General features: G+C 42.6%; 6 protein-coding genes across 6 annotated transcripts; 1 reads left to right on the forward strand and 5 right to left on the reverse strand.

Annotated features, from left to right (window-relative positions):
- Window positions 1-1,327: 1,327 nt before the first annotated feature.
- Window positions 1,328-11,412, forward strand: LOC123024341 (acidic mammalian chitinase-like; the record flags this gene model as incomplete). Its single annotated transcript, XM_044431955.1, has 9 exons — window positions 1,328-1,364; window positions 2,670-2,871; window positions 4,840-4,896; window positions 5,888-6,053; window positions 6,969-7,093; window positions 8,387-8,510; window positions 9,183-9,365; window positions 9,896-10,012; window positions 11,257-11,412. Coding segments are annotated over 9 exons (1,167 nt in total), but the record flags the coding sequence as incomplete, so codon positions are not given.
- Window positions 11,413-14,690: 3,278 nt separating this feature from the next.
- On the reverse strand, window positions 14,691-22,407 carry PIFO (primary cilia formation). The gene is made up of 7 exons (XM_044431971.1): window positions 22,320-22,407; window positions 22,028-22,207; window positions 21,025-21,167; window positions 19,262-19,360; window positions 16,815-16,948; window positions 15,656-15,773; window positions 14,691-14,762 (listed from the first exon to the last, which is right to left on the reverse strand). The coding sequence occupies exons 1-7, from the start codon at window positions 22,405-22,407 to the stop codon at window positions 14,691-14,693; spliced, it is 834 nt and encodes a 277-aa protein (XP_044287906.1).
- A 5,116-nt stretch (window positions 22,408-27,523) lies between these two features.
- On the reverse strand, window positions 27,524-38,161 carry LOC123034152 (acidic mammalian chitinase-like). Its single transcript, XM_044451314.1, has 11 exons — window positions 38,137-38,161; window positions 36,611-36,640; window positions 35,285-35,486; window positions 34,387-34,443; window positions 33,768-33,936; window positions 32,538-32,662; window positions 30,749-30,872; window positions 30,212-30,397; window positions 29,055-29,174; window positions 28,803-28,944; window positions 27,524-27,795 (listed from the first exon to the last, which is right to left on the reverse strand). The coding sequence occupies exons 1-11, from the start codon at window positions 38,159-38,161 to the stop codon at window positions 27,524-27,526; spliced, it is 1,452 nt and encodes a 483-aa protein (XP_044307249.1).
- A 7,521-nt stretch (window positions 38,162-45,682) lies between these two features.
- LOC123034162 (acidic mammalian chitinase-like) lies at window positions 45,683-53,203 on the reverse strand. The gene is made up of 10 exons (XM_044451325.1): window positions 53,090-53,203; window positions 52,769-52,970; window positions 52,112-52,168; window positions 50,993-51,158; window positions 49,803-49,927; window positions 49,272-49,395; window positions 48,991-49,176; window positions 48,328-48,447; window positions 47,250-47,391; window positions 45,683-45,973 (listed from the first exon to the last, which is right to left on the reverse strand). The coding sequence occupies exons 2-10, from the start codon at window positions 52,900-52,902 to the stop codon at window positions 45,723-45,725; spliced, it is 1,305 nt and encodes a 434-aa protein (XP_044307260.1). The 5' UTR covers window positions 52,903-52,970; window positions 53,090-53,203; the 3' UTR covers window positions 45,683-45,722.
- An 8,367-nt stretch (window positions 53,204-61,570) lies between these two features.
- LOC123030909 (chitinase-3-like protein 1) lies at window positions 61,571-73,709 on the reverse strand. The gene is made up of 10 exons (XM_044445242.1): window positions 73,557-73,709; window positions 73,131-73,163; window positions 72,222-72,423; window positions 70,509-70,565; window positions 68,586-68,736; window positions 67,499-67,626; window positions 65,863-65,992; window positions 64,243-64,425; window positions 63,381-63,497; window positions 61,571-62,112 (listed from the first exon to the last, which is right to left on the reverse strand). Exons 1-10 carry the CDS (start codon window positions 73,579-73,581, stop codon window positions 61,978-61,980), a joined length of 1,161 nt encoding a protein of 386 aa, XP_044301177.1. The 5' UTR covers window positions 73,582-73,709; the 3' UTR covers window positions 61,571-61,977.
- A 10,321-nt stretch (window positions 73,710-84,030) lies between these two features.
- LOC123030917 (chitotriosidase-1-like) lies at window positions 84,031-98,569 on the reverse strand. Its single transcript, XM_044445255.1, has 10 exons — window positions 98,493-98,569; window positions 95,383-95,412; window positions 93,334-93,535; window positions 91,825-91,881; window positions 90,216-90,381; window positions 88,499-88,623; window positions 88,093-88,183; window positions 86,859-87,041; window positions 85,231-85,347; window positions 84,031-84,237 (listed from the first exon to the last, which is right to left on the reverse strand). Exons 1-10 carry the CDS (start codon window positions 98,515-98,517, stop codon window positions 84,097-84,099), a joined length of 1,137 nt encoding a protein of 378 aa, XP_044301190.1. The 5' UTR covers window positions 98,518-98,569; the 3' UTR covers window positions 84,031-84,096.
- Window positions 98,570-143,743: the final 45,174 nt, after the last annotated feature.

Consider the following 143,743-nt stretch of genomic DNA (forward strand, 5'->3'; position numbering starts at 1 on the left):
AGAGCCATTATGGGGAAGCTACTACTGTGGATATGTGAGTATGTTTGCATTTCATAAATAAAATGATAAACAATAAAATAGCATATAAATGAATGGAGGAAAATACTTGTTCATAGAGTTCCATGATTCTTGCCTCAGGGGCTTACATGTACCAAATAAAGAAATCAGTGGCTTTTCTCTCCAAGGAATAAAAGATACAGCCCCTGTATCTTTTTTCCTCTGGAGACAAAATGTTAGCCAGTAAGACTGAAAAATGCGCTGTACTGACAATGCCATATTTTCCATTTATGAAGGCTGCTACGGAGTGGAGCTTGGATACATAGGGGCTGGGGACGCAGTAGTGAAATCTTTATATGTAGAACTGTACTGTACGTCCTGTATTTAATTTTGGTTGCGTTGTAGCCTTGAGAGCCAAGTGCGACACAACGAATGTTTCCATTCCTGCTTTTCCACTTCAAAACCTCCGGGTGGCACTGTGGCTTAGCAGAATGGTACAATACGCAAGAGGAAAGCACACTTTCTTTCACTTTTAGTCAAATGTTGCATTTTCTCTGCTGTAAAAAACAAATGGTAGTGCTGGTTAGACACGGAAGTGAACCGGAGGGTTACAGAACCCATAAAGAACCATGAGCGGGAAATGAGGAGCACAGAATCAATGCCTTATGTGGAAAAGCCCATAGAGAAGACTGGCTGTGTATGCTTACATCTTAGGGAAACAGTTTTTGTTACTGCACAGAGAACCCACAACTTGCTCCCATTTTCTGCAGCATTGGGCTTGCTTTTTTTTTTTTTTTAAGCCAGTGCCAAACTAGACAGAATTGGGGCAGAAGAGGAAATAGAGATTACTTGCCTTCCATGCCTCTGATTTCATCAGCCCTTCCCCTAGCTGAAAGAATTAGCATTTAAAAAAGGGATCAAATACAAATATGCTTTTACTATCAAATCTTGTTTTGCTCTCTGAATATTTTGTCAGGCTTCATGAAATGGACTCATCATTTATGTATTTATATCCCGCCATTTTTCCTTCCAAGGAACTCAAAGTGGCTTACATGATTTTCCTCCTCTCATTCCTATGCTCACAACAACAACCTTGTGAAGTAGGTTGGCCTGAGAGTCTGTGACTGGCCCAAAGTCATCCAGTTGGCTCCATGGCTGAGCGGGGACTAGAAACCAGATCGTCTTGAGTCCCAGTCCCATGCTCTTAACCACTACGCCACACTGGCTTCTATTTTATCAAAATCCATCAACATTTTGGGAAGAGTAGATCATTATTATGATGACATCTTAATATGCATTCCTTATTTTGAATATTTTTTGTTTCTCTTGCTTTGCAGGTTCCACTATTTTGCTGAATCTGCAAGTCGGTATGAATCTCTTCACTTCAGTTTGCTAGTGGGGGACCAGATTTAAAAATGTGGAGTGTTTCCGGAAGGCAGGATGCTGGGGCTTCTGATCAGAAAGCACTGTGCAGTGATTCCTTCTTCCTTATTGCCTTTCCTGCAACAAGTAAAAGGGCACAGGAAATGGTGAAAAAACATGGGGAAGTTATGACTGGAAGCTGTCCCTGTCCATACAAGGGATCCAAAGCAAAGGCTCAGGGGCCAAATTATGGGGCTTGCATAGAGCTATGGCTGCCCCATCCCCTAATCATTGACATTTTGGTGGTTTCCTGGTGTTTGTGCAATCCCCCTGCTCCCATGTCACAATTTGGAACGCCTGAGTTAGATTGTCAGGTACTTTTCATGCTGACATTTACTCACTGTTGGAATTGGATTTTGTGCAAATGCGTTCATACTCATTTGCCCAGTTCTGAATCATGTAACTTCATACCAATGAATTTGTACAACTTCATGATTGCATGCTTACTTTCAATTACAAGAATCCCCCCAACCATATTTTTCATGCTTTAGCCTGTGAGGGTAATGCAAAGTTTGGTTAGTGTTAGTTAGTTTATATAACAAAAATTGCATACAATTACATAAAATAAAAATCCTTTACCCACAAGTCCATAGATTCTGTATGACTTGGAAAACTTGGTTCACTGCAGAATCGGTGGGATAGTTCTTAGAAATTCAAATCCACTGAAACTGTTGTGGATTTCTCTGACATTTCTCCCTTGCAGGAGAGCTTGCTGGCTGGGGATGATGGAAGTTGCAATCCAGCGCTCGAATGGGGGAGACTATGTTGCAGCATTGCTGACTTCCTTAAATCTGGCAATTTAGTTGCAATTCATTCATTTATTAATTATATTTATATTCTGCCTTTTTCCTTACAAGAAACCCAAGGTGGTTTTCATAATTATTCTCCTTCTACCAACCTTATCCTTACAACAGCAACCTTGTGAGGTAGGTTGGGCTGAGAGTCTGTGACTGGTCCAGAGTCACCCAGTGAATTCCATGGCTGAGTGGGAACGAGAACCCTGGATCTCCTGAGTCCCAGTCCTGCACTCTTGAGCAACACCAACCCATTAGCCTTAGGAAAGTTCAGACCCCATTTTTAATCTTATTCAGAGCATTTCCTCAAAGGTGACAACCTGCTGCCTCTGTTCTTTTCATTTTGTATAGCAGTGATATTTCATCAGGATTTCAAATAAAACCATGGTAATCAGTATATTACATATGACATGTAGTGGAGCTATTACCTGCATCACCTTCTGCTTTTTCCCCCAGATTCCGCCTACAAGCTTGCATGTTATTTCACTAACTGGGAGCAATACAGGCCACAGCCAGCCACATTCACACCAGCAAATGTCGACCCCTCCCTATGTACCCACCTGATATATGCTTTTGCTGACTTGAAAGACAACCAACTTACCACTAAAGAACCGAATGATGAAATACTCTATAGGCAACTCAATGATTTAAAGGACAGGCAAGTAATTTCCAAAGTAAGAGAATTCTTATAATGATGACAATTGCCTTCCTGAACGATGATAACATCAAACCTGGAAGCAAAAGAGGAAGTGTCTTTTTGTGTTCTTCCTACACAGTGTGTGCTAGGTATGCAGATAAGCCTTTTCAAATGTTCATCTAAAATATCGATGCAGTATGAATGTGCAAGGTTCTCGAGAGATACTTGTCAGAGAGTTGGGTTTGGCTGCGACTCCTGTAGATTTAACATTTTGGATGTTTCCAGAGGAAGGGCTCCTGTTGCTACCAGTCAAAATACATGGTGCAACTATTCCATTTTTATGCTCAGATCCCAGTTCTGTGGCCAAACCATTAGTGGATACAGCAGATAACCAAGTTAACAGCCTTGTGTTATAAACCTCTACAAAGGAGGGTTACAAATAGAAGACATTGAATTCTGGATCCTCAAAAATGCCGTGAATGAGGTTGGGTAATTGCATAATAAAAGCCTTGTCCTAAAGTATTTTTTGGTAGCAAATCTGTGTTTTTTGCTGCATCGTGAAAGCAATATTTGTTTGGAGGAAACTGCTATTTGATGGAGAAGGATTGATTGGGGCTTCTCTGGCTGATTAAGAGCAATGGCTGTTATTACCCTCTGCTGATCCTTACCAGTCGATCAAGCTGTGGTGGACTACAATTTTTCAGAAAGTTGAAAGTGGCATGATTAAGTCAATATGCACATTCATTGTTCTGTCTCACTATAGTCTCTGGCCAAACAGTTTTTGTAAACCTTTGAAGTGCTATGCAGAGCATACTGAAAGAATTTTGCCCTAGCATCATCTATGACAATGCAAAGGAATTCTGCAGTAGATTTCTTAGGTTATGTTAGACTGAACATTTGGGTGCTTCTGGGTAAGAAGACTTCTGCTAAAGAATCCATTGTGTGTTGTTAGAGAATGTTATGAAGCGCAAATCAGTGAGTGAAGGGCCTGAGTAGATTGTCTGGATACATACGCTATCCAGGGGTCAATGAACTACATAGACATTTCCAATTCCCACATAAGCCTTGTGCAGGCACAGTTTTACAGAGCCTGTTATTTCACACAAGGAGTTCTCAGGCTGGAAGCCAAGGGCTTCTCCTCATATTCCTTTTCCAGCCTTAAGAGGAATGCCAACGTCCATTATGAAGGACTACATGGCTGTCTTATTCTGCTGAATATATGAAATGGTGAGCCAGAGTACGTGCATCTTTGCAGTGAGTGATGGCTTTAACCTTTGAAAATGCTACTTAAACATGCCTTGAGACATGAAGCTTTTATAGTTGAGGTTTTTATTCTGTGCTTGCCATTTCTTGCTCACAGCTGTATACAGATGCATTAAACATTGTTGTCACAATCCACTCTATCTTCTGTTTTTTAAAAGCAATGTCTTGGGCTGGCCAGGTTTGGAGCAGTGAGAACGCAATATCCTTTGCAAAAGTGAAACAAAGCACTAGTCTCTGACAGTGGAGTTGCATTATTCCATTTTGCCATTTCGTCGCCTAGAGGCTATGTAGTGGACAGTACAAAAAGTCAGAAAAGGAAAATAACTTTTCCTGTACAGCTGTAACCTTCATTCTGTAATGAAGCTGAAAGAAGAAAAAGTGAGTTAACCTCATTTAGAAAAGTTCGTGAACATTCAGATGTCCTCCGGAAATAAAGCTCTTTCAGAAATATATATGAGGAAGGATTGCTGGAAAACTCAAGCACAGAGTTTCTGGGCCACTTTAGATAATGTTGCTCATGGAAACTCTTTTTTCCCATTTGGCAGCAACCTATCCTTGGTACTGGAGCCAAGCATCTGGGAAAGTATTACTCACAGTTGTTCTAGAACAAAAGTACAGTGACAAACTACAACATACAAAACAGCTTTCAGATTTTACTTTATTTTATTTTGCAGAGAGGATTTAATTTGTTCTTAATGTTCACAGAATGCTTTTCTTGCTTTCTAGAAACAATGCCTTGCTCACATTGCTAGCTGTTGGAGGAGGAATCTTTGAAAACACAAAGTGAGACCTTTCTCCTTATTCTGTTAATAGAAATAGAGCGTGTATGGATTATAACTTCTAAGTAATTACAGGTCAATGCAAAGCCCTCAAAGAACTGTCTGAAAGAGGTCATGATAGGGCAGACATCCCCCTCTGCTGGGGAAGAGGTGCTCATTCAGTGAGGCTAGGGCACAGCACCCCATGGAAAGCTCCACTGGTCCTGCTAGTTCTTCTGCCCGTAGGTGGTGGCAGTTCCTGACACTTGGCATTCTGGAAATGGGACAAAGCCAGCTTCTCATCTGCTGGCTCCCCCGAGAAGCCCTCATTCCAAGAGAAGTTCTTGGATTGAGACCCTCAGCTGTGCCAACCTGGGCCTGGTATAGCTATCTTCCCTCTTATTCAGGGCCTGCTCTGCCATTAGGCAGAGTGAGCACATTGCCTCGGGTGGCAGAGGCATAGCGGTGTGGAGGGGACAGAAGGGGCCACCCTCTGGTCATTGCCTCTGCTGGAGGACGGAGCTGTGTGTTCAGACAGACAGCCCTGCACCCTGTAGACTAGCCTGCTGTTCTCAGGTGTGGTGGATGCCATCCCACCTGCAGCACTGAAATAAGACACAACTGCCAGGCAAGACACTTCTTAGGCGGAATGTGTGTGTGTGTGTGGGGGGGGGGCACCACAGTCTTTTGCCTCATGCAGCAAACATCTTGGATTAGCCCTGCTCCCATTCCTTTCAATGGACAGGGGAAGGGAAGAAGCAACATTCTTCATCCTCTCTTTGAGCCCCACTTAGAAACGCTCTGTTACGGATTTGGGATGCCCAGCTTAAGAAATTTTGGGGAAGGTGATGCTTGAGAAAGAAGGTGTTTTTGATTCTAGGAATTGCTATCCTTCAAAATGCTATGATTTTTAGGACATGTTTTTGATCTTTGTTTCTGATTTGGGCTATTATTCAGTGCTACTTTCCTTCCCAATGTCAGAGGTGATTTGTCAATGAAGAATGTATTTCTTCCAGGTTTACTATCATGGTATCGTCTCCAGAGAATCGCCGGAAGTTCATAAGAACTACGAAACATTTTCTTCGTCTTCATAAGTTTGATGGTCTAGAACTTGACTGGGAATATCCAGGTTTCAGAGGGAGAGCTCCAGAGGAGAAACATCAGTTTACCATCTTGATCCAGGTGAGAAATGGAAAGTATATTGATTTTCATCAAAGCATCATCAGAGAGTCTTGGAATCCTTAAGAGATTTTATGGATTTTTATTTCAGCAGAAAATCAGGAAAACTATTTTTAAACCAACAAAAATAAATGATTATAATAGAATAATATTGATAATTGACAACTGAATATTTTGCTGATAATTGTGCACAATTCATATTGTCCTGGACTTAGCTTTATTTCTAAATTCAGAATTCAGCCCTGGAATATATGAGTAGAAAAGACCATCCTCTTAAGCACGTACAGAGCAGTTTGGCAATCATTTTTTCCTCTATATTGTTAGGATGCTGAGGTAGGCTTCCACAGCAAGGGTAGGTCTGAGTCCCAGCACCTCATTGTTTACAAGAATTGGGGTCTTAAGTGAGCAATGGTGCGATCTCATTAGTGTCTTCTTAGAAGCAAGTCCCACTGAATTAAGTGGGGGTTTCTCCCAGATTTAATTGTATTTGGCGTGCGTGCAAGCATGGCTTTGCAGTTGGATGGTGCTCATGCCACAAAGGAGACTCTGGTACACCTGCAGAAAGCTTCAATGTATTGGTGTGGTTGGGGCAGTAATGAAGAAAAGGAAAATTAATGAAGGGAATGTGCAAAAGTTAAAGCCTGGCTGTGCTGAGCCAACAGCACAGAGGAAATGGTGGTAAACTGGCCATGGTTCTCATGCCACTCCTTCTATAGCATTGCTCTGAAATGTTGCCATCCTTACTTAGGAGTCAGCTCTATAGAACTTGACTTTCTTGGAGAGAGGGAGAGAGAAAGGTTTATACTTATGGTCAATTTGGAGGGAAATTTCCAACCTGAAGTCCACCTTTCCTCTGAAATGTATTCTGTTTGATTGCACATGAACAACACCAACTGCTACTGCTGTTTCTTTCTGAAGGAACTGTTAGCTGCTTTTGTGGAAGAAGGGGAAGAAACAGGACGGCCACGGCTGTTGCTTTCAGCAGCAGTCTCTTCCAACAAATATATAGTGGATGCTGGATATGAGATTGCTGAACTGGGGAAGTAAGCCATGTGGTTTCTGAAATGTATTTTCTGATTTCGCTGGATGTGCAAATTCTCTATGGAACAGTACCTCTGAATGCTTTGATTACAAATTGCTAATGAGCCCAAGAGAAAGCAATTATACTGGAATGATTGTTCCCTGCTCCACCCAATGCCTTCTTTCCACAAAGAACTCAGACCCCCACATATGGGACAGTTCAATTTCAGTTTTTATTTTACTGAAGCAACCATAGCTGCTCAGTTCAGACATGCCAACAAACCATAGTTGATACTGATACACCTAGCTGATGCTGAAGTTTGAACTTCCAGACATACAGCAGGTTATAGATTAGAACCAATCAGGAACCATAGGCTAAACAAGCCATGGTTCCTTGAGTTTAGATATAATAAAAAGTTGTGGTTGGTTTAGAATGAAAGTGGGTGCTTCCAATCTCATGGTTGCACCAGGGAAGGCAAGTGGAAAACATGGATGCCCGAGGCTGGAAGCCATCTGTGCACAGAGCACTAAATGATGGCTTGGCTTTATGTCTGAGCCAGCTTCAGCTCTGAGAATGTATTAGCAGGATGTTCTCGTTAGTCCCTTTCCGTGGCAGTGGCACCCATGCTTAAGCTCTGGGCCCTGGGGACCTGATGTGACGGTAGTGGTGCGCTGGTGCTTACAGAAGTGTTGGGCAGCAACACTGAGACCAGCTTCAGCCATCTGGGTCAGACCCCATTTAATTTTCCTACCTGCCACACAGTGGAACCATGATGGGGCACTGGGGGAAATTATAGCAGCAGTGAGCTGAGGCTGGATATCAGCACAGTGTTGGGCTTTGCTGAGGCTCTGGCAGTGCCCAAGTGTGCATGTCCTCTTGCTGAGCCTGGGTGCAAGTGGTAGCCTATAGCAACTTTCCTGGAGGTCCTGCATTTATTTCAAAGCCAATCCCTGTGAGGTTTGCTATTTTGGTTTGAGAACCCCTCACGAACTATGATTTATAAGATTCCATTCATTTACCACCGTCTCTATTCAGCTGTATTGCATTGTGGGTCTTGGGTGAATAATTCCACTTAGGCCAAACTCCCAGGTTTTGGAAAATATTTCTTTCCTCTGAAATTATTTAAGGAACACTAATACCACCAAAATGGAATCTTGCTTATATATCCGAAAATAACTAACAAGCTAAAACAATGAATGTATTTCTTAACCAAAATAATTGTTCTTATTCCAGTAACACTGAGGCTGTTAATTCATAGATTCCCATTGGAAGAAATAATTCCTTACTTTTCCATGCATTTTTATTTTGCTTTCAGGAGTCTTGATTTAATCAATGTGATGACCTATGACTTCCATGGAAGTTGGGCACCCGTAACAGGACACAACAGCCCCCTGCATAAGGGTTTAGAAACCTATGATCCAGTTCCTTTCTACAACTGTGTAAGAACAATCAACATATAATCAAATTTGAACCTCATAAGTAAATCTCAGTGGAAACTTCCCAGTGGATGCAGGGAGAGCTGGACAAAACCCAGGCATATGTAGAGTAACTAATGAAGCTCAAAATATAGGTTTCATTGTGAACATAAATGAAACTTGCCTTCATAGTTTTCTTTTAAACTCAAAGGTAACAGGGTAGGTTATGACTAAGTAGAAGTGGAAAGTTTAAGATGATGATGATGTCCATTTTCAGTTCAAAAATCCACCCACCCCAAGCAGGGATGGATCATTATGTCAGTTTCACTTTCTTCCACTTATACATGTTTACATCTCAAGTTCTTTCCATGATGATATTTGAGCATTTTGGTAAGTTCTTGTCAAACAACAAGCCAGATGAAATGCCCATCTATCTGCACTGGCCAAATTAAAGAAGGCTTATAAAAACAGACAAGCAAAAGTCCCTAACCTGAAGCTACTTTATCACCCATGAGGTGAATGATATGTGAAAGTCATGGAGAGCTTGCATTACATTGCTCTTGCTAGTGAAAGGATGCTCCAGAGAATCTTTCTGCCTGCCCATATTCCTTCCCCCTTGTCCAGTAGTTTGCCCAGGTTGCTTTGTCTTTGAAAATGCACAGACTGAACGAGCAAAGACTGCATAACGTCCTGCAGGAATATGCCATGAAATATTGGAAGGACAATGGAGCTCCAGCTGAGAAACTTTTGATGGGATTTCCAACATATGGACGAACATTTAGACTTACTAGTTCTAATACTGGAGTTGGAGCTCCAGCATCTGGTGGAGGTACTCCTGGAAATTACACCAAAACTTCTGGTGTTTTGGCATATTATGAGGTAATTTTCTATCTGCTATTTTATTACAAATGTGAACTATTAGAGATGAAGAGCTAGTGCAAAGAACTGAATGCTGTTACATTAGGAGAGACATGGGTGCAAATTCCTACACCCAGAAAGCATCAGTGGCTGGCTTGCTTGGGGAGATAGTCCTTGCTCAACTTAGTTTATCTTACAAAGTTATTGTGGAAATAAACTGGGTGAACCCTGTATCAAGGTACCCTGTACCTTGGAGGAAGGATAGGCTATAAGCAAAGATACAAACACAACTGCTAGACTCGTAAGCATGCTCATTTGGGAGCAGTGCCATAAAGCCATGGAAGTAGCTTCTGAGTGAACATTAAAGAGAAACAGGGCTTTAGTTAAGACTATAATCCACAAAGCACAATACTCTTTAATAGTGATTTAAATAATCATTGAAGCCTGGAATTAAACACTTCTAGGATTACAGATATTTTGTTTTGTGCTGTTTTCTCTCTGTCTCCTTGAATTTCTGTCCTCTGTTTATGAGATTTCTATCATTTGGGCAGGTGTGTGGATTTTTACAAGGAGCTACCAAGGAATGGATTGAAGAGCAGGAGGTTCCTTATGCTTTCAAGGATGAAGACTGGGTTGGATATGATGATGAAAAGAGTTTTCAGCTCAAAGTGCGTTCTTGCCATTTTCATGTAATAAGTATACTCAGCCAGCGGGAGGATCTTTAAGTACTTGAGAAAGTTCTAGCTGCTAATCAAACCTACTAATTTACACTTAGGAGGTGTAAATTGATTCATCCAAACAACATTGACTGAAATGGCTGATTTGTGACAGCTGAGGCTTGGATTACTGTTATCAACTGCTTTCTTCACAAACATAATGTGAAAACCTTGCAGTGTGGAGTGCTTCTGTTCAGGATTGCATCTAGCTAGCCATGTCTTTTCCAGGAAGTTCCTTCTCACCTTCCATTTTCCACCATTATCATCCTCCTACAGATACTCATGTATTGTAATTAGATGGTTTGGGTTATGTTTTTCTTCTACACATTAACTTTTCCCTTCGTATGTCTGTACTTTTGCAAAGCTTGGGGTTCCTCTGAGCATGCTGGTACCTCCTTCTTGTTTTTCAGTCACTACATTTGGATTGTTGTTCTTGCCAGCTGAGCATGGTACTAGAGGAAGTGATTATCATTCAGTGTAAAAGGCTGAGAAAGAATTGCTTATTTCCTCTTGGGAGGAAAATGAAATGAAGGTCTGATTCTTCACTGGGGAGAAATTATTAATCTCTTTCATAATTTTCTACTCATGGTTGGTTATGGTTGACCCTCCAGTTTGCTTTGGTTTGTACACAATACTTTTGATTAGTTTTCTTTAGAGCAGGGAAAATGTATTTTTACTGATGGTTAAAGAAAGCCCATTTCCCTCTTGCGTATTTTTTGCAACTCTGTTAAGGTACAGCATCACCAAGATATTATGTAGCAGAGAAACAGGAAAGCAAAAGCTGTTTTAGGTTAATTCTGTGATGAATAAAAGATATAATGGATTAACAGCACCATGTAGAAAAGCCCTAAATTATTTAGCAGCAAGAAGTACACTGTGAAATAAGTCCTACATGCCCTTTGGCTGGCCAATCTGCTCTTCTCTCAGGGAAGAGGATCTTATTTATGTTGTTAGAGAGTAGTATTGCAGCTAATCAGAAAACACCTTATTCAGCTAGGCTTAATGCCTTTGAACCTTACTTTTGTCTGTTTATATCTGAATCTTAGATGCATTGGCTTGAAGCCACGGTATCTGGGAGCATTGTATAGTTAAAATATATAAGTATAATTGTAAGAACTGTTATGGGACTGGTACTCTGTGAGTGTTGTCCTGTGGACTATTTACCGAGTGGTTGTTCATTACCTTTTCCTTTGCAGGCAGAGTTCTTGAAAAGAGAAAAGTATGGAGGAGCCATGATTTGGACTCTCGGCATGGATGATTTCTCTGGCATGTTCTGTGGTGAAGGAGCCTATGTCCTTGTTAATAAATTAAAGGATATCTTAGAAAATGGAGATAATAACGAAGATGATTAAGACAGCAGAAAGGCCGTGTGTATCACTAAATCATCAATCCAATGTCCAGTGATACTGAAGTTTGCTGAATCACTAATTGTATGAGAGTTCAAGGCTATTTTCTAAACTCTCCTCTCAGGCGCAGATATCGGGCTTAGTCTGAAGAGAACTGATATGATAAACCATATACTCCAAAAGCATTTGCATGATTTACCCATCTCTATAGCCTGTCTTTCAGTTATGGTTTCCACAGTGCCTCACCATGTGAATTAAGGGCACAGTCCAATGCCCCATTGCCCCTGAACTTCCATGGATCCTATGCATGGCAGTGGAAGTGCTGCTTTTATCAAGACGCTTGGTTTGGGCCATTTAGATAAAGCCCCAGGGGGAGGGAGTGAAGGTGGCTGCAAGACCCTGGGCTCAGCCTCCTCCCCTCTCCACCCCAGGCATGTGCCCGAAGCCCAGTTGCAACCTGGGAGGAGGGGCAGCTGGTATGATTGTTTCTACTCCAGCCATGGGGGTGATGGGTCAGGGAACTGTGGTCAAAGGACCTTGATGCTGGGACTCCAATGAATCCTATGATAGCTGATGTCTGGACGTCATAGGATTGAATCCTGAAACAAGTTAGACAACAATAAGGTTGTCAGGGATCCAACAAAGGTTTATTCTAACAGGTTTCCTAACCTCCCTCCCTCAGTGAGTGAATGGGACTGTTTTTTAAACAAACAACAAAAAATGGGCTTCTATTTCAAATGTCTTCAACTAATCACCATAATCTTTGATCTGTTTGCTGCTCTACTATCCATCTCTTAAGTCTATAGAACACCCTAAAGTGAACGATGAAGACAGTACAGAAGAGAAAGAAGCAGCTTTGAAAAAGAAGGCAGTAGAGATCTTTTCGGTCTTGCTCAACCAAGAGGGATGATGTGGGTTATAGTGCAGCATATCTGGAGGGCCCAGGTCAGGGAAGATTGATCTAGCCCACCCTAACATTGGTGCTTACAGCTGTTTCACTCTGAGGCAACTAGAAGTTCCAAGGGGATCTAAACTGGCTCTCTGATAAAAGCACAGGGTTAAATCCTTTCCCCACCCACCTTGTAATGAGATCACAGCCCAATTCCCCTGGCTCCTGTTTAGTAAGCAATAGTGAAGCACACAAGGTCCAATAGTGTGCTTAAAGCCATATCTAGATTAGCTCTATAGTTTGGAAAAGTATTGCAACACATGGCTGCTTCATTGCTTTTGGGTTGTATGTTAACATTGTTTTTCTGTTGAATGTTACAGAAGGTCCAGCAAATATTTGACAAGTTTCTGATTCTGAACTTGTTCTGCTGTAAGAATCATACCAAGCAAGCAGTGAGTTGTGAAAGAAAGCGCAGCCAGGTCAAATGGCTCCCTGTGCTTCCACATGAACTTTAGATAAGATCTGTATTCAAAATATACCTGTATCTATGGCCCTGCAGGCTACCTGCGCACAGCAAGGGAACAGATAAACTCTGTGGCCAACATCTAACACCATGCAAGTGGACCTCCTTTTTTTTACTACAGGTGTTTGTTTTCCCTCCTCCCAACTGCAGCTACTCATACTCTCCTTCCTGCAATCTGCTCTGGATGGTTCCCAAAACCACCGGAGGGCATGTGGGAGGCAACAACGCTCTTTGTTCTGTCAATAGAATGACACTATTGGATTCAACTTTATGCGCACCATAATGGAATCCATACAAGAAACATTAATTTACCATACATCATTGCAAGTTATAGCACAATACTGTGGCAATAAAAATATTTCTTTCATGCATCTTCTTTTTTTAACTTGGAAATAAATGTGAATGACTTGAGCAGGGAGTGCCTGCATCTCCTTCAGCCATTTGTTTTCATTTGTCCTTTGAAACAAAGCTCATAAAAATCAAAGACACATGCAAGTCTCTGGCTAGAGCAATGCATCCTATGATGTCATTGTAAGTGGCACTGAAGGAGCATCAAGCAATCAACATCAGATTGAATTTCCCACAAAACACCTGCTGTTAAAGTGGTACCTGTTTTCCCTTGAAAATGAGACCAACACACTGGGACACAGAATCGGTTTTAGACTTTTAAAAAATGGTACAGTACTACAAAGACAGACACTTAGCTATCAACAGTAAATTACTAATTACAACAGTGAATTGGGGATGGAATGGGTTGAAGAATATGGAAGGCCAGGGTTTGCACTGGAAGCTGAGTTTGAGTTTTCCTTTGCTAAGTGATAAACCATTTCTACTCTATTATGAAGCAAGCATTTCCATGACCTGATTGTAATTCACTAACTTGTCAGATGTTCAAAGGAATATTTCATATTTAGGAACAAGATAGGATTAAACAATGGTTTCAGATCTTGGCTCACTATTATTTGGCCATTACCAGGAACTGTGGTAAATTTAACCACCTCCTGACAGGTTATGAAAAAAGGGGAAGGGAGGAAGGAGCACCGAAGCCTGGGCTTCTAGTGGGAAGCCATTTTTTGGTTAGGCCTGAATAAAGCCTGTTTCTTTTCCTCAGCAGAGATCAAAACTGTGCATATCTATGTGATTTTCAGTTGGGAAACAGTATGAAGGTAAAGGTAAAAGGAGCCTGATACTCTGCTTCAAAGTGCAGCTTCAGCATCTGAACTGTGTTCATGAGAAGAATGTTGCAAATCTCTATCTCATGGAAGACTTAAACGGTGTCATTCCACTTTCAGTCAGGGATAGAGAAGGCAGGCACTGCTGGGCAAGGCATCGCACACCTGGTCAACTCTCAGTCTGTGTTACATGAGCAGAGCAGATTTAGCATATACTTTGAGTATTCCTCAGGCTTGGGGTGTGCAAAAAGTTCAGGATTTACTGTTCTTATATCAACATATCCTGTTTAACACAGCTTTTGTGCACATGGTGACCTCAAGCCGCAAAGGGCTGGCAGGACATTTTAAGACTGATGTACAAATGAAAATGAGACAGTGGAAATTTGAGTTTCTCAAGTATTCTTCTAGTCTAACCAATTGACTCAGTGAGCAGGTGGAAGGGAATGTGAAGGGCTAAAACAGTCATTGCAACAGCAAGACATTTGTAGATGTCCTTTCTGCTTTACAATTGCAGAAGTTTTGTTGAGAATTTTGAGCAAGACAGCAAAAATAGGAAGGTATGCGGCATTTAAAGGGAAAATAAACTAGCTGTTTACAGAGCAGTCTGGTTATTGAATCAAAGTAACAACAAAGTAACAAATTCCCTAATTATAAGAAAAAGACAAAGTATTTAGGTAGGGAAATGCTCCGACCAGAAGAATTAGTCATCATAGTACAAGCTCAGGTAGGCCACAAGGTTCCGATGCTTCCTGAATTCCTTGTCTGAAAGCAACTAAAATACATGCAAGTGTTATAATGGCACAGTAAGGAAATAAATGCCCCAGCAGTTTGCAGTCCAATATATCAATTTCCACAAGGCAAAGAAATTTCCTGGAAAGAAACATAGACTATTGCCTTCTAAAAGCAGCTAGCAGAAGCAAGTTTGTGGCCAAAGTGGATACAACACTAATTATGTGATTGTAATTTATGTATCCAGTTTTTAAAGTTGAATTATAAATATGGGCACCCTGGTCAGTATGAGAACTGTGGTGCACAAGGAGAGTTTAACCTTGTCTCCCTCCCATCCCAGAAGGCTAATCCTAATCTTAATTGGGTGCAACTGGTCATGGAGTTAGAAAGTTAAAAAGAGCACTTTGAGCTCAGAAATGGGTAGAGAAGCAATATTGCTGATGCAGAATTGCTTTTGAATGCACAGACCACTTGCATCCCTAGCAACTCATTTGCTACCATTGCTGCTTCTTGTGTGGATATACTAAAAAAATAATAATCAAAGAATCCAGCCTAATGTTGGAATCAATCAAATTAAGGGCAACACCCATGGCTTGTACAGCTAGGATTTTGTGTTTCAGATAGAACTGGAAATGAGCAGGAATGCTTGTTTCTGAAATGGAGCAGGCAGCAGAGCCCATACAATGGAGTTTCATTTATCTGTTCTAACCTGGAGACAAGCATGTGTGCTCATTTTGTAGCTTTCTTTATGAAGCACAAAAAGGATATCCTGCTTGCAGGACAAAACTGGTAGGAACAGAGCAGCCCCACTGGATAGTCCTCCAGAACCGCAGCCCTTGAGGGAAAATGCTACCTCTTGCTGTAATCAAGAGATCAAACTTTTAATGCCAAAGTAGTCATAGTGACCATTTAGATAAGTGTATTGAAATTTCATACCTCAGTTCTGAAAGTTCTTTTCACTGGTGTTGGTACTAAAGACCAATCTGGGGATCCAAATTTCCCTGGCCAGGTGACATGTCTGTGTGGCATCTTGTTTGGGTCATAAGTTCCAGGTCTACAGAGAAAGATTGAAAGAGAAAAAAGCAAGTTCTTTAAATATGAGACAAATCTGCAATAAACTAACCTGGCCCCATTTACAATGACATTTGCTTGTGCCACACTGAGATGGGTGTGTATTTTTGTTTTATCTTTTATTCTGTCATGGTTGGACTGGACTGGTAAATTTAGGAGTTAGTTTTAAGGAAACATTAACTGCTTCTTTTTCATTCAAAAACAACTCAGGCAAGTTGGCTAAGCTGTCCAAAGAAGACAAAATATGGTGAGGGTAGTGAATCTTTGTAATTAAATGATGAAAAAAATTGATGAACTTAGTTATTAGTCACCACCAAAGCCATGCAAAAATTATGCCTCTTAAACAAAGGATTAGCAAAATAAACTTTGCCCTTGGTGCTATGAATTTATTTTGCCAACTTGCACTATGTTCAAATGAAAATTCCACTCAGCTTGTGATGCAGAATCCAACAAAATACTGGATTCTGTTGATTCTCTATTGCCAAGGAAAGGGCTGAACCAACATAAGGCCAGGGCTCTCTTAAATGAGTCTGCTTTTGTGGAGGCACCTGCTTTTTGGGACAGGTCTGAGTGTTTTGGGGAAGGATCCTAAGGCTGCATGGCCACTGGTATTGCTCTTCTAGAGAGGGAAGTCTTCCAGTGGGATAGCAACCACTCACATTACTAGAAAGCCCAAGTATCCCTGCAGAAAGCATTGTGGGTATGGATGTCTCCCTGGCAGTGTTCTTCCAGTGAAGTTTTGTAAGCAGTTGGTGAAGGCCAAGGGCCCACAGGTTCTGAGCCACCTTGTTCCACTGACATACCCCCATACTGGCCTTAAATAATGTGAAACTAAAACGTCCACGCCAGAGAAGTGGAAGAAAGCCCTGCACCTCTTGCCCTAGCTGTAGCAGTGGCCTTGCCATGGAATCTCCCTGCTTTGCACTGCTAGATTGCTCTGTCCATCATCCTTGGCAACACCATGTGTTTTGCAGGCTCCCATCCTAATAGGCACTTTTATAGTTCTAGAAATGAAAAATAGTACCCAGGGAAAAAGTCTTTGTCCAGAAGCTGCTCTGAAAATCGTTCTGAGTTACTGCAAAATGGCACAGTACCAGGCTTGTACTTGTGGTCTTTGATCCGTATTGTTTGGTATGTTGTCGGGCAAGGAGACACATGCTAAAAATTGAGTATACAGAATGAAATTATGAGACAAACGATATATTGAAGAATCTATAAATGTTCTAACTAATCTCTAGTTTTAACCTGAGTGTGTGAGTGGATCCTTATCCCCCCCTTAGTGGAACTGATTTTAACAGAATTGTTCTGTTGATATTACTATTTTATGGCTAAGCCAAAAAATGATGCAGAAAATGTCCTTTAACCCTTGTCATGACAGTATAATCCAATGCATAGTTAGATGCTCCACTGTGTTCAGTGAGGCTTACTCCTTAGTAAGTGTGTTTCCTGTGCCAGTTAAGAAAATGAGCAAGCTTATTAGTTCATTTACTGAAAACAGCTGAAAAGCAGTTTTATGCTGAACATATGAAGCTGCATTAATTTGAGTCAGACCACTGTTCCAAGGAATTGTCTGCTCTAATTGGCAATGATTCTGTAAGATCTGAGTCAGAAGCCTTTTGTCCCAGAACTTGCTCCGCATGCAAAACACATGCTCTGCCACTGCCCATTCTTATTTATCATTCTCGTCCTTTTAGGCAACCTGGACAGCTGTTCGCCCATGTTCCACCTTGTGCCATTCCAGCAATCAGTGAAGATACATGCAGGTGTTGTTGCACTTTATCTTAAAAGAGGTATCCCCTCCTTCCCATGTAAACCCACCCATCCTTTGTAATTACCATAGTTGTGCATTACTAGAACAATGTGGAACAGAGCAATAGGGAGAGTGGCCGGCACAATGATCCCATCGAAACCCTGAAGAATTTTATTTGTGGCACATCTTTTATGAGAAAAAAGGAAAGGTGAACCAAAAGCAATACCCCAGATATTAAAGAACAATTCCTAGAGTCATCAGAACAAGAAAGAGAAATGAAAGTATGCATTATTATACACATTTTATTCACATAATACAAATTTATGTAATGCATACAATAAATATATTTGATTAAATCAATGCAAGTTTATGGCAGTACCTGCAGAATCTGCAAGAATATGAAGATCCTACCTGTACTGATGAAGTTTGTCCAGATTTGCACCCTGTTAGGGAACAATTAAATTGAGGTTGTGTAGGATTGTGTTCTTTTTTTGTGACTGGTTGAACTGAAGGTCTGTAGGATGGTGCAGTTTGTAACTGTCAGTAACTTTAGCATCTCCCTGCCAGCACCGCAGAGCAGATGTCAATTTGGAGAGAAGTGGTACTAGCACAGATGCTTCATAAAAGCTAAAGCTCTGGCTCTGTACCTAGCACCATGGTCAATATCTTGACCTTCAGGACTTGCATCTCACTCTTAGTAATGTCTTTGATCCTTAATAGATTGAGAATCTATGATATGCATTTCTGTTTTGACAAAAATGAGTATTTCACACATAGAGGAGTTTATTCCAGGAATATTTTGACCAGATGGAGGACCTCACCAGTTAAATAAACAGGGTTTATTTGCATTATGAAAGCATAACACTTGTAATCAGTTTAAACCAATGCTTTGTCAGTTAATCAGACAGATATGTTTTAAAGATCAACTCAAAATCTGCTCATGTTAATCAATAGGAAGATTTAAATTCCAAAAACTATTTTAATAATAACAAAAAACTGTAGAAGGCAAGCACAATCTTAAAAGAGGCATTCTCCCCTGTATGAAAGAGAACAGGGAATACATCTTCTAAGAGGATCTCTGCTGTGACACTTGCGTGTATCATCTAAGAACAAAAAAAGCATGCTTTCCCTCTTTAGAGGTCTTTTTCATATACAAATCTACACAGGCTTTATGGGTCAATCAATAAAAACCCACATGATCAATCAATCAAGTTGGCTTTAATTGGGCAGTACTTATACAAACAAAAGCTATTTTTTCAAAAAGCTGGCAGACGTCTCATTCTGTATGAACTTATGCTTAGTTCATAACAGGTACTAGATCCCACTGTGATTATTGCAGGAGTAACCCAGAGCAGCTATTTATGACCACTAGCCACCGTTTTAAGGACTTGTACTAATCTCATTGACTAAATTCAAGCTAACCCTACCAATGGGACTGCATTTAATACAATTACATAACTATATTGCTCCTAAAAATGCTATCACATGGTTGTTATAATACTTCCTTAGTTGCACATGGTAAGTGTGTCATGAGCAGAGCCAGCTGGAGCCAAGGGTCAGACTAGATGGCCCGGTAGGACTCTTCGGACTAGCTCTGTTTCTATGTTTCTACCTGCATTAGTACAGATTGGTCACTTTATATAATAACTGTCTTACAGTACAGTTTTACAATTCATAAGATCAGGATTTATAGAACAGCATATGATGAAATATGCCTTTACCTTGCTGGGTATTCCAAAACGTGGGGTTGTTCTTGCTCCCATAGTGTACCCTTTAGTACTCTCTGGTCTGTGAGCCAGGAGATACAGAAGTGTAGTCCTCTACGTAGTTAAAAAAGTAAAACAGTAAAATTATTTTAACATGAAAAACCAATGTTCCACTGGTCCGTATATCCTACCCCAACCCAAGGAAAAAGTGCTTTCATTACACAGATGCGTACGAATAGCACTCTGCTATGCACAAAGAAATTCTTACAAGGCAAAAATACATTCAGGTTTTTTCTCTTAAAATGTCTCTTTTTCTAGTGCAAATTGGCTGCACTAGAAACTCAATAGAGGACCAGCAGGGGGGAGAAGGCTGCTTAACTCCGTATTTGTCAGTTACTTTTTCTTTCAAAATCTTCACTCCTGTGTCTGCTTTTATTGATAAATATAGAAAAATCACAAATTTTCCACAGTATGGGGAGGCATTTTCTTAATCTCTTGGGGAGTAAAGCATCTTGGGGGAGTGGATTTTCAGAGGAAAGATGGTGGGCATGGAATAGGTTAAGCAGTCCCTTCTACTCTTGCATCTTGCTTCTAAAAAGAAAGCAGCCTGGGAAAAGAGTTCCAGAAGCACACCAATGTCTATTTTTACCCTCACTGTGAGTCCAGATTGCAACTAGTATCAGGAACAGAACACCCTCATTCAGCATCCTTTTAGCAATGGGATATACTGTTTATCTCATCACCACTAATATAATGTGTGTACTCCTGAAGAAAATAAAGACATTAAAAAAGAAAATGTTTCTCTCATTTACACAAAAGTTAATAGTAAAACTGAAGGGGAGAATCTGGAAGATGTTGTGGCAGAATATTCTCCCCTACCAATGAAACTGATAACAAATTCAGGCATACACATATAAATAAATACTTCAAATTATCTAAAAAATATCACTGTTTATTCCTATTATTTGAATTCCAATATGAACATGTGGCTCTGAAGCTGGTAGTATAAGAACATACAAGATAGCATTTTGACTCTCTTTATCATGTGTTTATTTAGCTTTTGTCTGGTATTGACCAGTTAGGTTTCGATCCTTATATTTAGCTTCATTAAGATAATATGGAATAAATACGAGCATATTTAAATCTCTCCTAATTCACTTGTGGATGACAGTCCCAGATAACCCAAAGAACAGATATTATATATTACTTATTATATTTTATATCTATTATTTAATATTTATTATTCACATGCCAACACCGTCTAGCAGATTTGGCTCACCGGCTTTTGAGAACACCTGGGGCAGGCACCCTCAATAATCCCTTGCCCTCAAGGGATTATTTTTGCCCTCTTTCTCCTCAGTAGGCTGAACTTCTTAGAACCCTTGTGACTATCTGCTAGGACTCCACCTCTTGCTCTTCACTTAGTTGCTCTGCAGGCAGAAAGCCAGTGAGCAAGCAGCCTGTGGCAGCTCCCGCTCCCTCTTCTCCCCACCCCAAAGCAAGAGACGGGCGAAGGTACAGGTTGCATGGCGAAGAGGAAGGGCGACTCCCCAGGGCTGCCGACAGTGGCTCTTCAGTGAGTGCCTAGGCATGCCTTCTACTGATGCCAGATTTTACAGGGGAGAGATGGTTGTATTTAATTAGAATAGATGTGATGCAACTGGGGATAGGTGGACTTCTATGGGAAACAGCTTAACTGATAGTAAAAGTGCTCAAGTTCCCTTCCTTACTTAAAAGTAAAGATTGAATACAGCCAGGTCAAATGATGCATAGCTTACTTCTCCATGGTTATAAGCTCCAGGTCCACGATGAGGTTCACCTCTAACTGGTACATGCTCATTCCCTAACCGGTCTGGTGCATAAGAAAAGGGGAAAATTCTCTTGTCTTGGCATGTTCCAAATGAAGTTCGTTTCTGTGCCTCTGCAAAGCCCAATGATAGAGTGTCAGTTCCTCATCCTGTCTCACAGTACTTGCTGCAAAACTACAGATACAAAAAACAGATGGTGAAATGAATCCTCTCTGTATTGCATGAGTCTTACATTCTTCTATGCAACATAAACTGATGTTGGCCCTTGATCATTTGCTGCCACTGGCAGGGAACCACTGAAGGCCTTTTCAGGTGGCGTGCTGCTGGGATCTGAAAGTTCCTGCCCAGCATCAGACACACAGCATGGATGCTGCTCCCCTTCTTGTTCATATAGTTGGCAGAGACTGGCAAAACCAGTGTGTTGATGTGTGGCATGCATAGCTCCCTTCAGCAGGGTGAAACAGGGATATGGACAAGAAAAGAGTGCCTTTCTTTCTTTGAAACAGCTGCTGCATGAATTCAGGTCACGTGCTTCAAAAGCCAGCCCAGATGAGATGGGAGTGAACTGGGAACAAATCATTCTGAAAGAATCCACGCAATGCAGGACACCAACTTCTACATAAACAATAAAATTAAATGAACATGCAAGGCGATGGTCATGTTGGAAGTAACCGGTACTGCATAAGCAATAGAATGGGGCTAGGGGATAGCCTTTTTTTGTGCAGGGAGAATACACTAGAATAGCAAATTGCAAAACTGAAGAATTCAAACAGCAGCCCCAGAGCAAAACCGCTCTACAAGCCTGAAACAGGGTAAGAGAGAAAGAGATGCTCTTGGTCCAAGGCGAACAGCTGCCCACTGTGCTGCAAGGCAGCCCCAGCGCTCTTTGGGGGAAGGAGAGTGCGCGCGGCCTGGTCTGGCCAGGTGAGCCGCTCGCCGCACGCTCCTCCGGGCCAGTCCCCGCCCGCCTCACCTGTGAGCTCCCACGCCAGCGGCCGCTGCCCCGACAGCATGTTGAGGACGCTCTTCATGTGTGTCATGCCCATTAGTTGCCATGGAAACGGGGCCGGGCTGAACTCTTGGTGACGGCTCGGATCCAATGGGAGGTGCGCTCCTAAAAGTGGCTGCTCCGACCCGGGGCTCCTAGAAGTAGCTGCTCCGATCGGGTGGGGAAAGTTGGGAAGAGAGGGATTTGTGTCGTTATTTTGCAGCGCTGGCGAGCGAGCGAGCGAGCGAGCACTCGTTCAATCACACACTCTTCGTACGTGTCCGTACACGGGCGCACACGCAGGGAAAGGGATCCATGTCTTGTATCTTGTTCAGTGCTCTTTCTTTTTCCTCCCCCCTGTTCATGTTGCTAAGGCAGAGCACTGGTCCGTTACAGCTCAGGCTGCATACGCTGACTGGCAACAAACCGAGAGAAGGGGTACGTTTTACATAGCCCGCTATTTTAAAATGACTTGGAGAGGTGGGAGACACTCAGTCCTTGAGAAGGCGCCGTCCTGGCCCTTTTTTCATAAAGGGTTTAGGCCCAGATGTACAGGTGGTTAAGCAAATGGAAGGAGAAAGCTTTGAGCAACTGCAGAATGTTTTTCTCTCTAACATCTTATTTGTGGGTTTCCTTGAGGCTTGGGCCACTGTGTAAACAGGATGCTGACTTGTGGACACCTGCCTGATCCACTGTGGCTTTTCTTATTTTGCGGACAATTTCCTGGTGAATGTGAGCTTTTCGGTTGTTGGGTGTGATTGTGTTTCCAGTTTTATTTCATGGGCACTTCTTATTTAAACAAAACAAAACATTTCTACTGTTGGAAGTGGGCTGGTTAAACAGTATTATTTTTCTTACTGTTAAAAAATAAAGAATGTTGGTTTTATTAGCACTGAATCTGTAACTAGTTTATTCTCCATGGGACATATCATGCTGTGAGACCACTGAAGTATTGAAATATTGTGTGTGTGTGTGTGTAGCTTGGAGATCAGACTTATCATTAGGCCTTGTAAGCAGTGAGAGAGAGAGATGTTGTGGAGAAGATCCTAGTCCCTTTTCCATAGCCAAACTATGGTGTTTTTAATACAGCTGTATTAAAAGCTTCCCACACAGCTTTTAATACAGTTGTGTGGGAAGAAACAGTAATGGCAGGCAACTACACGCATTTTCTTTATGCTTACCATCCAGTTAAAATGCACAGGGTAAGAAAAATGTAGGGCTGATATGTAAATCTTTTTACTTAAGGGAAATATGCTTAAAGACAAGTTATTAAAGACAAGTTATTCCAACATCTGCAAGAAGAATTTTAGTGTATTGAGAGGCATACATACTTACATAGAAAACAGACATTAATTTATATGTACCTATTGGGAAATCTAGGGATGGCATACCAGGAATTCTCTAAGGTTGGGTTAAGCTCATTTATACTTGACAAATGCCCCACTGAACTCAATGAGACATATCTGAATAGATATATATAAGATTACATTGCAAACTTGTCATTTTAGACCATTTTTTTCATGCGAGTGCGTCTGGTCAAAGTTTGGGCATGCTCTCATGAAGCACTTGGTGCCTGTTCTCATGGGGATTCAGATTCTGAGGCAGAAGGGAAGATTGTCGGTCGAATGGTCCAACTGCAAAATGAGTCTCGAGGTCTTGGCAGCAGACGGGGGTTGCCAAAGGGAGAGACTAGCACAAGGACACTTGGGCATCCACAGCAACTCTCCCCTGGGAAAGTTGGAGAGTTACTACCCCCAGGGCAGGATGTGGAAATGGAGACAGTCTCAGAGCAACCTGAGCCTGGGCAAAGTGTCAAGGTGAAACGACAAGGCAGGATACTGAAAAGGCCAGTCTCTCCAATAGGGAGCCCAAGGACATTGACGGGGTGGTTAGGTGCCAAAGCTCAATTGGGGGCGTAGAAGGAGAAATATCAACAAACATGATTCAGCAGTGCCCATCCTTCTGGGTTGGCACACAGAAAGGTTCACAAGGGAAGCTTTGAATATTGAACAGTAGATGGGGTTCAAACATTTTGCTGGTGTATGCTCAGAGGTTTTGTTTACTAGCAAAAAAGATCACTAAATAAAGAAACGCTGATGTGCCACTTGTAGCTGTTGAAGGGAGACAAACCAGATCATGACAATTTTGCTTTAGTTGGGGACAGCAGAAAAGCAATGGCTTGTATCCGGTATCAGTCTAACTTAAGTCCCATTCATTTTATTCGGTCTAGTATAAGTAGGACTAACACTGGATATGAACCAATATGCTGCTGTTTCATTTACACGTGTTTAGGCTTGGTTACAAGCTTAGTTGCAGTAAGGCAAGGAAAGTGGGGGATTAAACCAAAGGCTTTGTGAGCAGTCCAGGACCAGTGCTAGTTTAGCATCTCTTAAGAGATTCTTCTACCTCTAACCTCATCTGCTTTTTCTCTGCTCCTGCCTCCTTAATGTCTTTTCCTTGATGGTACAACCCACACTGCAGTGGTAACCTCAGCAGTGCTGTCACCTGAGGACCAACACTTTTCTGAACCAACCAAACTGCATCTCCGTTACCACCTGTCTCTTCTCAGTATCTCTGTCACTCGAAATTTGTCAGCCTCTGTCCTTTTCTGTTCACTTCTGTCTTGAAAATCCTTTGTTCAGGATTACTTTATATAATGCACAGCACCTATGTTAGCACTATGTAAATATTACACTTGGGTAGTGGGTCTGAACTTGACTTCTGAAATATTGAGAAGTATGAAATCACTCTGAGAAAAAAGGCATACTAAATAGATTCTATTGACCAGCAATGCAGTCATATCTACTTCTACTCAGGCATAAATGCTAGTGAATTCAGTGGTATTGTATCCCAATACTGGTGATGTGACAACACCACCCATTGCACCTGAGGGCCACAGACAAGAGGGCAGGTTATGTTGCGCATAAAGCTCTAACCAATGCCATTCCACGGCTCCCTTCTCTAAGCCTCTGCTACCTGAAGCAGCCATTCCATTCAGCTTTGGGTGCCAGTCGGGATAAATAGAGAAAAATTCAGAGTGCAACCTATACATGTCCACTCTGAGGTAGGGCCGGCTCTGAGGATCAGGTTTTTAAATAAAACTGTAGACCTTCTTCATCACAGCTTCTTGGACCTGTTATAACAGGAGTCATCAGTCTTTTGGATCTGTGGGTATATTTAGGAATTTAGAAATTTGAGAAACTGATATGACCACCACCACAAAAGGGCTCTCATAGAGGATGTGGCCAGTCCCACAGTAGCCATCATGGGGGTCTGGCTAGTCAAAAGAGATTTGGTGGGGAGAGAGAAAAAATGAGGCTAGAGCTGGAGAGTTGAGCAAAAACTAGATTTAAAAAGGCGAGCGGGAGAGAAAGAAGGTAGCTGTGGATGGGGAAAAGAGAAAATAGTGAGGAAAGGGACTGGATGGAGAGAAATTACAAGACTAGAGAGAGTGAAGAAATAGAGAAAGGCCAATGGGGAAAGGTCCGTGCAGATGGAAGAATATTGGTGGGACCAGGAAACATCTCCTTCCTCTTCTTCTTTGGAATGGCTGATCTTCCTATTCATGAACATGCCATAGGAGATCCTAGCATCCTAATATGCTTCAAGTTTTAAAAATTAAAAATAAAAGTTTGAGAGGGGCAGGTAATGGAGACCTTCATGGGTGTCGTTGGAGATGTCATGGATGCACTGACTCCCCTATCCCTAGGTTACAGCTGAACAGCATTTACATTGCTTACCTCGGTGAAATTTACTTGGCATGGTACAAACGGTGTTTCAGATGTTCTGGGGTTGACCAGCATAATAGTAATAATAGGGATTAGAATAGTGATTGTTTCCCACTCATCAAATCAACATTAGCTTTCAAAAGCAATATGGTTTTCAAGTATGACATCATACATGCTATAGAACTGTTACCCTGGGATTCTAATTATGACATATTTATGAAATAGTACAGGGTTAAATTGTTAAATTCTATGAGTTACAAAGGTTTGGGTTTACTCAGTTTATATCACACCTGAGTAGGGCTGTCCCAAGACATTCTTCTGCCCAAGGCAGTCTGTCTCCCACCCTGCAGGTCAAGGTGCTTAGTACCCAGCACTCTCAGCTAAATAAGATGACTCAAGACTATTTTGCTGCTCAGCTGTGTTGCTTTTCCTTGGATGGTAAATGCAGGATGTTTATATGAGATCCCGATGCTGTCACAGGAATTTTAGTTGTATTTTCTTCCATATAGAATAGTTAATCAACAGTCAGAAATATGCTTTTAAAAATGGGTTTTCCCAAACTTTTAGGTAAAAATCTTTTCCACAATGGAAGAGAAATACAGGGCTAACTCAGTTTTAAGGGCAGTTACACATTCCAAAGAAGTGAGTCAACAAAATGACAGAAATTTTGTTAGTGAGCACTCCAAACGAGCTTAGCTTACATAAATCTGTGCATGATTGCACAGAAAAAAAATCTGATACTTTCTACAGTCCTGCAGTCAGCATGTGGGATTTCTTTCTGTATAAACATGGATATAATTGTGGCCTTTGTTGTTTCCTTGTGTATTGGGAATGGCAGATGCTCTTATGGACCCTATGTGTATTTGCATTGATAGGAAAAAGAACTAATATCCTTAGCAAGCTCCTTTACTTTGTGTGTCTTCAGAGCTTTTCACTATATTTATTTGATTGTGAAGGACCATGGAGGAGAAGTGTACAGAAGAAGTGTGCTTTGACTAGTTGTTCTGGAGTGATTTCAGCTGTTACAGATCAGTATTTGGTATGCAACACTTTAAAGACAAAGCAGCAGCTCCTTTGAGTTCCATTCTTCCAAAATCAAGCCATGAGCCTTTTGCTATGGGCATTTAACACATGCAGATCTTGAAATGAAGCCTCCAGCTGCCTTAGGATCCTGTCCCTCTTTGCATCTTCACCTTCCCCCATATGTCCTTAGTAGCTCACACTTGAGTTACGCTGCTTTAGCATCATGACTCTGGGCTTAGAGGAGGGGATAAGTATCCATCCAGCACAATGACTGTAGTTCACATATACTTGCAAATTAGTTTCACAATCCTATGCATGTTTATGTACAAGTAAGTCACCCTGTGTTTAATGACACTCATTCCCATGTTCAGACAGAAGAAAGGACTACAACCCCCAACGTGCAGCCATGAAGCCTGTATTTCTGTCTGCACATGTATAGACCTGCGCATTTAGCTTGCTAGCTGCTGTTCCAATGAAGGAATCTTGTGGGCAGATAACATTCCATTACAGATCAGAAGCCCCCAGAGCAATATATTATGGCTAATTAGATGTGTCTTCCAACAAAGACAAAAATAACCATCTATTTAAAGCGAAAACAAACAAACAATTATATAATTCCAAAACATTTTCATAAACTAGGACAACACACTAGGGTTTATCTTGCATGTTTTGATTGCTTTATTTGCTGTCATGAAAACGAATTTGCAACTAAGAGCTGAAGAATCTGATTTTATGCCCAGTTACAGCAGCTGCAGCTTGGATCAAAGACTAAGCCAGCCTGGCAATGCTGCTCATAGGTCTCTCCATTCAGACAGTGCCAGAAAGCATTTTTGTTGCCAGCTACAGGGTACAGACCACTGGCTTTGCCAGCACAGAAACCACTGCCACTTCCAGAGCTGCCACCGCTGGAGCCGCTGCTGCCAGAGCTTCCGCTGCCGCTGTCGGAACCGCTACTGGGAGCTGCCGTGATTGGAGGATTTGGCTGAGCAGGGGCTGTGCAGCCTGAAACAGAAGTGATGATCACAAACTTATACATCAGATCAGCACTTTATTCATTCTCTCCCGGGTATTCCGAATTAATAGTCAGAACCTTATGAAAGCATGGCAACTTGGGGAAACAAAAGGTCTTGACAAGTTTTTTTTGTCCCTCATTCCCAAAGAGATAAGCCAGACTTGTGTCCTTGCTGTGTCACAAAAAGCAAAACTGATTTGATTATGATTGCTCTGGACTGCTGCTCCATTTACTTGAAGCTGCATGAAACCTTTGCATCTCTTCTCAAACCCCACCATTGCTTTGAAGACCTTGGCTCAACCCTTTAGCCCCCATTCTCTGATGTAGCCTCCCGCAACCTGGTATGCTCCAGCAGTGTCAGACTACAATTCCCAACATGCCTCATTTGGAGGGCAGCTGTTTGGGGATGTCTGCTCTGATGTAATCAAGCCCATGTACTTGTAATTGAAATGACTGCACATTCTTTTCTCCCAGTTTAGCCTTGCCTAACTTCCTTCTGTTGCTTTTCCTGTATTCAATGTTAAGATTGTAAGCTCCTCAGGGCAGAAAGCTATCCTTTCGTACTCTGTAAAGCACCATACACTATAATGAATAAATAATGTATTACTGGTGTAAAGTGTATGTAAAATGGTGTATTATTGCTCATTGCACACTGAGCCTTCCACTAATTATGTTGGGGCATGAGAGAGAGAGACAGTTGCAGAAACTTTCATGGACAAGCAGGAATTTGAACCAGGACTTTCACATCCAGGTTTAACCTTCTAGCCTACTGTGCCGCTGAGGAGCTCAATGATGTATCGAGAAACTGAAAAATGTTATAAGAAGTATGCACCCTCTATTGTATGTGACACGGCTTGCATGCTTGAGCCATTTGTGTGTATTTCCTAACAGTATTTTATGTCCCACTAAGTCTGTGTTGTATCACCACTCAGAATATGCTGACCAACTACTGGAAAATAATTATTCGTTTAAGGAAGCTCTTTCTGTTTTTACTTACTGGCGCTTTGAAGTCCAAGGGCATTCTTCAGAGAGTTGATCAAGGGGTATTTGCCTTGGTTGCAGAAAGTTCCAGTGAAATCATCCAAGTCAATGGCCCAGACCATGGCACCTCCAAAGTTGTTCTGCTTCAGCCATTGAGTCTTTGAAGAAGGAAACAAAAATGTAGTCCCAAAGCTACAGAAAAAGAGATACTGGTATACGGATTCCCCAAAGGGAATGTATACACTTGTGAGATTGGATCTTACTGTACCTTAATATTAAAGCTCTTGATGTTGTCATAACCAAGCCACTCATTGCCTTTGTAAGCATAAGGGACATCTTGAGGAGCATCCCAAGCTTGAGTGGCTCCGTTCTTCAGGAAAGTGCAGATCTGCAAGGGGAGGAGCACACAATAGCTGAAATGCACCTGATGGCTGCGAGTGGCAACACATAAAAATGGTTTTTGATAATAAACATGGCAAGAAATTGCATTCATTGGAGTTGAATTGTGCAGAATTTTTCTAGCTTGTGAACTTGAGTCTGAAATTGCTTGTTAGAAGGATTCAGTGTCTTCCATGAACCTGTAATCTACTGTCCAAAACTGAGTGCAATTTAAATACAGAGTGAGATGGGTGTTGTCTTCTAAGAAGGAATTTTGAACCTTATGAATTCAGAATTCCGATTTCATATGCTGCCTCCAAACAAAAAATTGTGGTAATTCATTTTGTGCATGTCTATGTCTTATTACTTTACATTAGGCAGAATATGTTAAAGCAAAACACTGCCAGTAGCTTACAATCTACAATACTTTTCCAGAAGCATAATTTCAGAATAGTAGCCATTGTAGTCTGGTGGCACTATAGCAATTATATGGTTTATGTATACATGGAATCTCATAGCTAATTATATTTTATAATTATAATTAAAATGCATATTTGCAAAATTTGTATTGAAAACTTTACATTACAAAATGGGCTAACAACCCATTATAAATCTAGGCTTTTCTATGCACTCCTGCAAGCTTTATCCACTCCTGCTAGGGTGGCTGCTTACCTATCCCCCTAGAAAAAGAACTGCATCACCCCAAAGGAAGAAGAAACAGATTTGCATAAAATGTGCATGTGTTAATTTGTGTGTATATGCACATGTTCAAATAATTGCTATAATTAGCGGCTTCATAGGAAAAGCACTGACCAAATAGAAAACTGTCCTCTGTAAAGTGGGACATGGGCTACCTTACCTCCTCCAACCCATTTTCTGTGCAAAAGGATTCCTCGCCTCTCCCCTCTAGGGTATAAGTATGCCATCTGTGATGTTTATGATGTCTTGAGGCAAAGTTCTCAGTGATTGCCATGGAATATAACCTGGTCTTCCTGCTGCTGAAGACAAAAATCCCTCTAATTCCAAGCGTAGGAGAGTGTCACATACCTCATAGTAAGCCCAGAATCCGGACTGTCTTGTGTAAGGTCCTGCAGGCCCAGGCCCAGATGTGGGAGCACCAATGGCAGTATTGGATGGGTTGGAGAGAATGAAGGTGTGTCCATAAGTTGGGAATCCAACAATGAGCTTTTCAGCAGGGGCACCGTTGTTCTTCCAGTAGTTCATGGCATAGTTCTAGGGATGCAGAGATGAAAGTTTCTCTAGGGACTTATTGGTGATGTTCACTTGAATCAAATGTACTTTTTTCTAGAATATTGATTATTAGTTAATTACTCTCCCTCCCTACTCCAAATAAGCCATTTTTGAGTTGTGTCTCCCCAACTTAAGGGGATTAGACAGATTCATGGAGGATAAAATTCTACATGGCTTCTAATCACGATGGATGCCTCTGACTACCAGTTCCTGGGCAACAACAGTGGGAGGGACTATTTCCCATCACATCCTTCTTGTTGGTTTTCCATAGGAATCTTTATTGAGACACTTATGTGGCTATAAGTGACTGAGAGAGCATAAAAATAAACTCACAACATTGAAGTAGATGTTGCTACCAGTGTCAGTGGGACTTCTATACAGAGGGCTGTTCTCACCGGTGTATCCCTCCCAGGAACCATGGAAGTCATAGGTCATCACATGGAAATAGTCCAAATACCTGTGTGGGACCAAAGAGTGGAGCAAAATGGAGTTCAGGGTTTACTTTATATGTGATCAGTTTGCTCACTTGACAAGGTGGCAACTTGAACAGTGATATCAATAATGCTTATCTCTGCAGCACTTTAAAAATATGCAGAAAAATATTTTTCTTTATTTGATACATATTTGATTAATTAGTGATTCATTTAAAAAGGCACACAAACAAGCTAAGAAGGAAATAATACAATTAATTTGGTCTTAAGTTCAGAGCATTTGTATAACCTTTAATTATAGGAGATTCTGTTCATGTAGGTTGGAATCCTGCACAAAAGATTCTTCCAAAGAGAATCTGGATTCACTTTAAATAAGGGATGATATCCATGGCATGGATTAGGCAGTTTGTTGCTCAGGGCCTGTCTTTCCCAACTTGATGCCCTCAGTGTTTTGTGATAAAGTTTCAAAGATTCCCGATCATTGGCTATGCTAACTTGGACTGATAGGGTGGCAATCCACAACATGTGGTTGACCTAGGCACTATTACCATAGTTTTTGGAGTCTCGAAAGAGCCTTTCTCCATTGCTCCTATCCATACAGCTGTGCTGGTTAGTTTCCCTATATTGATAGGGAATATATCCCTATATATCATGTTCTCTTATCACATAACATGTAGCACTGCTTGTTTAATGCTCCTGAACATCATTGTTTGCTAGTCTTTCTGCTTCTATGGGAGTAGGGTCTTGTACTGTTTTATCTTCCCTTTGTCTTACAGCAATCCGCCCAGCCTGCTGTCCCGAAATGCTTGAAACATTGAGGGTCTAGCTGACTGGGAGGTTTTGCAAAATGATGGACAAGTGTTGGAGCCAATCCAACTCTTCCTTATCTCCATCCTACTGATAGGTCATCTTGGCTGCCAGAAGGCTGTGCCCTCATCTCACCAGGTACACACACTTTCAGAGTCTGTGGTCAGATTTTCTTGCCTGAAAAAGCTGCTACGACCATAGGTTACAGCCATGATACACTCCAAGACCAGAGGATTCACTTGGACAGTAACTCATGGGGTACCATGGAGCTCTCGCTCTCTGTTTTAAGGAGTTCTGGAGAAGATCAGTACGCTTCTGGGAAAGGACAGAGCTGAGGGATGAGATTGTGACACCCTATGTCATCCTCTTTCCATTTATTGCTGCATCAAAATTGCTGCTCCCTATGAAATAACGATCTAAGCTGCAGCCTATAGAATGCTGCTTATGTAGCACCAAGAAAGAGGAAATGCATCCCCCAAAAGGAGAAAAGTGGGTGCCAATTTGCATTATATTTTCATATGCAAATTTAAATAAACATTAACATTTTCATAGGTGCAAGTTTAGAAATTATAACTATGATTTAAGTAGGAATGTAAGACATCACAGCAAAGTGGGAAGGATTGACTAGGTGACCTGCATGCAGGTACTGACTGTGGGTGAGCAGCGAAGGCTCCCCTCTCCTGTCCCTCCCGGCGGGGTTCTTTTAAACCAGAAATCAGATGTGGACTGGATAGCCCATCAAGCAGAGAACACCTTCAAGCAGAGGTCTGACCTCTGTTAGCTTTCTAAAACCGAGATCTGGCTTCTGTAAAATAGGACAACTGGCCACCCTAGACTTGCTTAGGGCCATCATGCACAAGCCCATCTGAAATTATGGTACTCACTGGCCAAGCTGAGGAATTTGGTAGCCTGCCTGAATGTTGGAAAGTCCTGCAGCCACAGCAGCAGTGACCATGAGCCTGGGTTTATTTGTTTGCTGGGCCTCCTGCTCAAAGGCTTCCCGCATTTCCTATGGAAAATAATACATGTATAAATCATTTCTGTACCACTATATATAGTTACACACTCTTACTTTATCATGATCTCTGCTATATATTGTTATTTATGTGCAGTGAGACGTTATAAGGGTTTTAGCATGTCTGATTTAAATTACATTTAAAGAATTAAATTTCCTTAAAAGGAAGTCACATGAACTCATGGAAGTTTTGTTCGCATACACCCACACACACTGAGCATCAGATGGGAGTTTGTAGCATTAATGGAGTCCTGTTTCCTATCCTAGGGAAAACCATAGCGCCATAGATTTTTGCTACAGAGAATAAAATCATGGTGCAGCACAGACTGCTCAATAATCCATTTGCTTTCTTTGTTATTACCCCAAAAGAACAAGCCACCATCTGCAAGTGATGTAAATTAACTTTCTAGACTACCCACAGCTCTGTGCTCAAGGGCAAAGCATCCCTGAGTCCTTTGCTCAATGGGAAGGACAAGAGCCAGGATACATGCCTTCACCTGTTTGTGGCTACCCATGGTTTTTTTTAAAGCCCAGGTGCCTGTGACATGTGAGCCAGGTCCCTGAGTCATGCTGGCAACTGTAATGTAAGAAGCAATGCTTCATTGCTTGGACTTGGACATGCCCAGTGGAATTTTTTCCTTTTTTTCTTTGAGCAGCAGACCTCTGTGTAATAAACAGCTTTTGAAAAGCATCTCAGTTGAGTGAGGATGAAAAGCAGTTTGTCATGTGGAACAGGAGCTGCTGTTTGAGAAATACAAGCTTCCTTGGCTATGCAGAACCAACTTTGCGGCTCACTGGATCCCGGACAGTAATTAAATGTTTGCTCTCTGGGGTGTTTTCTATTTGGTTTTTGCTCATTTTAAACACATTGGCTAATTCTAGCTTTTTGTAAAGCTTTCTCTGAGCAAAGACTCCCTAAATGGAATCTTTTCAGGAAAACATGAGATCCTTAGATCTTAAGGGGGAGAATTTAATCTGCTCCTTCCCTTGTACTTGATAATGGTGCTTGCAGTAATTCTGCTGCAAATGTTCCACCATGTAACTAGCATCTATTTGAACTTATTTAACTGCAAATTCTGAAGGTGATAGACTATCCCACATACCTTAACCAGAACAGGAAGAGTTCCTTATCCTGAGCTGGGCTGCCTCGAGATCCAGGGTACTCCCAGTCAAAATCCAGCCCATCAAATTCATACTGACGCAGGAATTTGATGACTGAATTGATAAAAATCTGGCGGGTTGCAGAACTGGAAACCATTGCAGTGAATCTAGAGGAGGGGAGGGGAGGGGAGGGGAGAATGATGAGAAATAGCTTTGACTTGCACTCAGGAAAGCCACTCTGCAATAACAAATGCTATATTTGTTCTTGGTATTGTTTGTTCTTGGTATTAGAAACCTCAAAGGGCCATCCATTCCAAACCTCTTTCACAAGGCATGAGTCTCCCCACCCTCCCCACCAAAGATCAGCCCACGTAATCCTGAAAATTGTGTGCCACAATTGTATATTGAGAGTCCAGATGGCAGGTATCAAAGAACGAGTAATGGTAGAAAGCCCTAGGAACTGAACCAATTCATATGCACAAGGAAGCATGAAAAATGTCCTGTGCGTCTAGGAAATTCCACTTGCATCCCAAATAGTGGTGATGAATATTCACTCTCTGAGTTTTTGAGTCAAACCTTTCCACAGAGTCTTTCCAAGAAAATTATTATGGGCTTACGGTGCTGTTCCAAAATTCCATCCTCCAATAGCCAGAAGAGTCTTCAGTTGCCCATTCCTGTGCAAAGGGAATTAACAGAACCTGAGTGCAATTCTATATTCTTTGATTCAGCATTTTAATGATGAATATATTCCTGAGGCAGAAGGGAACTGATTGTACTTTAAATAATGACAATGCCAACTTCAGTAAGGTTATTCACAGAAGACATCCAGGACAGGACTCGTTTTACTTCAAAGAGAAAGTGCTGGAAATTTACAATTTGTTTTGCCTTTCTTTTCTCAAAAGGTGGAGGCTGGACATGGGCGACACAGTGTTATTTTCAGAATATTTTATGTCCTGTCTCTTTTCTTGGGGATCCAGTCCGAATGATGGGCTGTCATCATCATGCAAAGCATATGCAAGATTTGCCGAAAAAATATATTGGAGGAGGTGGGTCATTAGAACAAGTTGAGAGGCTCCTGCTCTGACAGAATGGTGCATTTTAATGGATTCAGTTGCTTTAAGTCACTGGAGAGGGACATCTAACTCCAGCTCCAAGGAAAAGCCCAGAGCTACACACCTGAAGGTGATATATTTTGAAGGATTTCACCCATAACCATGGTGACTAAGTCATGGGGGGGGGGCTTTCACACTTATTTGCTGTGTTAAAATTGTATTTGCACACAACATGGATGGCTATGAATTCCACAGTTCAATGGAATTGAAGCGGTATTGCATTTTCTATGCGATCAAATCCCTGGTGATGCCTGGTGCATTCTAGGTATGTTAGTTTTTGACTACAGTGGCTTCATTTAAAAGGATTCATGGTTCTTCGGTGTTAATTATGCAGAAACGTGTGGTTCAGAGTTGATCCACAGACTGCCTTAAACCAGGAACAGCTTGACATTGGGCTACTTACTGGTTCTTCAGTCCATTGAAGGATTTGTAAAGGGTCACATCATTCCATTCAATTGTGGTGATCTCATTGTTCTTCATGCCAGCAAATGCATAAATCAACTGGGTACACAGGCATGGGTCGATGTTATCAGGCATGAAACGTCCAGCGCCTGGTCTGTACTGGGCCCAGTTGGTAAAATAGCATGTCAGCTGGTAGGCAAAGCCTGTGATTAAGAGAAAAGCAGAGGTGGCAGTAGGATCCTACATTCCAAAATCAACCATGGTGATCCATAAAATAGAAAATGTCTTTAAACATGGATTAGTTGGCTACACCACTGAGTCCAGGCAATTGGTTCTGAGGCTCCATGAAGAGCAGCTGTGAGATAATTATAGCATGGGCTCAGCTCTCAGTACCGCTCTAAATCTCTTAAAGTCATATTGCGATAGAGTGGCCATGTGTCCTACTTTATAAAGAACAGTTGATGTCAGGTAGGGCAGTGGCCTTGAAGTTGTCCACCAGCAGTTAACAGCTGGACAGGAAAACGGGCAGCAGGCACAGAAGCAGCGGTTCACAGTCCTCCCAACTTATAGTGAGATGAACTGCGTTTTCTGTTAAAATGGTGATTGTTTCTGAATGTGTATTTCTATCTGTATAATGGGCACTGCAAATTTTATGTAAATATGTTCCTCTTTTTTTAAATAACGTGTAAGTAGCTACCGTAAGTGAAGATGGGTGCAATGAATGAGGATTGTGCTGTGCATGTTGAAGCATTCATACAATCACTTTACTACTATCTGTGGAATCTCGATTCATGTGAATTAAATCTCAGGTTGGAGATAAAGTATTTTGAGCACTTAATTTTCTAAGGCCATAGTGTAGATAATACTAGGCCATGCTTAGTTAGCGGAACAGCCAACTTCTAAAATTTATGCAGTTGTTCTTCAGGTGGAATGAAAAAGTTAAAGTCTGAAATTAGCTGACATTATCTCAATTGTATAGCGTATATAGTCACATCAGGATCTTGGCAGAACATAATTTTAAAAATATTTTTCGGCTCTCAAGGCAGGAAGGAATCAGCAAAGAAAGCTAATAGAAAGAAGAGGGTACAGACCATTAATACCACTACATTTCCATTGCTACATGTAGAACTGCTGCACAGGTTATCTTCTCACTTACTTTTATCTCATGAATTGAGAATAGGCAGATCTGTACTTTTCAGTTAGATTGATTTACCTGTTTTGGAAATTTTTGTTCTACTTCCTAGTAAGAAAACCCGTGACGTGGTGTTGAAGTGGCACTGGAGATGTTCACGCCCATTATTTTGCGTTCTACAAACTCATTACTTACCCAGCTGAGCATTCAGCAAAAGCACCAGACCTATGAGAGAAACATAACATCAAGAGGTAAGCCCCTGGAAGGGGATGTAAAATAGTATACTGTTTATAGCCTAAAGGTATTTAAATAGATGTTGAACCCTAAATTTTTTTATACTGCATAATAGCATCTTCCTGATATTTTACATGAGAAAAAATAGCTACATATCATGAATATTTACTAAAAATACTGTTGAATTTTTTAGTGAGAGTGCAGAAGGAGCAATGTACAATATCATTTGCAGGAAAAGGCAATCATCTGGATGTTTTTCAAGAGGACAAGTCCTTCAGTTCCCAGCATTCCTCAGCCAGTGTTGGAATGGCAGTTGTAGGAATTTTTCTGTCTAAACATTTCTTTTTATTCTCCCATTATTTTAATGTTTAATTGGTTTAATGGTGATTTTATTGTGAATTGCGGGATGTTGTGCAATTTTTATCTGCGCTTGTTGTGAACTGTCCTGAGACGTTAAGATTAGGACGGTCCATAAAAACTAGCAAGCTAGCTAGCTAGCAGTAAATAAATAAATAAAATTAGGATTATGTTCTAAGGGTACTGCATCACAGGTGTGCATTGACACAACAGAGGAAAACCCTTCTCTGTTCAGAATCCAAGTAGAAAAGGTGTAAGTTCTTCCAACTTTCAAATGTCTCTTATGTCTACCACTGCATGTAAAGGGCATCAGCATGGAGGAACTAAGAGTGCTGATGCTGGATATTTTAGATCAGCTGTTTGCTGGCAACTTAATGTCCCTTCTTTTGAACATCAAGTCAGAGAGCCTACACATTGAACGGTTGCCCCTGTTCCATAGGAGAGCCAGTGTGGTAAGGAGAGCCGGTGTGGTGTAGTGGTTAAGAGCATGGGACTGGGACTCAGACGATCTGAGTTCTAGTCCCCGCTCGGCCATGGAGCCAACTGGGTGACTTTGGGCCAGTCACAGACTCTCAGCCCAACCTTCCTCACAGGGTTGTTGTTGTGGGGATAAGATGGAGGAGGAGAGATGATGTAAGCTGCCTTGAGCCCTTTGTAGGAAAAAGGCAGGATATAAATCGCAATATAAAAACTCTCCATTGTTCTTGCTTTTGGAATTTTGATCTCACAATGTTCTCCCTTACTGTAATAAGCCACCAAGATACTTCACATGCTGAGAGACCCGCTATCAAATCACTTTCGAAAAGTCAACCTTCCTCAGCCTGGTGTCCTCTTGGTGTGCTGGAGCACAGCACCCATAATCCCTAGCCAGCATGGCCACCTATTTATTACATACAAACCTTGGGATTGTATGGCACTGTACTATACCTGGCTGCAGCATATTCCTGTGCATGTTTAATTCAAAAGTTAAGTCTCACTATGTCCAGCACAACATACTTCAAAGTAACTATAAGACTGGCGCCTCAGTCGTATCCCAGACGAACCCATTCAATGAGCCACTGCAGTATAAAGTCACATAGTTCCTAATCAAGTCACATTCTGCAAAGTGATAGGAAATCATATAGACTTACCAGTAAGGAGAGTCAGCTTAGCCATGGCTGAATCTGTGTACCACTCTTACACGGTTTCACACTGACTTTTATAGGTACAGCATCCTCCTACCATCACATGTTTTTTCACCGTGAATGACAACCAAAAGGCCATTCAGGGGCGGGTGGAAACTAATTGTAGTTAATGGATTAACGAATGGATATTTCCACCTTGCCTTTGTAATATGACATTTTCTTTCTAACTCATTCTATATTTGTCTTCCATCATGGAAATGGCAGCCCTAAGGTGATAACCTCCTAGAGATTATCACCTTAAGGTGATCCAATTTGGGAATGTGTGTGTTCTAGATGAAATTAATAGTAGCTATTATGTTTTTAATTATTTTAAGACTATTTGTATTGCTATACAAATAGCTTTTTCAAAGAATATGATTGTGGAACGTTAGTGGAACTGCTTTAAGGTAAAGTTACTTGAAAGTGAATTTTAAATGTGTTCTATGCTGTACTTGCCATATATGATCTAGATAATTCTGCAAGAGTTGTTTTTGTTAATTCCTGGGAATTCGCTTTTTAAAATTATTAAGTATTAAGCTTAAAAGTAATTGAAGAGCCTGAAAACCACTGTTTCCAACCCAACTTTTCCACTGGAAGCAGAATTCAGGATGTCAGTCTGAGATAATGAACTAACTCTCTCTCTCTCTCTCTCTCTCTCTCTCTCTCTCTCTCTCTCTCTCTCTGTGTGTGTGTGTGTGTGTGTGTGTGTGTGTGTGTGATTTATTTGCACACCACCTTGAAAGAATCAATTGTATAGCTGAATTGGGGGTTTTTAAGGACCCCACATATTCCATACATTAAACTTACATACATTAAACAGGACTCTTACATTTGAATTGGAAAGAAAACAAGGATGGGAAGATAGAAACATTGGAATGCACATGCTCATTTAGACCCATCTTCTCTTAATTTGAAGTACATGAAGAACTGTTATCCTTCCAATAGATCATGATATAATTCTATAAGAAAAACAAAGAAATGAGATGCATTTTTCCTAGTACTCATAGGTGAACATTTATTGGAGGTTATTTAGTTCCTTTCCTTTCCTTTCTATTTTCATTTTCTTTTCTGTTTTTGAGGGATTTTGCATAGACTTATGGTGGAGCTTTAGTTTAATGGAATGCTGGAAAGAAAGAACCCTGTTGTTTCTTCCTGTTATGCCGTGCAATGACATCGGTTCACAGTTAAGGGCTCCTAGGTGTTGACACTATTTGAAACCATTATCAGAATGTCAATACATTGAAAGGCAAGGCAACAGACCCTCATGAGTTTATTTGCTTTTCCAGTACTACCACTAATTCACACAAATGACTCTGTGTGATTTTTCTGTAGGGAGAAAAACACACACTTACATAATAAGGACATAGAAAGAGACGTGTTGGATCCGACCAAGTGTGTCCAGCATTCTGTTCACACAGTGGCCAGCTAGCTCAACCAGCTGTCTATGGGAAGCCCAGAAGTCGGGCATGTGTGCAATAGCTCCTTCCAGTCTGTGCTTCCCAGCGACTGGTATCCCAAGGCAAATTACCTCTGATATAGCAGGTGAAATTTGGCCACCACATTGGTAGCCCTGTCCTTCATGAATTTGTCTAATTCTTTTTTAAAGCCATCCAGGTCGGTGGCTATCATTACATCTTGCATGCAGAAGTGAAATTCCATAGTTTAACTAAACAGTATAAGCAAGTGCTTCCTTTTGTCTGTCTTTATCTTCCATCAATCTGCTTCATGGGATGAGCCTAACCCTAGTGTGGGACAGGGAGAAAAATATGGCCCTAACCAGCTTCTCCACACCATGCAGAATTTTGTACAGATGCTTTGTTGTTGTTAGTTGCAAAGTCGTGTCCGATCCATCGTGACCTCATGGACAACACTCCTCCAGGCCTTCCTGACCTTCACCATTCCCTGGAGTTCACTTAAGCTCACACCGACTACTTCAGTGACTCCATCTAGCCATCTCATTCTCTGCCATCCCCTTCTTTTTCAGTCAATCGTTCCCAGCATTAGGGTCTTCTCCAATGAGTCCTTCCCTCTCATTAGGTGGCCAAAATATTGAGTTTCATCTTCAGGATCTGCCCTTCTAAAGAACAGTCAGGGTTGATCTCCTCTAGGACTGACTGGTTTGATTGCCTTGCGGTCCAGGGGACTCGCAGGAGTCTCCTCCAGCACCACAATTCAAAGGCCTCAATTCTTTGGTGCTCAGCCTTCCTTATGGTCCAGCTTTCACAGCCATGCATTGCAACTGGGAAAACCATAGCCTTGACTATACACACTTTTGTCAGCAGGGTGATGTCTCTGCTTTTTAGTATGCTGTCTAGATTTCTCCTGGCAATCTACAACCTTAAAAAAAGTTGACCACACTAAATAATTTGGTGCTCTGAGCAAATGTGGCCATCTTACTGCTCACTATATGAAGAAGTGCTTATATATAGCTATTTTGGAGCTGTACTTTGTGTGCCCTCTGTGTGGCTACAGCTGAGCAGGCTTAATGCTTTGCTTCTTTATTAGAAACACCTATGTAATAGTTGCTACATTCTGTCCAGGTAGGGGAATCACTTTGAATATTGTTTGATGGGCCTGGAGCAGGCAAATTCAATTCTGATGAGTAGTACCTTCTAACTGGGTTGAAAAGAGCAACTAGGAAATAACAGTTAAGAGTTGACAGTTATAGTTAGGCGTCCATTTATTATTTATTTGATTTATTTATTAGCTTTATACGGCACCTTTTTTCTTACAAAGACCTCAAAGCAACATCCTGGTAGGTGTGCCCAGTCGTCATGTCAGGAATTGAGGCCTCCATGACCGCTGCACAAGCAGCTTCTAGATCATGTGCAACAGCCCTGATTTGTATTGGTGCACGTGAAGTAGACCAAAGTCTAGGATGTGCAACCTTCATTCTGAGAGCATTTACAGACTTCCTCTCTGCTCAGCTTGCTCTCTAAGCCAGGGCCTTCTGTGAGAGGAAGTCCATGAACGCCAGAGGGACTGATTCCGCAGAGCTTTGATGCATGCCTAGAAGTGTCCTCCTGGCCCTCTCTGGAGAAGGCTTAGGAGAACGTGACTCCTCCCAGCTGCTGCTAGTCTTGGCCAAGAGGGATTGCCAGGACACCCCTTTCTGACAGCTGTTACCAAATGCTGCTTGGGCACTTTGGGGGAGCTGTCATCCCTGGTCAGCTCTGCTCAGTCCTTCCATGGTGCACCTTGGAATACCAATAGGAGGACATGGGAGCGGGGAGGTGCCCAACCATCTGTTATGTTCATCGGGGTGCTGAGGCAAGCGAGCCAGAGTGTGTAGCTTTCTGTATGGTTTTACTGTGAAGACTCCAAGTCCTTCTAGTCTAGATACTAGAGTGCAGATAGATAGACATAGCTGCCTGATTCAAACAGATGCATACAATGATGCAACAAGGCAGATTTTGGGGTGCACCAGTGGATGATAAACTTGGTATATGTGGGACACCAGAAGTGGAAGGGCTGTCCTACTATTTACTGGAATGGAGGGTATATCTCTGCTATAAGGAACATGATTTAACTCAGTTTCTTGGTGACATGCCAACCAGGTAGCTGAAGATAAGCTGTTTTTTCCTCTTACAAGAATCTAATCAGCTTATGACTCAGAAAGTTGCCCTCTGCGCTGTTAAGACAGCCAACTTAAGTTAAAATGAGAAAGATAAAATCACCTGATTAAATGAGCCAGTCACATTTAAAAAGGGATTAGGGTCTCAGTGAGCTTATTAAAACTTACTTAGTAAAAGGAATGTCTTTTCTTCTCTTTTTAAATGATTTAAATATTTTTTATTATTATTGCTCCAGTTTTAGACTTTATCTTAAAGTCTATGTAGCTATTACTTGTTTTTAATGCATGCTTGTTGAGTCTGAAATATTAGCACAATGACATGCTTTGTAAAATGTAATGAGAATTGATCTTGAAATTCTATCTGAGGAATAAAATTATTCCAATTTAGTTTGCTGAGCAGAGCTTTGGCTAGAAGTTACTACAAACCAAAGAAAAATTGGTCCATAACTTACCAGCACATTGGAAGAAACAGAAGTGAGAGGGGCTGACTCTTGTTCATGGACACATACTAGTCATACTAGTGACATAATTGTATTCAACAGTTGCAATCTGATTGTTGGGCTTCTCAGCAAAGGAATAGATTGTGTGAGTACGCAGGCAGGGGTCAATGTTGTCATGCTTGTTGCACCAAAGGCCCAGCTGGTGAAGTAACATGACAGCACATAGGCAGAAACTACCAAGAAAAATGGAAACAACTATTATGAATCTTGAAGTAATAGAAAGCCAGGATGGATGGTCCGGAGAAGAAAGGTGGGCATGTCTTTTATTAAGCTATAATAGCAACAGTTTATGCACCAGCTTGTTCTTAACGTATACTGTATATTTTGCATGTAATTAGACAAAGGGAGTGATTGCTGGGAAATTGGGGAGGAAAAATGACATTTTTCCTACAGATACAAGTATGCAGTTTGACCCACATCAGTGCAATGAGACTTAGAGGCCACTAGAAAGAAGGTACATAGAACAGGTGATCACAGAGAAAAGGAACAGAGAGCTTGAAAGACTGAAGAACAGAAGAGTAGGTTTGTACCACACGATGCGCAACACATTGTGGGTGACAAAACATGGTTAGTTGTGCCATTTGATCTTAGATTCTATCCCACAAATTGGCTTATTCACGGGCAGCAAGTCACTCTGACAGCTCACAGTTTGTGCTAGGGGTTGTTTCCGAGCACAAATGCATAATTGTATTATGCATAATGCATAATACATGATGCATTAGTGTCTTGTCTGAACCTGGGTAACCAACCTCATTGTGGGTGAAGCCAAGTGGTAAACAAGCCTCTTGGCAAAGTCCTCTTGCCAAGCTTGCCTGGGCCACCACCTTCATCCTGTAGATGCCCCGCTAGCAAAACTGGGTTAGCAATCTCAGTGGCTTTCCCCACCATTTGCCAGTTTCCCCCTTTTTTCTCTTTTTAAAGAGATTGCTTTTTGCAAGCTCCAATCCGACAGGTAGTGACAGCCCCCTCAAAGTGCCAGCGTGGTTCATCAACACTTTTTTAAAACCAAAATGCCCGATTTGTTTCTGAATTTTTTTCCTAGTTGGACTTACAAAAGTGCACACTTGTGAGTTCCTGGGTCTGAGATGGCCAGCCAAGAGTTCTTGATAGCTATCAAAAGTCAAGCCATGAATGATCTTTGCTTGAGAAAACAGGGTGGCTGCTACATAAATTGTCATAGAGGGTGGCAAGATCCCTCTGTGGGGTTTTCTGGACTTGACTCCTCTCAGGTTCTTCTCACTTTTTCTCTTTGGGTCAATTCCCAAGAGGAATGCCTGCTGTTCTTTGACTATATATACATATATCTAAAATGCTTTTGACAAAATATGCATTTTGACATAGTTTGAGAACAAGAACCTGCGCTACAACAGACAGGAAACTTTGAAATTCAGTATGGGCATTGTAGGCCATTTTTGGTCAAAACTTGGATAGATCACACCTTAAACCAGGGGTCTCAAACTCAACTTACCTGGGGGCAGTCTGGGTGAGGCTGGGCCGCATCAAGCGGTGGTGGTGGGCTGCTCATCCCGTGTCCGGCCCGGGCGCCGCCGGCGCTTTGAAGGCCACAGGGCCCCTCCCCAGTGCCCCACCCGTCCCAGCAACTGGCCCGCGGGCCGCGAGTTTGAGACCCCTGCCTTAAACCTATAAGCTTGTGAATACTTCCTTGGGAGTAAGTCCCATTAAACTCAATGAGCCTTACTTCTAAGAAGCATGCCTTGGACTGCACTGTAAGGCAAGATAAGAACGATACCATTGATATCCGAATGGTCTTTCCCCCACTAAATTATGGCCAAGATGCAAGTTCTGGACTGATTTGATCTAGGACCCACTTGTTCATTTTTTGGTTAGTCCAGGATATTTGCAAAGCTCTCCTCCAGCACCATGTTTTGAATGCACCAATTTTTCTTCCTGCCAGCTTTCACAGCCATACAACAGTGATTGGGAATATCATGGTGTGAATGATCTTGGCCTTGGTCTCTAGAGAAACATCCTTACATTTGATTATAATCTTTTCTAGTTCCTTCATTGCTGCCTTTCTGAGTCTCAGTCTTTTCAAATTACTTGACTGCAGTCTCCATTCAAATTGATGACTGAGCCAAGGTATGCAACATCTTTCACAATTTTGATTTCTTAATCCAAGGACATTAGTTTCTTCCTTAGTACAGGAGTAGCAAAATACATTTACTGACAATCATCAATTGCTACAGGATGTCCAATTAGGCTGTCATTTGTCTGTGTTTCTTATTCCTCACTCATCCATTAAAACTATTTTAAAAACAGAATGGTAACAAGAAAAATAGTTGAGTGACTTATGGCATGGGGAATATTACTCACTGTTATTTAGCCAGGTTTTCTCTTGTGAAGAAGAACTATCAGAGATGAAATGATACTTATGTTAATTTGAAATTTGCTTGTATGCCATATCCTATACAGAAATTTTAATTTTAATTTGAAATTCAGATTTTAACTTGACATTGCTCCCAGCATTCCAATGTTGCAGACTTTGTATATCTTTGTTTTTGGCTGTTGATCTTGACATTTCAACTACCTTTGCATAAAAACTAAAAACCAATGCACTGGATTATGATGGAAGGAGAGAGAGCACAGGGCTGAGTAATGGGAAGCAACTTAAAAAATCCAGGGCCACCTGGCCAACCTCAACTTTGTTGATCTCTGAAGGCTGATTCTAAGCACATCTGAAGAGATGAAAGCACTGCAGCTCACAGCAATCCCCAGCCACTGTGGGAAGTATGCACAGGATTGCCTGTGAACAAGGTAATAAGGTACTCAAAGTGGTTTACATAATTCTCCTCTCCATCTCAATCTTAGCCTTACAATAACAGCCCTGTGAGGTAGGTTAAGCTGAGAGTTTGCGACTGGCCCAAAGTCACCCAGCTAGATCTTCTGAGTCCAAGGTCCTGCATGCTTAAGCACTGCACCACACTGGATGCTGCAGGTGGCAGAATATTTTGGCTGGCCTTAGGAACTAAATGGGCTCTTCAGCTTGGGAGGTGGGTGTGCTGCTTCCTCTCCTGTCTCAGTTGGAAAGTGTTTTGGGTCATCTCTCTTGGTTGCTACTATAATTTTTTAAAAATCCCTTATAAGATTGTCTTTCATACATCTAATCAGTTAGGTATGTGAGCTATGTACTTTCACTTAGAATTAAATCACTATTACAACTTAAAAAATACTCTATGTGTTGTTAGTTTTACAGTTTTTTTTGCACATTTTGTCATTTACTTTCTGGTTGTAAAGTGTTGAAGCAGAAACGGGATCCTGTGTATGTTTATAGCATGGTGAGAAAATGTGATCATGGGATTCAGTTTATTATAAACACATACTGAATGGAATGTGAATATATTGGGAGAAAGAAACCACAGAGTACTGTTGGAATGCAATGCATCTTTATTTATCACGTTGCACACTTCCTTCCTTTCTCTATATCAGCGAAGAGCAGGTGTATGTGGTGGCTGCAGTCCTCATGGCCAATTGCAGCAGGAACAGCTGGAGTCAAAAACAAGGCCAGTCTGGCAATTCTGGTAGTAGGTCCGCCCGTTCACACAATGAAAAAATCCATTACTGTGGGAGGGATCTGGGTAGAGGCCATTGGCTTTCCCACTGCAGAAGTTGCCTTTGCTACCGCCAGAACTTCCACTGCCACCAGAAGATGGGGCTGCAGTTGCAGGCTGGTTGGCATTGGTGCCGAGGGTTGTTGCTGGCACCTTGCAGTCTGAAAGAAAGATGAGAGCAGAGTTGCAACTTATTTTCCCAGAAGGTTTATATCTTCCAGTGGGTGGCAGACAGGGGAGTGGAATACCAAGTTCCTTGGAAAGAATACAGAGTTCACTCCTAAAATAGTTTCATAATTAAAGTAGCTTTTGGATCAGTGCCTGATTCTGTGTAATCTTGGAAGCTAAGCAGGGTTAGACCTAGTTGAAATCTGGATGGGTGACTTAAAATGTGAACTGTCCAAGAGCTCTGACTACAAGTGGCATAAAAATGTTAGGCAATAACAATAATAAGTACTCATTTGTTGGTGGACTTGAGAAGTAAAATTCCTAGTTATGGGAAGTGAGTGTGGGACAGGAGAAAACAGTGGTCCCCATTCTTGGCAAAGTACAATGTGCAGATTTAAAGTATTACAATAAAATATTGCATGGAGATGGACAAAAATCTATCAATTTTATGCAAGCAGGACTTAAAATTAGAAGTGCTGTTGGTAGCTTTTAGGGCAAAAGCAAGTGAAGTAAGATGCACCTTTGACATGTATGTTTTAAAAATGCAAGTATCCGTTACTTATGGAGACTCTAGCAGGTGGGGAGCTGAGAATTTAATCTATTCTTCCACCAAGGTGGTCCTGGGGAAAGATCTCCTCACTGAAGTTTAAGAATCAATGAGTTGTCATGCACAAATGGAAAAGAGTGAGGCCTCTGCCTGAAGCATGTCAGTCTCCTCTGCTTTGATGGTACAACATGTATCAGCTGCTTTGTAAATGGTACTGCATGAACCTTGATTGTTGGGTTGTTTAGGGGCTGAATAACCCTGCAGCTCACCAAGGGTTTTTGTTAGGTTAACTGCAAGGTTGCTTGGCCCCAAAACAAACCAGCAGTCTGAGTGTGTACACCATGCCCCGCAATCTCTGAAGGAGCTGATTGTGGGTTGTTGAGTGAAAGCGGCAACGCTCTGCGGACAGTGCATCTGTTCTGTCCATGTGTGACACCCTGTCAGTTTTTATACTGATCAGATCTTACATGTGAACCAGTCAGTATATGAACTGGAAGGAATCCCCCATTGGTGCAAAATGGTCTCAGAGGAAATAAGCCTGAAAGTGTGAAGACGGGCAGAGGGAGGGAATCAGCTACCGTATTTCATATAAATTAGTACAAAATGGTCTCTCCCAACCTAGTGCAGTCTAAATACATTGAACAATAGTCCCCATCAGCCCTAGCAGTTTCAGACATGTCATACCCTTTGCTTTATCCTAATACCCACAGCACATTACTCACTTGGTGTGGTGACTCCCAGTGCAGATTTCAGGGCATTCATTAGAGGGTATTTGCCTTCCCCACAGAATGTGCCAGTGAAGTCATCCAGATCAATAGCCCATACCATAGCTCCTCCAAAGTTGTTCTCCAACAGCCACTTAGCCTGTGGATTACACAGTTCATCAGATGGTTGCAAAAGGCTCCTTGAGAATCAGAACTGTTCTTTTCCTTGCATTATAACTAGGGAGGATAAATTGCCTCAATTTATCCTTCTGCACTGTGGGACTAGAACGCATCTAAACTTCCTGTTACAGGTTATAAGTCAAACATTGGCTTTAGAAGGAATATGAGAACCTTCAGCCCATGTTCTAAGTAATTAAGGCACAATTTGTAACATATTTAGACCAAAAAAGGCCCTATAACTCCCATGCATCCCCCAGCCAGCCATGCTGGAAGCTGTAAGGAAAGCTAAGGGTTGCTGGACATTTTTCCTGTCTAAACATGCATAATTTCACTGATTGGGAAGTAAATCCCACTAAATTCTGTGGAATTTACTTTCAAGACAGCATGCTTCGTAATTGCACTGGTAGAGGCATAAATCTCAGTAGGTCCCAACCCTCTGTATGTGTTGACAAGCAAAGAGTCCTTACAACACCTAGCATCCTTTTTTCCTGTCTACACATTACCACTACCTGCTGCTGCTTCCACCCCATTTTTCCATTTCAAATTAAGGTTTCTTGCTGGATTAGTTGTACTTGGGGTCCAAACAGAGAATGGGATGGCGTAGTAAGGTGAAGTAGATAATCGGTGTTCCTTGTACACTGACATCACTGGAGTCAAACAAAGCTAATTTGGGAAATAGGTGAACAGATTTGAAATAGTTGCTAAAAACTTCTAAAATGGGTGGCACACGTGGGAAGCTGTATGTGAGTGGTTTTGACACTGCTGAAAAGCATCACAAAACAAAAGGAAAAATCCTCAGCACAGTTAACTCAGACCTAAAAACAACTCTTCCTTGTCTTTTTCTCCTTCCATTTTCAAAGAGTGGTTGAATAAGCTACTAATAGGGGCACAAAATGGAGTCAGGAAAGAAGCTTACCTTGATGGCAAAACTCTTAGGGTTGTCATAGCCAATCCATTGATTTCCATTATAGGCATAAGGCACTTCCTGGGGTGCGTTCCATACGACAGTGGCACCATTCTTCAGGAAGGTACAGACCTGTGGGAACAATAGGTCTCATTAAGCATCAATGGAAACATCTGCTCTGTTTCCATTGCTCATAAAGTGAGCTAAACTGTGTTAGATTATTTCTAACTTTGTCCGTTCCACCTGCCTGTGGGCACCAAAGAACCATGGAAGTCACACAGAAGCTTAGGGAGATTTGACTTTTCTGCAAAGATTACATGCTACACACTCACTTTAGCTGCCACAGTGAAACCAGAGGCTTGTAAAGCCATCCTTAAAACAACATCCTGTACAATATCTGTACATCAGGTCTTTTTTGCTTCTTTTGTACAGAAAGAAAAACAGAAACAATGCCTCCAAATAATTAAAAAAGCCTGAAACTATACAAAAGAATCTAGAACTATAACAACATTGGGTAACAAGTCCAACTGAAAGATTGGAAAAAATCGCAGTACATAGACTAGCCACTTGAAAATATTCATTGTATCATAACAAATAATTTTTGATGTTGACAAAATGTTCATATCAGCGGACACATCAGTGTTTAAGACCTGTGAGAACTAATCAGTGTTTTACCTCAAAATATGCCAGTGTCCCAGCTTCTTGGGTGTAGGCTCCAGCTTTTCCTGGCCCAGAGGTTGGAGCATCCAGACCATGGTTCGAGGGGTTGGTGAGGGTGAAGGTACGAGCGTAGGCTCCAAAGCCCACCATCAGCTTCTCAGCTGGTGCACCATTCTTCTTCCAGTAGTTCATAGCATAGTCCTGGTGGAGTAATCAGGAAGTGATTCTAAACCACTGGATGTGTAAGATATGTCTGAAGATATTAGAACAAGTTTCACTTCTGTACAGTTACTTACCACATTAAAGTAAATATAAGAGCCTTGGTCTTCAGGCCCTGCAAACAGAGGGCTGTTCTCACCCGTGAAACCTTCCCAGGATCCTCTGAGGTCATAGGTCATCACATTGATCAGGTCCATGTACCTTAGGGGAAAAAAGCAAATATCCAAATATAGCTGCACATGCAGATGTAGCAGCCACAGTGAGGCAGGTTGTCTTCCTTTGATTGCTGCTGCTTTTGGTGTTCCATGTTTCATGCAAGCATTGAGGCAGGAACACTGCCATTCCTCAGCTAGTATGTGAGGATAGCCATCATGTCCCAAAGGGTGGCATTTTCACTGGACTTAGGAAAAGGGAGCAAGCAACTCACAGGCTCCCTAAACCAAAAGCTCCCAATTCCTACCATAGTGGGGACTGTGGTAGATGTCCTGTGCTGTGGCACAATTGCAAACTGAACAACCTTGTCCTGAATCTGACACTAATGCCTGTTCACTCCCCGCCCCCATGTTTATATTGTTTATAAAGGGATAAGGTATACATATGCATCTTACTTAGACATTTGTGGGATCTGGTAAGCTGTTTCGATGGTGCCCACTCCAGCAGACACAGCAGCAGAGATCAGCAGTCTGGGTTTGTTGACCTGAGAAGCCTCCTGCTCAAAAGCTTCATACATTTCCTGTTATTGGAAGAACCAATTGTAAGTAGATAGCCTTATAAGAACAAAAAACCCATGACTTTTTTCAACTGTATGTCTACACGTATGCATTTCTTTGTGTGTATGGAAGAATTCATTTAGTTGTGTCAGAATATATGGCCTCCGCACTGATAAAAAAGCTTACAATTTCCTGACATTTAGGTTACAAGAAGGTGGCATGTCAGAATGCAAGGCTTTCTGTATAGGATTGCAGCCAAATACTGTAATCGTATGCACACTTACATTAGAGGACGTATTACTAAACTCAAAGGCACCAGCTTATGAGTAGATATGCCTAGGATTGTACTGTAAGAATTTTATAGGGAACATTTCAAAAATAACTGCAGTGTAGTTACTGAAAGATATTTTATTACTCTGTGAAAATTTGAGGGAATGAATAGAATGTTTAGAATGTCAGAGCATCTCCCATGCATGTAAACACAAAGTAGTTAATTTCTGATAACATGCTTAAAGGTAGCCTTCCATAAATACGTTCCAAAAAAGGTGTTCAGAGCACACTTGAAAGTATGGTTATATGTACACAGCACCACCAGAAGCTTTAGGTGCATCACAGACTGCAATGTGGTAAATGCTCACTATGCCTGCCTGATTGAATTTTAAACAGTCATTTCCATTACTGCCATATGTCATGGCCTCTTGGTGTCCATATAGGAATGAAGACCATGGTGGGCATATCTCTCACTCACTTAAAGGTGAGAAAACCCCACATTCAACCCGTTTCTCTGTTGCTATTGACCTTCCATATTGCAATATCCTTCCCATCATTTGCCTCAATCCATTAACCTCTCAAGTTCTAATGGCATTTCTAATAAATGTGATGAAGTTTATGGGGAATGTGAGTAGGGGAGATGTGAGAAAAGCCATATCCAGTCCCAAAGATATGGGGCTGTTATTTCTCAGATGCTAATGATTCTCCTGTCTGGTTAGATTAATAGCACTGGGATGAATTCCAGAACAAATCTCATTCCATTGCTAGAGGGATATCTAGTCCATCTGAGACTGAGAGAGCACATTGCCAAAGCCAACCTTAAGCAAGACTGTGAAAAGTTGATTGGTATCAGCAGGGCTGCCTCTGTTGCCAGGATATTCCCAGTCAATGTCCAACCCATCAAAATCATACTTGCGTAAGAAGGAGATAGCAGACTGAATAAAGGTCTGGCGGTTTTGGGCAGAGGAAACCATGTCAGAAAACCTGCAAGATAAAGCAAAGCACTCAGAAAAGAAATGATCAATTTCACAAATTACTTTTGTCTTCATTGTTTGGAACAGCTTTCTTTCTTCTTATGGAAAGCATCATTTTTCCTATTTGCACACTCAGGCTGCTTCTCATGGATTCAGCTTAGTACAGAAGTGTGTGTGTGTGTGCGCGCGCATGTGCAAAATGTAACTTAGAATGTTACATTAAGTACCTGTTCTGGGCCCTTCAAGCATTAAGAAACAAAATAGGCATCAGTTTCCAGAAGCACACCACAGGCAGAGAGAGAGAGAGGGAGGGAGGGAGGGAGGGAGGGAGGGAGGGAGGGAGGGAGAGAGAAGAGCTTTAGGCACTACAGGAGGAAATTTTCTCCTGCTTTTCTGTTACAAAACCTCTAGGTGGCACTGTGCCACAATGGAATACTGCAAGCACACAAGAGGCAATCATGTTTTCTTTTGCTTTGATAATTAAATGCTCCTTTTCTCTAATATAAAAACAACTTGATCAAAGCACTAGTGTGATGCAGAAGTACAGGCAAAATTAATAAAGATCCATGAATAAGAATGATGAGTGTGCATCAGGTAGACAAGCAGGGAGAGGGAGAGGGAGAAAGAGAGGGATGGATGTTACCAGCATGCTCACATCACAGCATTTCTACCAGACTTCCTCAACCAGATACCCCCTAGAAGTGCTGGGTTACACCTTATAACATCCTGTCAGTTAGGAATGCTTAAATTTATAATCATTTACATCTAGAGGACACCGTGCTGAGGAAGGCTGTATTCTTGTGTGTGTGAAAGCTTTCTTAAGAATCTGGAAGAAGGAACAGCAACCTTCAGCTTATGTGCAGAGTTATGCATGAAGGAAACATGGCAGCTACTTCTGAGCAAGGTTTACGAGCATGAAATGAAAAATAAGCCATTCAGAATGCACATAATGGAAGACCTTACTTTTGGGTACCAAAGTTCCAACCTCCAACAGACAGCAAAGTTTTCAGGTCAGGATTGCTGTGAGGGGAAAACATTTGAGCAGTCAACAAAACCTCAAAAAACAAACAAACAAACAAAACAAAACAAAACAAAAACATTCATATAAAAGCCCAGAAAGTGGACTTGGCAGATCCTAAGAGGGCCCTGGAGCCATTAAGATTTGCACTGGAGGGCAGTTACTCATGAAGCATTCATACGCGTTGCAATTTTCTCTTTTATGCAAACCATGCATGCAGTGCCCTCTTGAGTATGAACGTGTAGCCGCTTGCCCCATCATGGTATCCTCCAGATCTGTTGGATCACGACTCTCTGTGTGGCTTATGGGAACTGTAGGCCAACACATCCAGAGGGCACGGGTTGAGAAGGACCGACCTGTAGCAACTTTAGCTAAAAGTGTTTTTGACCCTTCATGGTTCTTGCATCATGCATATCTGTTGTTCATGCAGGACAGATAGCAAAAGGCAGACATATTATTTAAATTCTATAGCCAGTGCAAAAACCAGGTGCAATCTGAGAAAAAAATTAATGCCATGGAGGTCAACATGCATTAGGCATAACACTTAATCTCTATTGTTCTTTGGATTCCCCCCATTGTTTTTAATGTATTTATTATCTTACTAGGTTTTGAGTCCATTGATCCCAGCATAGAGAGCCACGTCATTCCACTCAGTCGTCTGGATCTGGTTGTTAGTCATGCCAGCAAAAGCATAGATCACATGAGTACATAGGCATGGGTCAAGATCTTCAGGCATGTAGCGTGCAATTCCAGGTCTGTACTGGCTCCAGTTGGTGAAGTAGCATACAATATTGGTAGATGCACCTATATTTTGGATGGTAGAAGTTGGTTGACACATGCTAGTTAATAACTGGATTTGGAAAAAAAGCAATTTCGATGTATTAATTTTTGCCAGGACTTGAAAGAAACATGGTAGAACTTACCCAGCTGGAGGTGCACCAGGAGAACCAGACCTGTAAAAGAAAAGTGCAAAAATCACACATAAAAGTAAGGTGTGTGTTTTTCTTAGTTCATCTGACTACAAGTGGTGGACATACATCTATGCTACAAACATTTTCTTTTAAACCTGATGCGTGGCTTCCCCAAAAATAATTCTCAGTGTGGGAGTTTCTAAGAACACTGTCAGGATCAGGGGCTGAGAGATCCTGCGAGTACTTGCAGAACCACGAACACCTTTGCAGGCACTTGCAAGGAACAGCTGAGGAACATTAATGCCACTGCATGAAGATCAGCATAAAGGGCCTCCCTTCTGGCACAGCAACACAAGTTTGTGTGTCTCTCGTATCCCAGTCTGAGCTTTCCTTCATCCTTGTCTCTAGTCAGGCTCTGATTCCCAGGTGTGTACACCCTTTCTCCCTGAGCTTGCCTTGTTTTTGAATGTGATTGTCTTTCTGGAACTTGACCTTTGGACTTGACCTTTGGATTGAGATATCATGGACTCTGTTTGCTTGGATCTATTATCTCCCTGTCTTTGACCCTGGGCTGTTAAACAAGCATGCCTCTTCTGGCACTCTGATCCTAACTGGAGGATTCTGCCCTGCTTCTGTGCCCTAGTCTTGGTGTTCCAACCTTAGTTGCCTGCTGCCCATGCCCTGGATTTTAGAAATACTTGGTTAAAAATCCCAAATCCTTTTCACATAACTATAAATTCCAGGTTTCCCTGGGGATATAGAGAATCATTCGGAGTGCAGTTCGATTCATTGTCCCTTCACTGTTTGGAAACTTTGAAATTGTGCATACACTTCATGGTTCTTAAAGTTTTGCTAACTTTGTTCATATAGTACAGTATATTTATTTGTATATACATTAAAGGGATGCAGGTGGTGCAGTGGTTTAAACTACTGTGCTGCTGTGCTTGATTGAAAGGTTGCTGGTTTGAATCTGCACAACGGGGTGAGTTCCCGTTGCTCCGTCCCAGCTCCTGCCAACCTTGCAGTTCGAAAGCATGCAAATGCAAGTAGATGAAAAGGTACCACTTCGGTGGGCAGGTAACAGCATTCCATGCACTTCGGTGTTTAGTCATGCCGGCCACATGACCATGGAGACTGTCTGCGGACAAACGCTGGCTCCCTTGGCTAGGAAACGGAGATGAGCACCGCCCCCTCAAGTCAGACACGACTGGACTTTAATGTCAAGGGGAAACCTTGACATTAAGCAAACAATATAAAATGGTAACTGTCCTGATAGCCACACAGCTATAAAGAGTGAAACTGCACAGCTGTGAGGTTCCCAAACCTGTTTTTCTTACGATGCAGATATACAAAAATGCTGAGTGGGGCCTCCTTAACTGTTCCCATGACTGTTGATTGAGCCCCTGCAGGTTCTCCCCCCACCCCAACTAGTTTCTGATACCAGAAACAAGCCTTGCTGGCAGAAAGGTGGCCCCAGGAGCCATTTGCGAGTGGGGGCAATGGGCAAACATAGGAGAAATCTCTCTCGTTCATTCTCCAGTCCTTCCTCGCAAATCCTGCCCCTTTCACGTTATCCCAGCAAATGTAGGTTTGGAAATACCTTTGCTGAAGTCCCATGCAGTGCTACCCAGAAAGAATTATGCATCATTACAGAACAATATATTCCACTTGAACACATTGATAAGGTTATTTAGCCTTAAACCACATCTGAGACTCTCACCCGTCTTTTTCAGGTATGTAGCGAAGGCACTTCTAAAACTGATCTTCCAGTTTGGAAGTGTTTCTTGGCATCCACATGCCTGACTGGAATTTGAACTTCTTTTACATTTCTTACCCTGCTCTGAGGACTCTTTGCTCCATTTTTCATATTTCTAGAAACACTATTTTTTTTTAGAATGGCCATCAAATGCTGTAGATAACCTATAGAAATGCTGTCAGACTTGAAGAAAATTGGCCAACTCAGTATAAAATAGCTAGAGAACAACACAGATTGATAGATACATGTAACTCTAAGAATTTTTAACTAGTTCATAGCATATGTAAGTCTTTCATACTCACCAGCCAGAAGGATTAGTTTGCCCATTGTGATACCTGTGTACTATGTTGTTCAACCCTTTATCCCCTTTTATAAGATGAGCTTTGTTTCTGTCTCCCGCTGAACATGTGTTACCTCAGATGCCCCCCATTCCAGAAGTTCAATAGAAAGTTAATTTGTAGATAAAACTAAAATAGGTGCTTACTTTGGCAGCTATGGTCACCTTGGAACGTTATCTTTATCCTCAGTTTTCTAAACTTTGGTATCAGTAGGTATACACTGAATGAAACAAACTGTTTTCTATCCCAGGTTCAAAATCTATGTTATACCATTCTACTGGAATTTCCAAAAGAAAATTGGTATTAGATAAGGAAGACAAATTTACATATACCTGTGTGTATGTATATCAGTATCTGAGTCCATTTATCTATATCTGTAATATGTTTGCTTATGTAATTATTGGAATGGAAATACATCTTATGCCATAGAAATAGCATTGGAAGCAAGCCCACACATGACCCAATACGGAATATAAGGAATAACAGTTACTTGGAAAACAAATAAATACTCCTCATGTCAGGTTGGTTTTTCCTTCTTCTTGACATATTAATTACCCTGAAGTGTATTTCAGGCAATTGAAATGCACCTCAAAACTTTGAAGTTATTGTTATGATGAGTATTTTATATATATGGGAAAAAGTAATAATAACTTGGGGAACTGTATTATATAACAATTATTTTTTATTATCTCAACCTCTCTCTCCCTCTCTCCTCTTAACTGACTCCTGTTACAAACAAAGGTTGAAAATACTCCCAGTAATGGGGTAAATGGCTCTGAAGTCACCAGCTCAGTTGCCTGAATGAAAAGGCAGACCACAAAGTTAACGAGCTGGCTTTGTGTGGCACATGCATCCGACCTACAGCAAAGAAGGAGAACATCTAACTCAGTTTCTACTCCCTCTGTGGGGCAAGCTGGAAATGCTTTTCTTCACTTCACTGGGTGGGATCTGGGGGTTCCAGCTGTGCCCAACTAATGATAGGGCAGAGTGGGGGTTCTCAGGCACCATCTCCTGCTCTTCCTTCCTCGGCCCTCTAGCTGTTATCTCAGATATTGTGCACTCTTCTGCACTAAAGGTTCTTGGACCCTCGCACAGGAAACAGCAGGACTGGTTTGATGAAAACGATGAAGAGATCAAGGCCTTACTTGCTGAAAAGCACCGCCTTCACTGTGCTCATCAGAATGACCCGTTGTCAACAGCTAAGAAAAATGCCTTCAACAACGCTCTCAGGACCGTACAGAGCAAGCTTCGCAAGATGCAGGACTCCTGGTTGAGTGCCAAAGCAGATGAAATCCAGAAGTTTGCTGATAGAAACGATGCCAAATGGTTCTATGAAGCCCTCGGATCCTTGTATGGACCTCAGCCCTCAGGGAGCTCCCCTCTACTGGACTCAGATGATGCAACTCTCATTTCTGAGAAGACTCTGATTCTACAGCATTGGGCTGAGCATTTCCAATCTGTACTGAACTGCCAATCCTCCATCAATACCAAGGCGATTGACAGAATGCCCCAGGCAGATATCAGCCACAACCTGGATGTCCCACCATCAAAGACTGAAACCCTACAGGCCATCAGCCAGCTGTCCCGTGGCAAGGCCCCAGGATCTGACGTGATCCCAGCAGAAGTCTTTAAGGAAGGTGGTGCAGTGCTTGTTGACAAACTCACTCAGCTGTTCCAGTCCTTCTGGAATCAAGGATACATTCCTCAGGAACTGAAAGACGTGTCCATTGTACACCTCTACAAGAGGAAAGGAAATCGACAACTCTGCGATAATCATAGAGGAATATCACTGCTCTTCATCTCAGGCAAGATCCTTGCACATGTGTTGCTGAATCGCCTGATTTACCACCTGGAACAGGGTCTACTTCCGAGATACAGTGTGGCTTCCGCAAAGAGCGTGGCACTGTGGACATGATCTTCGCAGCCCGACAGTTCCAAGGGAAGTGTCAAGACCGGAATTGTGAACTGTACACCATCTTTGTGGATCTCACCAAGGCTTTTGACACTGTGAGTCGCGAAGGTCTGTGGCGCATCACGTCGAAGTTTGGGTACCCTGACAGATTCATCCTGATGGTACGTCAGTTCCACAACAGCATGACGGCTTGTGTTTTGGACGACGGAGAAGCTTCAGAAGCCTTTCCTGTCACAAACGGCGTCAAGCAAGGGTGCATGCTGGCACTGACTCTGTTCAGCATAATGTTTTCAGCCATGCTGACAGATGCCTTTCAGAACAATTCCTTGGGAGTCAGCCTGAAATACAGGACCGATGGGAAACTGTTCAACCTGCGAAGACTCCAGGCTGTCACCAAGATAAAGGAGATTGTGCTATGAGACCTCCTTTTTGCTGATGACTGTGCCCTGAATGCTGGATCAGAGCAGGAAATGCAAGCCAGCATGGACAAATTCGCAGCAGCATGCGACATCTTCGGCCTCCTCATCAACACAAAGAAAACCAAAGTGATGCATCAGCCAGCTCCGAAAGCCCAACACCAAGAGCCCACCACCACAGTGAAGGGACAAAAGCTGCAAGCAGTGGACCAATTTACACACCTTGGCAGCACCCTTTCCCGCACAGTGACAATTGACATCGAAGTCAACTGCAGAATCGCCAAGGCAAGCTTTGCATTCAGCAGACTGCTGACCAAAGTGTGGGACCACCGTGGAATAAGCCTTGCTACAAAGCTTAAAGTCTACTGAGCAGTAGTGCTAACTACCCTGATGTATGCCAGTGAGACTTGGACTGTATACAGGAGGCATGCTAGGCAACTGAACCACTTCCGCACAACTTGCCTCCGTAGACTTTTGAGGATCCGGTGGCAGGACAAGGTGCCAGACACAGAAGTACTCTCCAGAGCAGGCCTGCTATCAGTTCACACCCTGCTGATGAAAGCCCAGACACACTGGGCAGGCCATGTTTCAAGCATGCCAGACCACCGCATCCCCAAACAGCTCTTCTATGGTGAGCTGTCTCAAGGAAAGCGATCGCATGGGGGACAAAAGAAGCAATACAAAGACACGCTGAAAGCCTCTCTCAAGTCCCTGGTTATCGACACCACCTCCTGGGAGACCCTGGCACAAGACCAATCGACATGGGGCACGCTGATCCACCAAGGCTGCCAAAATCTGAAGCCAGAAGGACAACCATAGCACAAGAGAAGCGAGCACTCCGTGATGCCAGAGTTGCAAATGTTGCAACAGTGGTGCCCACACATGTCTGCCCGACATGTGGCAGAATACTCCATGCCTGTATCGGCCTTATCAGCCACCTGCGGACACACTGTGGACAGCTCACAACCCGTTAGATGTCAAGGTCCTCATTGAAAGCGATGGATGAACATCATCATCATCATCATTCCAGAGGATGCTGTAGGAGTACTGAAGGGAGTAGCACTGACACAGGCTGAAAGTGTGCTTGAACAGGACACTAAATCATGGTGGGTTTCCTAAACCTAAGGACTGAGCTGAAAGAGCTCTGCTGGAAGAGCTGAGCAGGGCTGTCACGGACAGGACTTTTTGTGGGCTTTCATTCATAGGCTGCCATAAGTTGGAGATGACTTGACAGCACATCACAGCAGCTGCTGTCTTTGGTTACTTCCAGACAAGGGCTTTTATTGTGCAGTTGTCCTGCTGCATCCAGTGACTTCTCTAGGGGTCCAGAAATCGTCTTCTATTTGTAATCTTCTCATGCTTTACCTTGCACAGAAAATCTGTGGAAGAAGGCAAAACCCTAGACCCTCAGCTTTCAAAAGTATTGTCAACAGTTCTTTACTGGGGAGAATGAAAGGTTGAATTGTAAACAGTGAAAAAAGTAATAGCATTTAATTAGAGATTATTGCTTGTTGTCTTAGCTTGTTCAACCTCTCAATTACTGCATACCAAAAAAAAAAAAAAAAAGATATTTGGACAAAATAACCACATATGCCCAAGTGAACCCCTTAAACCACAATTTCTCCAGCACATATATAATTGATGATTAATGTTGTATAATTTAGAGGGGCACAAATGCCATCTATGGGCTGTCATTTATTTGGATCTACCAGATATTGACTTATACAGTTTTGAGGACCACATTCTGATATAATATTTATTTTCCCCCAATGTCATTTTAGCTCCCATATTACTACTGTATTCATTCTCAATGACCATCATATAGATAAGTGAGACAAATCCTCCCCACTTTTTACTAAAATCTTTCATACAATACTCTTCAACTGTTGAAATATTGTTATACCTGTTGTATTATACAAATGATCTGTAAAGTTTATTTGTACTGAAATCAATCCATTCTGACTTGGATAATTTTATTTATTCATTTATTTAAAACATGTATATGCTGTCCTTTACAGCATCTCAGGACAGCTTACGGCATTAAAACCAATAACCAATAAGAACAATCAATAAAACAACACAATAAAATAGTATATAATCAGTAAAAAAATAAATCAAAAGAGAATGTTAAACTATAAAATTACTAATTTTTAAAATAACATTTAAATAAAAAAGTTTTGACCTGGCACCAAAAAGAATATAGGCTTGGTGCCAGGTGAACCTCTCTGGGGAGTGCATTACACAATCTGGGCACCACTGCAGAGAAGGCACTCCTCCGAGTAGATGTCCTTTTTACTTCCTTCGGGGTGGGGGGTGGGGTTTCCCAGAGCAGAGCCTCTCCTGCAGACCTTAAGGGGCATGCAAATTTAGAAATTTAGTGATAAATTAGAATTTATCTTCTAATTGTTCTATAGAAATTGGCTTTCTGTTTATAAATGTGTCTAATCCTATAAATTTCAGTTTATTTTCATAATGTAAACTGCATATTTATTTTGACAGATAAATTTGGGATGATCTAAAATAGAGCATAATGAAGATGTAGGGAGCTAAAAATTTCATATGTTTACCATATTTGGACCAATTAACTAATGAAAGGATTATGTATTTTAATTTTATTTCTTGAAAAATTTTGCTTACAAAAAGGCTACAAATTTAGTATTTTCAGATCCTTCTATTTAAGCCCAATGAGGGGCATTATTTGTTTTTATAAGTTTAACAGCCTGTGCTATTTGAAAAACCTCATAGCATTTTATTAGATTTGGAACTGTCAATCCACTTTTTGAAGCAGGTCTATATTTTACACTATTGATAAATATTAAACTCTTAGTATTCCCAGCTATAATAAACTTTTCTTTTTTTGCCAAAATTTTTATTTTTGTAAGATATGGATACAAAGGAATATTTTGAAACAAAATAAAAAATGTAATGCATAAGCTTCTACTGTCTCAAATGGTGAGTCAATAATAATGGGATTAGGCAAGTGATAATGAATGTGGCTTAAAGCATTAATGAACTGTTGAATATGGAGCTGGGCAATTATACCTCAGTTGCAGTTCATTACCTAAGAGAGCAACATACCCTGCATTTGATATTACTTGTCTAAGACTGCAATCATTCACAGAATTAATGGAAAGAATCCTTACTGAATGCAGTGAGACTTCTTAAGTAACATGCATAAGATATTTGACATAACTGCAATCCTATGCCTAATGACCTATGAGTAAGCCCTGCTGAATACTCTGAGACTTATATCTGACTAAGCATACCCAGGAGTGCTGTGCAGAAATGCAGAATGAGCAATTTCTATATTTATTAGAACATATGGCACACCCAGTGTACAACCTGACAGCCGAATTCCAGTTTCGGGAAACTCTTGGGAGGGGCACATTCCACTGGTTAGAAGGAGCCAAAGGCAAAAAGGGAGAGACCAAAATAAAACAAAATTCCATTATATTTTACCTTAAAACTTATTGTCAGTAATTAAGACATAGAGGCATTTCAGCCTTTTAGAATGGTGAAAAATTGGGCAAACTAGGAAATCACGAAGCAATTGGTGGCCAATGAAAAGTGGGGTCAGGAGGAGGGGTTGAGGTCACCTGGCAAACCCCAGAAGGACTGGATTTGCTCCCTAGGCCTTTTGAGGGCCGCTCTTCTGCCATCAGAACTGGAGTAGTTCTTTCTGCACAGGCCAAGGCCCTGAAAGTGAAAAAGCATCTTTGGAACAGACCCTGGAGGGTCATTCCATGTGGAGAGAGTAAAGAGGAGGTACTGCTAGCTTCCACCATATCCAGGTGGAGCCATGCAGCTGAGATATGGGGGGAAATAAGTAAATGTTTGTTGTACACATGGGGTTGGATCCTGACTTAAGCCATAGTTAGACTAGACTAAATTGCATCCCATTGAAAATTACTTCAAGGTATTCCTCAATATTACTTCAACCCTTTTAAAACAAGATTAATGGCATAAGCTCTACTTACCTCATCCAGAATGTCATCACAAAACATACAGGCACAAACATAATTTCTAAGAAATAGTGAATTGCTTCTCAATAAAGAAAACAAAGAACTTTCCTTCAAAAAAGCAGAAAAGTTTTATTGAAAACATTATGTAAATATCTAAAAACCAACAAAACAACACTACTGTGCATGCTATTTTTAAGACAGTAAAAATAGAATTAACTTTTGAATACTGTGATCAAAACACCAGAAAATAATGACAGAAGACTGCTGCAAAGTATGGATAGGTAGGTGGAAGGGATGTCTTTGGTCCACATCAACTGAATGAGTAAAGGTAGAACGACCCTCATCATGGAGTGAAGCAAAACTAGTTGTGGGTGGCTGCTTTTAGATACACAATTAAGAAGCAAGTAAATGTGTCCACATTTTTCACAGATTAGTTGTTCATCTGCATAACATCCCGAGATGAACAGCGTAAGCCTCTTCATGCCTTTAAGATTCTCCTGTGACAAAAATGGGCTCTTACTTATTCAGCTCTTCCTTAATAGCACGAAGTAGTGGATATTTTCCATCTCTGCAGAAAAAACCTGAAAAATCATCCATGTCAAGTGTCCAAACCATAATGCCTCCCAAATGGTTATTCTTCATATATCGAACCTAACGCAGAGAAAGGGGAAATCAAAAACATCAGAAGCACAACAACAATCCCTAGCAAATAAGAAATTAAATACAGTATCTCACACCACACATAGAAGCAGTTCAAGATACATTTGTGTGTTGACAGCTAGAAGATTCACAATACAGAAGCACAATCTCTAAATGTGTTTCATTGAGTGGAATGAATGCAGGCATTTACTTTCATAATATACAGCATCAGCAGCATATTCATTCACATGTGCTATAATAGGAATGTAATCACACCCAAATAATGTTTATCTTGCATGCTATGACAATTCATGAACTGGTAGCAGTTTAAAAAAAATTGTTTCTTATATTATCCATACTGGCAAGTGCCAAGTGGATATAATAGCCCTGCCTTCCAATAGTTCTGCCTGTGCACAATACTGGAAAGTTAGCTCCATAAAGCTGAGTAGGAATTATTTCCAGGAATGCATATATGATTATGGCAATTCAGGATAGAACCTCAGTCTCTGACAGCCACTTTTGGTGCATTCCTATGTGGTTCTGGGCTTCCAATCAAGCAGAGGAGGAGCATAGATTGACTCCATGCTCCCCTTGCTCTCAAAAGCACTTAGATGGTGGCATGGCTCCACCTGGATATGGTGGAAGCCAGCAGTACCTCCTCTTTCCTCTCTCACCCCCTGGAATGACCCTCCAGTTCCAAAGATGTTTTTCCACTTCCAGGGCCTTGGCCTGTGCAGAAAGAACTACTCCAGTTGAGATGATGGAAGGGTGGCCCTCAAAAGGCAGAGACCCCTCTGTGATCTCAGAAGGCTTTTCCAAGGTTGAAGTGGGGACTCTACCTCTTCCTTATGGCTGGCAAGACAGTGACCATGGATTATCCCCTTAATAGCTTTGTAGCTATATGAGAAATGACTCTCTGCACATGTTGAGTAATGTCGTGGCCTGGTAAACTAGGAAGTTGGACTGAAGGGAATGAATAAATCCTTTAAAAGTCCTAGACTGCCAGCCTTCACTTTGATTCTCTTATTTGCCATTATTTTCTCTTATTTGTGTAGGAAGCTGGGGTCTTCCCACTCTTACTCTGTTACCTGTTGTATCTTGAACAGAGGAAAAATAGTGCTCTAAAGAAGTTTGTTCTAATGCTCATAGGAGTGCCATGCCCTTCACTCTTTTTTCCCCTTAAGAATAAAAGGGGTAATTCTCACATAAGGATATGACTCTTGTAAGCTCCTTACCAGCATCCATTGGTGACATTATTTAGATCCTTTGTCTGTACTTACCTTGCTCTGAAGGCTTATCTTGTCTTCATATCCCACCCACTGGTTTCCTTTATGAGAATAGGGGACTGCTTGTTCTTCAATCCTTTCGGTCTTGGCACCATAATTAAAACTACAGATCTGGCAGGAGTAAATTTGAATAGTAGAAATTACTATAAATACTAGAATTCTCATATGAACATCTACATGATATTGCAAGAAAGAGAAGGAATTGCTGCAGGTTGCCTCCATTTTGCTCTGGCATCTCCAGTTTTCCTGCCTATGACTAACACATTAGACAAAGTTGCAGGATGTCAATGGAGGCACAATGGTTTGGTGGTTCTTCAGTCTGGACAGCTGGTATATTATTGCTCTTGATTGGGTCGCATGCCTTTACCCATGGAAGAGCTCGGGGTGTTCCTTGTTCTGACATTGTCCCTAGAGAGTAACTTGGGACAATTTCCCCCAGTGTCCGCTGGCTCATCAGCTGTGGCCTTTCATGGATAGGAGAGCCTCTGATAACCTCCAGAGCGCATTACTGCAATTTGTTATACTTGGGGCTATCCTTGAAGATGACCAGAGTTTTAAATAGTGATGGTAGGCTGCACGGACAAAAAAGGCACCCCGCTGCAGAAGTTTGGCCTCCTCATGAGAGGATGTAGGGGAAGCCATGTGTCCTCATGGATGGATGAAATGCATGGCCCAACCCCTTACTGCGTTCACGCTATTTCTTCATATGAGTCATGCATGAAGAGTTATATGAGTGTTTATTGCATGTGATTTCTACCCCAGGAGGAGGAGAATGATGTAAGCCACTTTGGATTCTTTAAAAGAAAAAAAGCTAAATCTATTAAATAAGGAGGAGTGCTAATGAAACCCTTCCTACTTCATAATAGGCCAGGGATCCTTCTGTTTTTGTGAAAGGGCCGGGTGTTCCTGGACCTGAGGCTGGGGCTCCAACTCCAGTCAACATTGAAGAAAGAGTAAAACTCCGCCCATATGTGGGAACTCCCATGATGATCTTCTCAGGTGGGGCACCCTTTGTCTTAAAATATTTCACAGCTTCGTCCTGCATAAAGAAAAGTAGATCAATCACTGTATACATTTCATGGGGTACTGCACATGTCTTCGTTTTATTGTGTTTCACTGTCATCTACAGCAGTCATCCAAACCAGTACCCTCCAGATGCTTTGGTCTATAACTCTTGGCATTCCTGACCATTGGCTATGCTGCCTGGGACTGACAGGGATTGAAGTCCCAAGCATCTGAAAGGCATCAGATAGTGTAAGGATAATCTATTGGTTCCATGTGTCTTAAAAATGTGGGACTTGCCATATCTATTGTTTTAACTAATTCTAGTTCCACCTTAGTTGAGGCAACACAACTATGAAACATAAAAGGCTTAAAATGCCTATTGTTTTAATGAGGTATGGAATGAAAATGTAATGACCATGTTGGTCAGAATACTCATCCATATTACAAATTCTTCTCCCTTTTCTGTGACTGAAGAGCAATAGAGCAGATGTTCATATGAGCAGGAAACAGTAATTTAATCTTCTATTGTCTTTCAATATTCTCCTCTACTCTTACTTTGTGAAATTGCCACGAAGAACAATCCATATTTCATGAATGCCAAAAACAGCTTTCCTCATATGTGTGTGAGACACACACACACACACACACACACGGGAGGTGCACTCAGCCTTGGCAATGAGTTGGTTCTGACCCATTTTTCTAATGAAAAAGAGAAATTAGGTAAATGGGTAATCTTGAGTTTATAAAATGTCCCTCACAAATGTGGAGTTTTCAAAATTCCTCATATTTCAGATGAATGTGAAATCTTTGATCCAGCAGAAGTAAACAGTGACCTGCACTTCTAGGATACAGAATGGCTGAGTACAACTAATGTTATAAGATGGCAAGGGTAACAAAATTTCATGAACCCTGGCCAAAGTTGCTGATTGCTGCCATCTGCAGATGAGTAATTTGCTTCCTATTCTGACTAATACATTTCTTATGGCGGAGTGGCCTGGCTTCTCCTGACCACCAAAGAGGTGATGTATTGCATATGAGCTGGATGTTCAATGTGTATAACCACCAGGAACTTTTAAAAGGGTTAGGGTTGAAAGGGGCCCCTGGAGGCTGAAGCTTCTATGGAGCCCTTGCATCACACGCTTTATTATTAGAATACATGTGTGAAAAGGAGAGGTGTACAGCTCCTTCCTCACCCAAAGGCCTGTGGGTAAATTAGGTACCTCTTCTAATACATAGTCAGATGAGTTGGTCACTTGTTCAATGGGAGTGGATATGGATAGGTGTGGAATCAATTTTCCCCCATTCCTTAGTTCAGTGGACCAGAGGGTATTGCAACCAAAGTTGCAGTCTGGATCAAAGGCATGATCAGGCTTGCTTGAGTAGCATCATACTTATGGAAAACTGCAGGCATTTTATATTATCTGGAAAAACTTCAGAAACATTTGACATGCTCTGTGAAATGACAACTCACAACATTATAAGAGGATGAAGCTCCAGTGTCAACTCTGCCCTTGTAAAGAGGGCTTACATGGCCTGTGTATCTGTGACTTTCCAAGTATGCATGAAAGTCGTAGGTCATGAAGTTAAAGAAATCTGCAAATCTACAGGAGGAAAATAAAGTGAAAATCATGGCACTTTGTATAACAGTGGGGATATTTATATTCAAGGTCTGTAAGGCTGGGCTTGTATGACATGGCAACCCATCAGAGGTGGTGAGTCGTGCTGGAGTTTGTATCATGTAAACCTAGACCACTTCCTCCAGTATGGCCTGTTTGGTGGCAATAAGCCACCCTGATAACCTATTGCTTTTTCTTGAGGTTGTTGAACTCTCATTGGACTGTCCTGCTGTCTGAACATGGGTTTACTGACTCCAGTGTGGGTTGCATGAAGTGGCAATCAAGTCATTTGGCCAGATTCACTAAATATGCTTGCTGTTCTTTGCCAAGGTCACCAAAACCATCACCTGTGACAGGTGACCCATTGATGTTCAAGTGGAAAGTCCATCTCTGTTACAGTGTTTCTCTCTGCAATCACAAAGTTTTCACTCACTGTGACTTCCCCTCCCTGTATTTCAGATATCACATTTTGGGACAGCTAGTAATAGCCCCTCTAGTGTTTCGAGGTATTGTTTTTCCTATTAACAACAAGATTAGTCAGACTTGTGCAAGTGCAGAGGTGTGCACTTGCAGCAGTCTGAAATGGGATGTCTCACCTGGCAATGTCCTGGGAAGTATCTGATATGAAAGTACAACAGGTATCAGCCATGGACATTGGCCCAGACAGATTGCAAATAGGTACATTTTTTAAAGTTTTTGCTCCTTTGACAGCTGTCAAAAGCTGAACTGTCAAGGGGGAAAAGTTGTGAGTGATCTTCACTCATAAAAGGGGGTGGAAAGTAGATTAACTCCTCTAGTTATTTTAATTACACCTGACTCTTTAAAGTGTCCTTGCACTTTTATACCCTTTTCTGAGGCACTAGGTGCTTGGTAGATGAAAAAGTGCATGGCACTCCAGCACTTTAGAGGAGCTGTCACTGGTTGCCAACTTGGAGATCACAAAAAGTGATCTCTGAAAAAGGAAGGGGAAAAAGCCACACCAAGTGAAAAGAGGCTCACAATCACAGCAGGGGAAGAAAGCAAGATGGTATTAGGCAGCAAGTGCCCAGGGGTACTGGCTGGAGGACCAAAGGGGAAGCAGGGGGATAACCCACAGCAAACCTGATCATCTGTTGTGTGGACTTTGGATTGTTCTGTGAACAACCAACCCACTGTTATTTATTCACAGGATGAGTTAGGATGATGTGTGAACTCTGAGTGTCCCATTAGCTGCATGAGAAATCTAGGTACGCTAGATTTGGATCGTAACTGGGAGAGGGAGCTTGCATATTTCTGCATCTGAGCTCTTACTTAAAACCACAGAACCATTCCAATTTGAGGACTTTAAAAAAGACTGTTCAATTAAGCCCTTAATCCTCATAGCATTTAAACTAGAGCCAATGTGAAGTACACTTTTCATTGCACCTTCCCAAAGAGCATGCTGTTAATTGTAGGTGCCTGACTAGTATACATTGCTTTTTGTATATAACAGAGATGGCCAAAAATACTTACTTTGAGATATGTTGGATATCGAAGCCATTATCGAGGACTTCCTTTCCTGCTGGTATTGCAACACTCAGGATAGGTTTTGCTGTCCCTGGATTTCTCCTAGCCTCCCTCTGAAATGCTATACAGAGATCCTAAATAAAAATTAAGACACATTAGTCTGATGTAAGGAACTGCTGAGCAATTACATTTTCAGATTCATTGCAGTGTACTAATAGCCACTGTGTCTTGCTGTTATGTTGGGTTATAACAGCAGTTATAACAACAGTTATGTCAGCCCTCAGTTACTTCTTTATAAACTGATTGTTCCTGAATAATCTAAACTGGGTCATATAGCGTCTAAGCAGGCCTGGCCCAAGAAGCTCTGTTCCCTGAAGAAGAATGACAAATTGCACCCCTCTGCCCCACAAGTCAAAGTGCATAGAACCCAAGAGAGGGAAATTATTTTGGCACCTGAGGCAGACAATTCTATAAGCCCCTCACCTGTTCCTTGGGAGTAAAATGTAAACATTATATATTCAATAACAAATCAGTTCTGTTCCAAGACCCTCAGAATCAGGTGCTTGGAATGGCTGCCTTAATCTGCTTCAAGGGAGGGATGGGCCTGCCTTTAAGGATGTAGAATCGTAGGAATAGTAGAGTTGGAAGGGGCTATGAAGGCCATCAGGTCCAACCCCCTGCTGTTGCAGGACACCAGTTTACACCATCACATTCCGATGGTTGTCCTGTTTCTTTTTTTCATGTCTCTAATGTGGGAGAGCCCACCATTTCTCTAGGCAACTGGTTTCACTGTTGTATTGCTCTGACAATGAGGAAACGTTTTCAGATATCTAGCCTAAGCCTGGGTTGTCACTACTTGACTTAGTTATTCCCTGTCCTACACTCTGGTATCAGTGAGAAGAGATTTTGACCTTCCTCTTTGTGACAGCATTTGAGGTACTTCTAGAAGGATATCATAGATAAACTTTCTCCTTGAGGCTTGAAGACTGCAGCTGAGACACCACAGCAGAAATGCACAGATATTTTTGTACATTGTTTTGAATCCATTGCTAGGTTAATTTTGTTGACATAAATGATTTTTATTTTAATGTACCTGAACCAGATCAGACAAACGTCTTTTAGTAGTTTCATCCGAAGAGTGCCAAGCAAGGTCAAAGCCATCAAATTTATGGGTTCTAAGAAATTGTACCACTGATCTCACAAACTCTAAGCGCCTGGTAGGATCTGTAGTTACACTTCTGTAGCTATTACAGAAAGAAAACACAACAAGTATTTGGATTAGTTATTGTAATGCACATCCATAACTGCATTCAGGACTTCCTCAGTCTCCTTGGTATCTACTGAAACAGAGAGGAAGTTGGGTATCATCCACTGTAGGGTAGGAAGGTTATCACAGTTCAATTTTTATCCACTGTCCGAAAGCCAGAATAGTTTGTTAGAGCCACACTACGGCCTTATGGTCTTCAATTTGTTAGAAAGAGCACCAGAAATAACCGTAGAGCTACCTTCTCAATCATTCAGTAGATAAGGGCTACTCTTGCTGTGAGAACAAAACGTTTTGCTTTACTGAAGCAGCTTCACCACCCATCTCCCAGGAAAGGGAAGGTGGGTGGGTTTGAACCTGTATGTACTGACAACCTCCCAAAAGTGGGAGAGAGAAAAAAACCATGGCCAAAGGCATTGTTCTTGATTTGGGGAGAGAAATTGATTCATCGCCCACCCTGGGAACTTTGGGAAGCCCATTGAGGATCCCTGGCTTCCTTTTTTATATTATGCATCTATTTTTCACTACTGTGTTCAATAAACTATGTATCTTCTTTGACATGGGTGATTTTTCTTGGCTGGACCAGGAATTGATAAATCAGTACAATTCAAAAATGCCCAAAGGGGAGGAGAGACAACTTGGTACATGTTATGCAGATACCAACAGTTCTCTTTGCACCTGTAACCTGTGATTAAGCGTTTACACACACAGGGACCTATCCAGCACTACACATAAAACCTTGTACATTGCATAAAACCTTGTATGCACTTACCTACATTTCTCCATATAACAAGTCCTTTTTGCTGCCATGTCTATTCAGCCCCTGAATGCTTCTTAAGAGTAAGTGTAGTATTAGCATGCTATCTTTCATCTTGTGGCACTCATTATTTATTTACAGTATTTAACTTTTGCCCTGTGTTATGGTTAGGGGTGTGCACCAGGCTAGTGTTAGGGTTATCAAAACGAGGTGCTCTGGCATGATTTTGATGGTTGGAATATGTTTAGAATGGGCCGAAATAATGAGCAGTGCAGAAAAAGCTACTCAAGGAAGGCTTTTTCAAAATTGCCCTCCTTTCAATGGAACTTTAGCCCTGTATTATGGTTAGGGGAGTGCTCCAGGGTAGGGCTAGGGCAGTGGTGGTGAACCTATGGCAGGCGTGCCACAGTGTGTATGCAGAGCCCTCTCTGTTGACACGCAAGCCAGCATCTCCCCAGAAGCCGAGCATTGGACAGCACCCATAGGGGCCATTCGCATGTTCGGAAAGGAGTAGTGGCACCAGGTAATGATGTCACAAGCCGTGACTCATCAGCTGTGACTGGTCCAAGCTTTTGTGTGGCTACACAGTGCACTGCCAAGGATATCTATATATTTGCTTGGACTGGCTGTGAGTTGTTTTTTCTAAACTAAAACCTCAGTTTTGACGTTTTATTGCAGTGTTGGCACTTTGTGATAAATAAGTGGGGTTTGAGTTGCAGTTTGGGCACTTGGTCTCTAAAAGGTTTGCCATCACTGTTCTAGCCAATTCTCCATGCAGATAGTTCAACACTTCCTATTTACTGGTGAACTATTACTGATGACATATAGGATTAATTAACCTTCCATATTAACCTCCCTACCCCCAAGCTGTGATTTCCATGAAAAGTACTCCTCTGAAGTGGCAACCTGTTTCAAGAGGGAAGCCAATTGTTTTGTCACAGTTTAGTTTCATTGGCCAAAGTAAACTAAAATGGAGAGGGTATTTCTAGACTTACGCTTCAGAACCTGGGCCATATCCACCAAGCGAGATAAGGGTCTTCAAACTGGGATTTCTAAAGAAGATAAATATGAAGAAAGTAAACATCAAATGAAGGACATAATTTTATTCAGGAAGTATTTCATCATGACTAATGCAAACCACCATAAATTTGGGAAGGACTGTGGAGCAGAAGTCCAAGGTGCCATTCACCAGAATGAGGAGGAGACCTCCAACACAGCAGGACCAACTTACCACATTTTGAATGAGTGAAATTGATGAACTACTATTCCCATTATCCTTCACCATTGATCAGGCTGGCTGGAGCCAGGGAGAATGGAGTTGAGCAACATCTTGAAGGCCACGTTTACTGCAGCCCTGATCTAAAGGGCTTCTTCTCTAAAAGATCATTAAGTCCAGAGGCTAAAACTTGCTAACTTCAGCACTGGAAGCAAGCTTTTATTTTTTAATATTTATTTATTTAGAGTTTTTGTATGCCACCCCATCGCTTATAGCCTCAGGACGGCTCACATAAATAAATAAACATAATACAAAATACAATTAAAATCCGGAAACACCCTGACTGCACAATTAAAACCTATAGATACTAAACATTGTTAAAATATTGTTTGAATAAAAAGGTCTTAGCCGGGCGCCAAAAAACAAATAACGACAGCGCCAGGCGGACCTCTCTGGGGAGCGCATTCCACAGATGGGGCGCCACCGCAGAGAAAGCCCTCCTCTGGGTACTTTGCCTCCTGATGTCTCTCACGGAGGGCTCCCGGAGGAGAGCCTCTGCTGCCGATCTCAAGGGGTGCGGGGGGGGGGCAAATAATAAGCAAGGCACATCATACAGAGAAGATGAATTAAATGGTTTCAGCACCACTGATTTCAGTGTACTTTATGCAAGAGAGGCCAGGCTTTCTGCGAAGTAGGATCAGTGGAATGATCTCAGAAAGTAGCATTCAGTGCACTTGAAAATAGTACATCTCTCTACCTTATTTTTATTTGCAAAATGTTTTTGAGCTGAAAAAGAACAAGGGCAGAAAGAATCAAGTGATTACTATTCTAAGATATAATCTGTACTCGACAGCTTTGGTTTAATATTCTGATCCCTGTCCCTTTATTGGTGGATAAAGAAGGTGAAGTATGCACTCCAAACACCCATCAACCTATGAAGTTAAGTGAGTCCTCCTTTCCCTCCCACTAATTGTATGCTGTTAAAAATATACAGGAGACATTAAGCTCCATATTTAACATTATTATTAATTTTATTTCCATACTACCCAACAGCTGAAGCTATCTGGGCAGTTTACAACTAGAGAAGGATGAACAAGCGATTTTTCAATCACCCAGATTCTCCAGACACAAATTAGAAGCTAATTCCACCTAATTTCCTGTGTTTATATGGAAAAAGTGTACATTATAAATAGAAAAATGCACACATTTTAAATGTGCATCCTCCTACAGAGTAAAACATTTCAAACACATTTTAAATGCACACTTCCAAGCAGAGATGCAAGTTTAGGAATTTGTGACTATTTCCAGAGAGCATACTTTCCTGCACCCATTAGTATTTAGAGCTGCAAACTTGACATATTTGTACTTTAAGCCACTGCAGCACGGGCTATGGAGGGATGCAACCCACCTCCTCCATCAGTATTACAGGCTGCAGTGGATTTGGGCTCTCTTTTTTATTTTAGAGCTTGTGTCTGCCTGATGCCATACCCACCTTCTTTTAAGAGCATGTATATTCATATAGGTTGTTACATCATTCCATTCTGTGTGGGTGATACGATTTCCTTCTATCTTGGCAAAAGCATAAATGATGTGGGTGCAGAGTCCTGGATCAATGTCATCAGGAATAAAGCGTGCAGAAGATTCCCGGTACTGTGCCCAGTTGGTAAAGTAACAAACCAGCTTAAAGGTAGAAGCTGTTATATAATTTAGAGAGAGGAAAAGGAAAAGGAGTTAGACAATGTTTAGGGACTTGCCACTGTCATGGGAGAAGCACATGGACAAAGCAGTCTATGCACATGCAATTTTTAGTGTCAGTTTATATAACCTATACAACAATCTTCTTCAACCTGATGCCCTCCAGAAATGTTGGGCTACATGCTGGATGCTGCCTGGGATGGTGGGAATTGTAGTCCATCACCTCTAGAGGGTAACTTGTTGGGAAAGGCTGAAGGCCACAGGTGAGGGGGTAGGTTGAACCAACGTGATCCTCTTTGCCCTGTATATTCGCACTCTGGACTGATTTTAGTCGCTCTTACTGGCGTTAGAGTCGATGGTCTCCATCCATTGAGTAATTTTAGTTACATTAGAAATGAATTTGGATGATGACAACATAGGATCTATACAACATGCACCTTTTATCCCGAATTTTATATTGGAAGTGGGGAAGAGTAGAAAAGAAATCTTTTCTACTTTTAGAAATCTGACTCCTTGAGTGCTTGTTAATGGTTGAAGCCTGCCTGCTTGCCTTCATTCCTCCCTCCCTCCCTCCCTCCCTCCCTCTGCAGCAGGACTGAAAACAAGAGACGTGGGCATATTAGAATCTGACAAGAGCTTGAGACAGTGAAGTTCTAAACCCAGCACGACCTTTTGGAAACTGAGAAGCAAGGAAATAGGGATGTACCGCATTGAAGAAATAGCAGTGCCGCTACACCTCCTGAAAAACAAAATACAAGAGGAGAACTTTATGTTACTATTAATCCTGCTGCACGCACCTAATCATCAACATCTCCCTCTTACACCCCCAGTATTCACAGTGTGCGCTCTTGATTAAGAAAACAGTACAGATGAATGAAGGGGACTTTATTATACTAGGCAAAAGGCACTTTGAAGCTATGTAGCCGGTCAGCCACAGGGGATATAACATTTTCTGGCAGGGCTCATGGAACATTAATAAGTTTGAACATTCAAAATTTTATTCATATTAAGTGACATCCCTGGGGAAAGTGGCCGCATGTTGACATCCCATACTGAATCCTGGGGACTCCACTCAAAAAAAATCCCACAACACTCCCCAGCATTAGTCTTAAGTTTCATCAAGCAGCCTTACCAACCAACAGAGACGGTTGACCCATCCTGGCTCTGTGCACTCCACTGTACGGTGGGAACAGAGTTTCCTTTCCAGTGCTGGATGGTAGCTTTATCCTGACCTAATTTATAGAGCATTAGCCGGGTGAAAGTGAAAGAATGTAGTTCTGCATCTGTCCTCCTTTCAGTGAGGGTAGTAGCTCTATTCTTGGAACGATTGTGCAATGTCTTGCAGGAAAGTGTTGCGACACCCTTCTTGCTGGCTTATTTATTTATCTATCTATCTATTTATCACATCCTGCTGTTTAAAGCCGGCTGATGCCAAAATGGAGAAAAACACAGCAAAACAAGGTCCATATCCCTTCGTATCTCTTCCATATTTCCCTTGATTATGAGTCCTGTTTTTACTTGGATCTCACCATCATCATCATCATCAGCAGCAGCCTTTTGCCAAAAAAAGAAAAAGAAAGGCTCATAGAAACTTACAACAAAAGTAAAGCAAACAAAAATTTTAAGTAGCTAAAAACAATTATCCATTAACATACCTCCCCACATAAGGCAACTAAGCATCAAGGACAACTCCAAATTACTCAACAGATGTATTAGAGTCTCTTATAGACCGTCAAATGTATGGGGATGGAGAAAAGCCATAAGCCAGCACTGAAAAGATTTGAATATAGGTGCCAGGCAGGCCTTGCTGGGGAGACCAATCCACAGTTGGGGAGCTGCTGTTATTATTCCTACTACTATTACTTCTACCAGTGCTTTTTTTATCATAGAATGCACCAGAACGGCATTCTGGCACCTTTTTTTGACGAATTTTTCCAAGAGATTGTGAATCTCCCTGTTGGGCGTAGCAGGTCGGCAGCAAAAATCATTAACATAATGCCTGTGGGCTGCTTGTGTGTTGGCGCTGCTTGTGGCTGTTGATTATGAGGGTGCTGCTCGGCTTGGGACGCTGCTCGGCTTGGGATCGGTCGTGTGGTCGCGCGCTGAGTGCTTACTGCCGGCGGCGACCATTGTGTAAAAGTGTGACCCCAAGAGATGAGTTCTGGCACCGTTTTTTGTTTTTTTTAAAGCACTGACTATTACTATTATTTCTATACTGCCCCATAGCTGAAGCTTTCTGGATGGTTTGCAACAATCCATAAAAGACAGTAATACAATACAATAAAATATAATAAAAGCAGAGAAACATTGGAAAGATTAAAACTGCTAAAATCAAATAGCAACAAAGTGATTCTATAAAAACATGAGGAATGGGTAATTCCCTCAAACTCCTGGCTAAGTCTTTAAAGGCCAAGGCATGAAAGACCATCTTGACCTGGCACTGGAAGGATGACAAATTTGGCATCAGGCAGGCCATAGTGGGAGAATTGTCCCATAGATGAGGGACCATCATAGAGAAAGCCCTCCCTCTCTTGGAGATGGCGCTTGGAGAAGGCCCCAGAAGCTGAACATAGTGTCTAAGTAGATTGCAGCTGGAAGAGGCACTCCAGCAACCACTGCAGTCCTAAGCCAGGTAAGGATTTATAGGTCCATCTGTAAGCCCATCTCTCTTCAGTCAGCTAGTTTTGCTCCTCTGCTATGTGCCCTAACCCTGACATCCATGTGTTGAGGTGGACATCCAAAAAGGGAAAGCCTGTCTGTGTACAGTTGCGGATGTGAAGGCTTCCCTGCAAATGGCTTCTGACTGTATGTAAAACGTCACATGCACACATGTACATGCGAAGGCGTCCCTTTGCATACTTCTGTGCTTGGCAGAGCCTTCTCAGTGGAGGCACCCTGTTGTTGATCTTTCTTCCAGCACAGAAGTTGCTGTTCCCAGTATTATTGTCATTGAGGTGACACTCAAGATGCATTTATTCGTACAAACTCTGTGGGATCGGTGAGTTTCTTCTCTGCTTCCTGGAGTTTTAGTGATGGTTTTATTGTATTTGTTATATATTTGTGATTTTAGAGTTATGGTTTGAATGGGGTTGTATGTTGCGCCACTTTGCATTGTTGTTGCCTGCCCTGGGCTCCTTGTCAGAAAGAGAGATACAAATAACCACACAATAAATAATGTGTGGGTGTCAAGAAGGACAGAATTGGAATGATGCACCATACCTTGGGGGGGGGGGCAGATGGCACTAATACACGCCTCACTCAGGCATCAATTAAACATTTGAACCCTGACAAGCTAGCAAGCCTATTCACAGACACAATGGTGCAATCCAGTTCCTTCAAGTTAGGCTTCCATTAATAACAGTAAACAAAAAGTTTGAGGAGATAAACTTTGTAGAGGAATACCAGCTAAGACCTTCTGGCTGACTACTGTCACCCCTGCTGTTTTGTTGTTTTCATTCTTGATGCACTTTAGGGATTCATTTTAGTTTTAATTCTGATTTATGTACACCGTATTGTATTGTACTTTTTAACCTCTTCAAATGGACAAATTGGAGACAATTCATTCTGAAAGGCTCTTCAGGATTCTTACTGCAGGTTGTACAGTTTGAAACCACACCTGCACAATTTGCAGTACACCACCAAGCTGAATCTGCTCTTCATCCATATGTGGTAGTTGCATCGCACATTCAGTAAATTATTATGTTTTTGGCTGCTGGTATGAAGGTGGGGTGACATTCTTCTCTAACTGTAGTTGTTGCCTTACTCAACTCCCTAAGCCTCAAGCTCTTTTGTTTAGCACAGGATTTTAATGAATTCACTAACAAATGTTCTTTGTGCAGAAGAAGCTAAAAGAATAAAACACAATAACAGAACAAAAAACAAACAGCATAGGAAAATATATAAAAGCAGCCGTCAAATCTAAAATGCTGTCAGAAGATATAATGCTGAAAAGATAACACTGTAGGGTGCCAAGCGAGTCTCTTTGGGGAGGGCATTCCAAAAAAAATGAGTGTCAGAACTAATACGAAATTCTGTCTTGTAGCCACCCACCTACCTTCTTTTAGCTGGAACACCTGGAGGAGGTCATTTTCAGATGACCTCAGGTATGAACAGGTACTTTTCAAGGAGACATTAGATAGTTTGGCCCCATCATCATCATCATCATCATCATCATCATCATCATCATCAGTCCAGTAGTAACACCACTGGTTAATGGATCAATCTAATTAAAGGGAGGCTGAGTCTGGTAGTGGTTTCTTGAAACTGTCCATATGTGTAAAGGGAAGCAAGAGCATCTGCTCCTTCCATTCAGTTACAGAATTTGCCAATCCTTAGACATCCCTGGGCATCCATATGCTGTGCTGTAGTTAGAATGTTTGCATATAGACCAACTCATAAATCCAACATGCCCAAGCCAACTTTAGAGTGTTGATTTCACTGATAAAATCCACTGGTCTGGACTTCTGTGTATCGGATTTTATGTGTACGTTTCCCATATGGATGCCTGGGAGCAAGTGCACCGGTGGCCAAGGATGGAGAGTGTGATTTTCCTTTTCTCCAAGTGTATAGGGCAGATTAGGGAAAGGTTCAATTTACATAAGATGAGCCAAAAACCTTTAAAACTAAGTTTCCTATGAGTCCTAAGAATATAATGCCAGATACTTTTCAAAGAATATGTCAGAGTTATTTAAATATATGGCAACTACAGCAAGAATTACAATTGCTTCTAAATGGAAATCACCAGAATCCCCAACAACTGAAGAATGGAAAATTAGCTAGCAGAATACACAGTGATGGCAAAATTGACTAATTATGTAAATAGAAGACCAGTTGAAGAATTTAATGGCAAATGGAAGTTTTATTATATCCAGTACAAATAATGGGATGTAAAAGGGAGTTATTTCAAAAGTAGTTGAGGTTCTATAATTGACTTAAAGTGATTGGAAAATTTGTTGGTGTAAAGAATAATAACTCCTTCTTTTGTGAACTTCCATAGAGTACTGAATGACAGAAACATAGATAAATATGTGGGTTTGAATGTATTGGTTGTACCTGTTTAAAATCCCTTGGCAACTTTATTCTATTTTAGAAACATAGAAACAAGGTGAGTCAGAAGGGGTCCCCTGGGCCATCTAGTCTGACCCCCTGCTCCAGCCAGCTCCACTCATGTAATCCCCACCATGTGGTTGTCCAATCTTTCCTTGAACACCCTCACTGATGGGGCCTCAACCACTGCTCTTATTTTATTTTATTTATTTTGCATATACTTTTTTCTTTGTGTATTCTGTTTATTTTAGAAAATAATAAAAAAGAACATAAGATGAGCCCTGCTGTATCTGAACAAAGTCAGATCCAATCCAGCATTCTGTTCCTATAGTGGCCAGTCAGCTGCCCGTGGAATGCCTGCAAGCAGAACATGAGTGCAAAGCATCAAGTAACTTGCATCTAGAGGCTTCCGATTCTGCAGAAATATATACCAGTTATGGCTAGTATTCATTGATAGCCTTATTCTCATACATGTGGAAAATTCCCCTTAAAAGCTGTCTAAATTCACAGAAATTATTATAGTTTGTGGAAGTGAATTCCATCATTTTGCAATGCCCTTGCGAAGAGGAACTTTTCAGTCTGTTTATGGATCTTCTACCATTTAGCTTCATTAGATGACCCCATGTTCCAGCATTATGAAACAAACTTCTGTTCAGTAATTTCATTCTCATCATTGAAAAGGAAGGGATCGTGCATGCACTGGATGCATTGAACACCAGTTCCTCTTTCTAGTAGGTATGATAAAAGTCAGGTTTTTGTACTGTGCTGCTTCTCACTGTTTCTTTTGACTAGGCATGCAGACGGGTGGTTGGAGGATATTTTGTGGGAGATATGTAGAAGCATTTACTTTGGAATGTTTTCAGAAACTGCTGTTGTGTTTTGATGAGTGAATGGAAGGCTATGATGGTGATGTTCTATGGATTCCCCCCACCCCCGCCCAATATACTACTTTCCATACATTATCTTAATATCACTTGATTCTATTGTGCAATGAAAGTTGCTGCTGGAACAGAAAAATGTGGGTCCAAAAAAGACTTTTGTATGGGTTGTGCAAATCTTCCCCACACCTTGCCCCATTTCACTCATGATTCAATCTCCTCTGTTCAATGTGGATTATTCTGGAATAAAAATAAATACGATTTTGAAGAAGTGCTTTAGTTTTTTGTGCATTATTCTTGTTTTGCTCCTAAAATTTGGAATATGATCCCTCCAGAACAATGATTAGCTCCAATTCTTTAAAAATGTTGTAAAGAGGCATATCTCTGACCTTTCACACTGTGTTAGTTTTAAAGCATTAATCTTTTTACTATGTTTGCTTTTATTTTAGGATTGTATTATTTAAAATTGTAGCAAACTGCTCTGATAGCTTTGTGGCAAATAAGTCAGTTTACAAATGTTAATAATAAATAATAGGGATCATTGTTGTGTATTTTAGACATTCTTGGATCTTGCTACTGCATTCATAGAAACATAGAAACAGAGCAAGTCAGAAGGGTCCTCCCGGGCCATCTAGTCTGACCCCCGGCTCCAGCCGGCTCCACTCACGACATGCCATTGGACAGTCTGCTTTTCGGTGTGGCTCCCATTAGCAGCAACAGCATGATTCTGTGTGGTTCGGTGGCTGCTCTTCCACCCTGCTTTGCTCTCATAATCATAAAGTCACTTGATTGTGCAGGGAGAGTTGTTGGTAGAACAAGAGAATGTGGGTTCAAAGGACTGCTTTTCTGTGGCTGTGTGAATTTCCGACTCCTGAAGTTCTTGTCCGTCAGTTTTCCCTTTCTGTGGTCTTAGTGACTGGCTGTTGGAAAGGCACAAGGTCATACCTAGTCTGTGCCCCTGGGTGCCCTGCACCCCACGAGCCTCAGTGGGCACCAGCATCCACTGCATTAGTAATGATGATCATGTGAATTAGCCTTATCATCCTCCTTCTGTTAGGGAGCATGAGACCTAGAACTCGTTTCTAAAGTCTCCTACTCAGCATGTTCCATATTTTGGGCATGAGGCTATCCACCTATTTCTTGCCCATACACAATCACTCTATAATTATAGACACACAAAAAACACACTGAGAGAGACACACATGTAAGCAAGCAAATAAAAAATAAATGTATTCAAGTAAACTGGTAATTAAAAGATCCAAATGAGTTTTGGCTCTTAGGCAACGCTTTCCTGGGCCTAGATTATGGTAGAGAGATGACAGATAGGGAAACAGTCACTGCCATTGCAGAAGACATTTCTACCTCTGAACTAGTTGTTGCCCAACGTCCCAACTGGCTAAGAAACTTTCACCACCTGATTTCCTGTTGTCTCACCCACACTGGAAAAGTGTCATACTCAGTCTCACCCACTTATTATTGCTTAACGTTCTAATCAGTTATTGCATAATTTCTTTTTACAAGTTACCGAGCAAGTGCACTTAACTTCATGTTCAAGATGTACATGACCCAGCTAGTGCAAATGCAGAGCGCATGGGGTGCTGAGGCCAAGATGGTCTCTGACACGCCTCCTGCCCTGCATAGGATGTATGTAAGCTTCTGCGTTGGGGGTTTATGGGCACTGGGGGCACATCGCATAGGATTGTGCCCTTAGGATAATGTCTGTTCAGTGATATTAAAATCACTGATTGCCAGTGGATTGTCTTTCTGCCATGACAGAAAACCTCACTGCATCAACATAATCTGTCATGAACACTCTATTGATTCTTTTCTGCTGCCATGCTATTCACGTTTCCTTTGGAATACAGCCCCCCCCCCCCCCGGAATTCAACAGTCCTTATGTCTGAGAAGCCATACAGAATATGGTGCATTTAATCATGAAGCAGAACAGCCTGATAAGAAAGTCTTCATTAATCTCTTCTTCATCATATTTATGTAATATATTGAGCTTTTTACCCTCATTGCTTTTCAGGTTATGAGACTCTAATAAGACTGAGATGCAAGAGGAAATGCACGTGGCGGTTCTTGCACTGACGGACTCTGCAGAACATGACAGGAACCCTTCTTTCCTAACAGCCTCCTGAGCAAGGTGACAGTAGTGGACCCCCACCCCCCAGCATGTGGGGGTATACAATCAAAAGAACATTTATGGTTTATTCAGACATACAGGAAATACATGTGGCATGTAGGCAGCCCCCAAAGGGACAACAGAATGGAGTCTATACAAGAAGCTTTTATAACCTATCAATTACATACATTTAGTAGGAGGGATGGGAGATCAGGTACACTGGGATGGGATCACATACACTGTATGCTAGAGGCACATTAGGACAAAACAAAAGGGATTAGGACAACACAAAACCAAAAGAACCTTCAGCACAGATAAACCATTAACATAGCTAAGAATGTACCTCCAAAGGACAGGCAAGCATTAGCATCTATAAGGTGTACCATGAAGATGGCCCTCTTGGCCCCGTCCAACCCAACTATTCTATGATTCTTTGAAAAGTTAGTGATCAACTGTTAATTTGTGAATGGAGAGAGAAGGAGTCAAAGGATGAAGCCAAGCAAGATGGCAGTCAAAACAGGAGGCATTGCTAATATCTTACAGAAATGTGAACTGGGCCACTAACTTAAATACTGGTTCCCTTGTCTATATTTCACTGGTTAATAACCATTTGTCTTCCAAGGTCAAATGCAGCCATTGTGGTGTAACAGTTAAGAGCATGAGACTGGGACTCAGACAACCTGGGTTCAAGTCCCTGCTCGGCCATGGAGCCAACTGGGTGACTTTGGGCCAGTCAGAAACTCTCAGCCCAACCTACCTCACTGAGTTGTCGTTGTGGGGATAAGGGGGAGGAGAATGGTGTTAGCTGCTTTGAGTTCATAAGAAAAAAGGATATAAATCTAATAAATAAGCAAACAAATTATTGGCCACAATTGACTCTAGGCTCTGGGATCAGGAATCCATGTTGCAAGTCTTGCTGCACCTTATTGTGTAGCCCTTTGCTTGCCATCACGGTTGGGCAATGTGTGGCTCTCAGCTTAATTTCAAAAGACCTTTGAATGTGCTCAGTTCAAAGAACCATCTGTCCCTTTTCTGGGAGACCACTCAGTCAGAAGGAACTGAAAGCCAGAGATAAGGAGAATGCAGAAGAAAAAGAGGAAGTCTCCCATGTGCGGCTTTGACCTCGCTCACCGCTGGATTTGGCTGCACCCACTGCTGATAGGTGCCCCTGTGTGGATTGCCTGGGAGAGATGAGGCCCTCAGCATAAAAATGTTTGGTCCACCCTTGCTTCAGAATGTGGGAACCAGGAAGGAAGGAATGCATTACCTTTCCCTGGAATTCATACCATGCCGCTGTTTGGAACCTTCTGCATTGAAGCAGCAACCATACTGTTTGACTGGGGCAGAGAGTATGAGTAGACCATGGGTAGTGTGTACCAGAGGGTCCACATCAAACCCTTTTTTTCTTTGCTGCACACATGTTTTATTTATTTAGTAAACTTCTATGCCGCCCCATTCACCGGAGCCTCGGGGTGGCTTACAACAATAAATAAATACATATAATCATATAAAAACAATATAATTGGAAACGCCCTGGCCAAAGATATAAAATCAATAAATAAGCTAACAATTAAAACCACACAACTCTGCACTTCAGTTGAAAAAACTAAAAGCAAATGGGCATTAGGAGGCTAATCCCTCCTAATGTGGGTACAAGGTGGTGCTGAACAGTTCTCCACCTGACCAAGAAAACAATAAACTGCACCAAACCAAACCAGACCCAACCAAACAAACCATCAACAAACCAAACAAAAACTGAACAAAAGCCAACGCAAGAACAAACAAAACCAGAACAAGCCAACAAGAAAGATGCAGAACAGAACAAAAGTGGGTCAGACCAAGCACTTTTCAGCTGCGGGCCCCTGCATAGTTTGGCCTTAAGGGGCAGAATATCTTAAAGTCACAGTAAGTTACATAAGCAACTCAGACTTCAAGGACATGATTGTCTTACTCAGATTAAAGGAACAACTAACTGATAAAGTACAGAATATGATTAGTAAGGAAGGTGTAGAGCACCATCTGTTGTTAGATCTGTTGTTACAATTATAGTAAGCTTTCAATATTGCAGAACCAAGCATGATATGTTACTAAATATTACACAATAGGGGAAGTGTCAGCTTTTGGGATTCTAGGCTTGATTTTTAAATGCTTATTTCATCAACAAGCAGTATTAATTGGGGCAGTCAAGCATATAAAGATGCCATTTCAAAACATATTGTACCGGTAAAATACTAATGTGGCCTTATTCCACATGTCTGAATCACAAAGCCAATCACCCTGACCACTAGCAATGCTGGCTGGAGCTGATAGGAACTATAGTAAAAGAAATCTACCAGGAGCCAAACTAGGCCAATATCTTCTTTTTTTCTATCCTGAAGTAAAGTTTCAGTGGAGAACAATGCTTTGTTAAGTAGGAGTTGGAGAAATATGTGGAAGAACATATTGGAAACATGAATAGTTTTATACTGAGGCATTGCAATTGTCTGATTAAAATAAAATGTGTCCATCTTTGGAATTCATTTATATGAGGACTTAATTGAGGATAATAGCAATGTTTGCATAGATGGTCAAAAATTAGCCTTGCAGGGAGCTTGTTGAAGCATGAATTTTGCTATCTTGTAAATCAGCAGACATTCCATCTGCTCTGTCAGGACAAAAGCTCCTTGATGATGAGGGTGAAGTTATCTGTGGTGGACCAGGGTTTGATGTTTCATCTGGAATTGGAGGCCTGAGGGGTAGAACTAGGACTGTCAGAAGAATCTCATGAATAGTTTAGTTTACGCTATTTTCTTTTACATGTAAATAATTGTTTCCAGCATGGCTGCTGCTGCTGCTGCTGTTTGCACAGTCATCTGGCCTCTGGTACCACATGCAGAAGTTGTCCGATGCATGCTTAATACCAAATGAGAAATTTTGTTCATACTGACATTTACATGCTACAACACATTGAAGACGGTACTGAAGATAGGTGCATAATTTCTCAACTAAGAGGTGGGGTATATGTGTTACAAACAAACATTCTCATTAATTTTATTCCATTTATTTTAGCAGGAGGGAAATTTGGTGTTGAGAAATGGTGTATTCTCATCTTAATGGAAAATCTGGCTGGCTGCCATAAATCAGTTCTCATGGAACTCTGTTGTTCTTTCTGAGTATAAATGTTTTAGGCTGGAAATTTAGAAACCAACTGTTCTATTTCATTGGAGAAAAGCAAAATGCTCACAAAACAACATAGATGGTGTGGAAAAAGTGAATAAATAGAAGTGTGTGTGTGTGTGTGTGTGTGTGTGTGTTTGCATTCTGTCATAATTCTAGAATAATACAGTGCAGATCATCCAATAAAGGTGATTGCTGGAAGTTGCAGGACAAACAAAAGGAAGCACTTCCCATTAGTATCTTGACTGGTATTGCTCATATATCATTTTTTAATTTTATTTTGATCTTTGAAGTTCACAACACACAAAAAAATCATTGATACAACAGCCTGTCTTGACTTTTCATTATTAACAAATAATAGCATTTGCTAAATAGCATTGTAGTAAGAGTGTTGGGTAAATATGTGTTTTCCCACAGGCCTTGCGCATGAGCAATGATTTTAAGGGAAGTAACATAATGACATGTGGCTAACTTGTGGGGCCCAATTCTCTCTTCAGAGTCTGAAGCAGTGGGTATGCGCCTGCGGCACAGAAAGCGCCTTTGAAATCATCAAGATCCATGGCCCACAGCATTCCACCTCCCAGTTTCTTTTCCTTCAAATATTTGACCTGAGTGAAACAGAAAACAGGAATTCAAAGTCTGATGAGAATACAAAAGCTAGAGCAATATATATGGTTCTGGACTATCAAGCCCATCTGTGGTTTTGAAAAATATCTGTTTGCAGTCAAAAAAAGGAGTCCTCTGGCTTTTAATTTCTGTGTTGAAATATTTACTAACAGTTAACTAGCTATGTTTTTATGCATCTTTTCCAGAGCACTTGCACAAGTTGAAAATGCAGCTCAGAATAATCAATAAATAAAATTCAGAGCATTTCATTTTCAATTTTTGGCATGTATTTAGTGATCCCAACAAGGAGCTTTGCAGCAACTGAGATTGTGCAGTTGTAGCACCCAGAGGTCTGAAAACCTCCATCATCTCACAGTATGTTTACTTCTATACTAGAGTCCAAGAATGACATGAATTATGATGTTATTGTACCTCTGGTATAGCCTGAAGTGCGTGATCCTTCCTAATTTTGGAAACTAAGCAGGTTCAGGCCAGGTTGAAATCACGATGGGTGACTTTAAGATGTTGGAAACTGCCCAGAGAGCTTTGACTGTGGGTTGGTATAGAAATGTAATAATAATTTGGGGGTATGGAGTGGGCTTCCACGGGAGGTGGTTGAGGCCCCATTGGCGAGGGTGTTCAAGGATAGGATGGACATGCACATGGTGGGCAAGCCATGAGCAGAGCTGGCTGGAGCTGGGGGTCAGACTAGATGGCCCAGGAGATCCCTTCTGACTCACTCTGTTTATATATTTCCATGATGCCTGGAAACATTAGCCATTTTGCTGTGTGTATATGTGCTATTTGTGCACAGGCAGTGAAACCCCACCTGTAAGATATTGTAACTCTTCCAGCAAATTTTCTTCCGTATAGGTATATTTGACATATGAATTGGCCCATAAGCAGCAAGCTTACCATCCAATATTTTCTAAGCACAACATGTATTGAGGTTTGCTACATGTTTCTTAAACATAAATGAATATAAAAATATTTACCTTATTTTTAATGCTGTCCACATCATCATATCCTACCCACTGGTTTCCCTTGAAGGAATATGGAACCTTCTGCTCTGGAATCACTTTTGTGGTGGCACCCTTTTTAAAGGAACAGATCTGAAAGAAAACAAACAGTTTTGTGGCCATGTTGCCAGACCTATGAGCTCAGACAGGTATCCTTTGAATTCCTCCATTGAAGGTTTAGAAATCAGGGAATGTTGCAATATCTGACCAAGCATAGGAAGAAGTGTCTGTATTTCTGAGTTTGTGGAATATTGTGGGGTTGAATGTTCCTCTGAAATATTCTGCCAGGACATCCTATGGCAATAAAGAGGTTTTGGCTTGAGGCAATAGCTCGGTTGTAGAGCAAATGATTTGCAGGTGGAAGCTCCCACCTTCAGATAACCACCTCCACCATCAATAATCAGGAATGAGATGTCCTCTGCCAGGGTTACTGGAGAGCCACTGCCATTCTAAGCAGAAAATACTGACCCTGATAGGCATATAGTCTGACCTGGTATAAAGCAGATTTCTGTGTTCCTGCTCCATACAAATAACCAGAAATGAATGTCTTTATTCACTGGTAAAGCCAGTGATATGGGTTTTCCCTAAGGCAACAGCTGGCCAGAGTCTTGGGCTTGACAAGGGAATGTTAATAGCCCAGGATAACTCCATGAGGCAGTGCTAGCACCAGGCCAAAATTTACAGTGGAGGCTTTTCTGACAAATTTGGGGACAGGATACAGAATGGAAATCAGGAAAGGGATGTCCTTTTCAGGGGTGAATGAAATCTCACGCTTCCTTTAACAGCCCAGGGGGAGTTACCATGGTAAGAGCCTCTCCTTAACATAAAGGCTTTGCCACTGCTTCATGACCTATCGTATCATTCCCAATGGGCTGTTCTGTGGCAAATGGGAATGCTGTGGGGCTGCTGACTGCAGGCTGGGACATAGTTTGGGACACACCAGAAGATAAAATGCATAATCAACTTATAATTGTAAGCATCCTCCTCCACTGCACCCTCTGAAAATGAAACGATTTCAACCATATCCAGAATAATCCTCAAAATGCTCATTCCACATTCATGCCTTATGAACAGTCATGCTTGGGTGGGAGGCTGGCACAGTACTAGATATATACCCCTAGAGGTAAATCTTAGGTATTTGTTTTCTGATTCAGGACCAGTCTGGGATGTTCAGAGAACATAGAGGGTTACCTCCTTACTCCCCATCCTCCTAAGGATGATGTAATAGGCCCATGTGTGAAACTGCCATCAGAACAAATGGGGGAATATGCAGTTTTTCCAGAAAGGCAAAAGCAGAGCTGGATTTTGAGGATTGTGTAAGCTAACAGCATCCAGGGATCTTTTTCCTGAGAACTGTTGTGGGGACAGTAAACTTTGGGTCATCTCTTGGGGTGTTTAAGCTGCATTTCCAGTTTCCACTGACACTCAGCCATATATTTCCAAACACACACTACAGTTTCAAAATCCAGTCGGGCATCAGTTGCTTCCTTCCAGTTTGAGGGAGTGCTGAGCTTCTGCCTAGAGAAGCAAGGTCCTGGTGCTCCCCTCATCTCCCTCTGTACAGCCCACTGTTGTAATGGCTCACATGTAGCCACATTTCCTACCTCGTAAAAAGCCAAGAATCCTGCCTCCTTGGTGTATGTTCCGGGTGTCCCAGGCCCTGAGGCTGGTGCTTTAACCCCAGTTTGTGAAGAAGAAAGAGTGAAGGTTCGCCCATAGGCAGGGATTCCCATGATGATCTTTTCTGCAGGTGCTCCCTTGCTTTTCCAGTACTCCACTGCATCGTCCTTGAAGATGTAAGAGAAAAAGCATGATTTCAATAGCCATTAACCAGTTTCAATATTCAGTGCATTTCCTTTTGTGGCACCAAACCCTCACATTATCTTCCCATACCTGGTGTCCACCAGATGTTGTGGACCCCAACACACAACATTCCTGACCATTGGCTAGACTGGCTGGGCTGATGGAAGTGGGAATCCACAAAATTAAGACTGTACAGTAGATTACTGCATGCCAAAGCACGAGCATTCCCCAGCATCATTTAGTGTTGTTTCGGTTTGAATTCAGCACCTGGGCAGATGCTTCCCTCTCATCTCAAAGACAGCATGGCTTTGATTAAAAATTTTTGCAACCTGTTTAATGACAGGACTGTGCTTCCAAGGTGTTGCCCAAGTGTGCTGAGGGGGAAAGGAAGAGCAGGGAGAGGCCTGCTCCTCACACCCTTTCCCCTTCTCTGAGGTTGCTCTTATTCACATTGGCTGTGACAGAGAGATGGTTTGGGGGTTTGAAACTCTATCCTGGATATAGACATTTGAGCTACCCTATGGCCCTCAGATGCTGCCCAGGGGCCACAGGATTGCTCCCTCAGTGTGTTAATGCTTAAAAGGAATGTCTTCAACTGAGCCCAGAATGCATCTGGCAGCGTAGATCTTTCAATGATCCTGATAGTGTGCACTGATTCCTGGCCTAGCTGCCACAATTTGTAGTCATCAAAGCTCCTGGACACTCTTCAGGGTAGCCCTGCAGAGAGTACATTGCAATAGTCTAAACATGATGTAAGCAAAGTGTGGAGAACAGTTGCCAAGTTAGACCAATTCTAGTAGGGTTACCCTTAAGCGGCCTGCCTGCCTGCCTGCCTGCCTGCCTGCCTGCCTGCCTGCCTGCCTGCCTTCCTTCCTTCCTTCCTTTCCATGTTTAATGAATTGTTTTCTGAATGTAAGGTAAAATGCAGGCATGACCAATCTAGATTCTCAACTCTAATCTGGCTGTGTACCTTTGAGCACTTCCCCAGCTTGCAACATAAGACACTGGAATGACTAAGAAACCTTTGCCACATACCGTATCAGGGTACAGAGGACTGACATGTCCGGTAACTTGTTCCCAAGATCCATGGAAGTCATATGTCATGAGATTTATAAAGTCCAGAAACCTAAAAAGAGATGGGGAATGGGAAATACCAGAATGTTGATTGGATGGAATCCTGAGTGGTTGCTTCATGGCTAATCCTGTGACCATCAGATATGATTTGTCAACACCTGATATTTGAGTGAATGGACTGAAGGCACTACGTTTGCTTGGGTGGAAAAAGGGCCCTACAAGTTCTGCATGTTTTACCTGTCTGAGCATGTGTAGCATTGTGCCCTAAATTGATTTAAAAATGCAAGCATGCTTGCTGGTGGGTCATGTCCCGAGCAGCTATTCCCTGTCCCCCATATCACCTTTTTTTTTTTTTTAATGAACTCACTGTGAGATCTTGTCAACTTCATAGCCATTGTCCACAGTTTGTTTTCCAGCAGCCACAGCAGCTGTCAGCAAGAGCCTTTCTTTTCCTGTCCTTTTGGCTTCTGCCTGGAATGCGTTCATCATTTCCTAAGCCAAATAATTATGTTTAGCAACAAACAAATTACTGTTCCTTCTGTTCTTATTTGAAAAATACAAGTCCTACTATAAATAAATCAGAGGATGTGCCCCAGAACTGAGCAGAAGTGATGAAATGTGACAACTGACTCAACTAAGCTTGGGTCCAAAGCAGCTGAAAATCTAGGATGTTGGTTCCATACGCACAGACACACAAGTACATACATACGTAATGAGACTTTTGGTCTCCTGTTCTACATTGCATGTTTATCTTATTATAGACACGCACAGAGTTGTTGTTGTTGTTAGTCGTGAAGTCGTGTCCAACCCATCACGACCCCATGGACAACCTTCTTCCAGGCCTTCCTGCCCTCCATCATCGCCCGGAGTCCACTTAAGCTCACACCAACTGCTTCAGTGACTCCATCCAGCCACCACGCACAGAGTCCCTATTTCAAATAGGGGGCAATTTTGTTGTGGTCCATTTTGGACAAGGTGAACTTTGTTTGGAACCCAAAACAGAGCCTCCCTTTAGTTTCCTGAGGCATCAGATGCCTCTCACTCAAATAACTATATGCTGTTGCCACTGTCAAGGCAAACAGGGACTGGTCTGAAGGAGATGGCAAGCATATGGTTGATGCAAGGCAGACACTGACAGAGTTTGATTTCCAGTGCCTTCTGAAGACATCTTTATTTAAACAAGCCTTCCCCAATTGACCAGCCATGGCTTCATACCGGATTATAATCTAATTTTAACCATTTTAATTCTGAATTTTGAGTTCCTTCACTTTTGACTGATTTCTGTCATGCTACCGCCTACTGCTCCTGTGCAACTTCAGTTCCCTCATCATCCTTTTGACTGTTCTGACCCTGCTGCATGAAGAAGCCAGCTTCATAGGGTTGAAGCACCATGACCTTTGATTTCCAGAGATGATGACATCTTCTGCCCCCCCATTCCCACCCCCTCTGTTTCCTGGTCTCAGTCCTCACTGTAGCTGGAAAGAAAAAGGATTCCCCTCCGCCTCCCAGCAATAATATATTTCTGTTGTAATACAGAGTATTCTGGGATGGCTTGGTCTTGAATGGCCAACCAAGACCTATTATCTTTATGGATAACAGGAGAATTCTCTTGACCCACTGAAGACAAAAACTGATAGAATTGGGGTTGTTGCATACCTGCCTGCCTTTATGGACTCTTCTTGGGGGTCAGGCTATGGCGAATGTCACGATGAATGCCCACATGGAAAAATTCACCACCACACCACTTCTCCTGCTCTTCACTAGTCATTCTTCTTGACCTACACCCTTAGTTTATGATTGAAGACCTTATTCCAGGATTTAACTTGGAATCAGTCTAATGCTTGATTGCACCTTGGCCCAAAGTTGGTATTCACGGCTCAAACTGTTGCAACTAGATTCTCCCCTGAGGAAAGAACATTAACCTTGCTTGCCATTGCAACACTCCTGAAGGTTCTTTTTAATCACTCCCTTCTATCGTGTGTAGCTTTTGCGACTAGGAGAAACAGTAACAACAACTGCTACATCAACAGGGTTGCAAGTAGAAACTTGAACTTATGGTGGCCATTCTGCAGACGTTGTTGTACCTGAATCAGGGAAGTGAAGCGCCCTTTATCCTCTGCGGGGCTGCCTCTGGATCCAGGATACTCCCAGTCAAGATCTAGGCCATTGAACCCATACTTGTGCAGAAATGCAATGACAGAAGAAATAAATATCTGTCGATTGGCAGGAGTGGCCACCATGGCAGAGAACCTAGCATGGAAATCACATATCCAGGTGAAAAAGGTAACATTTCCTTTTCTTCTTGTCAAGACACAGCCTTTTCAGTGATGGCACCAAAACCATAGAGCACCTCCCCATGGAAATCCACCAGATCCTTTTTCTGTCTTCAAGAGGGTGCTAAATATATGTTTTTCCCATTAGCATACTTTTACTATTTGATCTTAATCTTCTGATTTGCCATCCTTTGCTTTACCACCAAGTCACATTGCTCTGCACAATCTATTCTCTGCCTGTATTTATTAACCTCCTGGTTCCAAATTTTAATTTCAGTTCTAAACAGTAATCCATTAAAAAAACCCAAAATTTAAAACCCATATTTTACAGTCCAATGAAATATGTAATCCAATTAGGTTTGAGCTGCACTCTTATATCACTATTCTGTCTACACCTTTATTACATTCCGGTTACATAACTTTGCACATTTAGAGTATGTTTCTGTTCCTGAAAGTGTATCTCTACATCTTCTCTACTACAACATCCAGAATAAATGGTCATTTCCATATTCTATGGAAGCATGTATTACTCATATCAGTATATTTCATTCAGGAAGAACAGGTAATTCTAGATTGTGCACTTCACTGAAGTCTGTGAGCAACAAAATAGAGGCTATGATGTTGAACCAGTCTTCTGTAAGGGTGTGTGGCCTTTCTGAACCCAAGGGCCACACACCCAGTGTTGGCTGTGGCGGAAGAATCCACACGTGGGCATGTGTGCACACAATCCGTCCCCACCTGGGCATCTCAGCCTGCAGGGATGCGCTGGATTAAACTATGCACTGAGCAGTCTATGCATCGAATAGATCCATAGCAGTTGACAGATAACAGATCCATTTGTCCCCTGGTTCAATGCCCTAATAGCATTCGTGATGCAAGAACAGCTTTTTAGGCACCACAGAAGAAACGTGGGTACCTGATTTGTCTTCCTTTTGTGGCCTTTGCTTCTATAGAGCATGGCATTAGTTTGAGTTTCTCCAGAGAGTGGATTGGTGCAGTGGTGAGAGAATTAAAAAATGGGTTAAATTGGAAAGTGTGTGCCCCTGTCCCCTTTTAGCTTTAATGTACTGGCAAAATGAATATCACATTTAAACATGAGAAATAGATTATGATATGGAAGATTAGAGTTACTATGCGTTTTTAAAAAAAAATATTTCAATTTCATGGCCATGCTGTATTTAATTTTCTCTGAAAGTGTTGCCCTTAGCACAGATAGAAAAAGATAGAGTTACTGATGCCTCCTCCCTGACATTTTAACATTTTTCCACCCAGTTTTTTTTAAATATATGAAAATTAGTAACGTAACAAAGCAAAGACAGATGGGGTGTAGGGACTGTATTGGAACTGGCAAGTTGTACAGAACTATTGTGGGCAGGAAGCCACATGTCACCTATGCATGATAAAGCTCCTCATGACTTACTTTGCACTACCAAAGTTCCATCCACCAATGGCTAAAAGGGTCTTCAGTCCTGGATTCCTAGATAAGAGGAGAAAATCATCTGTGAAAAGAGTGCAATGTTCTTCACTTGCACAGCTGAGATGGCAAATATGCCTTTTCATATTGAATAGCGTTTGCCCTGTTTAAACTTGGAGGACTGCAATCCTCGCAGAAGCCTATTACCACTTCCCAGCTAGATGGGAAGCAGAAAACACAGAAGCATCCTACATGCACGGCTTCCTTTCCAAATCAAACCCTGGGGCTGCAAGTGTGGAGCTCTTTAAAAAACAAGCAACAACCAACCCCCAGAACATTTTAAATCCCCCCCACCCCCGCCTTAAGTGTTCAGGGAAGCATCGAAAGAGTTGAGAAGGAGCCTCTCCTGCCTTGCTTTTTCTCTCATAAAGCTGATCGGTGGAATCCTTTTAAGAGTGTTCCTTGCACATGGACTGAGCTGATCCGTGAGCAATGCTCTGGGCTGGCAACTGTATGGGTTGTGCCAAAAGGGAGAGGGTCCACAAGAAATCTGAGAAGCTGGATCCACCCCCGCCCCACGCCCAGAAATAGGCCCCCCAACAAAAGTCTCCTAAACCTTTGCCTCTTCTACTTTACAACTGCAGTCTGCTTGTCTTGCTCTAGTTCAGGTAACCATGGCAGGGGAAGGAGCAGTGGAGGGCAAGGCCTATTCGCTCATCAGCTCTTCACCTGGCAAGAAAGCAAGTGCTGGTACTGGTGAAGAAGAGAAAGAGGAGCTGGAAGAGGGGCCTCCCAAACCAGAAGCTGCCCTAGCCTCAGGTACATGCAACCATCCATGCTTCCTCATTCGTCAGCATCCTAGCTGGCCTGGCCTGCCCTGCCCTGGGTTTTGGCTCGCCCAGAAGAGCTGCACGTGCACAGCCCACTTTCTCATTGACTGGACAGTCGGGCTCCGCAGGCCCGTCAGGGTGAGACTTCACCTTCACTCATCCAGTGAACACAGGGGAGAAGATGCCCATTGTATTTAGGACCACGATGCAAAGGAACTCATGATCAGGGATGGCACGAGACAATTGTTCCTGGCATAGATCAACAAAAGGCACCCCTTCCCAAGTAATGCCATGTCCTACTCTGGGGTGTGTGGCAAGCTACTTAACTTTTTTGGCATCTGAGGCAGAAAACCTTACACATGCCTCCTCTCCGAGAGGAAAAAAGTATAGTACAAGAATGAATTCAATACCTAACAATTTTCTGCCCTTTCCTAACACGCACAATCAGCTGCCTTGCACTTGTCTTGCTTCCCCCGATGGCAGAAGCAATGCTGGTGGTTATATATGGATGCTACCGCATTATGGCAGGGGTTCAGCTGGACCACAATTTCTCCTTTCATTCTCCTTATCTGGATTCTGTACAATTCTTATATCTATTTCCTGCAATCGACAAAGTGGGGCATTACAAGATCCTGGTTCTAAGGATTTCCAGAAGGTTATTTTTCCACTCCAGCCTCATCCATACTTTTTCTTGAGATTATTGAAGTGCTGGTACATCTCCTCGTCATTCCATTCCAGGGTTTTGATTTTGTTGTCCTCCATTCCCGCAAATGCATAAATGAGATGAGTGCACAGGTTGGCATCAATGTCCGTAGGGAGGAACCGCCCTGCGTCCTGCCTGTACTGAGACCAGTTGGTGTAATAGCATACCAGTTTGAAAGCAGAGCCTGTGGAAAGGAAACCACACATGAAAGAGACCACGGAGTGTGCATATAAACTCTTGTCCTGAAGCACTAGTCCTTGCTTCTCATCAACTTGGGGCAAATGTACATGATCGAGGGCTAATTTGAAACAGAAGTGAGTTCAAAGCAAGGAAAAATCTATGCTCCAATTTTCAACATAGGTTTTGTAATTGCTGGATCCACAATTTGTTTGGACCTAGTTCTGATGTTATTTTGTAGGGGGAAATTGTAGGACAATTGAGAGAAAATATAGAAGTTATTCTAATTTTTGAGTCCAGATATTCAGGATTTCTGACTCCTGCCTCACTGGGGAGTTGCAGATTGTGGGGACACCTGGCATGGAAAGGGGGGTGGTCTATGCCAGGCACAGTAGTGCTGTTTGGATGCTCCCTGCAGCCAGCTTGAGGAAAGGAAAGCTGAGACAACTGGGCCTCAAGTTGGCCCACTGGGAGGCAGGAATTCTGAGGCAAACTGCAGGGAAGTCTTTCTCTTCCTGATCTGTCCCAGTCCTATTTAAGATGGACCAAGCTACAATCCTAACATTGCTGCTCTGAACTTCCCAACCCAACCATCTTGTTAGCGATGCTTGTTAGCTACTGTTAAATAGGGATGGGAAGAAATTTCACTTGCACATGCAACTGGCTCAGCTATGTAGGGCTTGCTTTCCCTGTATGAAGATTACATTTGCCTATATATTCATGCAGTTTATGATGGTTAATCTCTCACAGTTCTTGCTGCTTGGAAGGCATTGGGTTGCATCAATCTTGTTGGAGAGCATGTGTTGGGGCTCCCCACACTGAGCATTCCTATGTGGGATTGGGGGGGGGGGGGCGCTGGCTTCAATCCCCAGCCTGGATGGGGGCTGGATTTTTTGCTGCACACTTCAGAGCTTGGGAGGGGCTCTCATGAGCAGCTTGCACCATTGTGCACCCCCACAACAGAGTTCTCCAACACAAACCAGAGCATGGATCTGGCTGAGTTTGCTGGCCGGCATGCAGACTCCCTGATGGCTGAACCTGAAGCCCCTGCCAAATTTCCGTTTGAGTTGTACCTGAAAGAGCAGTGGCTTGTGCAATAACCTGCATTTCATCCTCTCTGTGGTTTTGTCCTCCTTAGCACACTCCCTCCTGTGTCTTTCTAGGCACTGCCAAGACAACGGTTGGCTAGCATCTGATAGTGGCAAACCTTAAAACTTGCTCTAATATCAACTTCTACCTGGGCGGAACTGTGCAAAGTGTTCCATTCATCACATGTGCCAGGAAATAAGAGTTCCACTTGTCCCATTCCTCTGTCAATTTTTATTTCTCTCTTGCTGTTGGAATCGCTGCTGCCTCTGCTCTGTATCTGCATCGCTTTGGCCAGGGTCAGCCCTGGGAAAAGTGTCCTCTGAGACCCTAGCAGGCTTTCCAGGCTGCAGTGACACTGTTCAGAGTACTGCTGGCTGCTAGTTTAGCTTTCCTGTATTTTTCCCACAATGCATCTGAGCAGTGGGCAGATGCATTGTGGGAAAAATAGTGGCCTTGGCCAGTGGTCTTGTGGGAAGTCAGAAGATAGCTAGACCCATCTACCTGGTGCTAGGTGCTTCTCAGAGTGCCATCCAGAATTCTTTTTTTAGAGTGGGGTACATGGGAGGCATCAACTGTGGGCCTGCCAGGGTGATGGAGGCCTGGTATCTGCACACAGATGCCAGGTGCTGTTTCTTGGGTCTGGCTGTCTTCCTTCCCTTTCTATAGTAGATTGTCCTAAACCAGGAAATGTCTTAATGGAAGCCAACTTCCCTGTTTTCTCTTGACTTTGAATTAGGAAATGGGAACTCATGGATGGTTACTTACTGAAGTGAAAAAACAGCAAGATGGTAAAACCTGGAGCAAAATGAAAATGGAAGACAAGTTAGGCAGGTAGGAGGTCTCTTTGGTACCTTTCAATTAGCTGATTTGAGGAGCAGGAGGACATCATTATCAATATTTATGTCCCTTTTCTTACATGAATGCAAAGTAGTGCATAAAACAAACAAACAAAATATAGACCCTGATAATTAAAACCATCAATGATCATGAAAGGACACATGAAATTGATCCAGTCTGAACAACATATATCCAAGCCTATAAGAAAACCAGCATAAAATCCAGTCCCTATGGCACTGCCCTTATAATCAACATGCAAAATACAAGCTAAATGTGGCTGCTCCCACCTGTCTTTCTCCGCATTTGGAGGCAACACTTTCTGGCAGAGAAGTATTCATGAAATCATCCACTTTTTGCTTTGCTACAATCCATTTCATTCCATGCATATTATTGTAGGGGCATTTAACTGAAAATCAGGGCATTCCGATTTAATTAGAAATCTCCTAAAAGCTGCTAAAATATTGCATGGGATCAAATGATATGGCTTTAATGTACGTTCCACCAATGAACAGTGAAATTGCTGTTGGCAAGTCACACAAATGTCAACACGACTATGAAAGTATGCAAGAAGGCAAGCAAAATACAAATTGTTTCAGAGGGCTTGTTCTCCTTCTATTAATTATTGGTTATAGTGGAGGATCTGAACCTTTTTTAGCCCAAGGGGCAAAGTCCTTTCCAGAGAAGCTCTTGGAGGAAGCATAACAGTGGAGGGTGGAAATGAAAACAAAGGGAGCAGTGTCCAAAATACCAGGTTATTTAGCTTAACCTTCTTCCTGCCAGTCACTAAGCCTTATGTAAAGCATTTCAACATTTATAACCCGTATATATTTTATATATATAACCCATATTGAGAAAGGAGTTTGGCAAGGCTGTATACTGTCGCCCTGCCTATTTAACTTATATGCAGAGCACATCATGAAAAAGGTGGGGCTAGATGAATCACAAGTTGGAATTAAGATTACGGGAGAAATATCAACAACCTCAGATATGCAGGTGATACCACTCTAATGGCAGAAAGTGAAGACGAACTAAAGAGCCTCTTGATGCAAGTGAAAGAGGAGAGTGCAAAAATTGGCTTGAAACTCAACATTAAGAAAACTAAGATCATGGCACCTGGTCCTATCACTTCCTAGCAAAGAGGTGGGGAAGAAATGGAGGTAGTGACAGATTTTATTTTCTTGGGCTCCAAGATCACTGCAGTGACTGCAGCCAAGAAATTAAAAGACGCTTGCTCCTGGGGAGGAAAGCTATGGCAAATCTCGACACCATACTAAAAAGCAGAGACATCACCTGCCGACAAAAGTGAGTATAGTCAAGGCTATGGTTTTCCCAGTTGCCATGTATGGCTGTGAAAGTTGGACCATAAGGAAGGCTGAGTGCCGAAGAATTGAGACCTTTGAATTGTGGTGCTGGAGAAGATTCCTGTGAGTCCTTTGGACTGCAAGATGATCAAATCAGTCAGTCCTAGAGGAGATCAACCCTGACTGCTCTTTAGAAGGCCAGATACTGAAGATGAAACTCAAATACTTTGGCCACCTAATGAGAAGAAAGGACTCCCTGGAGAAGAGCCTAATTCTGGGAATGATTGACGGCAAAAGAAAGGGACAGCAGAGGATGAGGTGGCTGGATGGAGTCACTGGAGCAGTTGGTGAGGGCTTGGGTGGACTCTGGGGGATAGAGGAGGACAGAAAGACCTGGAGAAATGTTGTCCATGAGGTTGCAATGGGTTGGACACGACTTTGCAACTAACAACAACAAACCCGTATAAATTCTCGGAGGCCACCAGATAATTGGTGTTTGGGAAGAAAGGGTATGTGCTTATCCAGGGAACCCTGCAGGACTGGATTTGGCCACCGAGGTTCTTCACCTCAGTGAGGTTCTTCACCTCAGTCTATGGCAGGGGTCTCAAACTCAACTTACCTGGGGGCCGCTGGAAGTAGAGTCTGGGTGAGGCTGGGCCGCATCAAGTATTCCACCACTGTGGTGGTGGTGGGCTGCTCATCCCGTGTCCGGCCTGGGAGCCGCCGGCGCTTTGAAGGCCTCAGGGCCCCTCCCCTGTGCCCCGCCTGTCCTGGCAACTGGCCCGCGGGCTGCAAGTTTGAGACCCCTGGTCTATGGTATTTGATGATGGCACGTACTTTTACATGCATGTACTTTGCAACACACAGAGACAGCCATTTCCCCCCATTCACTCATTTTATTGAATGCAAGCTTCCATGGTAAGGGTGCTATTTAACATGGAAAAAAAATTCTCTTTTTCATCGAAATGGGATTTATTTATTTATTACATTTGTATGCCACCCAATTGTGCCACAGCACAACCTTGAGAAAGCGAGATAGAGATTTGTCCTTGAGAAAGAGAGAGAGAGAGCATATAAACTGTAAAGGGATTGCTAAATATTTCCTCTCTGTGGGTGAGCAAAAGGGCAAGCTAGTTGCTGAGGGAGAAACTCTGATTTTTTTTATTCAGGAGCTGTTATGAGTGAAATAAAGCAAAAATAAAGAAATCTCATTTGGTCATTTGCATTTGGGATCCAGCTATAGTTACCTGACCCGTCGACTGATAGAACTCAAGCATGTTTAACTCTTATGCATGTCCCTCCAAGAACCTTGTCAGTTCCTGGACTAATTAAGTTCTCAGTTAATGAGAACGTGAAGGATCATCTGTCATCCATGCTCCTGAGTTTTAACTACATTCACCATTAGCTTCGGAAAAAACAAAATGCTGTACTACTGCCCTGCAACTGGTCACCTTCATCCCCAAGAAACTGTTGGAACATTTTCCTTCTCCTGGAGAAATTAAGAGAATTATCTCTGCCTGCAGATAAGCTGACAAAATTCAAGAAACCAGTTTGCACACCATTCTAATTGACACATCTATTGAACATATAGCAAATCCCATTTTCCTTTGCATCAGTTCACCATAAGTAGCACTGAAGATCTGAAAGGAGAAAGCTAGCCAACACAAACATGCTAAAGAGGAGCTCTCAATCAATCAATCAATCAGTCAGCCCTAATGGTATTGCATCCAAACTCACCTGCCCATATGAATGCTCGACCCATGCTGAGTACAGATACTGCACAATCCTTTCGTTCTTAAGAAAGCAGACTTCTGTATCCAGCACTGGCTCAGTTCACCTTGTGTGATACATTTATACCAAATTCATACCCATGCCAAAACAGCATTTCCTGTATGATTGTGGTTAAGATGGTGTGTTGCAATAAGATGTGATCACACTGAGGATTAGAGCTATTTTAATGCCCTTACACAACCTATCTTGTCAATTTCCAGGGATGCACATGCAAGGCTTGGGTGCCCACAAATCAGATCCAAAGCCAGTCTACAAGGTCTCGTGGAGCACCAAAAACACTGGGTTTGGTCTTCTGGTTTAACAGCCTTTTAAAGCCAAATTTGTAAATGAGTTTAATATTTGTTTCTTTTAAAAAAAGGGGGTGGAGGAGGAAATTCATTTTATTTTATTTATTTATTAAAACATTTCTATGCCGCCCCTTGCCGAAGCCTCGGGGTGGCTTACAACACAATAAAATACAATAAAATACAAAAATAACAATGTAAAATTAACAATTAACAATATAAAATAAATAAACAATATAAAACAATATAATTCATGTGTCCTAGACCTACTTAGCCCATGTGCCCACCATAAACCCAAAGGTCACAGAATCATAGAATTGTAGACTTGGAAGGGGCAAATAAGGCCATCGGGTCCAGCCTCCTCCTCAATGTAGGATTCTAAGTTTAGAGAGATGGTTGTCCAGTTGCCTGCAGGGTAGGAGAGCCTACAACCCCTCTCAGGAAAGGGAAGGCAGCAGGGCCATTGTTAGGCCCCGGCTCATGGGACCCCAACCTGAAATCTATTTCCCAGCACTCTAGATTTCCTCTCTAGAGACCCAAGTCTGTCTAAGTGTCAATCTACCCCCATTTATTTATTCAATTTTTATGCAGTTCAATAACTGGTGCAAGGGGTATTATGGCTGGAAAGAGAAGGGTTAAATCCTCACTTCCTACATGCAGCAATATCATGACCCCAAATTTTCTTTCATGACAGTTCAGGTGTTGGTGGGGAAAACTTTCACCCTTGATTTGGAATATCTGGGTCAGGGTGCAACTTCATTGATTTTACCTGAGATAATTTGAATGATAAATTAATTGGCTGACTGTGCCTTTTGTCAAACAGAAATACATGCTCTCATCAGACTGAAAAACATTCTAGCCCTTATTTCCAAATAGGCACATGCAAATATGCTATGCAAAATTTATGCAGATTTGTGTCCAGTGGGTTTGGTCCCCAAATCTCTTAATTGCCTAGTAATGTCCTGCTTGAGCATGGCAGGGACAAAAAGCTAGGAGCTGGGAAGGATGCTGAAGTTGTGATCGACGAAGGCTCTTCTGTTTTCTTATTGGGCCTGGGCAATGCGGCCTGGGTGGGTGTCAGTCCTCTTATCATGATGCCCAGGTTCTAGTGCTTGTCTTACCCTAATGTATAGCCTGGGGACCTAGCTGCCCCCAGTCACTGGTCTTAAGCCTGTCCAGTGCTGCCCCTATCGCCTTCTTCACTCCACTGCTGGTAAAATGTATCAAAGACGGGCATGCGCCATGTTTCCAGGGGCCATTGTATGGAAGCAAGCATGGTGAGGGTGCTCTCCTAAGTACTGCAATGCATGTGAGATGTTTTTAAAGATACTGGTGCCAGCTGCTTTAGAAGAGAAGCCTTAATACCCTATAAGATAACAGAAGGAAGCCAACCACATGGGAGCTGGTTCTCTTTTTAACTTAGTGCAATCACCATGAGTTGACATTGTGCAGCAGTTTTGGCCCACCTCGTGGTGGTGAGGGAGACATCTTTGCAAGTATTCACAGTTTGAAACCTAGATATGGAAATTCTTCCAGCATATGGTAGGTTGTGATGGAGCATTCTAGAGTATTTCCATGATTGCTTCATCAGGCCAGCATATCCCGAGATGTCAACTCATGGTGACTTTGTTTCACCGCTTTCAAACAGGAGTTGCACCCTCTGATTCCGTTTTTCACATGAGTTGGGCATGACAAGAAGCAATGTCGCCATTGCTTCTTGATATATGGAAGATAAATGAAGTGACATGGAATTTTTTTTGCTGCTGTGAAGCTGGTGACACTCAGGACTTCCCTCAAGTGCAAGTCATAGGATGATGCATTATTTATTTAATTTCTAATAATTCTATTATTTAATTTCTATTTATTTAATTTCTATTATTTAAATACCTCCAATTATTCAAAAATCCCCAAGTGCTTTCCATATGTATATAAACGAAAATCTAATTTAAAATACAACACAATTCTTCTTCGTCTTCTCCTCCTCCTCCTCCTCCTCCTAGAGAACAGTACAGAAACAGTAACAGAAAACCACATGACTGATGGTCATGTGAATGTCTCAGCAAATGTGTATCTTTTCAGAAGGCATTTGAAAGTTATCCCATTTTCTTCCTCCCCAATGGCAGGAGGTGTCCCCACTCCCGCCCAGGATGGGTACCACCAGCAAGGGCGCTTGTTCTTAAGGAATTACACAGTGACAACTGTGGCACTTGGAATGGCCAGCAAGGCCTCCTCCAATGATCTTAACAGTTGGCTGGATTTATGTAAGAGAAGGCAGTGTGCTAGGCTAGACACCTGCACGAACAAGGATGTATATTGTGAGAGGATTTAAAAATCTGGTTCAATTCAGTGCAGAACATGCCCTTTCCGTACAGTACATGCAGTACCATTTTACAGCTTGACATTAAATAGTCCTGGAAGGTTTTGTGAGAATGTTGCTACGTTGCTTTCAGTGGTTATGATTGTCCTGTGCCTTTTCTTTGACAGGGAATATGTGACACATGAAGTAGGAAGTGTTTGCTTTCATCGAGCAAACCTTAGGGCTTGCTCATTACAATGCATTCACTCAGGCAACATAACACCTTGGGTTTATAGCCAAAGACAACTATTCTTGGTTTGTGCTGTTTAAAATACAGTCTTCCTGTCTCCTGGAAGTTGAAAACTCATTCTGTTAAAGCAACCAGTTTAATTTAAGGGTAAATCAGGACTATTAGTACAAAGTGTGAGCTTGAAATGATCTAGGGCAGAACATTTGAAGGACTAGCACAGGCTGCCAAAAATGTGTTTCCTCAATGCCTTTGTTATAGCTCCCATGATCTGGCAAAACATGATAGGATAAGCAGTTGAAAGATGTGGCAGGAGGTGTACTATTGATTTTTTTAAAAAAGAAAACATGAATTAACTTATAAAGAATGGCTCTTCCCTCTCTCTCTCCATGCCACCAATCCCACTACCCCTTCCCTGTTCAGTTTGGAAGGTTTATTTGTGTTGTTGAAACTGGTTTGTTGCTCCTATATCTGGGGATGCTCTGGGAACAGGAGTAAGGATATGGCCCTCCAGGAGCAACCTCATTTAGCTGACCCACCGAAAAATATTACTCACTAGCAGCACCCCACTTCAGTCAGCATTATAGATCATCTAACCATTACGTGGTTCTTTTTAAAAAATAAGCATACAATTATGCTTCCATCTAGGGATGGAAGTTTCAATGAGTGTGTTAATGTTTGCAAATCATGTGAACACACTATGATCACAACCCTAAATGTGAACGCAAGCAAGAGAACGTGTTCTCTGAGAATGCTCACAAATTCTGAAACTCATGTTTGCTCTTGAAAGATTGTACATTTTTATGCTGAGGGTGTATGGTTGTGTTATTTTGAAAATGTACATTTTCCCAGTTTGATTGAAATGAGAAAAGTGTGCAAATGTACATGGAAAATGCGGAGAGGAAACTTCAAAAGGGTGTCCAGAGAATCAGATAACTGTGAACATCACTTGTTCATTGACTCTGGTTTCTGATTCACACAGGTAGTTCTCGAGGGTTTGGGATCTTTTAGAACAGCAGGGTAATGCAGGACTTGCAGTAGGTGGGAACTGACTTGGAAGGCATGAGGTATCGTTGCTCTCTTTTAAAAATCAGTGGAAGGTGTTTTTGTTTATGCAAGGAGCCTTCCTGTATGCAAGACTTTATTGTGCAAAATGTGATGCCAGGCACCAAATATATCACATCCTCCATGTGTGGCTAGATTGAGACAAAGCAACTTATTCAAACTTCTTTATCTATCAGAGGGAAACAAATTCCAAACCTTACAAAGGTCAAGAAGCAAGCCATCAGAAAAATAGAGCCATTCCACATTTTCTTTGGCTTATAGTCAGGTTATATAAGAATTTACTTATTCAGACTCATCTGATCACATGAGAAAAGATTACTGTGACCTTGCAAACAAGTGATGAATTATCTGTATTAATATGAAGATCCAACAGGGTACACAAGATTGCAGATTGAAAAAATCTGCCATGATTATGCAATGGTAAACTGCTTTAAGGAAGAGGAAACAGCAACTCATAGGCATAGGACGAGTATTGTGGAAAAATGAAATGGGACAAAGGAGAGTAGTAAGGATGTGCATCTAGAAGTTTGGGGTATAAATTTCAGTTCAGCCACAGATTTGTCAATGCTGCTTTGTCACATCATAATCGTAGCCTTCTCTAAGGTGGAAATGGTAAGCAACCTTGGAAGATTCCTTGAATGTTGGCTTCCTGTGGAGGAAAAATAAACATGCATATGCTTCCACACAAACACTTTCTCTCAAGCTGTAGAGCTTCCCTGCATGCTGTGGGGAGAGGGGAGGGTCAGCACTGCAGGCTGGGAAGTTTTTCTTTCCATGTTGCAGGGCTGGTTGTTCTGTGAAGCTGCCCTGCCAGCAAAACCCGTCCAACCTCTCTGTTACAAGGCTTTCTGGTGAAAAGCCTGGAGCAGGAACACAGGGTCGTGTGTTCCCTTGGACCACTAACTAAGGAGGGGTTGCAGTTCCTTGGGAAGAGCACATCCTTTGTACTCAGAAAGTCCCAGATTTGGTCCTGGCATCTCCTGGGAGGGCTAGGAAAAACCTGTGCCTGGACTCCTGCACAGCCCCTGCCAGTCAGTGCTGACACAACTGGGCCAAATGGACCAAGGGTCTGACTCGGGGTAAGGGGGCTTCCTAGGTTCCTGTGGCACGCACATGAATCAAGTGACATGCACAAATGCCGGGAGGAGGATTGGGTTAGAGGAGGAGGACAGGGAGTGAGGTTGGCTGCAGGTAGGATTCTGACCAGACCCAGAGACAACCCAGAAGCATGAAGATCTGGCTTCAAGCTTTCACTGCAGGTGGAAGGGGTTAGCCCTATAACAAAGAGAGGAGGAGCGAATTGGGCTGTTGCTGTGCTTGCTGAGGAGAGGGAGTTCAAATGTGGGTGGAGTGCAAATTAACAGTGGAGGAGACTTGTCTTCAGGAAAGCTAGTGAGTCCTAATGTGTTCATTGGCAGTGGTGATGCTTTCAACACAGGTACTTTCCCTTGTCAGTGTTTGGAATGTACTCTTGATGGCTTGACCAGATATGCACAGGAAAACACTTGCATATACCCAGAGCTGTCATGTCCCTTTATTTCACAAAGGTAAGTCTGCCCTAGAGCACATTGCCAAAGCAGGACAGGAATTACACCGGGGCCTGGGCCTATCTGGCTCCATTTCCTCCAGCCTCTGGACCTTCACAGACAGAATGGAGATGACCAGAGGCAAAAAGCTGATGAGATTCTTGAAATGGGGGCAAGGCTGAACTTCTTGGAGGCGAGGATGATGGGAGAGAGAACTGAGTCAGAGACAAAGTACGGCTCCTTCATGGCACAACCAGGCTGAAGAAGGATGCCTGTGAGAATCAGGATCTGTGGCAAGAATGTACAACCTCTGCAGCCCTGAGGGCTGCGTGTGATGCTGGCATGCATGTGCGCATGTACATAACCCAGCACTTTTGGTAAAGATAGGGCTTTTCCACCACTAGCTGCAGGAGGGAAAGAACAATCTGCATCACTCTTTCTAATGAGGAAAGCATGAACTATATGAGTCTCTTGCGGGGGTGGGGGGTGCTCTTCTCCACTCCACCACCACTGAGCGCTGGGAGGGGCCATGGCTGAGTGGAAGAGCACATGCTTTGCACACAGAGCATGCAGATTTAATCCCCCGCTTGTTCAGTGATTTTGATGCAGATCTTTCTGTTTTTTCTTGTGAAGAAAGAGCTGTGTCTATCAGGAGAAATTCCTGCCTGAAACCCTTGAGGAATCCTAGCTGGACTAGATGGACCAAGGGTCTGACTTGGAGTAAGGCAACTTGCTGTGCTTCTGATAGACACAGCTCTTTCTTCACAAGAAAAAACAGAGAGATCTGCATCAAGATCACAGAAGAAGAGATGGAGGGACTGGGAAGGATCAAATATTGCCTCAGGCTATGGTTCTGCATCCCGAAATTGGAAAAAGGCTGTAGTCCAGTGGAAAAGCACATGCCTTGCATGCAGAAGGGCATCTCTAAGCAAGGCTGGCAAAAATCCTGCCTGAAACTGTGGAGAGCTGCTGCCAGTCAGTGTTCACAATACTGGGATTGATGGATCAAGGGTGTGACTCAGTACAAGACATCTTCCCTTGCTCTTAGTTAAGTGAATTGGCATTCAGGAACAAACATGGTGTAAATGCCACACAATGACACTGCAGAGATTGAAGATAAAGGAGGTCACAGTGTATGTGAGCCCCAAGTTATCCATTAAGATAAATCTGCCAAGGAGAGGAATGTCTGGAGAAAAGTAGCAGATTCTAGCTTCCTCTCTCTCGCATAGCATGACGGCACTATCCACTGATACTTCGGTGTTTAATGATAGAGGAAACATTTAGCTTTACTGTGGGTGACGGGCAGAAATCAACCAAGTGGTGTGAGGGAGGCGCCATCTAGAGTTAGAATGGGATGTAGCAGTTTAGACTTTCTGTGGGGGTTTGTTTGAAGTCATCCTGAGCAAACGTCAAAAGAAGATGAAATGTCCTAAATTTGTTTATGTTTCAAACATTAAATAGTAAACAGTATTAAACAATGTGTGAGCCACCCTTCCATTCCTAAATGGGATCACCATAATGGCACACAATCAAAATTTGAATCAATCACAATGAAAGAGCATTTTAAATTCACTTGAGGAGATTTATTCTTTGCATTCTTAAGCTAACAATGTAGAGAACATCAAAGAAAAATTCAGCAGAAACAAAATCATTCCACTAAGATCTGCATGTCAAACAAACTTTTAACTTTTTAACAAAAAACACAGATTTTTTCCCCCAAGATTTCTTAGGACAATCTTTCACAGGCAAGGTCCCACAGCCAATAAGGCCCTTTGCCAATCTCCACAAGGCATCTCAAATCTGTTGAGCTGGAGCTGGGATTGCAGGTTCATATAGAAAGCAGGTTCATTCTTAAAGGTAATCTGGTTCTGTTCAGGGCTTTAAAAAATATACCTAGTAGTTTGAATTGGGCCTGAAAATATACAGGGTGCCAGGATGGTGCAGCAAAGACAGCACACAGTCACCATGATGGCATCCTGCCTGCATCATCCCATACCAGTTGATGTTTTCAGCCTCATGTCAGAGGCAGCTCCTGTTTATTATCCTTTAGGTGGAAGGTTAAGGGTGGCAAGGTTTGCTCACACATTTAACATGATTTCTGTTTAAAGCACTGGGGATGAGAGTGCCACCTCTTTTGTATTATCTGTTACTGAACACTGCTCTGCTGATTTTATTTCTTGTGTGATTTCTTGTGGTTGTTACTTCTATCTTGCACAGTAAACCATCCATGGATAAATATTTATGAAGGGTGGTAATGCCAGGAAGAAAGAGAGCAAGCAAGCAAGCAAGCAAGCAAGCAGCATCTTCAATAATCCAGTCTGGATTGTGGTTATGTCAACATTTTCCAGGAAGGGTTCTAACTGCCCAGCCAGTCTAAATTGGGAAAAGCAATCCTGGCACAGGGATGTGCAAAGCAGCAAAATGTCAGCATGCTGAGTTTCTTTGGAGTCTACTGATTCATGACCATATTAGATTGTGAACTTTGTTTCTCCCTCCCTCACCACAAAATTTTATTTGTTTCTTGTATACACAAGCATCAACTGTACACATTTTAAGAAAGTGTGAATTTTTCTACCATTAAATGTGTAGTTCACTTTTTCAAAAATTATACACATTTTACAAATGTACCATTTTTCAAACACTTTAAAAATTCCATCTCCTTCATGGATTACTGCCTTGTCGTGTCAAAGGGACTTGTGTAGCTCAATGAACCTATGAGCTATGCGGTGCAGGGCCACCCAAGATGGACAGGTCACAGCAGAGAGCTCTGACAAAACGTGATCCTCTGGAGAAGGAAATGGCAACCCACTCCAGTATCTTTGCCATGAAAACCCCATGGACAGTACCAAAAGGCAAAAAGATATGACGCCGGAAGATGAGCCCCTCAGGTCAGAAGGTGTCCAATGTGCTACTAGGGAAGAGAAGAGGGCTAGTGCTAATAGCGCCAGAAAGAATGAAGTGACTGGGTCAAAGCCGAAAGGACACTGAGTTGCTGATGTATCTGGTGATGAAAGGAAAGTCTGATACTGCAAAGATCTATACCCCATAGGAACCTGGAATGTAAGATCCATGAATCAAGGCAAGCTGGATGTGGTCAAACAAGAGATGACAAGACTGAACATCGACATCTTAGGAATCAGTGAACTAAAATGGACAGGAATGGGTGAATTTAATTCAGATGACCATTAGGTATACGACTGCGGGCAGGAATCCCTCAGAAGAAATGGAGTAGCCTTCATAGTCAATAAAAGAGTAGGAAAAGCAGTACTGGGATACAATCTCCAAAATGACAGAATGATCTCAGTTCAAATCCGAGGCAAACCATTCAACATCACAGTAGTCCAAGTCTATGCCCCAACCACTGGTGCTGAAGAGGCTGAAGTTGACTGGTTCTATGAAGGCCTACAACACCTTCTAGAATTAACAGCCAAAAATGATGTCCTTATCATCATGGGGGATTGGAATGCTAAAGTAGGAAGCCAAAAGATAACTGGAATAACAGGCAAGTTTGGCCTTGGAGTACAAAATGAAGCAGGGCACAGGCTGGTAGAATTTTGTCAAGAGAATACGATGGTCATAGCAAACACTCTTTTCCAGCAACCCAAGAGACGACTCTACACATGAACATCACCAGACGGTCAACACAGAAATCAGATTGACTATGTGCTCTGCAGCCAAAGATGGAGAAGCTCTATACAGTCGGTAAGAACTAGACCAGGAGCTGACTATGGCTCAGATCATGAGCTTCTTGTTGCAAAATTTAGGCTTAAATTGAAGAAAGTAGGGAAAAGCACTAGGCAACTCAGGTATGACCTAAATCATATTCCTGATGAATATACAGTAGAGGTGACAAATAGATTTAAGAAATTAGATCTGATAGACAGAGTGCCTGAAGAACTATGGACGGAGGTTCGCAACATCGTACAAGAGGTAGCAACTAAAACCATCCCAAAGAAAAAGAAATGCAAGAAAGCAAAATGGCTGTCTGAGGAAGGTTTACAAATAGCTGAGGAAAGAAGGGAAGTGAAAGGCAAGGGAGAAAGAGAAAGATACATGCAGAATTCCAGAGAACAGCTAGAAGAGATAAGATGCCTTCTTAAATGAACAGTGCAAAGAAACAGTGCAAAGAAAACAATGGAATAGTGAGGACCAGAGACCTCTTCAAGAAAATTGGAGATATGAAGGGAACGCTACATGCAAAGATGGGCATGATAAAGGACCAAAATGGCAGGGACCTAACAGAGACAGAAGAGATTAAGAAGATGTGGCAAGATTACACAGAAGAACTATACAAGAAAGACCTTAATGTCCCTGCTAACCATGATGGGGTGGTCACTGACCTCGAGCCAGACATCCTGGAATGTGAAGTCAAATGGGCCTTAGGAAGTCTGAGCAACAACAAAGCTAGTGGAGGTGACAGTATTCCAGCTGAGTTATGTAGGTAAACTGCATTCTGGCTGTATTGGGTTAACACACATCCAATAATTCCATAATTGCAGATGGTGGGTGATTCAAGTCCAACTTTCACAGCCATATATTGTAACTGGGAAAACCATAGCCTTGACTATATGCACTTTTGTTGGCAGGGTGATGTCTCTGCTTTTTAGTATGCTGTCTAGATTTGCCATAGCTTTCCTCCCTAGGAGCAAGCATCTTTTAATTTCTTGGTTGCAGTCCCCATCTGAGGTGATCTTGGAGCCCAGGAAAATAAAATCTGTCACTACCTCCATTTCTTTCCCTGTGGAGCTGTGGAGATGCTCAGAAAGCACAGGAGAAGCTTTGAAGATTTCTGCTGCAATGTAAAGCCCCCACAAACTACTGCGATCAAGTAAGCCACCATCATCCAAGGGCTTTGGAGAGGAATGGCCATCCGTTAACAGCAGCTCTGGAAGCCTCTTCTGAGGAATGATCAGAACCACTGCAGAACAGTAACTCCTGGATCTGTTCCTTTCAGGTGGGTCAGAAGGACACTATGGTGACTGCTGGCATCCAAAGCCACTGTGAGGTTTAGCAGAGCCAACATGGATGGACTTCTGCTGTCTCCAATTCTTAGTGTGGACTATACAACAGGGTGACCCGGATTGTTTTTCTCCTCAACACTCAGTTGGAAATTAGATTGAAATGGATCTGGTTTACCAGGATCAGCCCTACCATTAGGCAAAGTAAAAGCACCATGTCAGGCAGCATAAACTGAGCGAAAGGGAATTGCATTGACGTGTTCGAGGACAGAGCTGTGAGTGCCACTTGGCACTTGCTAGTGTGTTTGCTGCCTGCAAGAGTGGATCATTCTAATGACATCAGTGACACTATCCAAAGATGGAATGTACACAATTCCCTCCCCGCAAGATGTGCAGAGATGCAAGTACGGCACTTCTATTCCTCCATAGGAGAGAGAGGCACATTCCCTCCTTCACACATAATCTGGCTGGAATGGCACAAAAGTGGGAGTGGAACTCACTCCCTAGTGCCATCTGTGCTTACATATTTTACTTAGTTACTCCAGTCCTCTATGCCTTTCTGGAACCAAATGAGGAGGCTTCCAAAAATGCAGAAAAGTAGAATAACAAGCAATTAGAATATGGTCAAATGTAAAAAAGAACCTTAAAAGCCATAACAACATTTTAACATGCCAAATTAAAATGACGGTCTTGCCACCCTCCCTTTCCAAATGCAAAGAGAATGGGGACAGGGGACCAGGAGAATTGCGTACCAGGGAATGTGAGCAACACAACAGGAGCAAGCTCCATCCCATGTGCAGACTCTGGAAAAAGGGTTTCTAAAACAGCCTCTCCAGACTGAGAGTCGTCTGTCCAGCTCAGCAATGAGATAGCTAAGCAGTGGCAGAAGAAGGGCTACTTGAGTTGTGCAGCAATATTATGACATTTCACATGGAGGCCTGGTTCACGTGACGTGCCATACCTGACAGCATGCATGGGTTGTTTAACCCTGAAATAACCCATGGTGGCCAGGTTCACATGACACTCAGTGGAGGATCGTTTCTTTGAGTGCTGGGGCACTAAATTGCCTCCCCTTATTTAAAACAAAAATAACCCCCCCTTTGCTGAGCTGCTTCTTTCTTCATAGGGCAGGTGCTCTTCTTTGTGACGGCAGATGCTGTGGCTGCCCTTGCTACTCTGAGAGCATCGTTTCCCAGTGGGCAGCCCTCTTAAAACCTGTGGAAGGTTTTAAGAGGGCACCTAAAGGTGGGCCATGTCTGCTGCCTCCCGACACTGCTATCCAATGAAAGACAACTCCTTCCCTCCACAAGAGAGAAGGTCCTTTGTGCAAGGGGGCTGTTGCCCTTGAGGGCATGGCCTGAATGAGGCTTACTGGCTGAAGAAAGGCAGCGCCTCCTTAAGGTTGAAAAAAGGTGGACGGAGATTTATTTATTTGCTTGTTTCTGTACTGCTCCATTGCCGATGGAGAGAGAGCGATGTGTGAGAGGGGATGTGCTTTCCATCTCTGCTGTATATGCACGGAAATCCATGCACACAGCAACGCAGCACACAGATATCCATTTTACAAGTTCTTAGGAACTTAATGTAAGACAATTAGTTTTTTCTGACAGAGAATCAGTTACTTCATTTTATCACATTTATATTCTGCCTTTCCTCCCCATTTTCACCTTCACAACAATCCTGTGAGGCCGGTTAGACCAAGAAGTAGTGACTGGCCCAGTCCAGCCCATGAGAAATGGAAAGCATTTGCTGGCCGCCTTCAGGCTGCAAACTGGGCCACCAGTGGCTATGGAGGTGTGTGTTTGGTTTGGCTGGTGCATTTGAATGAGGCAGCAGGAGGGTTTGCAGGACACCGTAAGCCATGCTGCTGAGAAGGCTACCTGGTGTGGGTTTAAGCTACCCTGCCCCGATGTGCCCGGCCTCTTGCCAGTGGCAGCAAGATTTGCTGATGGCCCTTATCCCTGCCCACAAGGAGATCTTGCGAACCCAGGTGAGGGCTGCTGGTGCGGCCTCTTCTTGCTGCTGTTACACGTACGGTGAGGTCAAGGAGGACAGAATCCCTTGTCCTGTCTCACAAGGAGACCTCACAAGCCTGGCTCCCCATCACTGCTCTTTGTGCTGCAGCACCAGCCCAAAGAGCTAACAATGGTGGTGCAGGGAGGGGAGGTTCCATTTTTGCCCCGTGCCGTCAGCGGGAGTGCAGGGCAGGGGGTGGGATGCTTCTGCCAGTCTCCCCTGTGTGTCACTTGCATGCTTTCAGAGTGGCTGTCAGCGGCGCTTGCCAGGCTCTGTAGCCATTTGGGTTACCCTAGAGGTTGTCATGTTGCCTGGGTGCTGAACCCGACAGCAAGCCTGGCTTGTTGGTTAGAAGCCCCGAGAAGCTTGTTGTGTCATCTGAATCCAGTCCGTGAGTCAGCCTATGTCTCTTTCCTGTGCGTGTGATTGTATGAAATAGTCCATCAGCGTGGGCTTGTTTTCTGTGTCTGTGAGTCTCTCTCTCTCTCTGTGTATGGCTGTGACAGCATCAAGAATGAGTGAATTGCTTTATTTGCATCATAGACCAGTAAGTCACAACACAAGAATAATAAAACAGATCAATACAGCAGTCTACATAAAAACACCATGCCAATAAAAACAAGCCATTAGCCAGCTTAAAATGTAAAATCAGCAAGTGTCCCAAATGTACCTGAACATAGAATCATAGAAGAGTAGAGTTGGAAGGGACTATGAAGGCCATCAGGTCCAACCTCCTGCTGTTGCAGGACACCAATTTCTCAATAAAATTCATTGGTACCTGCTAGTCTTCAGATTTATTGCAGCTACACAAAACCTTGAGTGACAGCATCATGATTTAGCATCGTTATGTGATCCTTTCCCTACTTTTCACTCATGATGCTCTGTGGAGCTAGTTCTGGGATAAGAGCGCTTTCATGTGGCTGAGATTTCTCCATTACCCTCCTTTGCTTGTATAGTCTTATTTAAACATTTATACCCTGTCTATGCCAGCAGGTCTCAAGACAGCTTACAAGTCTTAATGCTTAGGTGCCTACTTTTTCCTTCCTGTGGTATAGGTTGCTTGCATTTGGGAAATCAAAACCTGTCCCCCCTCTAGTGATCCCCTTGGCTCCACTTCTGCTTTCCTGTCACCTGCCCCAAGTCAGAGTGGCCACCAGCTTCCACAGATGCCATGGCAGCCCCCTCATCGGCGTTGTATAATTGTCAAGCCACCTGTCACCAACCATGGCTCATGAGCCCCTGGCAAGCCCAGCATGTCACACAAATTGTGTCTGCCAGTAAAACAAAACTTTCCTAGGGTTCAGCCAGTATTTGTCAACAGGATGCAACTGAGCTTTCTAGCTGAACAGAACTTCTGCCACAGGATGAACTGCTGCTTTGGTAGTTGAAAGAGGAATGCTGCCAACAGATGGCAGTAGCTTGAAGGTGTTGTGGAGGAGGCATATCTTTCCCTGCAGTGGGTACATTCCTCCAGCATTTTTCTTTGGTAAGTATAATTGTCTCAAACTTTGCAAAACCACTTTGACCAGATGACACAGTGGGACACGAGATAAAAAGCATGCCTATCAAAGAAAGGGATGTCTCTTCCAGTTCCCCTTTCCTCCCTTTTAAAAACAATTCTTTCTCTCCAACACTGGCTGCAGGGTCACAGGTTAACCATGGTACATCTTGCAGGGCCTGGTTGCTTTTGTTCTCTGTAGGAGAAGCTCTGCTCTGAGGAGGAAGCAGTGCTTTGTTGATTAAACTAAAAGAATGAGGGGAGTACTGGACAACAGTTGAGCTTAGTGCATCATGGGAAATACAACGTTCAGCTCCCTTGTTCTAAACCTCTACCTAAACAATAAAAAATAAAAAAACTGTCCTAGATATCATGTAAGCACATTTTTTAAAGCAGAGACTGTTGAGTTTTAAATTAATAATCTACGTGATAACAGTGCGTGGGTGAGACCAAAAGGGCCACATGTGTGAGAAGAACACTCTCGGTGCTTGCTTTAATTAATTTTGAACATTACATTGCAGGTGAAAAGTTAACCAGGAGGGAGCAGCTTGGATATCACTTTCCACTGCTGTTCATCCATAAAAGCAGGGTTGCTATCGCTACGCACGGAAAACATAAACTTCTTTGTTGACCCTCCCTGTGAGAGTCAGTGACCTTGGAGCTGCTCAGATGAGGGTGTCAGAGCCTCAAAGTCGGTGACCCATCTGAGGCAGACGAATGACACAGTTATAATGGAGTTGCCATTTCAGGAATGCAGAGATGGTTCCTTTGGCGTCCTCCTCCCAGCTAAAGAAGCCCTTAGGGAGAGACTTGAGACTGGCCTGTGTGCTGAAGCTACGTGCTTCACACTTGTGACCCACACAGGGACCCCGACAGATCCCTGTGCAATGACTGCACGCAACAACTGTGATGTGAAATGAATGGCATAATTGGCCTGCCTCCAGCTCATCACCATCTCCGGATGCAGCAATTTAAGCTGCCGCTTTGTGAGTTCCAGAGCAGCAAGGGAAGGCCAGTGGCGGTGCGGTGCAGTCTTGCCCCTGTGGTCAGCGCTCCAGTCCCTTCCTTCCTCTCTCTGGTGCAGTGCAGTGGCCTCTGGCCTGCTGGAAAAGAAACTGGGGAAAGGTGGCCCAGCAGACCGCATGCTCAGGACAGACCTCAGGACAGCAGGGAGTGGGACTAGGTTCCTTGGTGGCCACGGAGCCTCTTTTATGGCAGATAGTTGAAGAACTGATGGAGGGCTGCCCTATGTGTGAAGGCCTCCATTGTTGCCTAGTCTTATCTAGAGAAATTGGATGTTTTTCGTAGTAGCATCCATGCCTGGATATTTTGGCCTTGCTAATCCCTCACTGGGGTGTGGCCTTTGCCATGCCTGCAGCTGGGTTGGCCCAGGGAATGGGTGGTAGAAAAGAACACCTCCTCCTACCAAGGCCAGCGTGGTGTAGTAGTTAAGAGCCTGGGACTGGGACTCAGAGGATCTGGGTTCTAGTCCCTGCTCAGCCATGGAGCCAACTGGGTGACTTTGGGCCAGTCACAGACTCTCAGCCCAACCTACCTCACAGGGTGGTTGTTGTTGTGGGGATAAGATGGAGGAGGAGAGATGATGTAAGCTGCTTTGAGTCCTTTGTAGGAAAAAGGCAGGATATAAATCACAATATAAATAAATAAAAGGCTGCCTTTGGTTTCCTTCCATTGCCTCAGCTGCTGCCTGGATTTAGTAAAGGGGAAATGGGCAGCTCCTCCATGCAGTATTTATGGGTGCATTTACTTATTCTTACAGTTATATCCCATCTCCTTTCTTCTTGCAAGGAACCCAGGGAGGCTTATATGGTCCTCGTCACCTCCAACTCTGCAAGGAAGGCTAGGCTGAGAGTCAGTGGCTGGCCCAAGTCACTCAGCAGTCTTCATGGCTGATCAGGTGCTAGGACCTGGGTCTTCAAAATCCCAGTCAAACATTCAGACTCCACATCACACTGCCTCTTCTCCCTGTATGTTTTGGCCCACCACCTAGGACCAGGGTGAAAATTTTGCCATGCGCACAGGTGGTTCAGCAGAGGGGGCAGCCAGAGGGGCAAAGCATCCAGTCCTGCCAAGAGTGCCTCCTCCCTGGGATAACATCAGTTTCTGACACTGAAACCTTATACATTGTGTGGGAAGGCAACAGCTGAAATTCCCATTCGGCCATCCAACAACTGCCTAGCAGAGCATTCGTCTAGAAGCAATTGCCTTCTGAGCCTCATCTTCCAATGAGCAAAACCCAAACTGACAAGCACCTGTGCTGTCTAACACCACATAGCAACTAAAAATGCTGGAGCTGGAAACAGCCAGGAGGGGAGAGTCTGCAAATTATGGCCAACACATAACGGAAGCTTCCCACACCCCGTTCTCCATATCTGAAGATGAAGTATTGGGGAAGAGAGAACAGCCTCTCCATTCCAAACTGATGCCTATCTTACATTGTTTGCACACCTCACAGAGCTGGTAGATCAACTATTAACAGATGTTACTTAGTAGCCTAGATTAATCCAACAACTGTTGTAAATCATAAAACATTAACTGCTTTCCCTGCCCTTGAATATTACGATTTTTACCATATAAGTGGTACAGGGAGTTTTGCTTTTTTAAAGCTACATCTATAGCAGCTTTTCCAATCACATCTGGTGCCCTCCAGATGTGATTGGAAATACTGGAGGTTGCAATCCAATACATCTGGGGAGCACGTTGGGGAAACGTATGACCTGCAGCCCTGCTTTAGCACCATTTGTGCAGTGACGTACTTTCATTACAGTTCTTAATACTTTGTTGCATAGGTTGCATCCTGCAAACTGGATTTATTTTGTTTGTGAGGGATGGGTAGCATCCTTCTACATTGTCCCTCTTTGTACATTTTTGACCTACATGATTTTTTTCTTCGTGCAGGATTTGGGTTCTGCAGAATTCAGAACTGGGATAATGAAGAGCCAGGGTGAGACAAAAATAAGGTAAGGAAAGGGGAAGCATTTTCAGGAGGAGAATCAAGTCACAATCTTATGCAAGTTGAGACAGAAAAAACTTTCTCGACTCCTAGGACTTCTCCAGCCATAATGGCCGGCCGGGGGAATGCTGGTAGCTTTAAGACTTTTTTTCTGTCTATACATGCATAGATCTGTGCCCATAGAAAGCTGTGCTGAATTTTGAATCTTGTCTTCCTCAGAAATTGAAGTTCTGAATATAGCTGTTGTCAGTTCCTGGTCTTTCAACAGATACATTTTCTAAGAATTTGTCTATTACGGTACAAAGCACAAAACTGCTTTTTTAATGAAAAAAAAAGAAGGCAGCTGATGATCAGGAAAACACCTTTCTCACCAAATTCCAGATGTTATGCACAGCATTTGGAGTTCATAAATTCACAACTTAACCAAGGCCAAACACCCCTGCAACAATTCTTCATATCATGTAATGATAGACAACTGTTGGTTATATAGCTAAGGCCCATTTCCAACACCAACTTTCAGAGACAAGAAAAAAGTGTCCATTTTTTTCTTGGAGTTTGGGTCTCCTTTATTACAGCCAACGGACCAGAACTAATGAACAATGCTTTTGCCAGATGTTTCTGCTGCTATCCTCCAAGGCATCCTGCCTTCAAAACTTGAGTTCTCATAAATGCACTACATAATCTCTTCTCAGTTTCTGCTGTTTGGTTGGATGACTGGGGGTCTTCTGAAGGATATCAAATGCTCGAAGCTTTATGAGGTGACACAGGGAACGCTTCCCATACACAGAATGATATGCACTGTAACAAACTCAGTGGGTAAGTAACTTGATACAAAGTGCAATGAAGCATATAATCACATCCTTACTTAGAAACCCTGTGGGGGCGTTTATCTCCTCCCCTATCACAGAGAGCAGCTATAATTAGGGTCTAGTAAACACAGCCTGCAGTTTCCTCCCCTTGTTGCAAAACCTTTCAGCTTGAATTGCGAGGGCACAGTTCCTCAAATAAATCTGCTCTGTCTATCAGGCAACGCAGTGGCATTCCACAGAAATCAGAGCTGAAATGTACATGCTCTCTGTGCAGGCCTAATGCTATGGGTTTCATGAACTGGATGGTGGATTCTTGCTTGTACCTCTGGAATTATTATTTTCTCTGTGTAGCACTTCTTTGTCTGGATCCTTCCTTGTTTAATGTTGTGTCCAAGCAATAGCTTCTCAAGAGCAGGGGAAAACACTTCTGCCTCACTGCTGCTGTGTCATTAGATCCGATCTGGAATCCTTAGACATTTGATAATGATACCAGGATGGGTGGTGGTGAGAGGAGTGGAGAAGTCGCACGGTGGAAGAGTAATTATTCCTCCATTTAATTGCAGCCAGTTCTTCCAAATTTTATACAAATGCAGTAGAGGGATGAACTCAGCTAGATCACAACTCAAGCAGCTTCTGGACAAATACCCCCACCTCCTCATGTTCTTTAAGTGGGAGGCTTTACTGATAGGCAAAGAGAGAGAAAGCTTTGCACAAAATTCTTTTTTTAAAGGGCTATGTGTACTTAAAAATAAATAAAAATAACACAAAAGAGTCCAAAAGTATTCTGGGCACAAGGCAAGAGGGCAATAGGCTTGCCGCCAAGGACATGCTGTAATGCAGCTTTCCCAATTTGGCGCCTCCGGATTTGTTAGATTGCAATACCCATCATTCCCAGCCAGTAATAGCCAATGGAGGGCTCCAAGTTAGGGAAGGCTGATTTAACGGGCACCCATGATGGGCTATGACCTAAAGTGCACATCTATTTTGCCACTGTGAGATATCTGGACTAGTTCCAATTGCTGGCTGAAGTGTTATAAAATCCTATAAGCCTATTGAAAAGTGTCCATGTGGGACAAATTAAATGAGGGTGCATACTAGGGGCACTGACACCGCTCTCTGATATTCCTTCCCACCCTGACAATTCTCTGAAAAACCAAACTTGTGTCAAATGTTTTGGAAAGTCATTGTGGTACAGTCCTCTCCTGGGATCATATCTACTCGGCATGCTTATGGTGGACTACTGGGCAGTGTCCATGAGTGAAAAGCATTTTCAGAGGGAAAACTGACATATCACGCAGACATCTTCTAGAAAAAAAAGAAATGTTTGTGCAGACCTGCACCTTAGACTTTGAATTTTTTGCCATGAAATCCAGCCACCCACAACCTGTGAAGGCTTCCTTGTCTCTGGAAGGGCATTCCTCTGCTTGTTGCACTGAAATCTTGGCACATCAGCAAGAGTCCTGAAAGAGTAGGTGCCAAACAGTGGACATCTTTGTTGCCCTTTGAATGTCTGCAGATCTCCTTCGCCACATTCTCCTAAGGTTCTCGGCTATGCAAACAGTCTGACTGTAACATCCCATCCACCTTTTCCCAATTCCTTCCCCATTGTAGCACCTTAGCCATTGAAGAGCTCTGGAGATGTCAAATGTTTGCACATTTTTGAGCTGGTTTAAGGCAGATTTAGGAATTTTTTGTATGGCCAACATGGCTGCTTCTATTTGTTTGTTGTTGCCGCTCCTAAGCAAGCATGAGAAAGAAAAAGAGCGAGTGAGCAGGAGTGTTCTTTTGGCTTGGGAAAGCTCTTGTTCCAAATACAGTGCCCAGAATTAAATTCCTTCCGAGGCTTCTTATTAGTCGCTTGTGGCCCTCCCTTTCTGAACTGAATGACACTCTTCTGATCCTTCCATTATCTCACCCTATCTAATTACTTACTTATTAAGCTCTGCTCCCACATGGCACCATAGTGCAGGCAGCCAACATCTGCCAGCATCTAATTAATTCTTGCAGACAAGCTTGGAAACCTAAACTGCCTCTCATGATAACAGATAGCAGCTGTCTCCCATCAAACATTTATGACCCATATATATATATATATATGGAAGGCTGGATGGATGGGTGGATGGATGCCAGCCACAGAGGCATGATGATGGCAGGGCAGGGGCAGGAAACACCCTCAAGTGATCACTGATCCCTCAGTTGCAGGCTCCTTTTCCCAAGTGGCTGGCACTGGGTTCCCATCATACCCAACCAGATAATGTGCCCCCTCCAGTTTTGGCAGGTGGACTGCTGTGGTATATATTTTCACATCAACTGCAGTTTGATACATTTTCACATGCAAAGTCAACTTTATAGGGAAGTCTAGATTTAAGAGTTGGCAAGAAAAGCACTGTTTGGCAGACTTGGATGGACAGGCTGATTTTTTACTTTGGATCAGCTTGTTGGTCCTGACAGTAAGTTTTTGCCATTTTCCACTCTGCATGCTAATTTGCATGACAATAGATGCAATTTAAACATTTGGCAGAATCCATGTTTTGTCATGCATCTTTTACAACTTCAGACTTGCTTGTGTTTTTCGAAGTACTGACTGAGGCCAAACAGTTACACTGGCCTACAGTTCATGTGTATAAATATCTATTATTGGTGAATAAATATAGGATCTTAACCAACAATAATGAACTGGGACACCTTCCAGAGTCCTTCATTATTACCGCTTTTGCAAATGGTCATGAATCTTAGGCTATGCTTAATTCAGCAAAACATGATGTTTTGAATATATTGGGTGCCACAATTTCCCTTTGATAAGAGCTTAATTAAATTGGCTAGTTCTTGAATGGTCAGTGCTGGAAATGTTTCTCTTCCTCATATATTTTGGAAATGCCCAAGAACAGCTTCCTTTTGCAGGTAATAATATAGATAAATCATGTGTAGCAAAGTTCTTTAATATTTAAAGGTGCATATGCTCTTTCAAATTACTTACCCATGTCTTGGAATTTAATGCAAGGTCAATATAAATGGACTTTTTGCAGCTTTTTGACAGCCAAAAGACTAATATTATTACACTGAAAGGATAAATGGTCATCTGCAATGACACAATAGGTGGAGGGTTTGACAACACTTTGTATTTGAATGGGGGGCCTTTAGGAATAATCTATATATGTATAAATACATGGATGTCTGGGGTCCCTTTCTTGAAATATAGACAGAATTATATGCAATAATGGTAGCATGTTCGGTAATACACAAACATACAGGGAGAGAGTGTCATGATCTTTTACTTTTCTATTCAAAATCATAATGTTATGGTTTATTTTGTTCTTTTTCCATTTCTGTGTGTTTTAGCATTGAACAATAAAAATATAAGATTTTGCTCTTTATTGATTTAAAATATTTCTTAGCTGCTTTTCAGGGCAGAAGCATCTTTAAAGAGACATTTACTTTATTGGGTGATCTTGAGGTTTTATAGAATATTTTGCTTTCTTGGACTGCTGATTTCATTGAATTGTTTGATCCTGTTTATGACCCGAATTAAATGTTTCAGTTCTAAGTGGGTGCCCCCCCACCCCAGTAGCAGAGTATAGTGATATACAGATTTTATTAATCTCTTTTTGGCAGATTGTAAAGTGTCTTTAACTTAGTCTGCTGCTCATTGACAACTTTGAATTTTTTGGCCTTTATTTTTTTATTTATTTTTTGATTTATATCCTACCTTTTTCCTCAAAGGACTCAAGGCAGCTTACATCATTCTCCTCCTCCATCTTATCCCCACAACAACAACCCTGTGAGGTAGGTTGGGCTGAGAGTCTGTGACTGGCCCAAAGTCACCCAGTTGGCTCCATGGCTGAGTGGGGACTCGAACCCAGATCGTCTGAGTCCCAGTCCCAGGCTCTTAACCACTACACCACACTGGCTTTAGAAAAGTACACAAGGACATCCATGATTTACACAACTTTTGCTGCCATGGAATCTTAGCTCAGCATTCAGTGAGCATGAAGCATGCATACACACACAACTCAGCAGAAGCTGAAGAGAGATCAGATATGTATAAAACTTTTTAAATGGTGCATATACTGGGAAAATTTCCAGGAGGTTTTGCATTCCGGTACAAATAAATTTGGGTACAATTTCAGAAGCTAAAAAAAGTGGTCCATAAATCTGCCACATTTGTGTAGTGTGGAAAATGCCGGGTGGCTGCAGAATCCACAGGCTGTACTCAGAGAGCTGAACTAATTTGAAATCCTTGTGGATTGCTCCATCAGCCAAGTGGTGGTGACAGCAGCTTTTGCTCTTGATACAAGAACATATATTTTTCTACATGGATATACGCTTCATTGACCAGCCACTAGAAGGCGCTGGCAACTAAGATTGGTGGACTTCAATCTTGTTTATGAACTATTGTTCAGCCTAGAAGCCTTGCTTGAAGATCAAGATTCACAATCATTTCTATTGCCCTTGACAGTTAGCTAAAGACAATCACAATTGGTATGCATCTTCACATGTCAATGATTTGTGAAGGGCTACTCAGCATGAACTTCAGAGTAATATCAAGTCTTGAGTTTCTGCCTGTACAAAATCCAGTACCTGTATATTTCATCTTACTAATAGCATTTTCCATGTACACACCTGGAAATCCTCACTGATGTTTGCACCTCATTTTTTTCCTTCAGGAAAAACACACTTCCTGACAGTCCCTAGACAAACATTTTTATGATGCAAAATTGCAGTCCACCGTCAAGATGGAAATCCTCCCACAAAAACCCTTTCCCTTTCCCCTCTTCAGTTACTTTGTATTTATATGCAACATTAGAATAAAAAGTATATATTTCTGAATGACTTGCCTTGGAAGTCAGACCTACCTTTTTCTTTATACTGAGAACCCCTCGATTTAAAAGCACACAGCTTGCATTACACTTAGTGTTGTGTATGAATTAATTATGCATTGTCTGTACTCATGCCTTGCACATGGATGTGCATTTCATACATTTGTTCCACAAGGAAGAGTCTGTTTTCTGAAGGCAGAGAACAGCATTCGCTAACCAACTGCCCCCCAGCTGTGTTGGAAGTGCAACTCCCAAAGTGAAAATATCCTAGGGTTCTCCTCTGCTTTTAGGGGAGAGAATAATCCTTTTCTTCAGTACAGAAGGACAGCCTGGAAAATTGGGTCTTATCCTGCTAACATTGCTATGAACAGTCCAGGAGTAAAGAAGTTTGTGTACCCGGCTTTCATTTTTATACCTGGCATCCTTAGATTAAGACAACCATTTTCCCTTCACTTACTGCAATAATCAATTGGGAATACTGATGACTCCAATGTCAGTCGGGCTCCTTATCCATCACAGATTTTATTCTGAACTTCATAGGAGCTGCTGATGGATCTTGGGAATCTTGTTCACCACCATTTGCCACTATAGAGCACCACAGATAATAGAACCATGATTGCAAAACTCAACATAGGTTGGGGGAGACGTGAATGGTTTTTTAGCCTTCTCTTTAAGGATGTGGAAATAGCAAGAAAACAGTCTGGTCTTTGAATGTACTTCCCCCACTTTTAAATGAAATGCCCTCTTCCCATAGTAGTATCTTCCCATTTCCAGGATGTGCCTGTCCATCTGAGCAACACAACTAGTAAAAAGGGAATGAAGGGTTTTGTTAGACTGAAATGCCTGCTGATGTGCATCAGGCCAAATATTCTTTTCAAATAAAAACACAACACACACAAGTCCATACAAATCCCATAAAGCCTACACCCTCACCTTGATATTTTGGGGGCCTCATTCATGTTGATGAGAGTTGAATGAACTGCTTGTGTTGGAAAACTTGTTTACCTGCCCTCTTCCCCTACAAAAGACTCATTTTGTTTTCTTTCTAAACAACGTATTCTAGAAGAGGTGGCATGCTGACATCTGAATTAAAGATGGTGTCTGTGGGCAGGGAAGGATTAACAATGCCTCTCCCATGTGCCCAGAGAGAAGCCGCTTTTACATTTAAATACCTGTTAGAGCCTATAAATATCTGTGTTTGTTCCACGGCTGTTTCCGGCAGCCCATGTTTTCTCAGGTGCTACTGCCTGAAACGACACTGATCAAGGTTTGTGCAGGGAACCAATTCAACAGGAGACCTTAGGGTGGGCCTTTAGAAATACAAACATGCATGTGTGTGCACGTGAAGTGAAAAAAATACCCCAGACCAAACCTGGAATAACATTATAGAGCTTCTCCCGAGTCAGCCTAGCGGACTAACTGCTGATGTGCTGGGAGAATGGCTACAGACTGATTCACTCACAGAGCAGATTTAATTTTAGCACATCTGATAACCTCATCTACATTCAGTGATCTGCTTCTCCTCAGAACAGGAGACAGCTGAATTCCCCACTTGTACTTCAGAGTGGCAAATGCTGTTTTTCCTACGGAGGCACCTAAGTACAGCACCATTCTTAAAAATTGAAGAGGAAGAGGGAAAGCCTGCTCAGAGTTTGCATGGGTACACGCTGGGTAGAACACAACAAACCCATCTTAGAGCGCTTGTGGTGTGCTTTCTTCTTTCTCCCCGAGGGCTTGATATCCTTGGATAGGTGCTGGAGTCTCAGGGCCCCAGCAGCCCCCACAAGCCCTGCCCCACTTTAACATGGTTCCCATTCTAGCACCAGGCAGATAGGTTCTCTAGTCACCATCTTCATTTCCTGCAATGCTTATGGTATGTCAATCTGGCAGCATTGTAGGAAATCAAAACAGCAGTTCCAGGCAGCTGCCCAAGGCTCTTTCCTGATCATTAATGCAAAGAAAGCCCAGCAGGGCCCACTGACAGAAGAAGGGGTTCACTTTGTCCAGGTTCCCTTCCCATCTGTAGCCATCTCTGCCCAGTAAAGAGCTTTTCAAACACTTTTATTTTGTTTTAGGCACTGTGCAGAGTCTCTCAACTGGAGGTGGGCAACATTTCTCCCAAGGGCTACATGCCCTCATAAGTAACCTGCCATAGGTAACCTGCTGTGAGTGGGATTAGGGGTGTGCACCAGGGTATGGTTAGGGTTAGCAAAATGAGATGTTCTGGCATGATTGTGATGGCTGGAACGTGATTAGAAGGGGCAGAAATGATGAGGAGGGCAGAAAAAGCCACTCAGTGAGGCCTTTTTCAAAATTGCCCTCCTTTCAATGGAACTTTACCTCTCTATTAGGGTTAGGGGTGTGCACCAGGGTAGGGTTAGGGTTCGCAAATCGAGGGGTCCTGGCATGATTTTGAGGGTTGGAATGTGTTTAGAATGGGCAGAAATGATGGGGAGTGCAGAAAAACCTGCTCATGGATGGCTTTTTCAAAATCTCCCTCTTTTCAATGGATCTTTCACCCTCTATTAGGGTTAGGGGTGTGCACCAGGGTAGGTTGAATTTTTTTTTTAGGTTGAAATTTTTTATTTAAATAAAAACATACTACAAAAGTTACAAAAGGCACAAAATGTGCAACATTACAAAATTGAAAAGTACACCATCCAATATTTACAAGGTATCAAAATGCCAAATGTACACACATTTACAGGATTCCCAAATTTTACAAATCAAATTTACAGAAAGAACATTCTACAGACTTCTCCTCGATAGGTTCATGCCATGCGTCTCACCAAAATTTTCCATGTATGAGCGGTATACGTACATTACATGATCGGGGCATGAGGCCCACTCAACCACGGCCACAATTTCCTCCACCGACTGGGCGGCATCCTTCCTTTTTTTTCCTCGTGACTCAACCAAAAGATCTTCTCTTGGACAAATTTGACCGAACCGGCCACGTCAGCCACCTTTCGCGTCTTTATCTCTCTGTGGCGTTGGAGCAACAGCGCCAACAGAACGTACAGATTAATCCGCCTGATCGTGGACCATGGTACAGTCCAGTACGTCTTGGGAGCCGTTAGGGTTAGCAAAACGAAGTGTCGTGGCATGAGTTTGATGGCTGGAACGTGTTTAGAATGGGCAGAAATGATGAGCAGTGCAGAAAAAGCCCCTCTGAGACAACTTTTTCAAAATTGCCCTCTTTTCAATGGTATTTTACCCCTGTATTAGGGTTAGGGGTGTGCACCAGGGTAGGGTTAGGGTTCGCAAATTGAGTGGTCCTGGCATGATTTTGAGGGTTTGACTGTGTTTAGAATGGGCAGAAATGTTGAGCAGTGCAGAAAAAGCCACTCAGGGAGGGCATTTTCAAAATTGCCCTCCTTTCAAAATAACATTACCCCTCTATTAGGGTTAGGGGTGTGCATCAGGGTAGGGTTAGGGTTAGCAAAACGAGGTGTTCTGGCATGTTTTTGTTGGTTGGAACGTGTTTAGAAGGGGCAGAAATGATGTGCAGTGCAGAAAAAGCCACTTTGGGAAGCCTTTTTCAAAATTGCCCTCTTTTCAATGGTATTTTACCCCTCTATTAGGGTTAGGGGTGTGCACAAGGGTAGGGTTTGGGTTAGCGAGGTGTCCTGGCATGATTTTGATGGTTGGAACGAGTTTAGAAGGGGCAGAAATGATGAGCAGTGCAGAAAAAGTCGATGGTGAGCAAGGCCAGAGCTGAAAGGTGGGTGCTCTATTTCGCTCTGCCACCCGCTTTCTCCCTTGCTTGCTCTTTCCAGAGGTCTGACCTAAGCACAGGCAGAAGGCTTTTGAAATTAGGCGGAGGGTTGCATGAAATCTGGCCTAGGAGTGCTGATTACAAACCCCTGGTCTCAATGGATTACTGGAATGGACAAGAAAAGGCACACACAGTCAAACTGCATATGTGGACCAGAAAAGAGCAGGCACAAAAGAAACTAAACTCTTCATCGCAGAGGGAATGTGGAAGGATAGCGGTCATCATAACCCTGAAGCAATATTCAGTGTGCTATTTATTGGTCCAGGAACAAAGACCAGCACTCCTCTTGTCTGTAGAAAGGGTGTTTGCAGCAAGCTGGGCAATACAAGTGCAAAATTAGCTACTCTGGTAGAAAAGTAAACCATGCTGGCAAATATGGACAGAAGAATTGCACAGAAACCTTTTGCAAAAGCACCATTAGAAGGAACAGCAAACTGATCCATCTTCAGCTTATCTCTTTTTTGCCCAGCCCTGCATTGTTCTGCTTGATCTTCCCACTCTGTGTTGGACTACAAGTTAGAGAAAAGTTCACCTACACAAATGTTTTCATCTGCTGCTTGTATGCCCAAGCCGGTCCTGTAAGGATTCACATTAATCCTGGCATTAAAATACTTGAATGGTGTCCCCAGTAAATTATTATCAATAGGGCTAAGTGAGGGGGGTAGTGTGATAGTCACTTTCTGCACAAAAGGGTTCCTTCTGAAAGGTTTGACTGCAGTGTGCACACACCTTCTTCTGGCCCTGGGAGAAGCCGTCACCTGAGTGAACAGGTGCCTGTTTACCATAATAATATTTGGAGTCCTGTTGCTGTCTTGAATTTTGCTTACATGATTAAGGGCGGCAAGCACTTCACAAGGTATCATTCACTTGTCCTCCCAGCTAAATGTGGGGTGTGTATGTATGGGTGGGTTGTATACATCTCAAAGGAGAGGGGAAGGTCTTAATTGGAGTCAGGATTCCTTCTTGGTGCAGCTGAATGACAAAGAGGGGATTTCTAGGGCTGCTTTTACCAGAACCAGATCTGCTGAGCTGGAATAACAGCAAGCAGACTTCACCACCCTGCTGTTCTCTAGATGTATTCAATTGCAACTCTCATCATCCCCAGCCAACATGAACCCCCAAGCCTGATGTTCACTAACAGTTCAACCCTATGCATGCCTCATTCAGCAATTCCATAGAGTTTGATGAAACTTACCCACACAGTTGAGTCATAGCTTTGCAGCTGAAGAATCAACATTTCCTTCTCCCCCTATTTCTGTAGCTTTCATATCAGCATTATTTGCAGACATTAGCAGGTGCAAATACTCACCTCTATCTTCTAAAAGTTTCACCCACTGATCTCTGTAATGCAAACCACTGTTAAAGGCAGAGAAGCAGCCTCAAGTTTTTCCCCCCTCCTTCAATGGCTTCCCTAATCAAGCCATGGCATATTACTCAGAACTTTATTTACTGGCTGGTTTAAAAGTACAGTAAATAAGCTTGCACTCTGCAACTCCCATTTCAGCAATTAAGCACTGAGGAAGGATGACCAGTGACTGTACCGCCTCCACCTCCCATTCTTTATCCACAGCATTGTTTACAAGTTACCCTGAGAAAAATTCAAGAATAGGAACAAATGACCTTGGGTGTTATTCCCTGTCTTTTAACCCTTCATCAGGCACGCACAGGGCTTAATTTGAGCAAATGGTTCCCAAGGTTCAACCACAAAACTGGTTTTCAAATTACAGGCTCAGACTTGAAACATGTGAAATCATTATAAAGGAGAGACCACAACCTTAAATCACAGGCAAAATGCAATTTTTGCTGCACTGGCCCAGCTTTCAGTTCAGGTGGTGAGGCTTCCAGAACGACTTGAGTCTGACAGGCACATCTTGGCAGAAAAGTTAATGATTGGTAACAAGATGCCTGAGACAAATGGAATGGCAGCTCAGTGGCTTTTATCACTGGATACAGAGTCTCCAGCTGAGTCTCTCCCTCATGGTTCTCCTGATATTTTGGGGCCCAGTCAACAAATTACCTTGGCAGCACAGTGGGTTTTATAAGCCATTTTCTGTGTTGTTTTGGTAATGCATCTCATGGGAGCACTTTGACACCACAAGCACAGCCTCTGACAAAAGTGTGGAAGGACACATGTAATCTGGGGTATCCACATTATATTGCTATGGACTTCGTCAAACTAGACCTTGGGTAAGTGCTAAACTGTAATGCTCAGAAGTAGGGTGCATGCACTTAAGAGTGTTTGCGGTGCAAAGTGGTTTTTTATTGCAGTGAAGTTCTGCAGCAGTAGCTGGTGAATTTCAGCTAGGCAACAGGGCTTTGATGGTGGGGGCCCACCAGCGGCACTACGCCAAGGGCACCCTGGAGCCTGCTGCTGCTCCTGATCGTGGTCACTCTCAGTGTTGAGCCCATTGCAGAGGCCTAGGCAGAAGGCCCACAGAGACTGTGCTCCAAGACTTCTTAAGGTGCTATACCAGCATTCTAGGTGAGGAATATGAAGTGAGAAGTGAGAACAGAAACCTAAGACTAATGGAAATGCTGTTCAGTCCTTCCTCCCCCAGTTAATTCCTCCTCCTAATTTAGTGACTGAAGAGTGAAACATGTTAAGTGGAGCCTGGAACCTGGGTCTTTGCCATCCTAGCCAAATAACCTAATCACTACACCACACTGACTTGATCTCATGAGAGTGAGGTTTGTCATATGCTGGTGTGGTATGTCTGCTCGTGTGTCAGACTGGGACTCAGGTGATCTGGGTTCTAGTCCCCACTCAGCCATGAAGCTCACTGGGTGACTCTGGGCCAATCACATACCCTCAGACTAACCGACCTCACAGGGTTGTTGTTGTGAGAGTACAACTGAGTGGAGGGGAATATGCAAACTGGCTTGGGTTCCTTGCAAGAAGAAGAAAGGCAGGGCATAAATGCAGTGAAAAAGATAACGATTCACTGATAGATGATGATTCTGAACTGATTTGCTGGAAATCCATCTGTTTATTTAGAAGGTTGACCACAGTAGTTTAAGTAGATATGAACTGCTAGCTCATTCCATTCTTCCAACCTATTTTTAAGCACTGGAAATATTTTTAGCAGAAACAGCAAAGTATTCAATCACCAGGTTAGTCTCAGACTTCAGGGTTCTTCCAGATGGATGTTCCCTAGCATTACCACTCAAAAGACATCGTGCAGCTGTTCCATCTCCCCCTCCTTAAGAGCTCTTGTTGGACAAGAAAAAAGCAGCAGCAGTGGGAAAACAAGGGAAGGTCACAAATGGAAAGCAGTAGTCTCCGGAGTCTGTCCTGGTGTGAGATTTCAGAGTTCTTAACAAAAATAAAATAGGTAAAAGAATAAAACAGTATGTTAAAAACAAAATCAATAAAACCACAGCTGGTTGGTTCTGGATAGATTCCAGAAATAAGCATTTGCTAGAAGCACCAAAATGGATGCAACCTTAATGCCTGCCCGATGAAGCAGGGAGTTCTATAGCAATTCCTTCCCTCCATGGACATCAACTAGGCAGACCACAGGTCCACAGGTCACCAGCAGGGCCATACCACTTAACAATCTCAGTGACCAGGTGGGTTGGTAAGATACCCTGGTCCCCAGGTTGCTTAAGGCTCCATATACTACTCTGTTGCTATGCATTAATCTCATATTTGGTCTTCCTTTTCTTCTTCTGTCTTCTTCCCCTGGCATGACTGTCTCCTCCAGAGAGTTTTACTTTCAACGTACTAGTGCTAAACCATTAAAACTGGCCCAACAGCAAACTGTGCAGCTCTCTCAGCAAAAGAGCTGCATGCATCTTCATTCTGTGGCCGCAATAACTTTTGCATGAAAGAAATAATTCGCCGCCACAAAGTTCTTGGTCCAGCTTTAGCAGCTGAACAGACTCCTGGTTTACCTACATGTGAAGTCCCACCTTGCCTCTGCCTGCTGATCTAGTCCACCCCCATCCAGCTGTTTCGGGCCTGAAAGGGTTAGCACTGGAGCAACTCGCTCTGTTTGTCCTCGACGTCACATGTTTTTCAAAAGCGCTTACCAACCACAGACCCACAAGCGGCTGTTGCTGACGCGCGAAAGTCTGCCACGTCAGAAGCCAGTCGAGCACGAAGGGAAATGCACTCCTAATATGGGCTCAGAGTGCTGCGAAGCCGATTGGCTGAGAGCGAGAGGCGGGGCGATTGCGGGAACAGCTGGTCTCTGTCAGTTACTGAGCTCTAATCCCTCAAACAATGGGCTGCATAAACACTTCCCAGGACTGGAAAATCCCTTTCCTGAGCTCAGCACAATTTAAGCCTTTCGCGATGGCTGCTGATAACAACGAAGCAAGCAACTTCCTGGCGGCCCTTTTTTAAAAATTTCTGAGTATTTGGTCTCCCCACCCCGCAAGTCGAAGCTCGAATGAGAAGAAAGTTGAATTCTCAGTGCAATTTTTAAAACTGCTGAGAGGATAGCAGGAAAATCCACAGCTCCTATTTGTGGTGTTATAGTTGTTGTGAGAGACCTGTAAAACTTCAGATCTGGGTCGCACTCGGGTGTTGCTAGACTCAGTGTCCTAACTTAGAATGTGAGCAAGGGTAGTCTATTTAAAACAAAAAGTTCCCACCTTTTCTGGCCTGGTTGATTATTCTTAAACGCCAGGTCTCTCTACCGGGTTTTCTCAATGGTGGAGGTGTTTTGGTTTTAATCCCTGAGAAGGGGCGGGGAGGATTCAGAACAAGGGGCTGAGGAAGACAGTCTAATGTCTAATCCTCTCCCACCTGCACACGGTGGTGTGAGCTGGAGTGGGACTCGTGTGCTTACATGGGGCAAGAAAGGGTGCTTTCAGGCAAGGCTTTTCTCATGCGAATGCCATCTTACATTTACAGGCTTTTGTGGCACTCCACCCCTATTTATAACCCTCCAGTGTTTCCCCATCGAATCTTTTTTCTTCTTCTTTCGGAAGGAATTTGTTAACGAAAAGGGATGGCATAGCACCATTTCATTGCTACTACTGAGGCATTTTTTTTCTCTGGAAAGACATGTTGCCTTCCATTGTAGCCTTTTCTATTTTCCCACAACTGCTTCTATTTTTTTTCTCGACAGAAGCAACAAACAACCCTAAGGAGAAAAAGAGGAAATGGGTGTATTGCTTATTTTGATCTGTAGCAGTGGAAGGCCTCTGTCTGGAAGCACAGAGAGGGTCAGATCTAATGCATCATGAACTCTGAGCCTTTAAATAAGGGAGCAGTGCAAATATGGAAAGCTTAAGGACCACCTAAGAGGAACACATTTATTTGTCTGTTGATGCCTTGTCTTTATATGTTGCCAGGAGAGCTATACTTCCATTACTATCTCATTTATGGGATTTTACTGGGGTCCATATACCACCATCTCTCAGTTCTGATCTTCCTATGTTTCCTTACCAATCCTATCCCTTATCCTTACCCCAACAGGTAAAAAGATTCAAGTTGTGGTACAGTGCTTTGTGTTTGGTACTAGGAGGATGAATGAGAGAGAGAGTTGTGTAGTACACTTGCTTACAGGATACTTCCCAGCCCAAACAGTTCCAAAGCTTGATAGAATATCTAAATTGGAAATGCATCTTACAGAAAAGGCCACCATCTGGGAGCATAACTAACTGAATCAGTTAAACTCCCTGCACTCTTGTGTAGTGAGTGGGCTTTCAGCAAGTTGGCATGTTCTATGTTTGCGTGTTTAAAGCTGTATGTAGCTCAAACAGTGTGGGGAAAATCCAATTCTTTCTTTCTTTCTCTCTGCCGCAGCTGAAGCCATGTTGAACTAGTGATTCTCAGCAGGACCACAGCACTTGTGGATGGGTGATTAATGCTTGCCCACACTGTTTTCTCAAGTTAAGATTTCCTTCCTCCATACAGTGCTGCCGTAGCAAAACGTGGCAGATGGTATTGCAACATAAAACTGGAAATGGCATGTCAAAATACCATTTACAAACATGGGTTTGTAAACATGAGGAAGCATCACAGGACTGAGATGTATATAGCACAGATAATCTGTGGCTGTGCTGCGAGATTTCAACTGTTCTTTTTGTCTACTAGACAGATAGCACACACTTTTTCGCATAGATTAGGCAAATTCCTGGAGGGGATGGTGATCAAATGAGTCCTACTCATGATGGCTGCATATTATACCTAGTATCAGAGGCAGTACATGTATGTGCGGCAGTTGCTGGGAAACACATGTAGGAGGGTCCTGTTGCACTCAGGCCCTACTCTGGGCTTTCCATTGGGACATATGGCTGGCCACTGCCTGAGCAGAACGCGGGACCAGATAGGCCTTTGGTCTGATGCAGCAGCAGCTCTTCTTATGTTCTTAGTTTTACCAGCCCTATGCTGGTTAGGGCTGGTAAAACTTTCAGTCCAAATATCCGGAAGGCCCATCTTGTCTTAAAGGCTTTAGTCCTCTTTGGATTCTGGGGAAAAGAGCCCCTATTGGCTATTTTATCATCGACCCTATCAGTTTAGCTGAACATGTGAATTTAAGGATTTATTCCTCTGAATGTGGCAGGAGCTGAATGCATGTGTTCTGCAATATTAATTTACACTGATCATAGCTTGTATATATAGCCCGACTGTGGTTCTGAAGTTTTAATTTTTCATGGCTTTATATGAGGCATACAAAGACATGGTTTAAGAGTTTTGAACAAAGAAAATATCTGAAAATGTAGATTTTTATACTTAGTTTATAGGAAGCCAATCTTGCAATGTAATTATGCAAAAATAATTCTGTCTCAAATGGTGTTTATGCAAATATACTTAGATACAAAATTGCTACCCTGGGAACTAACAAAGGGCAAATGACTGCGGAGTGATTAAGGATGACTGAATCTTAATGCAAAGATGAGTCTGAGAAATAAAAATTGTGTGTTTGCAAACTCAGCAACCCTGTTTCTTTTACCTCCAGGTCTTTCTGTGAGCACTCCTAATTTGGATCTGTCTTATTTGGATCATGGACAGGTTTAAACTAATTTGGAATAAAGACTTTTAATCTATATTAAATTAAACCAATTTCATTGAGTGTGTGTAAGAAGTAGCAGTTCTGGGTAGATAACGCTTTGTTGCAACTCTTCTAAGAGACAGTCAGACTAGCTTAGCACACAGGGGACAGATAATGTTACCACTTCCTTCCCACCATTACAACCTTATGGCTAGTTTGCAATTTTATCTGATTTTCTTGTAATGAGCATTCTGCCATAAATTAGGGTTACACCCAGGTTTCTAACCTCATGGAAGTCACCAGCTGGCACCATGTCACGTGGCAAAGGCAAATAAGGCTATTGTAGAAGATGTTCCCCATTGGTGGAAGTGCCAGCCATTAATTATGCTGTTATGCACATACAGCCAGAGTAGTTTCATCCTGAGTGTCATTATGGAGCCTTGTATAATTAGACAGCAGTAACAGAGAGCAGACATTAAGATGTACAACCCTGGTGGTATTAGAGAAGATTGCTAGCTTTGGAATAAATCTTACAGAGAATAATCAGATGGCCTCAACCTCCAAATGCTTTAAATGTGTAGCTTAATATTTTCACTCTGTGTGCTAAGATTAAAGTCCTAGTGAACCAAGAACTGTAACCAATTAATGAAAGATAGTACCTGGTACGTGGATCTGCAACAAAATGTTGCAGTGCATCCGTCCTCTTAAAGGGAGTGCCCCTGATCAGGTTTCCAGCCAGCCATTCCCTGTAAGTGGCAAATTCCTACTTCCCTCTAGTACTATTTTTATTTTTTAGCCATGGTTAGCTCTATATGCTGTACCTACTGATCATTTGTAATCCTCATTGAGCTGGTTTAGTTGCTTGCTCCTTCTTTTGATTTTTTCCTCAAAAGATGATTTTGTGCTTCTGCAAATCCAGGTCTCCTGAGGAGGATGATGCTTCCCATTTGGAGTCTTTTTCAAAACAGTCCCAGCTGGAGCTTTTCTACATAAAACATTTGCTGCGCACTACTAATTTCCTACTCATGTTTGTTTATAGGGTCTTAGATGACTTTGTGACCTCTCAGTTTCACTTTGGTTTGTACACAACACTTTTTGTCAGTTTTTTGGGGCAACAAGGAAAATGGGGTATTTTTTCTTATGGTGAAAAAAGCGCTTGATTTTCTCTCATGCACTAGCACTATTCTGCTAAAACACAGTGCCACCTAAAGCTAAAAGCTAGAAAGAAATCTTTCCCCATGTAGTGCTTGGATCTTAATTATATGAGAAAGCTGTAAGTGAATGTCATAAATTAATAGTAGAAGAGCCCTAAGCCCAAGACAGTGGGGAAGGAGCAGCTGATCACATCAGCCATTGAGGTTAGTGGACCAGAAGGATTTGGATCTAATCTATTCAGAGAATGAAAACAGGATAATAAAAAAACAACCCTGGCCTGTGTGACACTGTGGATGAAGACTGAATTAGGAGACCCAGCTGCAAAGCAGCTCAGATGCTCCCTTCCTGGTAAGCGCTTCAATTTCCCCACATAATTCTTGTGAGAATAAAACACAGTATGAATTCTAAAGCAAAGGAGTAGAAAGGACAAGATGAGATATCCTTTCTCTCATTAATTGTCAAGAGTGGCAGAAGAAGTGGCCAGTGGGAGAGTGATGGGGAACTGGCTAGGAAAGCAATACCTCTGCCCACTTACTTGGATAATAATGAAAATCTCCCCTTTATATCTGATCAGTGACTAAACAGTATGCCTACAAAGTGAAGATGATATCATGTTCTTTGAACTCTTTGCTCTTCTTTAGCCCTGATTCTGAACCCATTTTAGATCACGCTGTTTGTAGCTTGTCACTGTCTGAAATCTGGTCATTCTTTGAGTCTCTGCCAAACTTCCAAAGCCTCCAGAGGCTTCTAGACAAACCCGCCAAGTGTATTCTGCTTGCACACCCTCCTGCCACTAGGGTTAGGTGATCAGAGCAAAAACTATTTGGGCCAGGGTCCAATGAACTCTGTGACTTGTTCCATGCAGTCAAATGAGCTTTGGATGTACAATGTGGAAAGTGTGGCTGCTGTTCAAAAAAGGGGAGGAGTGTTTCTTAAACTGCAACTGGCCATGCCAAGCCCTTGTGTACAGCCAAAGGATTATATAGCTCCTTCCCCAGCATGGTCAAAATCTCCTTTGTTTCATATATTATTCTGTGCAGGGCAGAACAGGCCTGTTCTAATCCTGTACTAGATCATATGCCTCTCACACTAAAAAACAATTGTAGCGCTGTGTGGGAATAAATACAGCAATGTGGGAACTGAGCATCTTCCTGCTTTCCTACTGAGATCTGACAAGGGAATCCTGCTCTGCGTTCCTTGTCCGCCTGAAGAAAGGTTGGTGGTTACATGGAATAAGGGCTGTCTCGGTTATTGTGGCCCAGACTCTTGAATCCTTCCCTCTGCTCTCCTCTTTCAGTTTTCCAGAGGTGAGTGAAGACCACCTCTTTTAGGTGTAAAAAATCCTTCACCTTCAGCTAAAAAAAATCTATACTCCTATCAGTAGAATAAGAGGGAACCCAGAAGGAAACAAAGACAGTGTGGGATCATATCTACCTCATTTTGGTTGCTCTGTTGCTATGCTCATTTATGCTGCGTTATTGTTGTTTTACTGCACTTGAAGTTTTATTGCATATCACTTTGGAGTCTTTGCAGAAAAGCAGCTGAAAAATCACCACGAGGACAAGCACAAGACATTTAGCTATCTGAGGCAAAGGATGAGATGGTGCCTGTCCTCCCTTTTTCAGATGAAGAGTCTGTCTGGACTGCTAGGTGAACCTAAGTGGCGAAGGGATAATGTCCTCATCCCACCTGAAACAGGGGAGTTGAGGGCAGGGGGCAGAACAGATTGTGTGGCATATATCAGAGAACAGCTGGCGTGATTAGGAGAACAGCACGGAGGTCTTCAGCATTGCCCCCCCCCCCCACATTTGCCACCTGAGGCAGTCACCTCACTCAGCCTAATGACAGGCCAACCCTGATCAACCATGCGTCTGCCCGTTTTCATACAATTTGCTACTACTTATGAATGGCACGCTTGTTGGCTCTGCATACTGAAACTCGAATTGTCTTGCACACGTGTCATGTGTTTAGTGAAGATGGAAAGGTCTGAGAGATGATGGGGTTTTCATGGACAACACTGGAACCCAGCTACTCAGTCTGAATATGAATTCTTAGCCCATCTGAATCAGTATTTCATTGATGTCAGCACCATCTTTTGACACTTCACAGCAGCTTTCCTCAATCTCGTGGCTGTTGAGCTCCAGCAAAGGACTGTGGTTCTAAAGCTTTAATCTGCATCTGCTAGAAAGGGAAAAGGGCAAGAGACATGCTCCCAGCAGTGCCCTCCAGATGTGTTGGAGCACAACTCTGATCACCGCAACCTGCATGGTCACTGGGGCAACGAGTTGGGGGAAGCCATTGCAGGGAGCAATACGAAGTCACACTGACAGAGAAAAGCAGACGCTAAGGTGAGGTTTGGGTTATATATGAATAGCTCAGTGTGATTTGTCTTTCCAGTGGAATGTTGCAATGCCCAAGCATGACAAGGCTGCTTTCCTACCCAGGATTCATTACATATGATCCCACATGTGAAAAAGAAAAGTAGGCTAGTTTGCATCCTTGTTCCCACCTACCTAGACTGGCTGATGACTGTGTTATTTGGCCAATGCCAGTACTTGATTAGGTCAGGTCAAGTTGATGCCTGGAGCTGATGAGTGTTTGAAAGGTCCACTGAGCTTAAGGTATATATGGAAGGAGGCCATCTTTCAAATAGCCTCACCTCAAGCTGAATCGAGCTTTAAAATTTAATACCAGCATTTTGAATTGGATCTGGAAATGGACTAGATGCTGATGCAGATCACAAAGTCTGGAAGCAGAGCTCACTCCTACTTTACTGGTACCTACAGATTCATCTGTTCCTCCATGAAGTCTTGAAAAACCATCTTGTCTGTCATTGTAGTGTGGAAAATACTGAGCTGGTTTTGGAGTTATGGTCTGGCCCAGTGTAAGGCAGTTGTTCAGGTCCAAGGAAAGACCTGCTTCCCATATTTTTAGATTTCTGTTTTGTTCTTAAGTGATCTGTTGTATTTTAGATCTACATATTACTGCTGGCTTTTACTCTGTTTTCTGTTTAAAACTTTTGTTTTTCTGTCTTATCATGCTGTATTTCATGGTTTTAATTCTTGTAGAACTGCCCAGAGAGCTTTGGCTATCAGGCAGTATAGAAATGTAATAAATGCATAGAATAAAATACAATTTGTACTTGTTAATCTGCAACTTTGGAGTATTCACTGTAGTCAGCCCACAACATACATATGGAGGCAGATGACAGTTTTAAATAGGTTAGAATTCCTGCTTCTGAACATATTTCCCCGGTGGCCTTGGGCTTCTAGAGTTTGTAAGAGGATTAAACTCTGCAAAGTGTTCTTATACCATGGAAACAGGGGTTATGTAGATGTGAACTGGTTTAACTGTGCCCTTGCAGCCTGTGCAATCACAAATGTTTGCAGGGATACATAGCTGCTTGTTATGGACCCATCAAATGAGGTGTGTGTCCCTTGACAATGCTGCATACATATTGTTCCATATATGATTTCAACATTAGGCAAAACACTCCAAATAATATATAATTAGTTTGTATCATTTGTCTAATGACTCTTCTTTCTACATGTTATATATGGTGAAGGAAAACAGGCCTTCATTTATGGGTGTGCACTGCCATTGCCCTGTAGTTATGGCCATGCAGGAACTGTAGTAATAAAAGATGGCCCAACAGCTGACTCCACCGTCCATCTTAAATTTGGCTGTGGACTGAAGCCATTGCAGAACGTGTTGGCTTGTAGACCTTCAGTGGGTCTCCTGGGGCCTTAGTACCAATGAATGTCTTTTCACAGGATGAGGAAAACTTCTCTTGATTATTGTACTCACAATAGTTTGATAATATGTGATACCAAGTCCTTGTGTCATGGGCACAAAATGTCCGCAGGCTGCCATTTTTAAGAAGCCAAATTGCATTAAGCAGCAATCAAGGCACTAGGCACATCTCTACCCTTTGTTTAGACTTGCAGAATGGAAATGATGGTGGTTCAGTGATAAGTTGAGTTCTCTACTTACAGAGAGCTGTGATTTCTGCAAAGATGCAGGAGAAGCTGCTGAGGGAGAGGCCAGCTGAGTGGACCAGAGTGAGATCTAGCTCCTTTGTTGTCACCCCAGTTCAACCTGAGGCCCCTAAAAACTGGCCTCTGGTGTGGCTGAGGCCTTCTAACTGCTGAATTCCTCACCCACCAACAGCTGGTAATGCAATGCTTGTAGTAGGAGAAGTAGTTGCCACTTAATTGGCCTCAGAAGGAATTTTACTTGCAAAACAGTGGGCAAAGGTGGTTCAAGGGTTTTTGCCTTTCCCATTGCAAGAGGAATTCCATTTTAAATATGTTGACAGGATTGTCAGTAAGTTCTTTGTAGATGCTTAGTTTTATAATGTTTGACAGCTATATAGATCTACTGGTCAGATCTCCTGGTTAGGGGAAGTGGGATTGGGCTCTCCACTTCCTCACAGTAGAGATTTCAATGAGGGGTTTCGGCAATCTGTCACCAAGATCAGCCTGGCATGGAGGCTGTGAGCTGGGCACCCCTGGGATCGTGGAAAGGGACTCATATTGGCAGTCTGTAGTAAGGTGGGTCCCTGGCCCTGCAACTCACCATCGGTGCCCTTGGCATGGGGGCCAGAAAGGGAGACTCAGACAGCAGGTGGGCTGGCTGATGACAGGATCTGCCTCCTGTGCCCGTGGAAGTCAAAAAAGTGGTGGCCAATTCATCATTGCAGCTAAGCTGGAATGTCTAATGTGTTTCCTTCCATTTACCACCCACCCATCTAAGCTCTGTTGATAGAAGCCATCATGACAACCTATAAGGAGGACCATCATTCAAAGGCTCTTATTTTGAATATGTCAGTCAAAAGTGTGTTATTAGAATCTATTAGATGCCTTTCTCCAAAAAACATGAGTTAAAACATTAGGAAAAACCTTTAACCTGCTAAAACTAATTTATAATGCCAAGATCCACTACAATATCTAAATTCCCCTTATTGGGAACAGCATTCCACAACATGTGGATGAATATCGCTAGGATCCACGGCTTCCTTTTGAAATATGTCAAATCAAGATGAGGAACAGGGTGTTATGGTTTGGTCATTAGCAATGACTGCTAATTAATAGATAGTCAACAGGTTAGTAGAGATTCTCACTCTTATTGAGCACTTCAAACACGTTTGGACTTTGATCTAAAACAGGGGTGAGCCACTAGTAATCTTCTAGATCAGGGGTCTCAAACTCAACTTACCTGGGGGCCGCTGGAAGTAGAGTCTGGGTGAGGCTGGGCCGCATCAAGTATTCCACCACCGCGGTGCTGGTGGGCTGCTTATCCTGCGTCACTCCCGGAGGCCGGCCCGGGCGCTGCCGGTGCTTTGAAGGCCGCAGGGCTCTTCCCCCATGCCCCGCCCATCCCAGTAATTGGCCCACGGGCGCGAGTTTGAGACCCTTGATTTATAAGGACCTTAGCCTTTGTTTAGTATAGATTACTTGGATCCAGTTCATAAATCTTGAACCACAGTCTAAATATTGAAGTGTTTTCAATAAAAAATAACTAAAACACATTATCAAGGGCCAGTCAAATGTTGCCAAATACATACTGGGCTAGATAGGCTAATCGTCTGCCTTAGTACAAGGCAGCTTCCTATGATCCTAAGGATGCAGCAAAATTCTGCCTCTGGAAGGCAAGTGGCCACTCTCCTCCAGAAGTAGCAGGGCTGTTCCTTGTCCTTGTGCTGCTGGTAAATCTTGGCAACTACAAGCAGGCAGTAGCAAAAGTCTCTGCCACTCCAGACTGGAGTTAGACAAATGCTTTGTTGTCTTTTAGTTTCTTCTAACCAGGGGCATGTAAGCAGGGAGCAAATGGGACTTGACTGCCCTTTCAGGCACTCATCCTATAAGCCAGGGGTCTCAAACTCAACTTACCTGGGGGCCGCCGGAAGTAGAGTCTGGCTGAGGCTGGGCCGCATCAAGTATTCCACCACCGCGGTGGTGCTGGGCCGCTCATCCCGTGTCTGGCCCGGGCGCCGCCGGTGCTTTGAAGGCCGCAGGACCCCTCCCCCGTGCCCCGCCCGTCCCGGCAACTGGCCCGCGGGCCGCGAGTTTGAGACCCCTGCCCTAGATGCTGTTGGACTGCAACTCCCATCGTCTTTCATCACTGGCTGTGTTGGCTAGGACTGATGAGAGTTGCAGTTCAGCAACATTTGGACAGCAATAAGCTGCTCGCTCCTATTCCAAGAGGATGGGCTATTAAAAAGGTGACCAATGAGAGCGATCGCTTACATTTTGGTATTGACTGGCACAAAGTGGCCTCAGAAACCTGCAGGTGTGTGCTGTTGTTCTCAGGGGGTTGTGTTGTGTCTTTGGGGAATAATCTTTGCTCTGCCTCTCCCTGTGGTATGACGAGGGCCCCCGGACTGAGCTTTTCTATGGCGCCTCAGTGAAAACCTGCCACAGGCAGTTTGTGTGTTCTTCCCTCCCGGTCACAAAGCATCCTTTGTTGCTGCCTTTTAAGTGAAAGTGCAGTCAAAGTTGCTGGGTGGTAGTTGCTCGGAAGAACGAGGCCTGTTTGAGAGTGTTGAGTGAACAACTGTCCTGGTGATAATAGGCAGGCTAGAAAGGGAACAAAAGCACATGACCTGCAGAACCCTGAACCGCTCGCTGGGACCATCATTAAGGACCCTACATGCAAATACAGAAAAGGATGTTATCCTGGGATAATCAAGATCTTGTAAGTGTGATACAAAGACCAGATGTCCGCCCCATTCCTGCTCTCGATTTCCCTCTTATCCTTGGATCTGGAAAGGCTGCTCCTCATTCCACTACAGCATTATGCAAAATGAATGATCAAATCTGGCCTGGTTCTTTTCAGTCTCCACAGATGAGTTGCCTTGCTTTACTTTTCCATAATTCCACCATCTTGTGGGGAACCAGATTTTCTTCAGGTGCAGTTTTTACATAAACAGGGAGCAGAATTTCCTTCCATGACATCAAATGTCCAACAGACTGCCATTCTTCTTTTTTTCTTGATCAGTTTTTCTGGGTGATGGGAGCCAAAAACGTTTTTTTCCCCAGGAAGTTGTCGCTTTTTGTCAAAGGAAAATATTGCAGAAGCAGCAATGTAGCAGCAGTCCAGAAAGACCATCAAGTAGGCATGAGGCTAATTCTGAGCCTTAGAGCACCAAATGACAGGCAAGTTGACCTGTTGTTGGACTGAATACAATTGTGTGCAGGTAGCTCCAGTGCTTCAGGAGCTGACAGATATAACAATACAAAAGATCCACCAGAATAGAGGAGTATAGATCTCCAGATGTTCTGGACTTCAATTCCCAGAAGCCCCTATTAGAATGTCTAGCAGTTGGGAATGTTGGAAACTGAAGGCAAAAACATTTGGAGACCTACTTTCTGCCTTTTGCTGCACTAGATAAGCATTTGCCAACTTTGTACCCTGTACTGGACGATAAATCCCATCACACACACAACAACACATACTTATGTACTCTAGTCTGGTTTGCACTATTGCAATTACAATAGCCAAGCTGTCATTACAAACTGTAAATCTTAGCAATAGTTCACACAATAAAATAATGCTGTAGGAGGTTGTTGCTATATTAAAGCAGCCTGGTGCTGACCAGATGTTTTGGAGCACTGCTCCCAGCATTCCTGATCATTGTCTATGTGGCCTGGGGGTACAAGGTTAGGGGAGCCCAACACATCTGGAAGGTGCAATGTTAGGGGAAGCTTGATGTTGCTGGAGCGTTGTGTGTCTAGGAGAAACAAGAAAGTACTTGAGGCCTTAGGAGACAGAGACCATGGTTTGAGAGAGCTTTTTGTAATACCTTTGTATTACAAAACTTACCAGGTTTAGAAAGCAGAGTTTGCTAGGCGGCAGAAAGCAGTCCTACAAACCTGAAGCAACAACATCCACACCTAAGCAGTGAGAAAACAATGCTCTCACTTGAACTTTGGACTGGAAAGGAGTAATTAGCTTTGAGAAAAGAAATGGTGTGTATAGGTGTATGTACTCGCACATGCATACAATTGAACAGATGCAGCTTCTCTTATCACTGTATCTCCATGCTAGGGAAAGCTGCACCTGTTTGGAAGCTATGCAGCTGTTGAAAGCATAAGCCATCTGTCAGGGGAAAAAAGGCAAGGCAGATCTTAGCCACAAAAACCTAAGGCAATGAAAACACAAACTGTTTTGTCTTCTCAGTGGCAGCTCATGTGGTAGTGCGTTTATGGACCACTGCAGAATGGGGAACGGATATCCCCAGAGTGTCCATGACAAGAAATCCAGATGCACCAGGGCTTCTACTCCAGCATTGTTCAAGCATGCTGCTGCTGAGAAAACAGCAGTGCCTGTCATGGATATGGAAGAGAACAGTTGCCTACACTAAGCCGTTAGCATCCATGCAACTAAACATGTACTGAGTAAACACTTGTTTACTTCTAGTATTTGATCATTTCTGGAATCCAAAATGAGTGTGGTAGCCCCTTTTCAGAATGCTGTCTCACTAATAGAACCTCTTTCCTAAGTGTTCTTGAAAATGATTCTCAAGAATATGACAAGTCTGGCAGGATCACTTGCAGACAATGGAGGCCTTCAGAGAGTCACCTGGCAACACCCTCCTAGGTGTGTCAGCTCCAGTACAGCCTCAACAATCCCAGGGTGGTGTTAGGAACTGTCAGGTGTTCTCAGGACTAATTCAGATTTCTTCATGCTTCCACCCCTCAGTTAAGGAGATGGTATCACTTTAATTCAGATTAACTCTTCAGGACAGTGGATGACAGGATTCCAGAGTACACACTGGTTTTGTGAACTGCAGTGATAAATATCTGTGGAACAGCAAGTTTTTCTTCATTCTTGGATCCTCTGGGTTAGTGTTAATGTTTAGAGTACAGAGAATATAAAAAGAACTGCTCTGCTGGATCAGATCAGAGGCCTATATAGTCTAGTGTTCTGTTCCTACAATGGCCTGCTCAAGTTGCTGAGTAACTGGAATTCAGGTAACATATTGCCCTCAATGTTTATAGCATGGGCTCAGTTGACTGGTTGGCTTCATGCAACTCTGACTCTTCCTTCATCCCCATGGAATTAAAGTACTACCAGTCCTTCCACCTGATCCTAACCATGCTTATTCAGAAATAATTTCCACCTATTTTGGGCTTTACTCTCCCAAGCCATTTCCTTGGCAGTACAGTCTCAAACCGTAAATTAAATTATCTTGATGTCAACACAGAAATAAATGATAGTGCCCATTTTCCCAGCTGCTCTTGGCTGTCATGTATCTTCCTACCAAGGCACTCCTCTTCCAGTCCAAAGTTCAGATGAGAATATTGTTTTCTTGGTGTTTACATGTGGATTCTATTGTAGGACTAGATTGTAGGATTGTAAGACTGATTCATGCCATCAAATGATTTCTGTGTTCGAAACCAGCTAAGGGATGATGGGAGTTGTAGTCCAAAATATTTGGAGGAGCACAATTTATCTATCCCTCAATTAATTAATTAATTAATTAATTAATTAATTTAGTGGGATGCGCTCCCAAGTATAAATGCATAAGATAGGGCTGTTTTTTTGCCACAATGGAGTTGCATTATTTCAGACAGTGTAAGGAAACTCATGATGTTCTCTGGTTTAGTGGCTAAAATGCAACTCCAGCGCCATTTTGTTGATATCTGACTGAAGGGAAACCCCAGATATTTAAACACTGGGTGCCTGAGGAAGTTCATAAAGTTTAAATGCTCCACAGCCCCATTTCATAGGAGCTGCCAGAAGCCTGCTGCAAACTGACTCAATGACAACAGCCGCTAAAAACTAAATGTAAGCCTCAAGGCAGATGGCTCAGAAATAACTAGATGCAGAAGAAAAGTACTCATAAGAGGTACAAACATGTACAACATGCTTCTTAGCAGAGTTTCTGCAGAAACTTGCCTGTGACCTGACTTTCCGCTGAAGACTCCATACCCATTGTAGGTAGTTGTAGTTAAGGAAGAATAACGGGTTGTATTAAGGATGAGGGCAAAGGCAAGGGCAGGAAAGACCATACTCAGTAAATATTCTGAGGTGCTCAGAGAGGCCAACTTGCAACTTGCTCTGATTGTTTAAGGAACATCTCCAGAGCAGTTTCTCACCTTTTTATCTAGGTGGTTGCATGGATTACGGAAGAAGAAGAAGAAGGGGGAAGGGAGAGAGAGATGAAATACATCACCAACAGGACACAGATCTGTACATGTATAGGTACAGATGCAACAATAAGCCACCATGTACAACTTCCCAGATGGTATGGGCCTCTTGCCTTGTGCTGGGAACTCAAGGCAGGGAGTGTTAGCACTGCTGGATTCTACTTGCGGCAGACTCCCATTAACTGCTTGTGGGTACTGATACCTGGTGTAGGTAGAACATATGCTTTGCATGTTTTCTGGTTCTGTCCCTGGCTTCTCCAGTTAAACAGGTGTGGGAGAGACATGAGTCTGAGAATTGCTTCTGCCTGGACTAGATAGTAATGATCTGACTTGGAATATGTGAGCTAAATATCCATCTAAATAGGATTACACTGGACTTTTTGACTTGATGTCTTCTTTCAGTGTTTGTAAATGGATATATAAACTAAAAAGCAATGTGAAGGGATATGAAAGTTACACATTAATATTTGTAATATTAATACATATAATACAATATTTGACTTATGGCTCATTCACACATGAAGATCATCATTTAATGCTGAGATAACAGTACAGCACAGATCTGCACCATTAACAGTAGGTTTGTTCATGTATGTACATACTGTTGATGTATCAACATGGATAAAAAAGTTTCATATTCCCTTATACTGCTCTCAGAACTATTATTTTCTAA

The sequence above is a fragment of the Varanus komodoensis genome, unplaced genomic scaffold, assembly GCF_004798865.1.
Source record: "Varanus komodoensis strain SLA01 unplaced genomic scaffold, ASM479886v1 scaffold1, whole genome shotgun sequence".
Classification (NCBI taxonomy): domain Eukaryota; kingdom Metazoa; phylum Chordata; class Lepidosauria; order Squamata; family Varanidae; genus Varanus; species Varanus komodoensis.

Bases quoted from the DNA above. Each gene is read 5' to 3' on its own strand.
- LOC123034162 (XM_044451325.1), bottom strand. From the start codon at position 52,902: ATGCCTGAAGATCTTGACCCATGCCTATGTACTCATGTGATCTATGCT. The intron at 51,159-52,111 runs GTAAGGTCTTCC...TTTATCTTGCAG, and splicing joins TGGAACTTTGGTACCCAAAA to GTTTTCTGACATGGTTTCCT. The intron at 49,177-49,271 runs GTAAGTAACTGT...TTACTCCACCAG, and splicing joins CTTATATTTACTTTAATGTG to GACTATGCTATGAACTACTG.
- LOC123034152 (XM_044451314.1), bottom strand. From the start codon at position 38,161: ATGGCTAAGCTGACTCTCCTTACTG. The intron at 32,663-33,767 runs GTGGGATAGTCT...TATTTTCCATAG, and splicing joins TCCTGTTCTGGTTAAGGTAT to GAAATGCGGGAAGCCTTTGA. The intron at 28,945-29,054 runs GTACAGTAAGAT...CCTTCTTCAAAG, and splicing joins TCAAGAGCTTTAATATTAAG to ACTCAATGGCTGAAGCAGAA.
- PIFO (XM_044431971.1), bottom strand. From the start codon at position 22,407: ATGAACAGGGGGGAGGAAAAAGAAAGAGCACTGAACAAGATACAAGAC. The intron at 19,361-21,024 runs GTAAGCTATGCA...TTAACTACGTAG, and splicing joins GAGCTTATAACCATGGAGAA to AGGACTACACTTCTGTATCT. The intron at 14,763-15,655 runs GTATGAAATTTC...CATGTATTTTAG, and splicing joins AAAGAACTTTCAGAACTGAG to TTGCTTTCAGACAAGGAATT.
- LOC123030909 (XM_044445242.1), bottom strand. From the start codon at position 73,581: ATGGGTCAACCGTCTCTGTTGGTTG. The intron at 70,566-72,221 runs GTGGGTATGGCA...TATCTTCTTTAG, and splicing joins ATACATGCTCTTAAAAGAAG to AAATCCCAGTTTGAAGACCC. The intron at 64,426-65,862 runs GTGAGTTGTCAT...TTCTTTATGCAG, and splicing joins CTTCATCCTCTTATAATGTT to GACGAAGCTGTGAAATATTT.
- LOC123030917 (XM_044445255.1), bottom strand. From the start codon at position 98,517: ATGGGTCGAGCATTCATATGGGCAG. The intron at 95,413-98,492 runs GTGAGTTTGGAT...ATTTTGCTCCAG, and splicing joins TCGAGCATTCATATGGGCAG to GTTTTACCATCTTGCTGTTT. The intron at 87,042-88,092 runs GTATGTGGCAAA...TACATCTTCAAG, and splicing joins GTCCTCTGTACCCTGATACG to GACGATGCAGTGGAGTACTG.